Genomic DNA, 119,817 nt, shown 5'->3' with positions numbered 1-119,817 from the left:
ACAAAAAAAAAAAAAATCTAGCTAGCTGGCTTATCTATGTTAAGATGTAGAAAGTGTAAATGTTTTATTTTTGGGAGTTGATAATTACAGTCTAAATAAAGAACTTGTGAAATCGTGGAAATATTTTGAATTTTCCAGATAATGCGTGCCTCGCGTCGGAGTTTATCGCCGTGACGTAATGAGTCAAGGTAAAACTAAACTGGCTCCTGATTGGCTGAGGTCAACACACCTAAACATACTACACTTCCTGTGAAATACGAACTTCGAGTCAGAGACACTGCAGAAGAACAAGAACGCGCTGAATTGCGAGAATTTTTAAAAAGAAAAAACGACTTATTCGTCAAAAGAAAATTCATAGCCAATCAGTTAGTAACTATTCTGTGAAATATCGACGCGGAGAAAGGAAAAGAACTGCCTTCGTTCCGCCATTTTGTTTAAAAATGGCGGCATCGTCGCTGGAGTGTATCAGGGCGCTCCTTGTTTGTGGTCTCATCTCTTGTGCTTTTCTTGTTTTAACGGCTCCAGGTATGTATATTACTGTTTTATCAAACAAGATTGCCTTTGTTTTCACGTACAATCTGTGAGATGACGATATTTATGAAAGAAATACAATTTTGAGTTAAATAAGCTTACATGTGCATGCATGTAGAAACTAAGTTTACAACTTCACCATAAGTTACCTTAATTAAACGTTCGTCGTTGCAAATAAACAAATTTATATATATGCCCAAACTTATATTTCATCGTTTAACGAGGGAGATCTGTACTGTTTTTATTATTGTGAAGAAAATCATAAGCTTTACATAACGGCTATATAGCATCGATCAATATGAACAAATGAAAATGCCGGTCATTCAGGTCTCTGTTTGAACGATAACATCGATGTTGACAATCATTCCAATCTTGGGTTTGTTCCGCAGGTTCAGGCAAGTGGGAATTTTATCTTGTGATTCATTCTGCCCAGTTGTAAATGTGAATTTTTAAGAAAATCCATTTGTTAGTGGAAATAATAAGCATTTTGTTCATATTTGTGGTCTCGAAATGTAAGAATTTACAAGCTTGCCCACCCTTTTGGCCTTTGGACTAAAAATAATAAGCTTAAAGTATTTCTACTTCCTTTCCGTTCGGATTTTCTTGGAGCAGATAAGAGAGATTTTTATTTCGAGCCACTCCTGTTGTACACATGTCAGAAAACGTAGACACCATGTTGTTTTACACTGTGATTTGACTGAAAGTATTTAAAAATCAACAAGTCTTTTGTTTTGCAAAATTATGCATGCATCCTTGTTGTTCTGGGAAAATTTACTTCAATTGTTAAGTTAATTATAAGATTAACGTGCCCTGCTGTTAATAACAAGAAAGTAGTTAAATCTATTTTGCTAAGAGTCTGAACAGTTGAATAGGGTTACTTCTCTTTCAAAAAAAGCCTGGCATATCCTATTGAAGGTTCGGTAATAGAACCCAATCGAACACCAATCGTTCGATTGGGTTCGGTAATCGAACATAATCAAACTCACAATAAAATTTGGTCAATCGAACAAAATCGAACGTTCGATTACCGAACAGTCGACAATTGTACTCAATCAAACGTTTGATTACCGAACTCCTGTTGGTTTATATTGCGGTCATTTTGTATAGTGCACCGTCCCCCTGATTAGTCCTGTGTGATTTATTTATCAAGAGACAGATTCCGAACAAAATCGAATCGGATTGAGTTCAATTGGTTCGAAAATCGAACTTACAGCAAAATAGATTTTCGATTTTGTTCAATTACCGAACCCAATCAAACGATTGGTGTTCAATTGGGTTTGATTGAATTTTGGTTTGATTTTGTTCAATTGGATACACTGGAAAAAAAGACAACCTGTTTTATGGTTTTACAGTTGCCTGCCAAGTGATTTGGCCTTTGAATGGTAGTGAGGCTGGAGGTGACCTTGCATTGATACAAACCTTTCTGCTTTATTATGTAAATGCAAACTAGTAAGCATCAGAACAACATGATTTACACAACAAAAGCAGTGAGGTCTGTATCAAAACAAGGTCACCTTCAGCCTCACTTCCATTCAAAGGCCAGGTCACTGAGCAGACAACTGTAAAATGGCCTATTATAGTCTGTCATTTTCGCAGTTTTGAGTGGCAGTTTGCGGCTACATTCCTATTTTTTGCCAGTTGTCCGTCAAGAAATTATAGTGGTCTTCGGTCTTTAGGAGAAAACTAAAACTTTTTGTGGTCTTGTAGAACAAAATATGGCAGTTTGCAGGATGTTTGACCTCCTATAATAGGCCCTCTTATTCAAGACAGGTTGCGCTAAAATTTCTCAAAAATAATTTTTCTTGCTCTCTTTTATATTAACGCAGAATAGTTCTGTACCTTACAAAACTTTTATATTGGCAATCCAGGTTGCAATAGAAAAGTATGATGTGGAAAAACTATGTTAAACGTGTACTGTACAATGACCAATTTACTCCATAACGCACGCTTACAGGGAATCATGGTAGTTGTATTTATTGTTTCCAAATCTAGCGCATGTTTTGATGAATACAACTACCATGATTTCCTGCAGGGGTGCGTCATAGAGGGAATCAGGCATTTCTAGTCCAGACCATATTATTTTATTTATGGAGACAGTCCTGCAAATTAACTCTCTCTCTCTCTCACTGTACACTGTAGTTTCCTACTGTTTTTCTACTCACCAAATAAATGTTTGTTGACTGTAGGTGCTGGGGCGCTGAAATTTCTCAATCCACCAGCCATTGTATTGCAGGGCTTCTTGGGCTTAAACATCGATATAAACTGCACAACTGATGATCCAAATGCTACAGTCTCCATCTTGTACACCAAAAATTTCGCAACTTGGACTGAAAGAACTGTTGAACCAAATAAACTAATTTTAAATGGACAAGTTTTCACACTGTTGAACCTAGTTGTCGGTGATGGTGGAAGGTACAACTGCAAAGCAACAGCTGCAGGCCAAATGATTCGCTGGCCAATGTCCTCTGGCTACATGATACTTCAGTCAGGTGAGCTAATTACACAAAATCGGCTGATTTTTGCCTCTCACTGTTCAACTACATGTATCAACAGCAGATAGAAACTGAGAACTATCAAATTATTAATTTTTAGCACAACCAAAAGAGACCAATCTGTTTAACAAAAAAAATCAGGGAAAGTGGATTAGTTTTGGCTTGCGCTTGGTCCGGGGTACAATGTAGTTTATCAAACAGTAGACTACCCTTGCATAGCCAATCAGATTGCCAGTCTGCCTTAATGTAATAGTTGACCAATACAGTGGGTTATGATACCCCTTTAGGACTGTTCACGCGCAGATCGCTCTGGCGCTTTTGATTTAAATACAAACCCCTACAAACCACGCATTTTCTGAAAGCGTAGTAGTTCCAGATTGGGCAATTCCAGAAAATATCCGTACCATACCACGCATTATCCCCCCATGCCCTCGGAATTCCAAAAAAAAAAAAAAATTACTATGAACATGCCCAACTGAATAAAAGGCAGTATTCTACATTGCCAAAATATTTTTTATTAGCAATGTCAAAATAATATTGCTGTTAATTGATGTGATCATGCTGTTGACAAATATAATAAAGATTGACAACTTTTCTGTACATTACAAACAAGATGGCATCCAAGCGAGCTCTTGGCCTCTGCTGCCCGGCCCACTACTCCAGCTGCATGTATCTTGCCTACTAATTTGAAACATTTTGACTTGGCTGTATAAATACATAGATTCGCTATGTATGTATATTATTATCACTATATACCGGTATGTATATTATACATGTACAGTACATGTTTGTGTGCACAATTATTTACATTTTTATCATTTTGCAGTGTGATATGACTTTTGTAGTACTGCTTACAAAATAATGTACATGGTGTGCTGCAATTGCTATTATTTTTATTAGTAAACAATGTGTCGTTACTTTTTTTACTTTATAGGACAGTTGCCAAAGCATTTCCAATTGGTCCCTAACATTGCACTGATTCTGTTGCGAGGAGGAGATGGGCAAATTTTGTGTGAAACTGAAGGTGTTACAGTTAGCAAGCTTCAATGGAAAAAGATAACTGCCTCAGGAGAGGAAAATGTCCCAGACAGCATGGTCACTAATGTTATGGATAAACCCGAAAATTTAGTGAAGGCTATTTTAAAGATTACAAATGCTCAAACGCAAGATGGTGGTGATTACAAATGTGTACTGACGGCTTTTGGCAAGACGGATCATAGGCTAACAAGTATAAGAGTTGATGGTAAGTTTGTGTCAGGTGAATAGACCATTTTACAGTTGCCTGCCAAGTGACCTGGCCTTGGAATGGTAGTGAGGCTGGAGGTGACCTTGTTTTGATACAGACCTCACTGCTTTTGTTGTGTAAATCATGTTGTTCTGATTGCTAACTAGTGTTCATTTACATAATAAAGCAGAGAGGTTTGTATCAATGCAAGGTCACCTCCAGCCTCACAACCATTCAAAGGCTAGGTCGCTTGGCAGCAGGCTTTTAGCCAGGATTTAGAAAGTGGGAACTCGTTCATTTTTTTTGTGGGCCGATGGCCTCTAAGAGGTGATTTCGGCGATTCTGAGCAGCTGTAAACGTCTTTCAATTAAGCTATTAAACCGTTACAAAACTACATGTACATGTATCCTTTCCTCAACTTACCTTGTTTAACATTGAACTATATTTGGAACAGAAACTCCAGTTGTTATGAACAGTGATTGAAATTTGAAGTTGTCAAGCCACGAACTTACACAAAAGAAAGGATATGCACCCACGTGCGTATTTATTTTTAGCACCCGGCAGAGTAGCCTGGGCACGACTTGGGGAGTTAATATTATTCAACAGCGGCTTTGCTTGTGAAATCGCTTCGCTTAACTTTGATTCATGCGAACAAAACAGTAAGGAAACTCGCTAAAAAAAGTGTAAATAGAGAAGAAAAACACGCCAGCAAGACTAAAACGACTCTTGAGAGCAAAAAGGAATGTTTACAAGTTTTTGTTAATTTATACACACTGTTTTGTTACATTAACCACAGAAGTTCGTAAAGTGCCACCCAAAACAGGCTGTCAAAAATCACCTATTTCTGAAAAGTACAGCTCAACGGCTGCCTGGCTAAAAGCCTGCTTGGCAGGCAACTGTAAAATGGACTGTATTGTAGAAGGTCATGGACAGAAAGATCAATTGAAGATGCGGGAGAAAGAACGTCCACTGGACTTTTTGGCTAATTCGAACATTATCGAAACAGCTCCAAATTGCGCATGCAGGTTTGTTTACGTGTGCTTAACACTGCCCTTTGTTTCATTTGGCTGCTCTTTAGCTCGTTTTTGAAAAATCACACATGCAAAAAAGGCATTTTGCAAGCTTACGTTCTCCCAGTCAGCTAGCAGTCTGAGTTTTCCAACGCATCGCATGTACATCTTTTCCTGCAGGGTTTCCCACGGTACCATAAATTAAAGGTGTTGGTGTGAGGCGCTGGGATCAAATCCTCCTCCCTGCCACTAGATGGATTTGTGTTTGGTTGTCCTGAATTTAACTCCTCTACACTTTGTAAATGAGGCGCGGTGGCCTAATGGTTAGCGCGCTCGACTCCGAGTCGAACGGCCCGGGTTCGAGGCCTGGCCCGGGCGCTGCGTTGTGTTCTTGGGCAAGACACTGTACTCTCACAGTGCCTCTCTCCACCCAGGTGTATAAATGGGTACCAGCGAATTTACTGCTGGGGGGTAACCCTGCGATGGACTAGCATCCCATCCAGGGGGGCGTAGCAATACTCCTAGTCGCTTAATGCTACGGAAACCGGGATAAGCTCCGGCTGTATGAGCCTCATGGCTCGGACACAGACTTTACCTTTTTTTTTTTTTTTATCTTACACTTTGTAAATACATATCTATAGCCAGCTAGTCAGCATCCTGCCAGTTGGGTTTTTTACAAGTTGATGTTTGATTTATAATAATATGTTGTTTACCTGGAATCTATTATACCGTGTCCTCAATTAGCACAGTACTTAGTGCTAAATACATTTGACACTTACATAAAAGTGATTTTATTTATTTTAGGTTCAAATGTTTTATGTTTAGTGAGCACTTATTTTAATGTATCGCAACATTCAGTCTGTCATTGTCTGCTTTGTATAAAATTACTTTTTCATAAAGATCTGCAAACTGATTTTTTTTATTTGGTGTCCAAACGCAAAAGCCTTGGAATTTAAGGCAAAGTCTCCAAAAAATCTCTAAAATGTCTTTGCTGTGTAATAAAGCTATATTTGACCGAAATTTTAAGTAGTAGATAAAATATGAGCGGGAGATCTGTATGGGCGTTTACAATGGCGAGCCGATAGGCGAGCCATTGTTAACGCCCATACAGATCTCCCGCTCATAAATTTTATTCTACTTGTGAAATGAAAACAATAAATTGAATGCAAAGTTTTGTTATGCGAATCAGTAGAGATCTGTATCAAAAGTTAATGAATACTAATTAGCTGAGCAGGAGTCTGTATCAAAAGTTAATTCTATTGTTTGATTTGTATTGGGGTTTATAGTGGTGTACATGTGATCTCTATACAGTGCTGGGATTGGTTTGCACCCTCATGAATAGTTAATGAATTTTACAATACATGTATGAGTAGTCTTCTGTCAGCTGATTTTTTTTATCACTGCCGAGATTGTCATGATCACTTGTGCAAAACGTCATTTCAAACATTGACTGATGGGAGTCCTAGACACATTTCTGCAGGTGTTTTGATTTCTGACATTGCGTATCAATACAAACTGTGGTAAACCACAACAAAATAACATGTCAACTGTGTTCCAAATACAAATGACTTTTCTCTGCAAGTTTAAAACTAATTTGATGGTTCATTTATCTCCAAGTTGTACTGTGTGTGTGACAGATGAACATGATATTTTTTTAGTCTATACATGTACATGTATGTAGTTTACTTTAAATTATTGTGCATACATGTACTGTATGTCAAAAATAATGACGTCTTGCCCTGTTTATAGATCCTACAGCACCAAGAATTTCTTCCTTGGATGGACCAAGCACTATTCGAGAAGGGGCACAAACAGTCATCAAGTGTGTAGCACAAGCATCTCCAAAATCCGATGTACACTGGTACAGAAATGACAGGAAGTTAGATGTCACAAACTGTACAGGTCCAGACGACAAAAGCTGCGAAAAGATTATCTATGAGGTTTATGAAGTAAATGTAAGACCAGCATTACATACTACTTTCACTGAACAAGTGCTTAAAATACGCAGTGCAGTGTATCCCAGAGATCAAGGGAAGTTTGAGTGTATAGCAACGAATGGTGTTGTTCCATCTGCTAAGCAGGCTTTTGATCTGAACGTGCAAGGTACAGTACTGCTCAGAAATAAGCGTCAATTGCATATGCACCTTATATGCACATACATGTACAGTGAATGCACACGCATGTACGCATACGCACATATGCACATGTTGGCCATGTTGGCCATGTTGGAGCCCGGGGGGGGGGGGTACTTGGGTAAATTAATTTTTGTTGGGTATGTGCCGCTGGCCTCTCAGAACCCCTTCCCCATTATAGTCTTATTCTATGGCCAATTATAGACCCCATCTTAGTCACTTTTGGGTAAATATAATTTTTACGACCCCAACTTAGTCACTTTCTGGGAGCTGTTTGTCAAATATTGAACAACAGCAATAAATACGGTAACATTTTTTTCGGCGAATATTTCCGTTCATAAATCACAACTTGCCAGATTTTCGTACTCTCAAAATCCCGGAAAAGTGTGACCCCATTCTAGTCACCCTATAAAAAATGCTTGAAATGGCGACCCCATTATAGTCAGTCCAGTCGTGAAAATGCGACCCCATCCAGCGGCACATCCCCATTAGCCCATTTATAGGAAGTGCCCCCCCCGGGTGTTGGAGGAGTGAAACAATAAAAGATATTTGCATAAAAAATGATTTTTTTTTTTTTAAAAAAAGGAAAATCATTTTATTGTTTTACTCCTCCAATATGGCCGCCATGAACACACTCTATATTAATTTTGTCCAATTCACTTGAATCCTTGGCACCAAAATTGGCTTGGAAAGATCTGCAGGATGTTTACATAATCTCTGCATAAGGAAGAGATTTGAGAAACTGGGTTTAAAAAAATGCGTAGAAATTTGAGTGAAAAACTTGTAGGAGAATTAATTTTTGTCTCTACCTCCTTTGGCTCCTTGATGACAAGAATTTCCTGTTTGAATGATGCTTTTTGGGAATTCTTGAACTACAACCAAGCGTATTGGAAGGCCAGCAACTGCAGGAAAAAGATAAGAAAAGAAAAAAAAACAGAAAGTGAAAAAAAAAGCGTAAGTGGTAGGGCACTTTCTGACCCAAAACCATCTCCAAACTACTAGTGGAAAGAAAGGCATGCCTTCATGTTGCAAGTGGTGTTAATGTAGCTCGTGTACTTCAACCGGAAAATGTCAAAATATCCAAAGAATAATTATTATTGATAATGCCTTTATCAAAAATCTCTGGGAGTCAATGGGTTAAGAAGAACTCTTTTAATTAACTCTCAATTTATTGTTTATTTTCTTGTTTCCTGTTATAGCTGCACCAGTACTTAACAAAAGGTCAGATACAGTGTTAGCTATTGACGGCGTGGGAACAGAGGTGTCTTGCTTAGTAGACAAGAGCAACCCCTTGCCAACATTCACCTGGCAATACCAAAATTTGGATTGTCCAGATGCTGATTCCTGTCTGCCAGATGAAAATCAGTGGAAATCTGTTCCTGGAAATCTGATGATCACACCCACAAACACACCAACAAATAAAAGTGTGGTGAAAGTTGAAAAAGACCAGTTAGCGTCTTTCTATCGGTGCAAAGCAGTGAACACTGTAGGAAATGATTCTTTTGATGTCAAACTTGTTCGCCTTGGTAAGAAGTTGTCTACTGTTTTCATTGATAAGAATAGAGTCATGCAGATCACTTAATTTAACAATATAATTATATTATTACAAGACTCTATGCTTCTGAAGGGTTTTCTGTGATCACATATTTGTCACTTTACAATAATGTTGTTATAAGACTTCATGCTTCTGAAGGGTTTTCTGTGACTTCCTATTCACAAGAAGTCAATCGATCTTTGGATTGTGTCAAGAAGAACATGAGTGTTAAAAGAGGCTATGTCACGCAATTTTTGGGCAATTTCAGCACTGACCAACTGGTCATAGAATTAACTCACAGAAATACATGTATCACAATAATGGCTTTCCAAACAATGTGCAACATTGTTTGCAAATTCACTTTGAATAAATTTACAGTTCTGAATTATTTAATAACCTTGCTGAATTAACCTTGCAATTTTTTTTTCTACTGTACCCGCAGTTAATTGTAGTACTAAAATAATTGTATTTAAAAGTTGAGAGTGATGTTGAATAAATAAAATTTAAAATATTTCAATCAACAGCAAAAGCCAAGAAATTGACAGAGTTTGACCCTAACAGTAAAACACAGTTTAATGAAGAGTCTACTTTGCGGCTTGTCTGCTTTGACCGGTGTGGTACATTCTGCCCTGTTGCTCACTTCACAAAAGGTGGCGAAAAACTTTCCCATGAAAATGATGCACGTGTGAATGTCACAGTATCACAGAGTCCAACATCTGCAGAAAACAGGCTTGTGTTAACTATCAAGAACTTGACGCTGAATGATTCAGGAAGCTACAGATGTGTGTCAAGTGCAAACCTGGACAAGTATGATGAAGTCAACGTCACCATTCACAGTAAGTGGTCCCATGTCATGACTGTTGGTATTACACTGTACAAAGTAAGCTTGCATGTGAATTGAACATTAGAGCGGTTTTCACTTGAGTGTCGAAAGTTAATTGCGTTTGCTTTGGTTTTGCATTGCTTCGCTTAGTGATTGGCTTAAAAATCTCGCGCCACTTTCTCAGCCAATCAGAACTAAAACCAAAACCAATTGTGACTCGCTCGCGCATGTTTTCCCGCGCTTCGTGCCGGCTTCATGTATTTGCTTCGACTTTTGATTGGTTCACTGGATTGTCTGTGTCCTTTGTGATTGGCCAGAGTAATTACTTTGGTTTTGGTTTTACGACACTCAATTGAAAACTGCTCTACACGACTGATCAAGTGATAATCTAAGTGCCACTTTGAAATGGGAGAGAACTACATACTGTGAACTGCAGCTTGCAGTTGCAGGACGCATCTTGCATTTAAACCTAGTAAAATTGGCCCAGCTCACCGCGAGTCTCTCGTAGCTCAGTTGGTTAGAGTGCCCAACCTGTATCTGGGAGGCCATGGGTTCGATTCCTGTCAGAGACTCAGATTTGTTTCTTTCTCCCATGCTCCCATAACATTTTACTTTATCGACTCTGCAGTAATAAAGTTTAGTAAGTGATCAAAGAGACTACTGTACTAAGGTCGAGGTCAATGTGATATACCTGTACATCAAAAAGTCATGTAAATGGCTATTCTTTGTTTGAGGAATAAGTCCTTTTCAAGTCTGCATTAACTATTTGAGAAAGTCTTTTTCTTAATATTTCAAACTCGATTTGATTTTTGTTTCTCGAAATTTAAGTCACTCGAATTTCAAGATACAGGAGTTGAGTTTTGAGGATCAAGTCGAGACTGTCAACTTACAATGTACTTTTGAGCAGTACTGTATCCCTCAAGCTACAGAAGAATTGAAGACATGCAGGAGGATTAATGTAATTGTTTACCCAAGCTGTGATTTCTTCGCAGGGCTGGTTGCACCTGAGATCGGTGCTCTACGCAGTAAAACTTTGGTCCAAGGTAGTGACTTGTGGCAGACGCAGTTGTTTTGCAATGTCACTGGAAACCCGAAGCCTAAAATCACTTGGTTCTTCTACAAGGATGGTAAAAGCATTCAAGTGAACAGCAACAGCAATGGCCTTCAGGGCGATGCTGACAACTGCAAGCAACGCACAGATTCTTATTATTATTTGCGGAGTAATGATCCCAGATACTTTGTCATCTGTAACCCTGAGAAAAAGCACACAGGAGAATACCAGTGTCGTGCCAGCAACACAAAGGGAGAGAAGTCCCAGAGTGCATTTATAAATGTGCTGAGTAAGTACATGGCTTTAACAGCACTATTATGACAAGCTGTAATGGTCAAGCATGAAAATAATGGCGACTCCAAAAGTGAACTTCTTTAAAGTAATTGTAATTATTATTGCTTGCTCATGCAATAAAGATTTGACTGTGTTTGGCTTCAATGTAAGAAGACATGATTGGCACTTGCCCATTTTCTTTTAATAATTGTGCGTGGCTGTCTCTTGTTACGTGTGATGTCAAGCAATGTACTCAGGCCACTTAATATTTCCTTATTTCATGTGTGCCTTAAACAGTGAAACCAGTGATAATGGAACCCAGTGATGGCTACATAACACCAGCAATGGAGATAGGTAATTCATTGAACCAGACCTGCAGGGCAGATGGCAACCCGCTTCCTAACATCACTTGGGTGAAAAACAGTACAGGGGAGGTCTTAGGAACAGAGAGCGGCTCACTACAGCTCAGGGTCAAGTCACTTGAAGATGATGACTTTGGAGATTATAAATGTGTTGCTCGTAATCACCTGGGAAGTCATGAAGTTTTTATAAAAGTGCAAAAAGGTTAGTACATTGTTTTGGTGTTTCATGCACACAACCTGTATACATGTAGCTCTAAGTCTGCCATCCAACTATGTCATGGTATTTGAAGTCATTTTCATTCTGATTTCTTTTAAATTTGATATTTGTTTCAGAGATTCGAGGTTACTGAACAGGTTTGCAGGTCAATTTTTTCCAAAATTGAGTTACATGTATTTTGGCGTATGTAAATTATTTAGTCTACATGTAGGCTTTCTTTAGCAGAAAAAAATGCGAAACTCTTTTCACTTCGGAAATAACAAATTTCATTTTATGCGTAACCCATTACATGACAGCCTAAAGGTGTTGTGACTGTCAACACTGCTGAACCTCCTGCGAAATTTAAGCGTGGGAGAGCATTCCTTGCTTGTCCTCTCCTCTGTGTTTATGGCTGTCCTAGTTGTAGTTTGAGATGGAAGAAACAAGAAAAAAAAAAAAAGAAAAAGTTTCAGTGTACTCGTTAACACCAGGTCATATTTTCTTCTTGTTTAGCTGGATCATCTGAAGCTCGAGGGGATGATCCGCCACTAAGTACAGGTGCCTTGGTTGGAATTGCTATTGCTGTGGGTGCCGTGGTGCTTATCGTGCTGGTGATTTGCATTGTTGTCTATCGCCGACAGAAGAAGCAGATTGACGAGTATAAGGAGATTTACTTCCTGAGGACATCAGACTACCAGGTATAGCGTGCAAGGAAATTTTGTATGCATGTCAAGGGCTATCCTGTGAACATGTAAACTACTTGTTTGTTGACTGTTTGTAAAGAGCTAAGGGACTGACCATTATTTTTTTGGAGGGGGGGGGGGGAAAATATTGAAAAAAATTGTTTGCAGGGCCTAAAAAGACAAAATAAATTGTTTGCAAACACGATAATATATATAACAAAAAAAGTTAGAATTTCGAAAAAAAAATGTTTGCAGAGGTGCATAAACTCAAAAAAAAAGTTTGCAGAGGAAAATTTTTCATCCCCCCCCCCCCCCCTCTCCAAGAAAATAATGGTCCGTCTCTACGGGGAATCTAACAGATTAAAATGGAAACTTAAACTTGCCTAAAAAGTGAAAAGGTTCGTTTTGAATAAGGAAGAATATTTTAGTATACAGGAAAACCAAAGGTTAAGTCATACACCCTGTACAGTGGTGAGTGTCCTAGTGCTTCCAAAAAGTTAGCTTCACGGCTCAGGTGTAAAGTGATACAAAGGCCTTGGGTTCAAATCCTGGTGAATTTTCATGGATACTTAAATTCTCAGCCTTTGATTACAAAATCTGCAAACACTACACTACTGCATAAACTCAGCAGTCTACAAAGTTGGTCTTACACATTTAAAGCCCGGTATTTCTATAACACTAAAACAATTTGTTTGTATTCAGATTGACCCCGATCGCAGCCTCCTGGAACAGTGTAATGATCTACCTTACGACCCAGACTGGGAGTTCCCTGAGGAGAGGCTTATCCTGGGGGATATCCTTGGTGCAGGCGCCTTTGGACAGGTTGTTAAGGCAGAGGCTATCGGCATCCTAGCTCTCGATCCACGAGACAAGAGTGCAGAATCCTTCAAGCGGCGCTCAAAGATTCGCAGGTCCTCAAGAGCCAAGGACCTCAAGAAGGAAGAAATAGTTGGAGGATGGAAAAACATCAGGGTCCCTGTAGCAGTGAAAACCTTAAAAGGTGAGTGTGCGGAGCTATCGGTCTTGCTCTAACCGGGTTTGCCACGGTCAGGGAAAAGTCAGGGAAAACAAAAAAAATTACAAAGTCAGGGAAAATCACAATTCTTGTTAAAGTCAGTGAAAAGTCAGGGAATTCAAATGCAATGCATTCAATTCCCGTGAAAAACGTAAAGAGATCGAATATGAAGAGAAGAATATCGATGGTCTGCAGAAGAAGCCGAAGCAAAATTAATGTAAAAGTGGATTTGGCTTATTTGATAATTTGCCCAATAAATGGTCAGTAAATTTTTTTTTAGAGGTCAGTAAAAAGTCAGGGAATTTTTTGGGTTCTAATGAGTAGCAACCTTGTCTATTGTTTCGAGGTTGTTTGTTGACTTGCTCGTTTTTTTACGTCATTCGTGATCCCCCCGTGCGTTGAAAATCGTGGTACAATCATTTTGTATACCAGCGGTAAAAAGTTACGCGACATCACAAAATTCTGCGCTTTTATGTCTACACGACGACGACAAAATTTTGGGATAAAAACATTGCATTTACATTTTTAGTGAAGACAGTTGTTCCCTCTTTACAATCACTGAATCCATGGCGTCGTAGTCGCGGTTGCTGTAGTTTCCCTTTTGCGGGAAAAAGATGGCCTGCTGCATCATCGTCCAAAAATCGCTGACTTGATCGTGAATACCCGATTCCCTCTATAGCCCACGCCTGCAGGGAATCACGGTAGTTGTATTCATCAAACCACGCGCGAGACTCAGCAACGATGCACATTGCCGAGTCTCGCGCGCAGTTTGATGAATACAACTACCGTGATTCCCTGCAGGCGTGCGCTATAGAGGGAATCGGGTATTGATCGCGTCGCAAGTTGTGAGAACATCGCTAGCCGTCCCAGACCTCGGGGAATATCAGATGATATCCCGTGCGCGATAGTCCCCATTTTCAAATGTTGTAGTTTACTTGTTTCAGGCGTTCGCTTAGTTAGTGTGCAGCACGAAAAACGGGATTAGCGCGAAGAACAGCGAAAAAAATGCTCTTCAACTTACCGTTGCCTGGAACAGGCAAGAAAAAGCCTGACAATCAATCAGTCAATTGATCAATCTCTCAGTCAATCAATAAATCAATATTTTACGTTCTTCTGTTGTTTCAGAGGGTGCTACCGAAGCAGAGTACAAGGACTTAGCGTCAGAACTCAAGATTCTCATCCACCTTGGACAGCACAAGAACATTATCAATCTCCTGGGAGCCTGCACTCGAGGCAAGCGTCTTATGATCATCATGGAGTTTGCTCCTCATGGCAGCTTGCTCTCTTTCCTTCGTAACAAGAGGGACATTTATGAACCCGATTGGACCAAGACTAAGAATGACCCAGAGAAAGAGTTTACTTTAGTCGATCTGGTGATGATCGGCTATCAAGTTAGTAGAGGGATGGCGTTCTTGGCATCAAAGAAGGTGAGAATTAAGTTGCAATTCGCCTACAAAGGTCCTCCTTACGTTTGGACGGTATTATTTTTGACATCGCTCTGTTGTTTCCCAAATTTCTCAGCCTGTCAAAGAGCCCACGAACAAAAGAAAATCGTGCATGACATTCTTTGTTTTGCATTCAGCCTTGCAATTAGAAAGTCAAAATTGTGGGACTTAATTAAAACGCTACGGAGGACCATGTTTCACTGTAAGGGTAGCTAGGCACAAAACGCACTAAGAAAGAAAGTATGATTTGACAAATTCTGAAGACGAGGCCAAAAAAATCGATAAGGCTTGAAGATACTTGGCTGTGGACAGTAATTTCTCAGTTTTCAGCTTTTTAAGTTCTGTTCAGTCCGTAGTTTTCTTGCCTACAGTTTACAAGTGAACCCTTTTTGCCCCGCTATATCGATCTCTCTGGGCAATATGGGTTACTTTAATACAGTAAAACGGCAAGGAAAAAAACTGCTTAAAATCTTTCATTATTTTAAATGTCACTGGCTGCGGACTCAATAGTCAGAACCATGCCGTATGACTAGATTTGACCAGTGATGCTGGAAAGGATTTATACAATCATTTCTCCCAACCAGTCTATAAGAAATGGACGGAGACCAGATAGGAGAATTTATATATTGAACTTGTACTGACTTAAACTGCGTATCCTCCTCTGTAGTGTGTTCATCGAGACTTGGCTGCAAGGAACATTTTAGTTGGGGACGATTATGCGATGAAGATAGCTGACTTTGGTCTAGCAAGAGACATTTACAAAGATGATCTTTATGTGAAGAAGACACAAGGCTTGCTTCCTGTAAAATGGATGGCTCCTGAATCACTGTTCGACAGAGTTTACACAGAGAAAACTGACATGTAAGTTGACAACTGAAGTCTTGTAGAAATCAGTAGTGTCTACATCAAACGCAGGGGCGGATCTAGGGGAGGGTGCAAGGGGTGCACGCACCCCTCCCCCCCCCCCCTCAAAAATGGCCTGTGTACTCACTTGTCACATTCGGTTTCTGGGCTTAAAAAACGCTAAATAAAGTAATGGGAATTCAATTGTACTGCAGTTTAACTTGAGTGTCTTAAATAAGTTGAGAGAAAGTGCATTTGTCAAACGAGTGGGGCTGACTTCATGTAAATGAATAACTTTTCAGGTCAGGAATGGTCAGGGAAAATAAAATTCTTCAAGGTCTCGGAAAAGTCAGGGAATTTTATTTAGAGTCAGGGAAATTGACATATTGAAGAAAAGTCAGGGAAAATTGAAATTATATTACAGCTAATGTAATACCATTGAGGAATGGAAGGAATATTCCAGGTCAATGTTATTTTAGCTATGTTTTTCCTTTTGGAAACGGAGGCAGGGGGCTACAACTACATGTATATCCGACATTTTGCATTTTTTTGGGGTCAAGGAAATTTGATTTTTATCAGGAAAAAGTCAGGGAACTTTAAAACTGATGACTTGGTTTTGTTTTCAGATGGTCGTTTGGCATCCTGTTGTGGGAGACCTTTACCCTTGGGGGTACTCCTTACCCTGGCCTCCCCACAGAGCAGCTTCTTGACTACTTAAGTGAAGGCAAGCGGATGGACATCCCGGCCAAGTGCCCATTGGAAGTGTATACTATCATGAGAGACTGCTGGCTTCACGACCCCGACCAGAGACCGCACTTTGTGACCTTGAACGAACATCTGGGGAAGATCTTGGAAAGAAACATGACAAAGGTACGAAATACCTGGCCCTGCAAAGAGCTACCTATATATATCAAAAAAATCACTTCCCAATAAAGGAAATTAACGCGAAAGAGGGCGCAACATTTCAAAATGAAGGAAACTAACGCGACGTAAGAAAAAAAACTTGTTGAGACAACAAGAACACGTTTATTTCAACACTAGGCGTATAATCCGAAACGGAAACAATGTTCGTGGTACTTAACGGTTAAGCGAAGGAATCTGACCGCTTCGTGCGTTCTTCACAGTTTCAGTGATACCAGCAGATTTCTACTCTGAAAAAATAATGCCTTGTCCTAGGAGTCAACTACTTCTGGCATGTATCGAGAAAAATTGGGGCCAAAATAATGGAAATAAAGCTTCAAAGAAATTGACGCTCATGCCGTCTTTGTCTGTCTGTGTTACAGGATAACCCCTACCTTACACTACAGATGGAGGAGGAAGAGGGAGCTGCCAGTGCGGGCTACTATCTGCAGCCGTGCGATTCAGACCTCCGTAACTCCAAGAGGTATGTGCAGTCACCTGTGCATTCTCCGTCAAGCGAGACTCCGTACAAGGATGGTGAAGGCCCCAGGTATGCTTATAAGGGTAGCTCTTAGTGTGCGTTTAAAACCAAAGCAATCACGCTGTACTGTCACAACAAACGTAAACTACTCAGTGTACTTATTAGAACTCGTAGCAGTGCCTTGTAACTAGCTTCAAGCTCGGGAAGTAGTTTAGCATCTGATTGGTTGAGATAATGGCACGAGGTGTATAGTCCAATCAGAGATCAGAGTAAGGCAATACAAGTCGCAGGTGGAGATTACCTTCGACTCTCAGTTAAAACAGTCTGGTGTTCAGTGTTATTCGAAGATAATTGTTGGTCAGTACTAAAAGCATATCTAGATTCTCGTGAAAAATCATACTTTTTAGCAACATCAACTAAATTTTGCCATTGAACTGACGTTTCTTTATTACTATGATAAAAGTTACTCATAACGGAAAAGGAAAGGGCTGTTTTCGATTGGATAACTAGAGTACATTAATTTTGCACATAGGTTTTCCCCGCTTGGTTGAGTGTATGGTGTTTAGTTCGTTCTGTTGTTTACATTTCTTGTGATCGGCAGCATGTAATTGCATTAAAAAAAATTGACATAACGACAGTAGTTACATAAAACCGCAACTTTTCAAGCTTCTTTTTTCAATAGAATTGTAAAAACTTGGAACACTATCTGTGACCTCGCCCCTCACGACAAATTTTCTAGCCTAAGTTTATTCAAATATTTTCTGCGCGCCACTTATTTTACTTTACTGGACACTACCTATGATATTGACATGCCCTGCACTTGGTTACTCTTCCGTAACTGCCCTTGCCACCGCTCTTAATTTTTGTGACTAATATTATCTGCATCTTGTTTTCTAACTATAGCTGTAAGTAATTAATTAGCTTTTATAACTTCAATTTTTAACTGTAAGTAATTAATTAGATTAATTGTATTTTTTTAATTTAAGATTTTTATCACCATTCTTACTAGATTTTAGGGTTGCGCCTCGCGTGGGTATCATTTAAATATTTTCCCGTTCGCGCAATTCCTTTTTGGTCCTTTTCTTATTATTGTAAATTTTGAGACCAAAAAAGTTGATAGACAGACAAGCAAGGAAAGGAAAAGACGCCTTAACTGACGAAGATTGGTTGGTTTCCGCCTTGTGCTTCAGGATCTTCAGTCGTGAATGGTTTTATTAACCCTTCAAATCCCACGATCAGGCGAATTTTCCGTCTCCTTGAATTCTCTTTACGAGGGTCGCGCGATACAGCGATCATGTAAAGACAAAAAGGAAATAAGAGCTCGGAAAAAAGCTTAATTGCTGAGTAAAATACCCCTTGAGTACTTTTTTCAGATTTATTTTTAGTTACCCTCAAGATAATTTTAACGTTTACAGCGCCCGTCTTGATGATTAATTCTTTGTGTACATCTCCCAGGTACGATTCCCCATTGCCAACTCTGCCACCAGGTCAAGACATCATCAGCGACGAGGACATTCAAAACGCACCCCTCCCTCCCATCCCTCCTTCTTATGAGGACGCCATGAGTGACGAAGACGAGGCAGCCAAACCAAGGATTTCTGCAAGCACCAACAGTGCCGCAGGGGAGAGTGGGATTGATGTGGACGGCATGGATGACGGAGGTGATTACATCGACGACGCACGAGTCGATTCCCCGTTCCTTCCCCCTGAAGGGAATAAAATGGTTGCCATAGAGATGGAAGGCCCTGCAAAGGTACCCAAAGCAGAGGTGTTGAACAAGGGAAAAAGGCGAAAGATCGAAACACAGCTTTGAGGTTTTGTTAGCCGCTGAGATTCGACTGGGGAAGCTGCTGAAATGTAACAGCTAAGGTGTTTTGCAGGGAATTGGCAGCACTGCAATTTCCATTCGGTTTGAAAATAAAAAGAAGGCATTCCCCACAATAACGGTATAGCAAATCATCCAAGGTAAAAACGGCACGCTGCTTTTTTTAAACTCTACTTCATAAAACTGTAAAGAACGAATGATGTCACGCAGTGTCGTAAACCAGTAGGCATTTGCGTCACGCAACACAGTACAAATCTCCAAGGTATAAATAGTGCATTATTTTTTTAAACTCTACTTCATTAAATTGTAAAGAAAGAATGATGTCATGCAGTGTCATAACAAGTAGGCATTTGCGTCACGCAACACCTACAGATATCATCCACATGCTGGTTACCATTTATAGGTGTAACGCAATTCTTTGCACCTGTTATGGGCGTGCGTGCAGACGTACACATCTGCGACGGAAAAGGAAGCGATTAGCGCATGTTTTCTTCACTGACGCAGGGACAAAATTTGAGAGGCTCTAGTAATCCTTCAATCCAATCAGGGCCCTCTCAGGGCCACATAAAAACGTCTGCAGACACGCTACAAAGTACATCAACATGTATAATTTTCTCGTATCGTGTGGTCGTACTCTAAGGAACGTACGAGAGGACTGTATATAGTTATTTAACCCAACATCCAACACTTAGGCAGTTTTGATAAAGCTATTTACATTTCAAAATCCTGTAAAAGAAATCTAATAATGTAAAATAAATTTAATTGCGTGCAAGTAAATCTGCATTCAAGTGGAAGGATGTTCTTAAGTTTAGTGTATAAGGGATATAATAATATTATATTTCATTTATACAATGCAGCGCGCAAGCTGATTGGTTACAAGCTATCCGCTACTGTGCGGATAAAGCTTATGTACATTTCAAGCATTTCATATAAACGCAAAAGAGGTTATCAGCTTACTAAATAACTCAGAGTCATGGAACAACACTTGACTAATCTCGGCTCGTTATTTTCAATCTCTCTTTAGGTTCTTTGAGCATGCATAAGGCTGATAAGCTACATGAAATTTGAGCCAAAAGCTATGGAAATAATATGCACTATATTTCCTTAAAAACTTTCTACCTATGCAATAGGCATCCCTTGTTTGAACGATGAACGTAAGTTTATATTAAAATCTGTATCGGTCGCATCGCGAACGCGCAAACTTCATATAGTTAGTATTTTAAAATAATTTAAATGGCATGAGAGGCATATTTTTGTGTTAGTGTTACTCGTTTTTGATCATTATCATTATTGTAATTTAGTTAAACTAAGTTAATAGGGCTATGAATAAAGAATCATTTTACTAACTCGAAATGTTTATTTGCTTGAGCGTGTTTCGGGTCCCGGGTGTTCAAAAGATGGATAACGCTGTCCTTAATCACTATCCGGTGGATAGCGTAATATGTTTTGTCAACACTTATCCACGGGATAGCGATTTATTCAGCGGGTAGCGTTATCCACCCCTGTACAACTGACCTATGGTCATTGTCATTAGTTATTCGTGTAGAGCAGTCCATATTCTAGTCTGTGTTAAAAAAAAATCCAAAAAACACGGGTTTAATCTACGGTTGTTTAGGACGATTCTATCCCTAATTAATTAGGGAGGGCCATATTGTAAACTACTGGGCCACCAGTAAACTATGTCACCCTCGTTAAATAGTGTCTTATTATTATTATTATTATTATTATTATTATTATTATTATTATTATTATTATTATTATTATTATTATTATTATGAAATAGCACATTACCAGTTGTGAAAGGACCAGCAATAAGTACACCGCTAATATCAACTTGCGCTATGTGTTTCGTCCTATCCTGTTCCAGACGCTCGGTTAGGCCCGGTCCAAATGTCGAACTTCACATGAGTCAAACCTTATGCAAATGACCAAAAACAATAGGTTTCATACATTTGCATAAGGTTCGACTCGCGTGAAGTTCGACGTTTGGCCCGGGCCTTAGTTAGAGAGCAGCGCGAAGATGGGCAAGTAGAAAATAAGCAGCAAACCCGTCGCCATTTCTTCCACTCTCCGTCGTTTGCGCTAATCCCGTTTTCGCGCTGCTTCCCCCCACCCGTAAGCCGGACAACCTCGTTCCCAGGGAAAAGCCCTGGGAACGAGGTTGAGGATCAGACGCCTGTAACAGGCCAGTTCCATCCGGGTATTCCAAACTGGAAAATTGCCTTCTTTGGTTTGGAACCTCTGATGAAACACTCCCACTCAGAGAAACTTAAAAAAAACGGTTAAATAAGGTCAAGCAAGAATCAAAGGAAATAAACATTTAATGAAAGACAACTTTGTCTCTATTTACATAATTTTACATCGCCTCTTTAATCGAAATAGGACCAAGACGATCGTATCTCCTAAATATCTAAAATAATAATAATAACAAAACTATTACTCTTACATATACAATCCTCAACAAAAGTATTTCAGAAGGAAAGTAAGTCTGCGTGTCCCACACCTACCAGCCCCCCCCCCCCCCCAACCCCTTTCCCGTCCCGCCCCTTCCCCGCCTCGACCCCACGTCGGCAACACGGTTTGTCCAGGGGCACTGTATTAGTTAAATGTACTATAATTACTGTAATCGGGAATAAGTGTACTGTCTTCCTAACTACTTTTGGTTTGGGTTGCAGTTATTTGATGAGCTATACTACAGGATTTGAGTCCTTCGTAACTGGTCTTTTAACCCGTGGATCGTGTCTAAGCTTGATACAACAGGGTTAATCTGATTCTAGATTTGTTGCTTATATAACTCTTTTATTGTCCATAATTTTATCGTTATCCCAATAATGGCGTCAAGTGTGACAAATGCCGCTCTATTCGTTAGAGTGCGTTGTATACTATGTAAAGCCATACACATCCTGAACGATCATAAAGTTGTTTATTTTAATTTCTTATTATTATTTTTTTAACTTCTATCTTGCCAGTTATCAATATTAGTTTTCAAACTCGTTGATATTTTATCAAATAACAATAGTTTTGAAGTTGGCATGGATAACAGGCCTTTACTTGCATAGATTTCGGCGATTTCCAATCGGTCGTTTTATTTTTACATAGTTTTCTTTTTTCACTATACTCGGTGTCCCATATCGAGCTCAAATAATCTCTCTCACGTTAGATATATTACAAGCTATTTTTTTTTTTTTTATAATTTTACACTGAACTTTCTTTTATCCAGTGGGCCAGGTATTTACGACTACTCGGCGTTAAAAATGCAGGAAGTTTAAAAGGGAAGAGTGCATTATTTTTTGGGGAATGTCCTTTCAATATCCTTAATGTTTTGCTTGGAAAACCCATAGAAGTGCGCACATGGTCTTTTGCCAAGTTTAAGAGCTACCAGAGTTATGGTTTATACCATTAATCAATGATAAGGCTTATAACATGTTACTTTCTAAAAATCAAATACCCTTGTCACGCCACCTAAACGAACTTCAGTGACTTAAAACTATAAGTCAGGAACATCGACAACAGTCTGTCCTTAAGTGTTATGTACATGTAGTATCAATTTAACTAAAGTTTACTCTGTTAAGGCCAGGCCAAACGGAGACGCAAGTAGGCGCAAGTTGAAAACTTGCGTCACCATTTGGCCAGGAATTGCGTGCTCTTGCGTTGACGAGCGATGACTTGCGTTCACTTTGGTCGAGATCAAATTTGCACGCAAGTCAACGCAAGTCTCGCTGTTTAATTCACGTCCTGAATTGCAGTAGCATTTAAATGGCTTATTGACAACTTACGTGAACTTGTGAGTAAGGTTGGAGTCGTTTGGCCACCTAACCCAAGTCTGTACGCAAGTAATCAGTGCTCGAAATTGGCGGTTGTCCGGTCGTCCGAGACGACTAAAAGTGCGTTCGGGCAACCAGTTTTTTAGAAAATTATAGGCCTGGTTGCCCGAGAAAAAACCGCCGGACAACCAGAGAGCTTACACGACCATGAACACGCAACAGAATAAACAAAAGAAGTTATAAATTTAAAACATGAAAATAGCTTTAAATACTTCTCTTCTAATCGATGGAATCAACCACCATAGGCCATTTCCGAGTTACCCTTTGCCTCTGTTTCAAAACGAGTCTACGTGCGAAACCATTCAAATGAAAATGAGTTTGTTTTGTATGAAAATGGACCTGCAGGTGAAACTTATTTTCATATGAATGGTTTCGCACGTAGACTCGTTTTAAAACAGAGGCAAAGGATAACTCGGAAATGGCCTATTCTTAGAAAAAGGAAATCGAAGGTTCTCTAGTTTGTAGAGTTCAATTAGCCAGCAGGATAAGCTTGCCGAGTTGTTTTAATTGAAACATATGTACAGACCTCGTCGAAATATTTTGGTGCACGCGTGTTGAAAGTGTCTAATAATTACGCATGCAGTTTTACATGACTTCAAAATTCACAATATCTTGTCGCTTTTGAATGTATTTCTTGCCTTCATCTTGAATGAAAGTCAATTCTGAACAAAGTTTAATTCAAGCTTCTTTCATATGTCAGTCTTTAGTTCGGAATTTTTGGCTTTTTTAAGCGAACAGATTTGGCATCCACGTGTAATCCGAGACGCATCTTGTCTGAGAATAATTTATATTTCAGTTAGCTGTTTGAGTTTAATGTGTTTTTGCTGGTGTAGGGATTGATAAAATTACTACACCGCTTCTCAAAGCACAAAGGAGTATTTTCATTAACGTTAAAAGTAAGTTTAAGTGTCGTTGTTTTGTTTAGGATGAGCTGTTTTTACACCGCTGTGAATGTAAAATAAATCTTATCGTCTCACAGCCTGAGAACAAAAAATTTTAACCAAAAAACATACAACAATACGGACAACCAAGACCTCAGCAGGGCAACCAAACTCAGTGGTTAGGTTGTCCGGCATTTGCCATAAGGACAACCTGGATTTTTTTCTAATTTCGAGCACTGCGCAAGTACGACTTGCAACTACTTGCGTACCGTTTGGCCGGGGCTTTTAAAAAACCTAACCGCGTTTTATCTTATACAACAGACTCTTTCGATTTAGTTATTTTCTTTCCTTTCCCTGTAAAGTTTGGCGCGAATCTCGAGGGGGTCCCGAAGTGGCCTAAGCTCCGCTACTGCAGGCATCTCGTCAGCAGCCTCATCCAATCCTATTCCACTCTCGTTCCCAGACAAGCTCCCATTGGCTGCTGGCTCCAGCATTCTTTGGCGCTCGTCTGGTTCCAGTTCCTGCTCGGCTTCTGCGTCACGTGGTAATGCAGGGAGGGGACTGTTCGCTATATCCTCACTCGATTGCCTGAAATAAAACGTCGTGTTTTACAATAAAGATTGGATACTGCGTCAGCTATGACTGGCTAAAAACACATTTCATACTACAGTCCTGTTGTTTCACGAGTGTGTTATGTCATTAGGGATAAGGAAGCCAAAGCTATGTATTGTACTGCCTTTAAAAAACTCACTTACAGAAAGAAAGCAATAAATGTTTGTGTTTTAAGCACTGCTCAAACAAGGTGTTTTATTCAGATTCGCTTTTTGTTTTAAACCTGATAAAACGGTACTGATAAAAACACAGGTTACTTGAAAACACACAAAGGACTATTTTAAGATTTTCTGAAATGCCATTGTGCCTTTTCTGTTGCAATACATGGCTTTAAATTTATTGTATTTCATTAACATTTGAATTTGTCGAAGAAAGAAAGATTCTACTTTGTTCTTTAAGGAGCACACACAGTGGACGGTAAGTGGTGGGTATTTTAAACAAGAAGGGACAAGGTTACCCCTGACCACCCCCTCTTTCAGAAACCATCGGAATTGAATTTCAATTTAGCACATGTGCGTTTCCGAAAAACTTCGCAGTTAAATAAACAAGTTTGCAGAGTTTTTTTAAAACAGAAAGTATCGCGTTTAAACTACAGCAACTCTTCTGAAGACGAGGAACTTCGTATCTTGGTAAAGGATGAAGGTAGTTCTAAGACTTTGGTGGTACAACAAAACAATGTCATCTAATCTAGCTGATCATTGTCTTTATTCTCGTTAAGTGTCTGACAATGTGTTTACAAAGCTTGTCAGGAGAAATCAGGTTCTAATAAGTCTTAAAAGCTAACCTGTTTAAACCAGCATAGCCTGAATGTGTCAGTGTGAATCCTGAATCAACTGGGTCCATGTAGTAGTCGTGTCTAGGTCTGGTTGGTCTGTTTTCTTCTGATAAGCTGATGTAAGCTGATGACGTTTGCTGTGGAGAAAAAGAAGACCTCATGTGTATGAGACCGATCATTTTTTTCTTTTTTGTTTTAAGCGTTTTTCGATTGACCCAGGCACAATGAATGTGTTTGCTTGGTGTTTCGTTCACCTGCTCTAACCAATATAACCAATCAGAGCTTTCATCCTGTTTTACTACCAATCAAAGGCAGATACAAAACCAATCGTGACTTGGCTTGCGCTCGTTTTCCCGCACTTTTTGGCGCGGGCTTCATGGTTTTACTTTTAGGCTTGATTGGTTCATTGTGATTGATTGACCAGTTGAGATTTCTTTGAGTTTAGTTACTTTGGGTTTGGTTTTACGAACGTCATTAGAAACCGGCTCTGTGAAAACACTGAAACTGGTCTATTAAAATATCGAATGAATCATTCACAGTAAGTAAAAAGTTGTAAAGGCAGTAAAACACAATAAATACCACAAAACCGTTCAGGGATAAGCCGAAATTGGTCAAAACACAGAATGATAGACTGGAAACAGATTGTAAAAGATGTAAATTGTTTTCAGTTATCACGATTAGGCCCAATTTTTGACTCGAATTTAGTCTAAAGCGTAAAACGTAGACTACGAGCAGTCCCTTTTTTTTCGCAGAGTCCGTCGAGCTTGAAGCGAATTTTTTTTTTTTTTCGAAGAGTCCGTCGAGTTTGAAGCGAAAAAAATTACGCGTCTCTTCAACTGCGCCAGGGAAGCAATGTGTTCTACTTTGCCGTTTGTGGGAACGTTGCGTTGATTAAGAATGACTTCAGCTAGTTTTCTTCCATTTTAATTGCATTTGACGAGTTTGAAATGCCGCCGAAAAGCGAGTATACATTAAGGGTTTTGTAAATGGGCCAAATGTTACCTTAGATGCGTGTAATTCTAGTATCCTCCCAATTCTTTCACTAAGCTGCAAAAACGTCGGTCGTCGCTCCGCGTTCTGTTCCCAGCAGTCCCTCATGATAGTGTACATGTCCAGTGGGCAGTTATGAGGCTGTTCCATACGATGGCCGTCACTTAGGAAGTCCAGCAACTGTTCTGTAGGGATCCCAGGGTACGGCGTGCCGCCAAGTGTGAAGATCTCCCACAAGCAAATACCAAATGACCAACTAAGAGGCAAACACAAAAAGGTCAGATGGACTTTTTGTTGAACTGGGAGTCCTATATTTTTTCAAGTGGACCCTACCAACTTCTAAAGCACGCACTAACAGTGTTACATTTCGCGGTTGTTGAACTAAAAATTGCTATATTAGAGCACTGAAACTGTTAACGATCATCTTTGACTGCGGATGACTCGGATGAAAACGGATTGCAATTTGAAAAAGTTAGGCAAACGTTTTCAAGTTGTTTCCGCGCGTCTTCGAAATATCGATATTTATAGCCGTAACTTTATTTCTATCCGCAAATTTAGGTTATATACTCCTTTAGATGTTCAAAGATAATGTTTATTTAGGGTTAAGTTGCCTTTCACTAAAACGTTCCCGTTTCCTTTGATTTTTGCTAAGAACTTTCAAAATAACGCTCACAATGACGATCAGAAATTAAAAGCGTGAACACTAGAATTATTTGTGCCATGGTATTGCGTCACCGGGGTATAAAACGAAACCAATCAGATGTAAAATGAAGAAAATGCAAATCTGTTTGACCGACCATCTGATTGTTAGCAGCACAATTAACATGTTAAAGTGAAATCAGTTGTGCACGCCTTTCGGATTCCCACAGTAAAACAAATGACATCGCCGTACTTACACATCACTCTTTTCCGTGTACAGTCTGTCGAACAAAGATTCTAGCGCCATCCACTTGACAGGCAGCACACCAGCACTTGTTGCCTTTACGTACATATCGCTTTTGTATACATCTCTAGCGAGACCAAAGTCGGCAACCTTTATGACATAATCCTCTCCGACAAGAACGTTCCTGGTTGCCAGGTCTCTGTGGATACACTGTTCACAGAGACACAAAGAAAACACAGAGAGATCAATACGTAATTTAACGTCCCCATTTAATAGAGAAAAGCATCCCCGAATTTCCCTTGTTTTTACCAACTGACAAATGGGTAACCTGATTCTAAAACGTTCCGAAATATCTTAACCTCATATGAGAATCAGGCTGAATAGTGGAAAGGAGCACCGGCCCAGTGATTTAATATAGCGCGTTGGATTTTGGATTGAATGATCCGAGTTCGAAGTCTCTGTGTTGTATTATTGGTGCCCTTCTTTACTCTATCAAAGTTGGAGGCGCGGTGGCCTAATAGTTAGTACGCTGGACTCCGGATCGAGCGGTCCGGGTTCGAGCCCTGTCCGGGGCACTGCGTTGTGTTCTTGGGCAAGACACTTTACTCTCACAGTACCTCTCTCCACCCAGGTGTATGAATGGGTACCGGCAATCGACTAGTATCCCATCCAAAAAGAAATGGAAATACTAAAGGGGCCATTTAATGGAACATACACGACGTAATAGTTGCAAGAAACTGATGTGAACTTTTTTTTTAGCTGAGCTGATGGGAACTTACTTTAACTGGATAATGAACGCTTCCATGTTTCTTTCAATATTTTTCCTTTGCTTAAACCTAAACTGGGGAACGGGGTGTACGTTTATTTTGTGAATTGCTTCCTTTCCAAAACTACATATTGCTACAGGGTAATCGTAATAAATTGCTGAATCATACCTTTCTAGACGCCAAAAACTCCATTCCACGAGAAACTTGATAGGCGAAAACCACCAAATTTGTGATCGTAAGTTCAACCTCGGGGTTGTTCGTCGTTGTGACCCAGGTCGGCTCGTAAATTTCTCGCTTTCCTCGCAAGAACTTTAACAGGTTTCCATAAGGAGCATATTCCATGATAATAAGCAGGCGATCACCTTTTGTACAAGCTCCCAAGAGGTTAACAATGTTCTTGTGCTCTCCAACGTGAATGAGAATCTTCAACTCCGAAGCAAGGTCTTTGAACTCTGTTGCCGTGGCTCCCACTGAAATGTAAAGATCCTAATTTTTTAACTGGATTTTATGTGTTCTGTACAATTCTCGTAAGCGCTCGTAAGGAGAAATTTGGCGTTAATGTTTTTAATCTCTTAATCAAACGTTGGGCATACTTTTAAGTCTATGAATAAAGAGAAGTGAAAATTAACAAATGCAGGGAATTGAATGGTTGAGGCATTCAGAGAACGTTATTGGTGGTATCGGCGCAACCTCGTACCCAGGATCTCTCTCCTCTCTGGGGGGTGGGGTGGGGGGGGGGAGGGGGAGAGAAACCCTGGCAACGACGTTGGCATCGGCGGTATCCTCACATTGCTGGTATACCAGACAAGCCGGGATCTGTTGACTGTTGAAATTATCCAATTGCTGCTGTAAAAAGCGAACTTTTGCATTGTATTTTCAGTTGATTTGGTTGTTAAAGTGCACAAGTAAAGAAGCGACCGTGGCCAAGTGGTGAGGGCGCTGGACTTAAATCCTGGGTTTCAAATCATACGTACGTAAATGAGAAAATGGGGAACAGAACCAGAAATTGATACTAGAGAGGAGTACAATCATACTATACGTGTAGATTAGATATATTCGTACAACCCTCCTGCCTTCCCGGTACACCGCCAATAAAAATTGGAGGGATGGGGGGGGGGGAGGGGAGGGGTAATATAAGACTTAAGCTACCTTTGAGTGTCTTTACAGCTACAGTGGTCTTGACATAAGGTACTCCTTTAGAATCCTGGTACATTTTGCTGCTACTGGATCGACGAAGCCTTTTGGAGCGTCGCCGAGCATTCTCGGCGCTTTTGTCACGAGGATTGAAGTCCGATATTCCTATGGCCTCCGCTTTGATGACCTGTCCGAACGCCCCTGATCCCAGCACTTCCCCAAGAACGAGCCTTTCCTCTGGAAACTCCCAGACTGGGTCGTACGCTAGATTATCGCACTGCTCATGGAGTGTGCGATTAAGATCAATCTGAAATAATGAATATATGAAATTCATATATTTGAACTGCAGGATGGAGAAATAGTAAAGAAGATCATCGCAGTTATTAACGCAACTTACGCAGTTGCGAAAAGAGCGCCTGAAAAAAATTAGGCTTGCCGGTCAATCAAAAGATCAATCTATTCTAAACAAGGACAACATGTCTTTGTAAAGTGGTTTTAATTAGTTTTTTTTAATTAGTCTAGTTTTGAGTTTGCCTTTTCTGGTCAGAACTTCATGCAAAATATCTTTAATCAATTAGAATAAATAAGTGTTGCGTTCGGGAACACCCTGAGATTTCATTAGTAGATTAAACCAGAGACTAACTAGTGCCCTCCGCAGACGAACACTATCGCGTCAAGTGAATCAGAACTGAGAAAATTTAGTTGGTGAACTGCAATGACCGATAGAAGGCCTTAGAGCGCGTGACGGCCGTGCGCGGTTTTCCGTGCACTACGGCCGAGAAATGATAACCAAAACCGACAATAAATCAGTTTCAATGTTACTCTATGTTTAATTTCTACCACCTAATTATGCTAAAACAATTAGACTTTTTCGCTGAACTTTGCGCAAGTCTTATTGTTAGATAAAAACACAACGCCAGGCCTGGAAGCGAAAAACAGTTTCGAACCAAACTATAAAAAAATAATAATAAAACAAACAAACAACACAAGAAGACACATTTGGTTTTTTGCAATTCCGTTGAGAATGCAAAATCACATTACCTCATGGTGCCCATCAATGTACGGGAAAAACTGACTGCGGTACTCTTTAATTTGCTGTCGCTGGTGATGAAAGAAAGCGCAACAGACGATCGCCAGAATAACAAAGAGAAACAGGAGGCCTCCGACTACACTCAGAGCAATAATAATCTCTTGTTTTAGTCCTTGTGGAGGTTGCTCAGATGGTGGAGGATCGGCTGACACTGAAAATAAAAGGGAAAAATACTTTTCTTCTTCAGTTTAAAGAATGAGAAATTACACTGTGGACAATTTTGCAAATGGGTTCGTCAACAACCTAAGAAGAAAAACTCGTATTACGTACAAAAGTTCATTTATGGCTGCTCTCACATATATTTAATTAGTTTATAGCCGTTTCGAGAAAAGTTTTCCTACAGATGCGTAGAAGCGTAGGCGACTGTGACGAACGATATTATAGGAATGGCAGTTTACCGATTCACGGTGTTTTACCGCGAACGCATTTTCTTCCGTCCTTCGCCCTAAAAGACCATGAACTTTGATCACATTCTCGTCCCCATAGCCCTTATTGCTTTTCTTAGCCGGCGAAGCCTTGGCACGAGAAATAAAGGGCTCTGTGAGGGACACAGGATTTTTGAATTAATTCGAATTTTTTTGATTGGCTGTTTGAAACAAAGACTTCTTGAACGGCAGTCAAAAACGCAATGACTCTCTCGTGCATTCTTTTAAAACATCATGATTGCACACATGAAGACCGGAAGTCCTAGAATCTAGGACTGGAAATCCTGTGTCCCCAGAGCCCTTCGTTTCTCGTGCCAAGGCCTCGCCGGCTAAGAGAAACGAAAAGGGCTTTGGGGACGAGAACGCTTTAATCAAGCAAACGTGAGCTACAACTACCGGTAATAATCTTACCTAATTTTACGTATGCATATGCCACGTTCTTTGAATTGACTGCCACACAAAAATAGATTCCCAAGTCGTCTTCACTGACAGAATCAATGGATAAGACAGCGCCTTTGCTACTGTGCTCTTTGGGAGTCATTGACTTGTTCCCATTCTCTCTCTTCCATTCCACTGTTGGCACTGGGTTTCCTGTGGCCTGACATGTAATGTTCCACGGCTTTCCCAGCTTTACAGACAGAGTTTGGGATTCCTTGTTCGGGTTAACAATCACAGGATCCTCTGAAAAACAATGAAAGCAAAAATAATTTGCCTTAATTTCTGAGAGGGACATTCCCTTCAAGAGCTTTAAATTTCTGAATTTTAAAAATATTTTCCGTTAAAATTAAGCAGGGATATTGGGGGATCATGGAATTAAATAATCAATTCCACCACTGTGAAGAAACAATGCAGTACACTAAGTTAATCACACTCGTGAATAAAGTCATGAAATATGTATATCCACAACAAATTCTTGACTGACTGACTGACTGACTGACTGACTGACTGACTGACTGACTGACTGACTGACTGACTGACTTCTTGACTGACTGACTGACTGACTGACTGACTGACTTCTTGACTGACTGACTGACTGACTTCTTGACTGACTGACTGACTGACTGACTGACTGACTGACTGACTTCTTGACTGACTTCTTGACTGACTTCTTGACTGACTGACTGACTGACTGACTGACTGACTGACTGACTAACAGTAAATCTTTATTGTGCCTTACACTCCAAAGGGAGGTATTGGTCTAGTTACAATAAAGGTGTTATAGCAACTGACTGACTGACTGACTGACGGATGGACGGGCAGATGGGCAGACCGGACTTACTGACTGACTGACTGACTTTTAAAAAAATTCTTACCCAAAACATCCAGAAAAGCGGTGGCATTAGTTTTTCCTCTTCTGTTCACAGCAATACATGTGTAAAATCCTGTATGAAGACCCCCGGGGGGGGGGGGGGGGGGGGGGGACTCGCATATGAAAGTGACGGGGATGCTCGTCGTCTCGCTTAGGGGTGTAAATTTCGGATTTTTGGTCTCGCTTAGGGTGTTACGGGCAAAACGCCAATATTTTAAGCCAAAATGGTCTCGTTTAGGGTTACACACGAAGAAATATACAAATATAAATTCTATTCTTAGTTTTTTGGTATCTTCAAGAGGTCAAGAAAAGCTTGAGCCACACCCAGAATGGTCTCTTTTAGGGGTTCTTTTTAAAATTTCTGACGAGCATCCCCGTCAGTTTCATATCAGAGTCCCCCGCCTCCCCCCCCCCCCCCGGGATGAAGACCATTCTTAGGCTTACAAATGACCAATCTTCCAACTTCACTTTTAACACGATAGAAACCCTGCACCAGGCTGTCACAGGACACTAACCTATGCAGCTCTCCAATTTCAACTTCAAGAGAATGATTGTCTTTATACCATTGTACAGATGGAACAGGATTAGCTGAAATCTCACAGTGCAAATTTGCAACTGTTTTATGGTAAACAGTCTGGTTGAGAAAGGCGAGTATGCTTGGCGGGAAAACCTCTGAAAAGAGAAAAATAAAAGGGAATAAATCTAGACCATCAAAGAATTAGAAGAAAAAAAACATAATTTTGACCCGGCATTCATTTTACCAAATTGGGTATACTTCTCACATGCCTGTCACATGATCCTGATATTAATCATACTCACATTCAAGTTTTAAATAATGTCCAATCTGACTATCTTTTTGGGAATGAATTACTGAGTTACTGAATTCATTACTTTGTTATTGGAAGGAATGCTTGGCCAGTTTTGACTGTGAAACAAAGGCAATAAGCAACTCAGGGGGTTCTTTATGATGGTCAAGTTTATTCTTTTACCTTTGTAAGCCCTTGGTAGCCAATCAAGGCAGGATTTTGTTTATCTGGGCTGTTTGCAGAGTTAGCAAATAATAAAAAAAACTTACTCTTGACTGTAATATGTTTTGAGTCATTCATTGGTTGGTTAGAAATGCAATCTCGTGCTCTACACGTATAGGTCCAGAATCATTCACTGCAAGTCTTTCCACCACTAAATTTGTCCATGTCCTGTCATTCTCAGCTGCCCATGTTATATTCACTCTTGGGTCAGCAGCAGACGACAACTGTCGACCGTCTTTGTACCAACCAATCATAGTGCCTTTGCACACCGCAACACATCTGACTTTCAAGGTCTGATCTTCATTGTATTCCTCTTGAGAAGTTGTTATTTTTAATCTGTCCATTCCTAAAAGTAATTCAAAAGAAACAAATAATTTTAAATTAGTTTTCAGTAACTACCTTATTGTTACTTATTTTCGCGGGAACTTAATTTCGCGAAAATGGAACAGGCATATTTTGCGGGACTTAAATTTCTTGATTTGGCCAAAAAAATACATTTAAAGAAACTAAATTTTGCGAAAATTGTCAAAATACTGGTCTGCATTAACAAACAGTTTGTCTCAAAATTGGCACAACTGATCATAATTTTCCACAGCAATAGTTTCCAATGACACTGAGCAAAACCATATAATGAGACATAACCGGCTTATAACAGTTTGGTATGTTCCTTTGTAACAAAGTAGAGCTAGTTTGACGACTGTACCAACTTAATTGGTTTTGTTCAACCGAAATATTGGGCCAAAATAAATTTATAACATCAGTCCCTAGCTGTTTGATCAGCCCTGCATTTAAAGTTTGTTAATTATGTAGTAAGTGAGAGGCGCGGTGGCCTAATGGTTAGCGCGCTCGACTCCGAGTCGAACGGCCCGGGTTCGAGGCCTGGCCGGGGCGCTGCGTTGTGTTCTTGGGCAAGACACTTTACTCTCACAGTGCCTCTCTCTACCCAGGTGTATAAATGGGTACCGGCGAATTTACTGCTGGGGGGTAACCCTGCGATGGACTAGCATCCCATCCAGGGGGGAGTAGCAATACTTCTAGTCGCTTAATGCTACGGAAACCGGGATAAGCTCCGGCTGTATGAGCCTCATGGCTCGGACACAGACTTTACCTGACCTTTTAATTATGTAGTAAACTGACGGTAACGTTGATTAATCATAACGAATTATATAGAAGGGTATTAAAGTTCGCGTCGTTATTTTTCGCGAGAACCTTTTTTTCGCGGGTCTTTAATTTCACGGTTTTCTGAAAATCGCGAAAATCGCAAAAATTAAGCCCCGCAAAAATAAGTAACAATAAGGTACATGTTATTTCACATCATTTATAATTATGCATAGTACATGTAGAGCAGTATAATAGTCTAGTAATTAATATTACCATGTTGAACTTGATAACTCCATAAATTATTCAACCTGCATAAATTTACTTAGTAATACCCTGATATTTACCAGGCATGATATTTGATCAAGAGTAACCAGAACATGTAGCCAAATTGTGCTCTTGCATTTTGGGGGCGTGGTGGCATAATGGTTAGTGCACTAGATTTCTGGGTGCAAGCCCTGGCCAAGGCACTGCATTTTCTTGAGCATTCTCAATGACTCCTAGTGCCCCTCTTCACTACCATACCCAGGTGTATTAATGGGTACAGGCAAATTGTAATGCAGGTGGGGGGGAGGGGAACCTTGCAATGGACTAGCATCCCATCCATGGGGGAGCAGAATATTCCTAGTTGCTTTGTGCCACTGAAACTGGGATAAGCACTGGCCTAATAGGCCACTAGGCTCATGTAGAGACTTACATGTAACCTATTTGGCCTTGGAGTTGCAACTGTTGGAGCAGGAGCAGGAGCAGGAGCAGGGGCAGTTTCTTCATTCAGCCTCACTCCTACATCCCTAGAACAGTTTTTCCCTATTTCACTAAACCTTTCCTGAGTGTGAATTCAAGATGGCAGTCTCTTTCAGGAACAAAATGTACTTGCTCGCTAAAATATGCTTGCATCGAACAGGCTAGCCCTGCCCAAGATCACAGCACAGTGATCCTGAACCGAGATTTTTCAATTCTTTTCCTAATGCACACACCTATTAGGGTGCCACACCTCCATCGACATTAAAACTAAACAGCGACAACAGGCTTACACATAATTTACCACTTGCAAAGAAACTCATGGCAGAATTAACACTAGACCCTCTCGCGTTCCTTGCTAAACATCTGAAAAATGCTGATGGTGCATCTTTTGGCATGGTAAGAGTGCTCTTGGCAGTGGCCACATCAACACCAGGGGAGATTACAAAGTTTGCACTCTTTGTAATGTCGCGCCATCTGTTGTCGTCTGGCTTACATTCTGGGTTGATATTTAAACACAGGCCTGTCTGATGTTGCCACGTAATTTTTGGTAATGGGTTGGTCTCACTCACTTGGCAATATATTTGGTTTGTTATCCAAAAAGATTTTGTCTTGTCAAATTTAGGCAAAGCTGTTTGAAAATAGAAAGTCAATAACACTGAATAATTACAATGTACTTGTACATAAATTTGCATTGGAAGGTGAATTAAATATCACTTACAGTGTACAATGAGCAAGCTGGCATCCATATAATTATTATAAAATAAAATATCAATTATTATACTGTACAGTGACAAAATGTTATAGTGAATAGATATATGAAAGACATGCATATGTGAACTGCAGATTAATGATCCTCAAAGTGTGTAAGCAATTTAAGCAATTGCATTTTTTTGGCCTAAAAAATCAAGGCTTATAACAACAGGATTTGAGCCCATGACCTTCACAATACCGGTGCACTGCTCTACCAACTGAGCTATGTCAAGCCTTGATGTGTTGGGGGCAGGGCCATTGGAGGTTCTAATGTCCCGCATGTGGTGTAGATGACATAGTGAATATATGAAAGACATATATAATTTATGTGAACTATAGCTTACTGATGAAAGAAAAAAAACAGGTTAAAAAATGCAATTGCCCAAACTTCAAATTGGAGGATATTGCTTTTGCCAGACAGACTGTCCTCAAAATTTGGTCAACTGTTCATTTTTCGGACAACCTTTCAGCCTCTGGCATTATCCTCTAATTTTCATCACACATCATATCTCCAACACAAATGACAGTTATTGACGGTACCAGTATACACAATTAATACCATACCCAGTGAAATATGCATAATTTTGTACTTACTGTAAATAGAGACTTCGATGGTCTTTTGGTCTCTACCTTCACTGTTTGTTGCCACGCATGTGTAGTTTCCATTGTCTCTTGGGAACATTGTGCTCACTATAATAAGGCGGCTCTTTGACAAAGCAATATCCTCATTGTTTCCTTCTATAACTTGATAATTTTGTCCAACACAGCTATTACTGGCATTTTTTAAACATGGCGACATCTGTTTGCCATTTTGTAACCATGTAATTTTAGCCACAGGGAAGCCACTGGCCTCACATCTCTCCTTCATCTTATTTGGCTCATTGACAGTAATAGATGGATTTAAAAGTGTGATTGTCGGTGCACTGAGACCTATAGAGGGAAAAGGGAACCAAATTAACTGTTAAAATGGTTTAAGCCAAACATGCAGAGGGAGAACAAATTACATTTTACTATATCTAATCTACCATTATATTACACACGCTTTCAGTGCCAGTTACGTGTATAGCTATCTTTCTACATCCATCTTTCAACATCGTTTTTCAACATCATCTTTCGACATCATCTTTCCTTCTGCTGTTTGAAAGAGCCAATCAAAACCAATGCCTACCGGTGTAGGTTTCATGCAAATGAGCCCACATGTTCAGAAGGTCATGCTAGTGGGCTGTGATTGGCGAGTGTGTAAGCCCCTAGCTTGATAGAGTTCTGGGGCTGCCCAGAGGCATGTAACTGGCCAGGCCTTAAGATTAAAACTTTGCCTAAATTACACTTAGCCACATCTGACCAGCTAGTATTAATAAAGCTCACCACTCATGACTACCAAACGTGGATGATAACTGGATACATGTGTTTCCCCTGTAAGACATCTGACATTTGCATGAAGTGCCACCTAGTGGTGTGGTTTTTGCGTTTTTAATCATCAACACTGAAGAACTGTCAGTCTCTCTATATGTTTGGTCGACAGGAATTTCCACATAAGTGTCCCCCTCTTCCTTGAACCACTTGAACGACAGGTACTTTGCAAAACTATGCTTAATGTCAACTACACAAGTGAAATTGATACTTGTCCCAGCCACCACGACTTTCTTTTTAGGAGTCACTTCTGGACAGCACGGTATTACCTCTAAAGACAAAAGCAGAGATGATAATGTTCATTATGAAATAACAGAGAGATGCAGAATAAAATTGTCAAACCCATTTTCCTCAGATACTGTAAGGATCATTTTTGTCAATTGAAATCAATTTTTATATTAAGTTAGCCTGTTCCAGGCGTTCGGTTAGTTGGGAAGCGCGAAAAACGGCGAGCGAAAAAAATAAGGGGAGGGGGGCGGGGAGGAGGGCGAGCGAGAGAACGCCTGTGAGCATTCATAACAAAAGGTCTTTCCGCCCACTTCTAGACCTCCGACAGGGCCCGAGTAACATGAGCGCAGACATTGAAGCTTGTGGTTTTCAGTTGTCAGTTTCAATCAGATTTCTGACAGATTTCCCGGTAAATATTATTTCTCAAGTTCTTCCACGTTGGGAAATGCATTTTATCGTCTGCGTTTAAATGTCTGCACTCGGAGTCTTCTGTAAGCGAATTCGCCGAATTGTCAGTCCGCCCTTCAACGTGTTGCAGGTTTTGTCAAAAAATGTTAAGTGCCAGGGGAACAAGGTACCGAGAGTTTCTTTATTTAATTCGGTTTCAAGCAAAGATTTAGTTGGGTTTTCTGGAGCCGAGAGTCTGGTGTTGGCCGACCTCGCAAGTTCTTTTGGACATGAACTGAATCCCAACCCACGTTTTCCTGAAATTTGCTGTTTAACCTGCGCAAGAACACTTGCAAGAACTCATGCCAGCGTTCAAAAATTATTCTCGGGGATTGTCGAAAGAGAAACGTCTTAAAAGCGGCAAGTGAATGCAAGATCGCCGACGCGCGGGAGAAACTCCCTCCGCGAAGCGTTCACACACTTCAGAAAATGAATCTACAAGTACCATCAACCACACAAAGTAGATCGCGGCGCTGCTTGGCTCTGGGTGAAAGCTATTTTGGACCAGATTGATTCAGCAATGAATATTGAGGTGGAACAAACTGTTATCAAGATGAGTTTTACCGCTACTGTTTACAAATATTTTCGAGGCCGTTTGAATTTGCCCGGAATTTTCTCGTTGCTGTTTTACGTTTTTCAGTTTCTGAATGTTTTAGCTTATGTTGTTTTGATTGTCTGCTGGCTGAAGCCTGTTTGAATTCCTGGCTGAGAGTTTCGAGGAATAAATAGCAATTTGTCAATAATACAAGCATTTACAAATTTATCTTTTTGACGGACCGCATTCGACTTCACTTGTAACGTGTCGTTTTAATATTTATTTTAAAACTAGAAAGTGCTTTATGGCATGTATATTTATTTTAGCGAAGCTTAGGTTATTGTATTTACTGAAAAGCAATTATCGTTGAAACTGTGTCATTTTGATTTACCGTCGACATAACACGCGGAAACAGTTGAAATATCAGACTCTTTCCAAAACCGGTTGGAAGTATACCGAAAAACTACTCCTTCATAGACCAAATTAAACAGTCTTCCTGTTCTTTGCGAAGACTTTCAACCAGAAAATCCTTCAGTGCGTTGTTTACTGCTGAGTTGAACTCTGCGTGACCGTCACTTGCCGCAGCCATATCTCATTTCACTTCAAGATGAAGGACGCTTGATTGTTGACAAAAGGTGTCAAAATTGACCAATCAGAGGGTATACCAGAATCTGGTATACCGGAACTAGCTTTTGTTAAAAATGCTCACAGGCGTTCTCTCGCCCCCCTCGCCTTAGTCCCCTCCCCATTTTTTCGCTGGCCGCTCCTCGCGCCGCTTCCCAACTAACCGAACGCCTGGAACAGGCTAATATTAAGTCTCTGATTTAACCATTCCCTGCACTAGGCCTTGAGACTATATAACAGACCATAGCCTAGCCAAAGACTACAAAAATTTAGGTTTTGGCTACCAGGTTAGGCATTCCTACGTACTTTGGCTAGTGAAAAACTCAAAAAAGTCAACAGTTCTTGATAGAAGTCATTATATCTGACTAGCGAAAAAAAAATGGCTAGTAAAATCTGACATGTCACTATTCAATAAACCAGTGATCTAAATATAGTTAGTCTCGAGCCCTGCATTCTACATGTAAAAGGAGAAGCCACGAGCCAGGCGGCCCACACTGCCGGAGCTTATCCCGGTTTCCATAGCATTAAGCGGCTAGGAATATTTCTACTCCCCCCTGAATGGGATGCTAGTCCATTGCAGGGTTCCCCCCAGCATTATGTCGCCGGTACCCATTTATACACCTGGGTGGAGAGAGGCACTATGAGAGTAGTGTCTTGCCCAAGAACACAACACAAGTGACCCCGGCCGGGGCTCGAGCCCGGACCGCTCGATCCATAGTCCGGCGCTCTAACCATTAGGCCACCGCGCCTCCCGCATTCTACATGTAATTACCCATTATTGTGAATTTGGATGTGGAAAAATATCATAATCAAAATAATTCCAAAGAAGTGCTCTGGGTCAAACTTACCATAAAAAATTTCAGGTATTAGAACAGCAGACCGTTGTATAACAGTGCCCAAACTATTCCTCGCCTTACAAAATTAATGTACATTCCACGGTCAGTCAGCTAGATACCGTGAATGGTAAAGACTTGCTTGTCAAGCGTAACTCTGCCCCCAACAGGTATTTGTTGATTGTTTATGTTATGAAACAAAGTTGTAATGGCATTTGGATCTGTTGTGCGACAGCTGATAGAGTATGTTGGTGGTTCCATTGATCTCTATGATTTTATTCTCAACCTTTAATGAATTCTGAATGAAGGAAAAGCCTGGTGAAAGGAAAAAATTAATACCTTATTAGAATACATGAAATTTTCGCGATATGTTAATTTCGCGTTTTTGCAATTATTTTGCATTTTGAATCACTCTAGCTAGTTTCGCGTTTTTAAGTAAGACACAATTTTACATTTCCTTGGCAATATTATTTAACATGCCTTTTAATTAAATAAAACGACTTCATCAAAGGAGCAACAACATAAAAATTAACAGTGTGTAGTGAAAAATTCATAAAATAAGGTAATTAAAATTACATAGAATATCATAGCTTAAAATAATTTAATTTTATTACTTTATATTATAAGCGCCGAGTCAAGTTTTCGGTCGAATTTGTGTTTTTTTATTATGTCATGATGATTCTGATAAGGATGGACTAGCCTGTGTAGTTTTTGAGCGCACGTTTGGGAAATGCCAAAGGCGCAAACGGCCACGCTAGGGGGAAAAGTGAGGTGCCTCCACAGAAACCCACCAAAATGGGTTTGCTGCCACAATTTTAATTAATTAAAACTATGCCACAGCACTTAATCAACTTCAAAGTTCTGTCAAAATAAATTAGTGCAGGTACAAAATCTGAAACTGTTTATTCTCGCCTGCAGCAAGAAATCAACAATATTATTTCCCGGCCGCAATGCGATTGATCAAGAAATGTCTTTGGGACCAGCAAAAACTTTGGCAGAAAACGTAATGAAAAGAGTTACAAAACCATCTCGACTTTTGGGGAAAAATTATGATAATGTATGGTTGGTGTGGCAAGAAAGCTGGATTTGCATTAGCCATTTTATTTCAATTTGTTAGGTCACCGAAAGAATTTAAGCGAATGCATATTAAACAGCTGTCAGCAAATATGAAAGCTGTCTCAAGTTTACCAGCCCTAACAAGCTGGAGTTTTTTTTTACCGAATCTTGGCAAAAGAAATTTCAGTTTAATGTTCTGTTTACAGTGCTGTGGTGACAGGATCCTGAGCCTGCAAACACAAATGCCATTCCTCCACCTTCAACATGATCGCCCTTGTTACAACTTCCCACAAGCTCTACAGACCTGCGCGTCTGCATGTTTACAATGACTAGCTGACAGTTAGAATTTCTACAACACCCAAATTTTGGATGACAGACATATTTCTTTTGCAGAAGCACCTGATAAATCCCTCAGGGCGTCCACAGCCAATCAAAATTTACAGGTTAATCCCTCATGGCCATTCCAGCAAATGCATTTTCAATTGGTGGGTTTCCAGGCAGGCTCCTTCTTATTTTTCCCGCACATGGCTGTCTCCCTCGGCTTTCGCCTTGTCCAAATATGCACAAATATACATGCAAAACTACATAAACAGGTACGTGCTATCCAGGCTAAGGATGGGCTTGATTCCAAATAAAATTTGTTAATGAACGTGCTGCTACATCCCAGGATACCTAAACTTCAAGCCAGGATCTGAGCCAGGATTCAAGCCAGGATCCAAGCCAGGCTTGAATCCTAGCTTGGATCCTGGCACGAATCCTGGCTCAATCCTGGCTTTATTATTATTTTATCTCCCTGCATCCTTCTGCTAAGCTAGCTAAGTCCATGCCACAGCTTGCAACTTCATGGACCACCCTCTCATTCTGCTCAGTGAATCTATTCTAACTTGGGAGAATTTGTACGACAGTCATAGTGTGACTTATGTAGCATCAGGGAGGTCTTCACCTAGTACACGTTCAGATCATGTAACTACTCTGACAACAAAACAAAACTCGTGGCTTTAAAATTTTGTCATAGTGAAAGCTATACCGGTAATCTACAAAACGGTGTCTGGGAATATTTATGATGTTTGTTTCAAACTCTTAATTGCAAAGCGTACCAACAAACTGACTACACACTATCTAAACACTATACATTGCATTTACATGTAGCTTTCATTTAAGATTGTTGTTGAGCGTTGTAACTGATCAGTGATGTTCAATGTGGTTTCAAGGACCTGACAAATTGTGGAATGAATGCGTTTAGGGTTACACAACGCCACACGACCGATATTGACACGGAAGAGTAAAATATTAAATGATAAGATCATTATCGATCCACCCGCGACTACAGAAAATCATTGAAACAGATTAAACAATAATCTGACTGACCTGTACATAGACACGACCAGTTCAAGAAGAAAACAAACTGACAAATTAGGAAGAAGCTTGAAATCCTACAAGTTGCTGTCAACGCCATTCAGGCACAAAAGAAGTCAGCTTTTGAGTGTATTCGGTAAGATTAGCCGCAGCGCGCGTCTTGCACTTTCAGTACGTGACCAAAATCCAAACATGCAGTCTTCGGCGTGCCATCTGGTTGGAATCGAGGCGTGTTTCATTGTCAAAGAAATTCTTACAGATCTGAGAAAACTAAAACCAGTTTTCGGCTACCCAATACAATTCATGATCGAAATATTCGACGAATATTTCGTCTTCATCGATTTCGATTTTTTCTCGATATTTTTCATCCCGGCCTGTCCAATCGATGAAAATCGATCATCGGAAACCAATCGATATAATCAATATATTCGATAAAAGTCGATAGTCCTCTTAATTGTATCGATTTTTATCGATTTAATCGATTATTATCGGTTACAATAAATAAATGAACCGTTTATCAATTCTTACAACATTTGTAAGGCGATACATTACGCATCCTTTCACTAAGTTAGTCAAATCGAAGTTCTGCGCCGTCAAACAAAGCACGAAATGAACGTACTAATAATAGAAGCTATTGTGCGGGCTACCACGAGTGCCCATTCTGATGAAATCTAAATCGCCGTTTTATGATTAAACAAACGTCCAAGAGTGTTGTAATTTTGATAAAGTTCCCGGTAGAGTTGGATACCAGTGAAAGCTCCTGCGAACCTGTGATAGTTAAGCCCAGAGTGAAGTCGGAAATGGCTGGGCCTCTTCTTAATTGAGTTTAATAGGACAATGTGCGAGCCAGCGAGCCATGCGAGCCAGAAAAATCCCAATAAAAGGCTAACCGCAAGCTACCTAAACTAACTGTAGGCTAACCAGAGTACTATTTAGGCTAACCGAAGTGCTATTTAGGCTAACCAATGTGCTATTTAGGCTAACCTGAATGGCTCGCATGGCTCGCATGACTCGCGAGCCATGCGAGCCAGAAATCCCTAATCCCAATAAAAGGCTAACCGCAAGCTACCTAAGCTAACTGTTGGCTAACCAGAGTGCTATTTAGGCTAACCGAAGTGCTATTTAGGCTAACCAATGTGCTATTTAGGCTAACCGAAGTGCTATTTAGGCTAACCGAAATGGCTCGCATGGCTCGCTGGCTCGCACATTGGCAACACCCTTCTTAATTGAAGAAGTCGGTAATTTCAGAAAACGTTGTTTAACGAATCCGTGTCTGTTCACATCAGAGATTATGGAGGGCTATTTAGAGGGTATTGTCCACAAATCACGGGTTTCAACTGACTAAACATTTCGAAGAGAGTTTTGAACACACTTTCAATCAAGTGTTTCGTAATTTTTACACATTTAGAGGAAAAGCAGCAATTGCACAACAGATCACTTTTTGTGAAGAGGAAAAAATACAATAGGTTAGACTCAATTGCCAATGCCTAGTGCAAACGTATCTGAAATCATTATTAAGTACTATTAAACGATTGCAACTGACAATCGATATAATCGATAAAAATCGATGAAAATCGATGACAGTTGATGAAAATCGATACTCACAACTCTTTGGTTCATCGATTTTCATCGATTTCCGATATCAATCGATTAATTGCTATCGATTATTATCGATTACCGAATTTCATCGATTGGGCACGCCGGGCTCAATGAAATCCACATTTGCGTCCATTTGAAGCTGTGTGCATACATATACACGTGAGACAAAGATGGCGTCGAAAACCGTGATAAGGCCTTTTAGGATAGAAGAAAGCAGCTGCTTAACGAACGTGATATACATACAATACACGCGACGACTTGACTAAAAATGTCAAAACCTGGCATCAGTATTGGAGTTCCATTGCGAAACTTGTGTCTCAGTGTCTGTTTACGAAGAGCACGAAGCAAATGCTTGACTGTTATGTTTTCTGAATTTTTCTGACTTAAAACTTTTTCAAAAAATGTTTTGCTGTTTGTTCCAAGCCGGTTAAAATCATGGAAAAAATTATGCACATCCCTCACTCATTAACTTATCTAAATATTCAGTAATTAAATACATGCGTAGATAAACGTAACAGGCTCTTGGTAAAGCAGCTGGTAACAGAACAGAAATTAGCTTATTCCACAGTTCTAGAACATTTTATACATGGTTTTGATGGTTCGTCCACGAAAGGAGTTGTTGTACTTGGTCAAAAGTACAAGATGAGTGCATGTTCTTATCTGCCGATACGATTCGTCACTGTCTTGGCGTGTGCTGTTATCCTTCCATCGGCTCCATACGAAGGTAAGCAGGCAAACGCTAGACTTCCCATTCCCATTTGTTATCGCGTTTAGTTTACGTACAACCACTAACTAAAAACGATAATCAACATACTCAACGCAGTCAAAATATGGTTGTTATTCACTCTTAAACCTGCTAAAAGTCGTTTGCTTCTCGTTTCTGGTGCGCTCGCTGACTCGCACTTCGCGCTCGCTTTCGCGCTTCACGCTCTGTGTGCTCGACTTGTTGGCAAGTCTAAATTGTGTAGTGCTAGTGAATAATTTTTGGGGAGTACTACCGTTGATCTTCTCAATGAATTTCCTTTCTAAAATTTCGCGCTGCTCCCCAAATAACCGAACGCCTGGAATAGACTACTGGTCGGCACTCTTGCAATTTTAGGCGTATCATAGAGAATTCAACAAAAGATTCAAAATGGCGTTTTTCGTTTCCAAATCTGTTTTAGTTCCGTAGATATTTAAGCTTAAACAAAATTCGTAAAATATGCAAATTAGGGGGACTGATGACGTCATCTACTCAACCAATTTTTTTTTGGTCAATTTGCTGCAGAGACCAGTGAAACTTGGCAGACTAATAGATCTGCAGGTGACACACTTATAGTTACAATAAAATTATGTTACCCTGGCAACTCACTCTTTTCCAGTCCCCATCAATCTGTTTTTAATATTTTAGAAATTTTCAGTTTGGAAAAAAATGAAACCCGGCCAAGACGTCTACCTAAACCATTTATATGCTTGCCAGAACATGCATATCAAGTAGGCTTTTATAGATTGTGCTAGCATAATTTTTAGCATAATTTGAGCAAACTGGCATAATTTTTCCCAATTAGCACTGCTAGCATAATTCGCATATTTTGATAATTATCGGATCATTTTTCATCCTATAATTTGATCATTTTTGATTTCAAGTCCTAAGCACACGTTATTCGATATTTAATGTTTTAGTACAATTAGTAGCATTTGCAGTTCACTGATCCCGGGGACTGGGGACTGGGGCCTGGAGTGCACCGGAACCGGAGGTCACATTGTAAACCATGTCAGCCCCAGTACCTCTCATTAGGCAAGGCTACAAAATGGCGTCGGCCATGCCAGTCTTGCCAGATCCGAACGAAAACTTGTAACGTTCTCAGTCTTTTGCAGTCAAGAAAGTATTGCTTGTTCAACCTTCGTCGGCTGCCGCAGAAAGAGTTTTTAGCCTGCTTTCGGCGTCTTTCCATGAGCAGCAAGACAATGCACTAGCAAGTGTAATGCTGCAATATAACAATCGCAGACAAGCTACATGAGCGTATAGACTAGTACTAGTGTGCATGTAAACCTGAACCACATGTTTATTTGAATTTCATTGTGGTATTCGTTGCGTTTCTTTCTTGTAGACCAACGGCTTCTAAAAAAAATATATTTTTTGGACTTTTTTGCAATTTTTTCAAAGAGCATAATTTAAAAAAAGTGGCATAATTTGGAAAAACGAGCATAATTTTAGCATAATTTGGCCAGAAAAAGAGCAGTGCTACCAGCATAATATGCTACTTTTACTAGCACAATCTAGAAATGCCTAATATCAAGGCATCATTGGCAAATATCAAAATGGACTGCGAAAATTGGCCAGGAATAACTTTAGCATCAGGGGTCTGGAACTCAGTATGTTGCCATAGTGACCAAATTGTTAAATTCATATTGTGGAACACAACTAGCAGAGTGTTACTATAAAGAAGCAAACATTTCCGATACAAATTAGTTGAAATAATTATCTCTATCTTCATATTTGATCAAAATTTGGTTGAGTCCATGACGTCATCGCATTTCAAATTTGCATATATTAAAACTTGAATATCTCTGGAACCGGGGGGGGGAAGGTGACTCTATTGTTTCCAGTTGTTTATTCGTGACCGACTCATCACTGCCAGTATGACGTCACATGGCAACGCGCGAGCGATTCCCTCGGTTTGGCCAGATGAGCGGGATTAAATCGCGAGTACGCCACAACAGAGGTCCAGAAAAGCTTATCATTAGTGCTTATATCGCTATTGTTCGCTAATTCTTTCCCAGTAGTTAGGTTTGATGCCTTAACTTTCTGTTTGTATGATCTGTTTCTGTTTTGTATCGCCCGTTTTCCTGTAATTTGGTTATTATTTTTAACTCTTGAACGGGACAATAGGCGGGACCGCCATTTTGCTTTCGGGCCAAGTGAAGTCCATCAAAAACATCCACCTTTTCACCCAAACATTTTTCTCAAATCCGCTTCATAATAGGAGGTTTTACTCCTTGAATATTAACGATTAATCTCCGGGTCCTTCCGTGTCGCTTGAGTTAGCCAAACTTCATGTCTTTCCGTCCGAGTGCAAAGGTATAATTTTTATCCAGAACATGTCAACAACGCCGATCGCTGCTTCGCGATCTCATGTAGAATTCTTTTTCCATATATTTTTATTCGCATTCATTGGCTTATTATAATGTTTTACTGTTGGCATCTGTGCAGTTCTGTTGTATTTTGGGGCTTTCCTTGCCGTGACGACTCTTAAATTTCATTAATTGCATACCTCCTGAAAAAAATAAATAAATAAAAAGAAAAGCTTACAACACGGGGTATTTCGAGTCGGGCACCTATCCAAGAGTTAACCCCGCCCGGCAAGCCTTAACTTTGGCCAGCTTGAATTGAGCAAGCGCTCTCATTGTGGTTTGAACGAGGAAAAACGTGTTGTGCGAAATAGACATGAGTTCAAATTCGTTGCCGCAAGACAAGTAGTAAAAATTACCGATTAATAAAGACTTGAGTAAAGTTATTGTGTGTTGTTTTTCTATAATACCCAATGAAAGCGCAGGCTCCATCCGACCTGGCTGAAGTTAAATCCTGTCGGGCGAGGTTAATACATGGATGGGTGACCAACTGGAATTACCGTGTAGCGCCTTTTTCCTCTTGATTGCTCCGATTTTCACCTTTAAGAGGAAAGACATGAAGATCCACGAATGCTGAAAGTCTGATACTGCACGTACATCAAGAACCGTACATCCTGTGCCAAACCTCCTATTCTCTTACAATAAAAATTAAATTCGCTGTGCAAGGACCCTCGAAAGCTCGACCTGTTTACAGATTTCATCGATCATTCTACACTTTGCGAAGGTGTTTCTGTTGATTTAAAAAAATGAATATAACGTCTTATCTACCAAAAAATAGCAGAAGAGAGACGGTTGCATTCGCTAACATCTCTGCATTATTGACTTGAGTAAATGAAGGAAGGCAACGGAGTAAAATGCCACATTCTTGACTCGTTTCTCGATTGACGCTTGCCCGCCATCTTTAATATCACTCATGCGAAGCGTGACGTCATACTGGCAGTGATGATTGAACCAACATTTTCCTTAGAGACACCTTTCCCCCCCCCCCCCCTGCTCTGGAATGAAAAGAGATATTTGAAAACAGTAAATAGCATTTGTTTTCGCATACAGAGTACTTATTAATGTTTTTAAACGGCGTAGATAAGAAAGACGCGATTTTCACCATTGTAGCACTTTAATCACAACAGCTCTGACAGCTTATCATTTAGAAAACGTTTGTACTGTTAATCGAGGTTGCTCTAGAAAGGGCCCCTCTAGAAATATATTGTAAGGCAAAACTTTGTTGTTAAGTGTGCAATTCACAGTTATTTATTTTCCTTGGATGAAGTCATCCCTGGGCAGTTACTTTGTGTAACCGACACAAATGACGTAACAAACAAACAAACAATACTGACCAAAATACGATGCCTCACAAAACAATGGTTTAACAATGTGTCTTCTTTCATGTTCAGTACCTGAAGTATGTCCCCATTCCTGTGAATTAACTCTCTCATTAATTACATTGTAGTTTCTTACTTGTTTCTACTCATCAATGTTTGTTTACTGCAGGTGCCGGGGCGCTGAAATTTCTCATTGATCCACCACCCGATATCTTGTATGGCTTCCTGGGCATGAATACGGATATAAACTGCTCAACTGATAATCCGAATGCTATAGTCTTCCTCTTGCACGCCAAAAATTTCGTAACTTGGACTGAAAGAACTGTTGAACCAAATAAACTAATTTTAAATGGACAAGTTTTCACCCTGCTGAACCTAGGTGTTAATGATGGTGGAAGGTATAACTGCAAGGCAACAGCTGGAGGCCAAACTATTCGCTGGCCACAGTCCAAAGGCTATATGTTGTTTCAGTCAGGTGAGCTAAATTAACAATAAATTACACAAAATCGGCTGATTTTTGCCTCTCAATGGTCAACTATCACCAGCGGATAGAAACTGAGAGCAAACTATCTAATTATTAATTTTTAGCACAACCAAAATAAGAGACCAATCTGTTTAACAAAAAAAATCTGGGAAAGCGGATTGGTTTAGGTTTGGCAATTTTTTCTTGCACTTGGTCTGGGTACAATGTAGTTTATCAAACATTAGACTACCCTTGCGTAGCCAATCAGATTGCAAGTCTGCCTAATAGTCGGCCAATACAATGGGTTATGATAAAGACAACTACACTTGTAATATAGAATTTAACCATAAAAATGTACTTATAATAATAACAATTCAAATTAAAAAAAAATACTGTTAGATCATGTTTCTCCAGCAAGTGCCCGTACTGGACCCCTTCCCTCTAAAGGGTTTTTCGGTTTAACACACCCTGGGCACCCCCCTTCTCCCCAGTCTCACCCCACTCCACTTAATATTACAGTTTTGCTTCAAATGTTCCTTTAATTGTGTTGGCCTTTTAAGGTATCAGCCACCCTTTAGGACCGTTCGCACGCGGATCGCTCTAGCGCTTTTGATTTTAATACAAACCCCTACAAACCACACATTTTCTGAAAGCGTAATAGTTCATGAAAACTTAAAACAAACGCAAAATTGAGACGTTTTTGCAAAAGTACATGTCTGTGTAAATGAAGCTCCAGGCCCGCCAAAAATAAGCGTACGAAAACGATTAACATCACGTTTGTCTCTTAACACCTTTCTCCAAAAAAGGGCAGATAAAGTTTTCTCCAAAAAATGGGCAGATAAAGTTAGGGGAGACGAATCATCAGCACTTCCTGTGGAAAAATGTAAATTATTCGAAAATGAAATCAAAGTGCCCGTTGGGCTGTCTCGTGTTTCAGATCAGTAAAGTAGCAACCGTTGCTAACAATCATATAAGCTCAGAAAAACCATCTCCGGATTCTACAATATTAAATCTCAAATTTCATTCTCAAGCATTTGCAACAGCCTGTGCTATACAAGCATCGCACCATGTGCCCTTTCTACACATTCTACTCAAATAGTCAAACCAAGACTGCCCTTCCAAAAACTCAACAAAATCTTCGCAATGATTTCTAATGTATTCAACAACTGCAAAACGCACTATCTAAAACGCACTATGATTTGCTACTTTCATACTTAATTACTTACTTCCCTATTCGCCATCGGCGCTCAGGGCAGCAAATGACTTGCTACCGAGTCAAATATCTGATGACTAACCCTTCGAAAAACGAAAACAGTCTCCATTTCCACCACAATCATAGACTGCAGCTAGTCGTATCTTTTGCGAACGCATGTAACGCACTCGGTCTTTGTATAACAGGCCCGTAGGGAGGGGGGTGCGATGGGTGCGTTCGCAACCCCCCCCCCCTCCACGAGCCTTGGAAGTCCGCTCATTGTGAAAAATATATATATATATTAAAATAAATAAATAAATAAATAAATAAATAAATAAATAAAGGGAAATGGTATTTCTGTACTTCGACTATTTACATTCAATATGGTCCTTTGGGTTGAAGATCCACCATTTGAAGATTCGTGTGGTATATTTTAGACCAAATTGTGTGATTATAGGTTAAATTCAACGATACATTCTACCTAATGTCCTTCATAGTCGAACCATTCGAAGTGCCATTCGAAGTGCCATTCCCAGGCGCTACCAAAAGAGAGGAGACTGGGTACTTGTTGGGCTCGGAAACACCCAAGGACAGTACTAAAAGATCAACAAACCGACTCTGGCTGATTTATGTAATAACCATTTTGACACTAAAATGAAGAGACCTATCTTTTTCCTGTTTTCCTTCTATGTGCTGCTGACATTTTTAGCTAAATAAATTGTAAACTACGTTTTTGAGGTTCTGTTTCGAAAAATGTGATTTGAATTTTAAAATGTACTAGAATTATTGTCGTCGTTTTCTTCACTTTTACCTGCCTTTTCTCCTAACAAACTGTCTTCAAAACGCACGAAATGCCTATTTTTTCAAAATTTCCTGGGAGAGGATACCCCCAGACCCCTCCCCCCTACATTAACGCGCCTGCGGCGCTTAAGATTTCGTGCCACAGTCGCTCATACGCACCCCCCATGAAAAATCCTGGTTACGGGCCTCTATAATTCCTCGCGAAGCGAGGCCGAAGGCCGAGCGTAGCGGGGTGTATAATTTTGTCCCTCAAAGGGCTCAGGCGGGATGAAATCTCGTGTGGAGTTTACGGTCATATATATATATTTGTGAGCTTGGTGTCTGGCGGAAATGACGTCACACGGCCGCGCGCTGGTGGCCTAATGGTGTGAGGCATCGAACTTGAAATCAGATCTTCGGGACTGAGGGCGGGGGTTCGAATCCGGCTAGGGTTTTTTTTATTATTATTATTATTTTTTTTTGTGGGTTCGAATCCTGAGCCTTTCATTTTTATCGTTTTTCTTTTCGGATTAAAATAACACTGATTTCCACATAATACTCCCTCAACGCCTATTCAGGCTATAAACTGCTGGTGTTGAAAACTGTTCATTGTTGTATGAAAATTTGCCATTTCGTTCTGAACCCATTGTCTGTTTAGTTCCAGTTGCTGTTGCTTTAATTGTTGTTGTTGTCTACGCGTGGTACTATTTTCTCGAGTAGACTGTATAAATCGAATATTTCTCTCCTCTTCCGATTCTAATTGTAAGCGCGCTGCATCACTTTCCCTTCTTAATTGTAATCTATCCTGTAGCTGTTCAGTTGATTCTACTAAAAGTCTGTCTGTATAATTTTGTCGCAGTAATTGTAATCTCTGTATTCTTGTGTCTTCAGCTTCCATTTGTATTCTATCCGCGGCATTTTGCCGAAGTCTCTGTAATCGTGCAGCTCGTTGTTGTTCAGTTTCTGTTTGTATTCTGTCCGCGGTATTTTGTCGAAGTCTCTGTAATCGTGCATTTCGTTGTTGTTCAGTTTCTGTTTGTATTCTGTCTGCTGTATTTTGTCGAAGTCTCTGTAATCGTGCAGTTCGTTGTTGTTCAGTTTCGCTTTACTGAAAAAAAAAGAAGGCAGTATTGCCGAAACGTCGGTAAAATCGTACCGAAACTTTTAGCGTCAATAACACTTAAAATTATGGTATTTCATGTTGTTCAGTTTCTGTTTGTATTCTGTCTGCTGTATTTTGTCCGTTACTAGGCAACAATGGCCGAGAGCTTCGCGAGGCCCTGCGAGTCACGTATTACTAGTATCTTAGTACGACAGCGAGAGGTCTGGCGCCAATGTAAAACTGTGAGTGGGACTGGGGAGAGACTCTAAAAGTTTTTTCTCGCCTCGCAGGCTCACAACGTTCGGCGCATTGCGCCTTTCAACGACTTAAGAGAACAAACGACTGTTTTGCAGTCTACCACAATCACAAGGAACAAGACCAACTGCACGTAATCTATTTCTAAGTTGTGAAAACGAAGTACAATCATAACATTCCCTGTTATTCACCGTCATGTTTTCACCGAAATTAACAGTAGGCCATAGGACCAGGAATCTTTTCAATACACCACACATAAATAACACTTTATAAAATACAGAAAATTTTTTATCATAACTAAATTTCCAAAACCTATATGCATTATTCCAGAATGAAGAAAATATAAAACTTCTATATTTTCCCCCTTCCCATCTCCCACCGCTCGCGCTTCGCGCTCGCTCAAAATCCCTGCCTCTCTCCAAAACTCTCCGGCCAAAATCCGCGCGGCCTTGGAAAAGCCTGTGAAGGAGGCAGACGCATTCTGATTGGGTTAGAATGGGTCATCTTTCATCAGCCCCTTGAAATTGTCTGGATGGGGGAAGGGGTATGGGACGGAGATAATGTAATCTCTGGTTTTTCTTTCTACGTCATCTGCCACTTGACATTAATTGCTCAGATAAGGCAGGAATGATGGCGAAGAGGGATTTTAACTACATACGTAATACGCATTTTGCATGGGTCTAACTCGATAATGAATCCTCACTTAGACAACAAAACAAAATAGAACCGGACAATAAGAAATGACTAGTACAAGATATAAACGAAAGAGACAAGTTATATTTTACGAGTTTTTAGTATTAGAAAGAAAACAGACATTTGCTTAGATGATATCGCGAACAGGAATTTTGTTTACCTTAGCGTAATACGCACTTTTTCATTTTGTATGAACCATTTAACTCAACAAGAAATCCTCTCTTAGACCACAGAGCAAAATAGAACCAGACAATTAGAAAGGGCTTGAACAAGATATAAGTTAAAGAGACAAGTTATATTTTATGCGGTTTAGTGTAAGAAAGGAAACAGACATCAAAGCGGTGTAAATAGGCAAGCAGCCTTTGACCTTACTGGCGGCAAAGTATCGTATTCGTATATCGGTTGTCACGCAAAAAAGGAAATAACGCTACTAGGCACGTCTATAAAGCCACAGGGCTTCTTGTTTGTGTCTTTCTTACTGCGACGAGTTGACCTTTAGCATGTGTCTTAGTGAATGTGGGAATTTTGAACTGTTTTTCAAAATGGTTTAGTGTAATACTCGAATTGAACACACGCAAGGAAATAAAATGTCCAAGGGATCTACAAGTTGTTTTTTAACTAGTTTAATCAGCGCAAATTTCAACTTGCACCAGCAAGTAAAGGCACACATCTGGTTCGACTATTACGGTCTATTACATCTTTGAAATCCGAATCTAATCAAAGATTGAAACGACAAAAAAAAGTTTTTTTTTTCTGACATATTGTCGACATACCTACAGTTCTGTATGATTCTGTAAGGAGCAATCCTGTTTAAGAACACCACATCAATATTTCTGTTTGCGTGATAACTTCACTTAATATTCTCCTTTTGACACATTATTTGACATATCTGAAAACTGCTCTGACGTCAACAACCCTCGACCCTAACACGCGCCAAAATGGTTTTCTTGTAACGCAAACAGAAATTTGAAAACAGCTTTATCTTCTAATTCATACTTTAACAATACCCACCGCAAATATAATATCAAAACACAAACCTACCGTAAAGATAAATTCATTTTCCATGTAAAAAAACTACCTATTTAAGCAACATATGTGAGATAAAATCTCCTTATCAGATTTGGCGGTGTTACTTAAGATAGTACTTCATGTAATATATTACATTATACACATACCTTATAATGCAAACATTTACACTATATGTCTCACACGTGTAAATAAGCACTTTTAAAACTCGACAAGAGAAAACGCGCAATACGAAGAACAGCATCCCGATGCATCTTATCAGCAAAATGTATCTATGTAAATATGGCTATTTCTTACCTTGTTTCCTTGCTACTTTATCACTTCGTTACCTTACGAGAGGTCTTACACAAAGCACTATACTGAGCTACCAAGTCCACTCGGATAATCTCGTGTTACGTCACGGTCACGTCGTTCACGACGTGACCGTGACGTAACACGAGACAAAAAGAAAACAAAAATCACAGACACGGTTTTGGAGAAAAACTATCTGGCAATGAGCTGGCCAAATTTCAGCCAAATTGGTTCAGGGGCTGCCGACTTGGAGTTAAAAACGTCAATTCAACTTGTCGAAATTTTCTTTCCTAGAAAAAAAGCAAAATATATTTTTTGCGGCGTCTTACTCATAGTGGGATTATAACGCCTGGAATGGATCGAACGGCAAAATTGACGCTTCCCAGAAAGGGATCATCTTTCTCTAACAATAGATGCTCGACAGGTTACATTCAGCAGGCGAAACATTTACGCAGAACATGGCCGATCAGATACGTTTATCTTCTGACCGGACCCAAAGCAAGGTTTATAGAAAATTCAAACTTCACGCTCCACGTACGGAGTCGCATTTAAGGGCCTGATTACATGAGCCGGGCTGGCCCGGTTAGCCGGGCTAGCTCGGTTTGCCGAGATGACTTTCAGCTCGGTATTACATGAGCCCGGTTAGCCGGGCTGGCCCGGTTTGCCGAGATGACTTTCAGCCCGGTTTTAGCATGAATGATCAGAGCACGAATGATCTTGATCACCTTGTTCCGGCAATTTGGTGGTTAATTTTTTGCACTTATGCAGCTGGATGGGTTACGTTACCTCTACATCCTATTTAGAAGGAGTAGCATTGATTTTTTCGTCGGATATTGTGCTCGGAAGAGAAATTTAATGCTGGCCCGCTTAGCCGGTATGGCCCGGTGAACGCGATTACATGGAAAATTTTCAGCCCGGCTAGCCGAGATCCCGGCATCGCGATACCGGGATCTCGGCTAACCAGGCTGGCCCGGTTGTCATGTAATCGCGAAGTTGATTTTTGTTGCGTTTGACAGACGTGCCGAGATCTCGGCAAACCGAGCCAGCCCGGCTAACCGGGCCAGCCCGGCTCATGTAATCAGGCCCTTAGTTATATAATTTTCTTGACATGCTTTGAAATTGGTTGTGTGCCGATTCATCGAAAGCGGAACAAAAGCCGGTAGCAAACGGCGATTGCAGCTGCAAGTGAAGGCGAAGCCTAGAAATATCGGTCGGTCAACACAAAAGAAAATAGGCTGGCCGAAATGAGACTAGCTGTTCTAGCTGGGTAAGATTCAAGTTGATTTTAGCCTTACATATTTTCAGATTAAAAATATCGTCGATTGTAAACCCTAAATGCTTCACAACGCAGACAGTGTCCGCCGTCACTGAATTTTTTCAATATTTATGTGCGCACTTGTTTCCATTGAACAGTAGCACATCTTCTGTTCAGTTTGACCACTCTCTAGACCTTCAACTGGTTCTTCAACATGAATTTCCGATCAGCTTTCCCTTGTTGGTGCGGAAAACGACTCCCCGCATTCGGCGATTTGCTTGATCGCTTGTTACTGTCGAGCCTCAGCGAGACAGCACACTATTCTTTTCTGTAGGGCGAAAAATCCAAAATTTTCTCGGATGTAAGACTCGAAGCCTGCGCAGTAGAGTACTAGTAATACGTGACTCGCAGGGCCTCGCGAAGCTCTCGGCCATTGTTGCCTAGTAACGGACAAAATACAGCAGACAGAATACAAACAGAAACTGAACAACATGAAATACCATAATTTTAAGTGTTATTGACGCTAAAAGTTTCGGTACGATTTTACCGACGTTTCGGCAATACTGCCTTCTTTTTTTTTCAGTAAAGCGAAACTGAACAACAACGAACTGCACGATTACAGAGACTTCGACAAAATACAGCAGACAGAATACAAACAGAAACTGAACAACAACGAACTGCACGATTACAGAGACTTCGACAAAATACAGCAGACAGAATACAAACAGAAACTGAACAACAACGAAATGCACGATTACAGAGACTTCGACAAAATACCGCGGACAGAATACAAACAGAAACTGAACAACAACGAGCTGCACGATTACAGAGACTTCGGCAAAATGCCGCGGATAGAATACAAATGGAAGCTGAAGACACAAGAATACAGAGATTACAATTACTGCGACAAAATTATACAGACAGACTTTTAGTAGAATCAACTGAACAGCTACAGGATAGATTACAATTAAGAAGGGAAAGTGATGCAGCGCGCTTACAATTAGAATCGGAAGAGGAGAGAAATATTCGATTTATACAGTCTACTCGAGAAAATAGTACCACGCGTAGACAACAACAACAATTAAAGCAACAGCAACTGGAACTAAACAGACAATGGGTTCAGAACGAAATGGCAAATTTTCATACAACAATGAACAGTTTTCAACACCAGCAGTTTATAGCCTGAATAGGCGTTGAGGGAGTATTATGTGGAAATCAGTGTTATTTTAATCCGAAAAGAAAAACGATAAAAATGAAAGGCTCAGGATTCGAACCCACAAAAAAAAATAATAATAATAATAAAAAAAACCCTAGCCGGATTCGAACCCCCGCCCTCAGTCCCGAAGATCTGATTTCAAGTTCGATGCCTCACACCATTAGGCCACCAGCGCGCGGCCGTGTGACGTCATTTCCGCCAGACACCAAGCTCACAAATATATATATATGACCGTAAACTCCACACGAGATTTCATCCCGCCTGAGCCCTTTGAGGGACAAAATTATACACCCCGCTACGCTCGGCCTTCGGCCTCGCTTCGCGAGGAATTATCCGGGACAGTTGAAACGACAATCACGCGCACATCACATGGCTGTCAACTTCGAGACGGATTTTTTTCTTTCTCTTGTTTAGAAACGTCCGACATTCACAAAAAATAATTCTCCGCTTAGGTGTTTGTAACAGCAAAAACCTTCGTAGTCAATGAAACAATTCACGATTTAGACTAAATCGATGCGAAAGTGTTTGTTTGATCTCGTGAATAAACACGCGCCGACAAGAGTGATTTTATCTTTCTAAGCGTCGCGACAAGAATTAAATCTCCGCTTCTACAAGGTTTACGAAACTGTTTCTAACAGTAAAAAAAAAACTCTGTACTCAAAGAAAAATAATGTGATTTAGCTAGAAACGATGCACCGAGTATGCTTGCGACATTTTTGCGAGCGAATTTTCTTGTTTCATCATTGAATATAAACACGCGCCGACAACTGCGGATTTTATCTTCGATGTTTGAGAAGCGTCGCGACAAGAACTAAATGTCCGCTTCTACGAGGGTTTCGAAGGTGTTAACAATAGTGAAAATCTCCCCAGTCAAAGAAACAAATACCGTATTTTCTCGATTAAACGCCGGACCCCGATTAAACGCCGGCTTCAAATAAACGCCGGGTCTCTGAGGCCAAGTTTTAAATAAACGCCCCCGGCGTTTATTCGGGGTCCCGGCGTTTAATCGAGGTCCCGGCGTTTATTTGAGTCGATCCAATAAGTGAAGATATTCACTAGAAAAGCACTGATATGACGCGTACTATATGGTATACGGCTTTTGTTATTTTAATAAATGTTTAACGAATAAGTCTGGCGTAACATTAACTGCGGTTTATGACGTACAACAACACAAAATTGAAAATATAGTAATGTTAGTCAATGTTCCGGCATGCTCTTTTTGTTTTTTACGCACTCTCTTTCTTTTGTTGTAGTGCTCGCTGTCGCTAAAATCGCGAGGATCCCTCCAGCGTTTGTTTATCAGTTGTTTTAGCCTTGTCAAAAATTGTGTTATCTGGGTGGAAATCGCGCATTGAACAGTAATAGGGACTTCAAGGCCGCCTTACAATATACACGGGCCGTATGTAATGCCGTATGTATGAGAAAAACGGACATAATTTGAGGTCGGGTCCAAGGGATACAACGTCCCGCCACGACAAACTGTTCATGGGTCTCGAAGAATGTGAAATAATAAATCAACTTAAAAATGATTGAAAATTTTACTTCATAAATAAACGCCGGACCCCGATTAAACGCCGGCTTCAAATAAACGCCGGGTCTCTGAGGCCAAGTTTTAAATAAACGCCCCCGGCGTTTATTTGAGAAAATACGGTACGCCGAGTATTCTTGAGCGAAAGATAATCACGCGAGCGAAAGTGATTGTCTGTTGATAATTAACACACTCCGAAAAACGTGATTTCATATTTCGTTGTATCGAAAGCGTCACGACAAAAATTATATCTCTGCGTCCACGATGCAAAAAGTTAATTTAAGTGGCGGAAGACTCTTTTCAACCACTTTCCCCACCCAGCAAACAACAAAGCCTTTTCAGCAATTTCCCAGTGTGGGTCAAACAACTCCGTTAGCCTTACGATTGGGCCATTTTTCAATAACACCACTTGCTTGCTGTATTAATTATTACAAAACATCAGCTAGGGCCTACTTTGGACACCCCTACCCTCCAAAGTTCAAAAACTATCCAGACCTGTTGACTGTTCAATTCAGTTAACCCTGTTTCATTCACCTTCGACAGCACTCACTTTCTTAATGAAATTCCTAGTTAGAACTCTTTTTCTTGCAAATTTCTTGCTTGAACAATGGAGCTGGTATTTCGTGACGCGTTGACAGGACATCTCAACGGGCAATTAACATAATTAACCTTGCAAAAACTTTATCGCACAATAACTTCGCGCAGAAAAAATATTTTTTCTTAAACTTTTTTGTAAAAGAACGCCTTTGAAGAGCTTTATCTGAACATCACAAAATCTCAAATTTAGAAAAATTTAACTTTTTAACGGTGGCTGATACCTTAAGACCCCCTTTTCCCCAGGACTTCCAGTTGATGACCCTTAGTGTGACCTTTGTGGTTTAGATATTTTCTGGAACCACATATTCCACAAGCACTGTTTGGATGTGATAACAGTTATTATAAACACGCTTGCCAAAAATCAGTCACACAATAAATTCATTTTAAAACAACAATTTCATTGATCTTGCTTTGCTTTTATCACGAGAAGTGTACATGTAAGCCATACAGTAACATCATGAGCTATAGGATAAGTGGAGTTTTTCCAAGTTAAAAGCTAATATCTTACCACTAAAATCTTTTCTTTACTACTCTGTTTACTTCTTTCGTTGTTCGATCACAATACATGGGTAACCAGGCTTTTATTCAACCGAGAAGACCTGGATGCTTAACTAATTTGCATTTGGAGTGCCCCTGGCCACTCCCCGAAAAAAAGCACCATTTCATGCCTTTGGGGGTAGGTATTCCTACATGTGGACCACTAAGCTAATTTGCATTTGGGACTATGTGTATAATACCATGGGTAGGAAGATAATCCCTTCTTTCGTGTGAAGCTCGTAAGATCCAAAGGTGGCTATTTTCCTTATAAGGAATGTAAAGGTTGCCCACCTGGGGGTTATACAAAGGAAACCATTCATTCACACAGGGAGTGGGATGAGGTGAACATGGGTTTACCCGAAGTCGTTGGAGTCTTGCTTAATTAAATGGTTGAATTTTGCGACTATGAATTGGAGTTAAGAATTATTAACATCACCTTTGAAGTAAATTGAAATAATACGGGCTCGCCCGCTCTTTTGGTAGAGTGCCGGACTACCGTGCAGGAGGTCTCGGGTTCGACTCCCAGACCGAACCAACACTCAGGGTCTTAAAGTAACTGAGGAGAACGTGCTGCCTTTGCAATAATTTATGACATCTGCTAATGTTTAGATGTTCTAGTCTTCTCGGATAAGGACGATAAACCGTAGGTCCCGTGTCCTGTATCTTCAGTGTTGTATGGTCAACAGGGGACGTTAAAGAACCCACACACTTATCGCAAAGAGTAGGGCACAGAGTTCCCGGTGTCGTGGTCTGGCCTTGTTTCCCGGGTTGGTGCTTCACATAGGGTTAACCTCATTGCGCCTTTCCCCCTTGGACAGAATTGTCCAAGAAAATTACTATGAACATGCCCAACTGAATAAAAGGCATTATTCTACATTGCCAAAATATTTTTTATTAGCAACAAAATAATAATTATTGCTGTCGAAGGATGTGATCATGCTGTTGAGAAATATAATAAAGATTGACAACTTTTCTGTACATTACAAACAAGATGGCGTCCAAAAGAGCTTTTGGCCTCTGCTGCCCAGCCCATTACTCCAGCTACATGTATCTTGCCTACTACTAATTTGAAACATTTTGACTTGGCTATATGAATACATAGATTCACTATATATGTATATTATTATCACTATATATGTATATTATACATGTACAGTACATGTTTGTGTGCACAATTATTTACATTTTTATTATTTTGCAGTGTGATGTGACTTTTGCAGTACTGCTTACAAATGTACATGGTGTGCTGCAATTGCTATAATTTTTATTATTAAACAATGTGTTGTTACTTTTTTTACTTTATAGGAGCATTGCCAAAGCATTTCCAATTGGTCCCTAACATTGCACTGATTCTGTTGCGAGGAGGAGATGGACAAATTTTGTGTGAAACTGAAGGTGTTACAGTTAGCAAGCTTCAATGGAAAAAGATAACTGCCTCAGGAGAGGAAAATGTCCCAGACAGCAAGGTCACTAATGTTGTTGATACGACCAAAAATTTAGTGAAGGCTATTTTAAAGATTACAAATGCTCAAATGCAAGATGGTGGTGATTACAGATGTGTGCTGACGGCTTATAGCAAGACGGATCATAGGCTAACAAGTATAAGAGTTGATGGTAAGTTTGTGTTATGTGAATAGACCATTTTACAGTTGCCTGCCAAGTGACCTGGCCTTGGAATGGTAGTGAGGCTGGAGGTGACCTGTCACTGCTTTGGTTGTGTAAATCATGTTGTTCTGATGCTAACTAGTGTTCACTTACATAATAAAGCAGAGAGGTTTGTATCAATGCAAGGTCACGTACACCCTCACTACCATTCAAAGGCTAGGTCGCTTGGCAGGCAACTGTAAAATGGACAATTGTAAAAGGTCATAGACAGAAAGATCAATAATTATTGTTCAACTTAGCATGCATGCAAACGGGTACCATGGATGTTGAATCAGGGATGGTGCTAAGGGCCAGCTGCTAGTTAAATTCACCGGCTAAGGGACAACTTCAATCTGGCTGAAAATTCACACAAAAATAAAGACCTGGGTAAACTTTTAGAGTTGTCAGCCAGAGAAACCAGCTGGACTTGATAATGAGCCAGCTTAGTGTTTTTTTTATCTACATGTGTTTGTACATGTACAACCCTGGTGAATGTGACAAAATAGCCGGCTTTGTTTAAGCCTGCTGTTATACAAAATGTTGTGTTTTAATTTTTTCTTTGTTTTAAAATTTTTTAAACCAGTTTGTTTTTTATTTTCGTTTGTTTCAGATCATGATGATCATAAGGAGGCAATGAAAAATGAAAATCAAACCAGTCTGAAAAATTTTAAACCAAAGATAAATTTACCACCATTTGCATTGATACAGGATGTCAAAAAACAAAACAACTGTACAGAGATGTTTTAAAAAATAATATCCATCAATCAAAGTTTGAAGGGGTTTTCTGTGTCGTGTGAGCTATCACGAAAGTGAATTAGTGATAAATAAATTTTATTCTGTGGCCAAAATCCTTAACTTTTTTAAATTGACAGGTGCAGATTAAACCCTTTTGTAGCTAAGTTGTCATAAAGGGCTTTCTCTAAACCATTGGAATACACACCATAAAAGGCGTCGGCTTGAGGCCCTGGGATCAAATCCTCCTCCCTGCCACTAGATGGATTTGTGTTTGGTCGTCCTGAATTTAACTCCTCTACGCTTTGTAAACGGTGTCTGACATTTGCAGAATGCAGACTGCAGAACGCAGAATGCAGAATGCAGACTAAGAGAATATATTGTGTTACCTTTACCATTATTGAAAACTAACCGTAAACAGGCTAACCGGAGTGTATAGTAGGCTAACCGGAGTGCGTAGTAGGCTAACCGGAGTGAACTTTTCACTTGGGTTAGCCTACTACACACTCCGGTTAGCCTACTATTCACTCCGGTTAGCCTAAATAGCACTTCGGTTAGCCTGTTTACGGTTAGCTTTCAATAATGGCAAAGGTAACACAATATATTCTCTTAGTCTGCATTCTGCATTCTGCAAATGTCAGACACCGCTTTGTAAATACATTTAGCCAGCTGGTCAGTATCCTGCCAGTTGGGTTTTTTACAAGTTGCATGATGTTTGATTTGTAATAATTTATTTGTTTTAACCTGGTATCTATTTACCGTGTCCTCAATTAGCACAGCAGTGCTAAATACATTTGACACTTAAATACAAGTGATTTTTTAGTCTATACATGTATGTAGTTAAAATTGTATGTCAAAAGTAATTATGTCTTGCCCTGTTTATAGATCCTAAAGCACCTGAAATTTATATTCCCTTTGATGGACCAAGGACTATTCGAGAAGGGGCACAAAAAGTCATCAAGTGTGTAGCAAGAGCATCTCCAAAATCTGATGTACACTGGTACAGAAATGGCAGGAAGTTAGATGTCACAAACTGTACCGGTCCAGATGACAAAAGCTGCGAAAAGATTATCTATGAGGTTTATGAAGTAAATGCAAAACCAGCATTACATACTACTTTCACTGAACAAGTGCTTAAAATACGCAGTGTAGTGTATCCCAGAGATCACGGGAAGTTTGAGTGTATAGCAACGAATGGTGTTGATCCATCTGCTAAGAAGGCTTTTGATCTGGATGTGGAAGGTATGTAACATGTGTTACAGGTCAAATTAGCTCTATGTCCTTTTTTTTCAACCAAGGTTATTTTTTTAACCTGGGTTTAATTTGTTTTATGTAACTATGTAGTTTTTTATATATATTTATGTTGTGGTTTAATTTTATATTTGGTTTTAAATTTTTCAAACTAATTTGATTTTTATTTTTCCATTGTTTCATATTCGTTATCATAATCTAAAACAAGGGGGAATAAAAATCAAACTGGTTTGAAAAAATTTTAAACCCAGGGCTTCAAATAACAGCTGGTCATCGGACATTGGCCGACCAAAATTTGCTCATGTCCGACTCAATCCCAATTGTGGTCGGACATGATGTCCGGACAATTTTTTGATCGTAAATCATTTTACGGCAGCGATGAAGAAAAATCTGTCCGACCAGAATGTTGTTTTGTCCGACCAAGATGGTGTCTTAGTAGGACATATGTCCTTTCAAGTGAAAAAAATTATTTGCAGCCCTGTAAACCAAAGATAAAAATGAACCACTGACAACAAACAATATACATGTATATCAGTAGATTAACACCTTCCCTCCCTTGCTGTCTCTGAAACCCCCTCAACCATCTTTACTTACCCTCCCCTACTTGAGTAGTATCATCTAATTTGACTAATTTGAGGGTATCCATCTTAGAGGGAGTTGGCTGTACCAAACAGAGACAAACAGTTGATATCATATTGCAGTTCAGTTTATGTGTAATCCATGTGTTATAATGGATATGTCATTGACCTTACGCACTTCAGGTATGAGGGGTTCAAAGTTGGTAGGTATTGCTAGAAAAATACTGGGTCGAGCCACCTTAACTGCAACTAGAAAATGCTTTTTAAATTTCAAAATCTCCAGGAGTCAATGGGTTAAGAAGAACTCTTAATAAGAAGAAAGGAAATATGCAATTCTTATAATGAACATGACTGTTTGTTCTCAAGGAAATTGTTTGAATTAGCTTGACTGCAACAATTTAATTTACTGTTAATTTTCTTGTTTTAACTAATATAGCTGCACCAGTACTTGACAAAAGGTCAGATACAGTGTTAGCTATTGACGGCGTGGGAACAGAGGTGTCTTGCATTGTAGACAAGAGCAACCCTCTGCCAACATTCACATGGCAATACCAAAATTTGGATTGTCCAGATGCTGATTCCTGTCTGCCAGATGAAAATCAGTGGAAATCTGTTCCTGGAAATCTGATGATCACCCCCACGAACACACCAACAAATAAAAGTGTGGTGCAAGTTGAAAAAGACCAGCTAGCTTCTTTCTATCGGTGCATAGCAGTGAACACTGTAGGAAATGATTCTTTTGTCGTCAAACTTGTTCGCCTTGGTAAGAAGTTGTCTACTGTTTTCATTGATGAGAATAGAGTCATACAAATCACTTAATTTAACAATATATGTTATTACAAGACTCTATGCTTCGGCCTGAAGGGTTTTCTGTGATCACATATTTGTTTCTTAACAATAATGTTGTTATAAAACTTCATGCTACTGAAGGGTTTTCTGTGACTTCCTATTCACAAGAAGTCAATCGATCTTTGGATTGTGTCAAGAAGAACATGAGTGTTTAAAGGGGTTATGTCATGCAATTTTAGGAAATTTCGGCACTGATCAACTGGTCATAGAATTAACTGAAATATCACAATAACGGCGTAAAACTGTAGAAGAACTCAAAAGAAACACAGAAAGGCCAAAAAGGGGCATGGATGGGCAAAATGCGCGAAGATTAAAACAAATTGCGTTCACGTAAACTTGAAAAACGTCGGCCTGACGTTTTTCAAGTTTATCTCAATTTGTATGAAAGTGCATCTGCAATGCTCGAAAATCATCCTTGTTTGTTATGTGGCCGTGATTTTGCCAATAAAAGACTTTTGCTCTGCCAATTTGAAGTTTAGAGCTTTTAAATAACGAAAGTCAATAAAATTACCTAAAATACCGTGACATAGCTCCTTTAATAAATTTTACTTTTGAAACAAAATTAAGTTGCATCTGAAAATCTTTTTAGGCCAAAAGTTTGGTGTTAACAAGTTTGTGAGTTCCTTCTCTTCTTGATAATAGCTGGTGTTTGGAATGTGATGAAGTGCTTTCTGTTTTGGTTGATACATGTACTTGTTGTATAATGTTTTTTTTAATTCTTACTTAACAGTACATTTGTTATAAAAAAAATTATAATAATATAGTTACTGTCAAACAATGTGCAACATTGTTTGGAAACTCACTTTGAATAAATTTACAGTTCTGAATTAATAACCTTGCTGAACTAACCTTGCTAATTTTTGTTTCTACTGTACCCACAGTTAATTATAGCATTAAAATAATTGTATTTAAAAATTGAGAGTAATGTTCAATAAATAAAATTTAAAATTTAATCAACAGCAAAAGCGAAGAAATTGACAGAGTTTGACCCCAACAGTAAAACACAGTTTAATGAAGAGTCTACCTTGCGGCTTGTCTGCTTCGACCGGTGTGGTATATTCTGCCCTGTTGCTCACTTCACAAAAGGTGGCGAAAAACTTTCCCACGAAAATGATGCACGTGTGAATGTCACAATATCACAGAGTCCAACATCTGCAGAAAACAGGCTTGTGTTAACTATCAAGAACTTGACGCTGAATGATTCTGGAAACTACAGATGTGTGTCAAGCGCTAAGCCAGACAAGTATGATGATGTCAATGTCACCATCTACAGTAAGTGTTCCAATTTCATGATTGTTGGTATTACATTGTTAATCGTATCTATAACAAAATTCTCCATTTTCATTGGTTCTGCATGAGCCTATTTGTTGTGTAATTGGTGCGCGATCATGTGGGTGTCCAATGCCTATGCCATTCGCGCGTCAATCACACGCATTTATCAATGGGTTTTTTTCTTGCTGTTTTCCTAGTTTTTGAACAAGCAATGGAATTTACCTTCGGCTTTTTCACACAAACAAGGTTCTCAAAGACTTCCTAACCTCGAATTTTGTTATTGATACGATTAATTAGTAGTTGGACCTCGTGTCGTACAATTCAGAGAGTAATCGTGCTTGTAATTTTAAATCGGCCTCGCGCTGCGAGCTTGGCTGATTTTAAAAATACTCGCCTGATTACCCCCTGAATTGTACTCCACCTGGTCCAATTACTATTACAAATTAGCTTGCATGTGAATTAAACATTACACGACTAATCAAGTGATAATCTAAGTGTCACTTTGAAAGTGGAGAGAACTACATACTGTGAGCTGCAGCTTGCAGTTGCAGGACGCATCTTGCATTCGAACCTAGTTAATGGCCAAGCCCACCACGAGTCTCTCATAGCTCAGTTGGTTAGAGCGCCCAACCCATATCTGGGAGGCCATGGGTTCGATTCCCATCAGAGACTCAAATTTTTTTCTTTCTCCCATGCTCACATAACGTTTCACTTTATCAGCTCTGCAGTAGTACCGTGTAGTACTGTAAGTGTTCGAAGAGACTACTGTACTCACATGTACTGCACTGTAGGTACATGTAAAATACCCGTTCATCACATGTAAATGGCTAGGCCTTGTTCGAGGAATTTGATTTAAATCCTTTTCAAGTCTGCATAAATTATTTGAGAAACTCTTTTCTTAATACAGTAAAAACCCGCGTGTAAGAACCTACTTTTTTCAGAGTTTGGCAAAACAGGTTCTTGTATTTTGGGGTACTTATTGACAGTTTAGGCTAAGCAGATTCTTAATTTGGTTCTTAATTTCTACAGAGTAGACCAGAGTAGACATTGTTGTTGATTATCAGAAAATAGTATAAAATCTGGTCTCTTCTTCATTATAAATATTTATTAATGCACCCATGTTGCCAAAAGTCCAACAACATTAATTGATCAATGATACAGTATGGTTTTTGGTAAAAAATTTATAAATTCAAATAGTTAAACCCCACATACAAGAACCTGTTGGAATTTGTTTGGCTAAACAGGTTCTTATATTTTGGGGTATTAAAAAAGCAAATTTCTGCCAGAAGGTTCTTGAATCTATAGGTTCTTACAGGCGGGTTTTTACTGTATGTGAAACTCGATTTGATTTTTATGTCTCGAAATTCGAGTCACTCGAATTTCAAGATACAGGAATTGAGTTTTGAGGATCAAGTCGAGACTCTCAACTTACTTTTGAGCAGTACCGTATCCCTCAAGCTACAGAAAAAATTGAAGACATGCAGGAGGATTAACATATATATCTTATTAACCACGCGCGAGGGCCGTACTGGGCGAATATTGGCCCGAGGTCTTGACAGTACGGATTGAGCGCAGCGAGGTCCATACAAAAAAGACCGAGGGCCAATATTCGCCCAGTACGGTCCCGAGCAAGCTTGGTTAATAAGAGATTTATTACACGGCTGGAAACTTTGTGTAGTGAGAATTGCTACCCGGTAGATGTCGTTGAAAACGATGTGCGGCAAAACTTTTACGTGCGCTAAAGGAGTTATAATTATTTCTGTTTTTAAGGTCATTTCATTTTCAAAGCAATAAAAACTCCGAAAAAATCTGGCAAAAATAATCTTGCAAAAATCTTGCACTAAATCGCGCGGGAATTAGCGCAGGATCATCCGGGACAAAACCTGGTCCGATACTTGGAAAATATCGGCCCTTGCGGGACCGGAAATTAAGTAATCTGATTGGCTGATTTAGTTATTGGCCCTCGGACCGCCTTAGTCGTGTAATAAAATTGTTTACTCAAGCTGTGTTTTCTTCACAGGGCTGGTTGCACCTGAGATCGGTGCTCTACCTAGTAAAACTTTGGTCCAAGGTAGTGACTTGTGGCAGACGCAGTTGTTTTGCAATGTCACTGGAAACCCAGAGCCAAAAATCACTTGGTTCTTCTACAAGGACGGTAAAAGCATTCAAGTGAACAGCAACAGCAATGGCCTTCAGGGCGACGCTGACAACTGCAAGCAACGCACAGATTCTTATTACTATCTGCGAAGCGACGATCCCAGATATTTTGTCATCTGTAACCCTGAGAAAAAGCACACAGGAGAATACCAGTGTCGTGCCAGCAACCCAAAGGGAGAGAAGTTCCAGAGTGCATTTATAAATGTGCTGAGTAAGTACTTGTAGTGTTACATTGTGTTATAGAGCAGCTTTCAATTGAGTGTCGTAAAACCACAACCAAAGTAATCACTCTAGCCAATCACAAAGAACACAGACAATCCAGTAAACCAATCAAAACTAGAAGCAAATACATGTAGCCGACACGAAGTTGCGGTCTGAACTTTTGAATAGGGTTACATCTCTTTCAAAAAAGACAACCTGTCTTATGGCCAGTTATTCTCTGTCATTTTCGCGGTTTAAGCCAGTTTTGAGTGGCAGTTTGTGGCTACATTCCTATTTTTTTGCCAGTTGGCCGTCAAGAAATTATAGTGGTCTCGGTCTTTAGGAGGAAGGAAACGAAAACTTTTTGTGGTCTTGGAAGAACAAAATATGGCAGTTTGTAGGATGTTAAGCCCTCTTATTCAAGACAGGTTGCACTAAAATTTCTCAAAATTTTTCTTGCTCTCTAATTATATGAAAGCAAAATAGTTTTGTCCCTTACAAAACTTTTGTGTTGGCAATCAAGGTTGCACTAGAAAATATGATGTGGAAAAACTATGTTAAGGGTGTACTGTACAATGACCAATTTACTCTATGACGCACGCTTACAGGGAGTCATGGTAGATGTATTCATCTTTGCCAATTCTAGCCTATGTTTTGATGAATACAACTACCACAATTTCCTGCAGGCGCATCTCCTAGAACCGCTAAGAAATCTTGGAAATTCCACAGGTAAAAAAAATAACCGGCACGCATACATGCATGCACAGGCGATGACGCTTTACAATGATCCCAGAAATTGCATTTTTCTTATTCATTTTAATTTTTATTTGCCTTGACTACAAAACGAACCTCCAATACATTACAAACCTACAGTATGATAAGATAAATACATTAAATCATTATGAACTTCGTCATTTAGCAACAGAAAGGCCCAGGATTGATTTCCACACCTAGTCGATACTGAAGATTGTGTGACATTTCCGTATTGAAATGGTCTGAAATATAATGAAGTCAACACCGCTTACTAGAATCACTTACATGCATTTATGCAACTTATCAAACAAAACATTTTAGATCAGCTAAATCAGCAATACGGTAGTTCATTCTGAACTCTGGCTTCTCGTACAAATAGGAATACGGATACCGTCACTGTGTTATTTTTAATGGCTTGAGATAAATACCCGAATAAATATTATCAAAAGCAGTAAAAGGAAGATGGCGAGTCGCGAAGGGAAAAGAAGGAAAATTATCTTAAAGTTAAATATTATCGACAATGCACGTCAAAGCAAACAATGATTTCAGATAGCTCACCTTTGCAATCTAATCAAGATACTGCTGCCATCGGTCTCCCTTTTGGAAAGGTTTCAAAAGTTATGACACTAACCGGCCTTCAAATTCAACATCAGTCAACTTAGTCTACCATCACGTATGCCGACTTCGAATACACGTACAACGGTAAAAAAGTTCTTTAAGCGAGCTCACAATTATCCAGTACATCATTCTCCCCCTGACCCCAAAACTCCGTTTAACTGTACGTTAGAAATCAAACGCGTTTTGCCGATGGATGCTCTTAAAGTTGATTCATACTCATTGACAATCAAAGATGGCGTAACGAAACTGAGTAAACAACAAAGTGCCTAGTTCCCAGTGCTACTCGGCTGGAGTAATCTCTCACACCTCACACGTCCGTCCACCGGGCCATAACATATAGGCGTCACCGCCTAAAAAAGTAACACCACTCGTTTCACCTTGGTAGTCCTGATCGAAAACATAAAATAATAGATTGAGAATAAACAGCGACAAATGCAATATTCATTTACGAATTTGTGCTAGTATTCAATATTCTTTTTTTCCATTCGCTTTCCGAATCTCTAAAGGCTGATACCTATCGAAGAAAGAGCAAGCTTTGCTGGTCTTTCTCACTTCTCGGCAAGTGCACGTCTGTTGTTGCACAGTTTCCACAATAGATGCCACAATGAAGCGGCAGCAATCCTTGCTGTCCTTTCACTTTGTCCATTGAAAATGAAAACAATCACATAGGCAAAGAGGTAAAAAATAATTTCAGAAGTTAGAAATATTACTTACATATAATAGTTCAGTTTTCAAAAACTTGCAAAACGCAGAAAATAGTTGATTGTTTAGTTGACCGTAGCTGATACGTGGTGAAGACAAAGGCAGCTTTCGTTGTCAAATTCTTCTCATAAGTCCGTAAGCATTTTAAACAAAATCCAGAATACAACTTTTCAACAATGCCATCATAAATGCTGAGTATTCGAAGCAAAAAAAAAAGAGCTGAAGCAATTCGTAGCAGAGGCGAAACAGGACCATCGATTTTTTTCAAGTAGTAAGTCATGTAAGGGACAGCAAATGTATCCTCTTAGGCTGCATAGCAGGCAAAAGAGGTCTGCAAGGCCATAATAAAGTTGTCATGAAATAAAATTCGACCAGCATTTGCAGGGCGTCAAATTGCGCCTAATACAGGCGCCAATTAATGCGACTAAATTTTTCACTTTGGCAACCAAATCCTGAAAGTTGGTCGCCAAATTGGCGACTAGAATTCGCACAATCGACCTCAAATTGCTGCATTACTCATAAAAAATCGGACAGGGTGGGCAAAGTACACAATAACTTCTTGCTTCATCTAAAGATCTTACATCTCAGCTACCTGTAAATATATTAGTTTTGAAGGTTATTTACCTTTCCAAAACTGTAAAAAAAGACCTCTGATATGGTTTGCAATCGAGCGTTGTTATTCTGGGCGGGCAACTTTCTTTTTCAGTTTTGACTTATCCACACAAACAGCCACACAGTAAATTTGCTTTCTATCTTTGCTCTTTGTATTGCATTGAAGTTTACAAGGCAATATGGTTCAACTCGAAATATTTAAATCCATAGCAGATGAAGTCAAAAACATCGCCAAATGACTGTCAAGCATCCTACATCGTGTAGTGTTCGATGCACACGTAGCACGTGTGCCTATTTTGATATGGTCAGCGATGTCCTCTGGTACCTCATGTAATGTCACCAAAAGTCTTCCCAGTTCTTGTGCACAAAAAGCCATTCGAGATTGAAATAAATGCAAATGTGATGAAAATAAATTTATTTGAAGGGTCTATCACAGAAGGAGAACTGTTTTATTTCTTTTGTTAAAAAAAATGGCGACCAAATTTTTGGAATTGGTTACTATTTTGGTATATTTAGGAGCCAAGTGGCTACTGAGGGAAAAAGTTAATTTTACGCCCTGATTCGGACAACATTCTGTTCCATGTACCTGTAGGTAAACTAGAAAATGGCTGGGATTTACCAGATTTTTTTTTAACAGTTTGAAAAGTTTTCTTACCTGCTGTGCTGAAAACTAGGGAGAACACTGCATAGAGGGAATCAGGCATTGGCAGTCCAGACCACCTTATTTTGTTTATGGAGTCAGTCCTGCAAATTAACTTTCTCTCTCACTGTACACTGTAGTTTGTAACTGTTTTTCTACTCATCAATATTTGTTGACTGCAGGTGCTGGGGCGCTAAAATTTCTCAATCCACCACCCGCTATCTTGTATGGCTTCCTGGGCTTGAATACGGATATAAACTGCACAACTGATAATCCAAATGCTACAGTCTCCCTCTTGCACACCAAAAATTTCGTAACTTGGACTGAAAGAACTGTCGAGCCAAAGAAACTAATTTTGAATGGACAAGTTTTCACCCTGCTGTACCTAGTTGTTGGTGATGGTGGAAGGTATAACTGCAAAGCAACAGCTGAAGGCCAAACTATTCGCTGGCCAATGTCCTCTGGCTACATGATACTTCAGTCAGGTGAGCTAATTACACAAAATCAGCTGATTTTTGCCTCTCACTGGTCAACTATCAACAGCGGATAGAAACTGAGAGCGAACTATCTAATTATTAATTTTTAACACAACCAAAAGAGACCAATCTGTTTAACAAAAAAAATCAGGGAAAGTGGATTAGTTTTGCCTTGCGCTTGGTCCGGGGTACAATGTAGTTTATCAAACAGTAGACTACCCTTGCGTAGCCAATCAGATTGCCAGTCTGAGCATAATAGTCGGCCAGTACAGTGGGTTATGATAAAGACAACTACCCTTGTAATATAGAATTTAATCATAAAATTGTACTTAATAACAATTCAAATTAAAAAAAATTACTGTTAGATCATGTTTCTCCAGCAAGTGCCCGTACTGGACCCATTCCCTCTGAAGGGTTTTTCGGTTTAACACACCCCACCCCCCTCCTCCTCAGTTTCACCCCACTTCACTTAAAATTACAGTTTAGCTTCAAACGCTTTTTTAAATTGTTTTGGCGTTTTTAGACCCTCCTCCTGCAACGACTTCCAATTGATGACCCTTAGTGTGACCTTTGTGGTTTGGATATTTTCTGGAACCACATATTCCACAAGCACTGTCTGGATGTGATAACAGTTATTATAAACACACTTGCCAAAAAATCAGGACTCACACAATAAATTCATTTTAAAACAACAATTTCATTGATCTTGCTTTACTTTTATCACGAGAAGTGTACATGTAAGCAGTAACATAGCCATATTTGAAAATCGTCTTAAATGTATACATGTAATGCAAATTTGCGAACCATTAAAGGAATGTATGTAATGTATGCTGCTGGATTGTGTCTCTGTTGATGCCCAACTGAATAAAAGGCAGTATTCTATATTGCCAAAATATTTTTTACTAGCAACAAAAGAAGGATGTGATCATGCTGTTGAGAAATATAATAAAGATTGACAACTTTTCTGTACATTACAAACAAGATGGCGTCCAAACGAGCTCTTGGCCTCTGCTGCCCAGCCCACTACTCCAGCTACATGTATCTTGCCTACTACTAATTTGAAACATTTTGACTTGGCTGTATGAATACATAGATTCACTCTATATGTATATTATTATCACTATATATTTATATTATACATGTACAGTACATGTTTGTGTGCACAATTATTTACATTTTTATCATTTTGCAGTGTGATGTGACTTTTGCAGTACTGCTTACAAATGTACATGGTGTGCTGCAATTGCTATAATTTTTATTATTAAACAATGTGTTGTTACTTTTTTTACTTTATAGGAGCATTGCCAAAGCATTTCCAATTGGTCCCTAACATTGCACTGATTCTGTTGCGAGGAGGAGATGGACAAATTTTGTGTGAAGCTGAAGGTACTACAGTTAGCAAGCTTCAATGGAAAAAAGGAGAGGAAAATGTCCCAGACAGCAAGGTCACTAATGCTGTTGACACGACCAAAAATTTAGTGAAGGCTATTCTAAAGATTACAAATGCTCAAACGCAAGATGCTGGTGAATACAAATGTGTGCTGACGGCTTATAGCAAGACGGATCATAGGCTAATAAGTGTACGAGTTGATGGTAAGTTTGTGTCAGGTGAATAGACCATTTTACAGTTGCCTGCCAAGTGACCTGGCCTTGGAATGGTAGTGAGGCTGGAGGTGACCTGTCACTGCTTTTGTTATGTAAATCATGTTGTTCATGCTGCTAACTAGTGTTCATTTACATAATAAAGCAGAGAGGTTTGTATCAATGCAAGGTCACCTCCAGCCTCACTACCATTCAAAAGCTAGGTCGCTTTGCAGGCAACTGTAAAATGGATTATTGTAGAAGGTCATAGTAAGAAAGATCAATTGTTCAACTTTGCATGCATGCACACGGGCACCATGGATGTTGAATTAGGGATGCTGCTAAGGGCCAGCTGCTAGTTAAATTCACCGGCTAAGGGAGAACTTAAATCTGGCTGAAAATTCAGACAAAAATAAAGACCTGGGTAAACTTTTAGAGCTGTAAGCCAGAGAAGCCAGCTGGACTTGATAATGAGCCAGCTTAGTGTTTTTTTATCTACGTGTTTGTACAACCCTGGTGAATGTGACAAAATAGCCGGCTTTGTTTAAGCCTGCTGTTGTAAATACAAAATGTTGTGGTTTAATTTTTTCTTTGTTATAAAAATTTTCAAACCAGTTTGTTCATAAGGAGACAATGAAAAATGAAAATCAAACCAGTCTGAAAAGTTTTAAACCAAAGATAAATTTACCACCATTTGCATTGATACAGGATGTCAAAAAACAAAACAACTGTACGTAGATGTTTTAAAAAATAATATCCATCAATCAAAGTTTGAAGGGGTTTTCTGTGTCGTGTGAGCTATCACGAAAGTGAATTGGTGATATAAAAATTTTATTTTGTGGCCAAAATCCTTAACTTTTTTAAATTGACAGGTGCAGATTAAACCCTTTTTTAGCTAAGTTGTCATAAAGGGCTTTTTCTAAACCATCGGAATACACACCATAAAGGGCGTCGGCGTGAGGTGCCTGGATCAAATCCTCCTCCCTGCCACTAGATGGATTTGTGTTTGGTCGTCCTGAATTTAACTCCTCTACGCTTTGTAAATAGCCAACTGGTCAGCGTCCTGCCAGTTGGGGTTTTTACAAGTTGATGTTTGATTTATAATATCTGTTTACCTGGTATCTATTTACCGCGTCCTCAATTAGCACAGCAGTGCTAAATACATTTGACACTTAAATAAAAGTGATGTTATTTATTTTTATTTATTTTAGGTTCAAATGTTTTATGTTTAGTGAGCACTTATTTAAATGTATCGCAACATTCAGTCTGTCATTGTCTGCTTTGTATAAAATTATTTTTTCATAAAGATCTGCAAACTGATTTGTTTCATTTGGTGTCCAAACGCAAAAGCCTTGAAATTTAAGGCAAAGTCTCCAAAAATCTTTAAAATGTCTTTGCTGTGTAATAAAGTTATATTTGACCATATACATGAGTAGTCTTCTGTCAGCTGATTAATTTTTTTTATCACTGGTCAAACTGTCATGATCACTTGACTGTGCAAAACGTCATTTCAAACATTGACTGATGGGAATCCTTTCCGCGGGTGTTTTGATTTCTGACGTTGCGTATCAATGCAAACTGTGGTAAACCACAACATAATAACATGTCAACTGTGTTCCAAATACAAATGACTTTACTCTGAGTTTAAAACTCATTTGATGGTTCATTTATCTACAAGTTGTACTGTGTGTGTGACAGATGAACATGATCTTTTTTTAGTCTATACATGTATGTAGTTTACTTTAAGTTATTGTATGTCAAAAATAATGATGTCTTGCCCTGTTTATAGCTCCTACAGCACCTAAAATTAATGCCTTTGATGGACCAAGGACTATTCGAGAAGGGGCACAAAAAGTCATCACGTGTGTAGCAAGAGCATCTCCAAAATCCGATGTACACTGGTACAGAAATGGCAGGAAGTTAGATGTCACAAACTGTACAGGTCCAGATGACAAAAGCTGCGAAAAGATTATCTATGAGGTTTATGAAGTAAATGTAAAACCAGCATTACATACTACTTTCACTGAACAAGTGCTTAAAATACGCAATGCAGTGTATCCCAGAGATCACGGGAAGTTTGAGTGTATAGCAACGAATGGCGTTGAACCATCTGCTAAGTTGGCTTTTGATCTGGATGTGCAAGGTACAGTACCGCTCAGAAATAAGCGTCCATCGCATACGCACCTTATACGCACATACGCATACACACATATGCACATACGTATACGCACATACGCACGTACACATAGTGCACATACGCACGTACCCATACGCAGTTCTTTGTTATTCATTGCTCTTGGTTTTCATTGTGTTGTATTGTTGGAGAAATCAAATGAAATATCTTTGCCAGAAAATAATAAAACAGCGCTGTTCGATTAGTGTTCGAGTAGTGCAAAATTTACATATATAAACAAGATATAAAATTGTATTTTAAATCTAACTCTCATTAGCGATTTCTATATTTTGACAAGACTTGTCTGCTAATGGATTGTCTAAGACAAGTATCGAAAAAATCATATCTTGGGTTCTATTTGGCATGAATCGCCAATTTAAACAGTCAAATGATTTCATGCAATAATATTGAAGGTTATATGATGCGCCGTGAACATTTATCATGTTTATTAACTTTTTTTGTAACATATGTTACAGGTCAAAATATGCTCTATGTCCTTTTTTTGACCAAGGTTTTTTTTACCCAGATTTAATTTGTTTGTTTTATCAGACCCCCTCCCTTGATGTCTCTGTAACCCCCCTTCACTATCTGTACTTACCCTCCACTACTTGAGTTGTCTCATCTAATTGGACTCTGAAAGGCAGACACCTCTCTTAGACAGACAGTTTGGGCTGGTCCCTATGGTGTCCGTCTTAGAGAGAATTGACTGTACCTTGTATTGCACTGCACATCCTTACAGTGTACCAATAATAGAGTGTGTTCGTGGAGGAGTGAAACAATAAGATATTTGCATAAAAATGATTTTTTTTTACAAAAAAAAAAGGAAAATCATTTTATTGTTTCACTCCTCCAATATGGCCGCCATAAACACACTCTATATTAATTTTGTCCAATTCACTTGAATTCTTGGCACCAAAATTGGCTTGGAAAGATCTGCAGGACTTTTACATAATCTCTGCATAAGGAAAAGATTTGAGAAACTGGGTTTAAAATACCCACAAAAATGCGTAGAAATTTGAGTGAAAAACTTGTAGGAGAATTTTGTCTCTACCTCCTTTGGCTCCTTGATGACAAGAATTTCCTGTTTGAATGATGCTTTTTGGGAATTCTTGAACTACAACCAAGCGCATTGGAAGGCCATCAACTGCAGGAAAAAGATAAGAAAAGAAAAAAAAAGAAAGTGAAAAAAAAAAGCGTAAGTGGTAGGGCACTTTCTGACCCAAAACCATCTCCAAACTACTAGTGGAAAGAAAGGCATGCCTTCATGTTGCAAGTGGCGTTAATGTAGCTCCTGTACTTCAACCGGAAAATGTCAAAATATTCAAAGAATAATTATTATAATGCCTTTATCAAAAATCTCTGGGAGTCAATGGGTAAAGAAGAACTCTTTTAATTAACTCTCAATTTATTGTTTATTTTCTTGTTTCCTGTTATAGCTGCACCAGTACTTAACAAAAGGTCAGATACAGTGTTAGCTATTGATGGCGTGGGAACAGAGGTGTCTTGCTTAGTAGACAAGAGCAACCCCTTGCCAACATTCACCTGGCAATACCAAAATTTGGATTGTCCAGATGCTGATTCCTGTCAGCCAGATGAAAATCAGTGGAAATCTGTTCCTGGAAATCTGATAATCACCCCCACAAACACACCAACAAATAAAAGTGTGGTGCAAGTTGAAAAAGACCAGCTAGCATCTTTCTATCGGTGCAAAGCAGTGAACACTGTAGGAAATGATGCTTTTGTCATCAAACTTGTTCGCCTTGGTAAGAAGTTGTCTTACTACTGTTTTCATTGATGAGAATAAAGTCATACATATCACTTAATTTAACAATTGATATATGTTATTACAAGACTCCATGCTTCTGAAGGGTTTTCTGTGATCACTTATTTGTCACTTAACAATAATGTTGTTATAAGACTTCATGCTTCTGAAGGGTTTTCTGTGACTTCCTATTCACAAGAAATCAATTGATCGTTAGATTGTGTCAAGAAGAACATGAGGGGTTAAAGGGGCTATGTCACGCAATTTTAGGCAATTTCGGCACTGACCAACTGGTCGTAGAATTAACTGAAATATCACAATAACGGCTTAAAACTGTAGAAGAACCCAAAAGAAACACAGAAAGACCAAAGAGGGGCATGGATAGGCAAAATTCGCGAAGATTAAAATGGATTGTGTTGGGGTAAACTTGAAAAAAGTCGGCCCGACTTTTTTCAAGTTTATCTCAATTTGTATGAAAGTGCATTTGCAATGCTCGAAAATTATCCTTGTTTGTTATGTGGCCGTGATTTTGCCAATTAAAGACTTTTGCTCTGCCAATTTGAAGTTTAGAGCTCTTAAATAACGAAAATAAATAAAATTACCTAAAATACCATGATATAGCCCCTTTAATATATTTTACTTTTGAAACAAAATTAAGATGCATGTAAAAATCTTTTTACTGAGGCTAAAAGTTTGGTGTTAACAAGTTTGTGAATTCCTTCTCTTCTTGATAATAGCTGGTGTTTGGAATGTGATGAAGCGCTTTCTGTTTTGGTTGATACGTGTACATGTTGTATAGTGTTCTTTTTTTAAATTATTACTTAACAGTACATTTGTTATAAAAAAAGTAATTCAATTATTGTCAAACAAATGTTTGGAAATTCACTTTGAAAATAAAATTTAAAATTCAATCAACAGCAAAAGCCAAGAAATTGACAGAGTTTGACCCCAACAGTAAAACACAGTTTAATGAAGAGTCTACTTTGCGGCTTGTCTGCTTTGACCGGTGTGGTACATTCTGCCCTGTTGCTCACTTCACAAAAGGTGGCGAAAAACTTTCCCATGAAAATGATGCACGTGTGAATGTCACGATATCACAGAGTCCAACATCTGCAGAAAACAGGCTTGTGTTAACTATCAAGAACTTGACACTGAATGATTCTGGAAGCTACAGATGTGTATCAAGTGCGAAGCCAGACGAGTATGATGAAGTCAATGTCACCATTCACAGTAAGTGGTCCCATGTCATGACTGTTGGTATTACATTGTACAAAGTAAGCTTGCATGTGAATTGAACATTACACGACTGATCAAGTGATAATCTAAGTGTCACTTTGAAATGGGAGAGAACTACATACTGTGAGCTGCAGCTTGCAGCTGCAGGACGCATCTTGCATTTAAACCTAGTAAAATTGGCCCAGCTCACCGCGAGTCTCTCGTAGCTCAGTTGGTTTGAGCGCCCAACCGGTATCTGGGAGGCCATGGGTTCGATTCCTATCAAAGACTCAGATTTTTTTCTTTCTCCCATGCTCCCATAACATTTTACTTCATCGACTCTGCAGTAATAAAGTTTAGTAAGTGATCAAAGAGACTACTGTACTAAGGTCGAGGTCAATATGTTATACCTGTACTTCAAAAAGTCATGTAAATGGCTATTCTTTGTTTGAGGAATAAATCCTTTTCAAGTCTGCATTAATAATTATTATTTGAGAAAGTCTTTTTTCTTAATAATTTATTTCAAACTCGATTTGATTTTTGTGTCTCGAAATTTAAGTCACTCGAATTTCAAGATACAGGAGTTGAGTTTTTAGGATCAAGTCGAGACTGTCAACTTACAATGTACTTTTGAGCAGTACTGTATCCCTCAAGCTACAGAAGAATTGAAGACATGCATGCAGGAGGATTAATATAATTGTTTACTCAAGCTGTGATTTCTTCGCAGGGCTGGTTGCACCTGAGATCGGTGTTCTACGCAGTAAAACTTTGGTCCAAGGTAGTGACTTGTGGCAGACGCAGTTGTTTTGCAATGTCACTGGAAACCCAGAACCAAAAATCACCTGGTTCTTCTACAAGGATGGTAATAGCAATCAAGTGAACAAGGGCAGCAGGGGCCTCCAAGGTGACGCTGACAACTGCAAGCAACGCACAGATTCTTATTACTATCTGCGAAGCGACGATCCCAGATACTTTGTCATCTGTAACCCTGAGAAAAAGCATTCGGGCGAATACCAGTGTCGTGCCAGCAACCCAAAAGGAGAGAAGTCCCAGAGTGCATTTATAAATGTGCTGAGTAAGTACATGGCTTTAACAGCACTATTATGACAAGCTGTAATGGTCAAGCATGAAAATAATGGCGACTCCAAAAGTGAACTTCTTTAAAATAATTGTAATTGTTATTGCTTGCTCATGCAATAAAGACTTGACTGTGTTTGGCTTTAACATAAGCAGACATGATTGGCACTTGTCCATTTCTTTTAATAATTGTGCGTGGCTGTCTCTTGTTACGTGTGATTCTTATAATTATTGTTACCGGTAATTAATTTTATTTGGGATGTCAAGCAATGTACTCAGGCCACTTAATATTTCCTTATTTCATGTGTGCCTTAAACAGTGAAACCAGTGATAATGGAACCCAATGATGGCTACACAACACCAGCCAAGAAGATAGGTGATCCACTGAACCAGACCTGCAGGGCAGATGGCAACCCGCTCCCTAATGTCACATGGGTGAAAAACAACACAGGGGAGGTCTTAGGAACAGAGAGCGGCTCACTACAGCTCAGGGTCAAGTCACTGGATGATGATGACTTTGGAGATTATAAATGTGTTGCTCGTAATCACCTGGGAAGTCATGAAGTTTTTATAAAAGTGCAAAAAGGTTAGTACATTGTTTTGGCGTTTTATTGTGTAACTGGCCCACACAACCTGTAGGTTTAAATGTGGGCCCCTGGAGATTTTGCAATAATAACTTTTTAGTCAATCCCTACTGAACTTCGAGACTGGACATACAGTACATGTACATGCCAGGAAAGAAATGATGATATGTGATGCCAGTTAGTCAGTCCAACAAAAATTTACTTATGTCTTCATCTTGATGTACTAGGTGAATTTTGTGTACAAGCAAAATTAGAGTACTTTGCCAATTTTAGTACTTTTTACCAAAACGCAGAAAACCCCCCGTGACAGTGTCCCTTTAAATGAGCTATGTCATAGTATTTAAAGTCACTTTTCTGATTTCTTTCAAATTTAATAATAGTTTTCTTACAAAGAAAAATACCAACTGGTTGATAAAAAAAAAAAAAAAACGAAAATAAGCAAGTATGTTTACCTTTTACACAGATTACCAGAAAGAAGGATTACAAAGGACAAATTTGAACATATTTGCCATTATTTCAAGATGTGTTGTCTGTGCCATGGTTCCTTTAAGGAGTTACAACCCATCATGCATTTATCAGCCTAACAGGAAACAAACTTTTTATTTATTTGGCAAAATAAATAAATTATTGTGTCATACAGTGTAGGCAAATATAGGTCATAGGTTAAAAAAAAAATTTGGTAAAAAAGAATTAAAAAGTTGACACTTGCAAAAAATATGGTTTGGACGTTTCTTACATGTATACCTAATCGTACCTTTTTGGTACGCTTCGGCGGCATATCAGGCGAGTTTGGTCGAGCCATGGTTCGTATTTTGGCGAGACGCAATACCCATGGCGAGACCAAACGAGCCTGATATGCAGCCGAAGCGTACCAAAAAGGGTACGATTAGGTATTTACCGTACCCAAATTCAGCCAAAAATTCGGTTATATTTAACGCTCTGTTGAAGCCATGCTTGCCAGGTACGTAGTGCAAATTGTGTTGACCTGCTTGTGTTGATACCTTTTTGTTCTTCAACACTTTTATCAAGTTCCTCTTCTGCCTTTTGTTCCACTCGTTTGTTTGGAGTTTCATTCTCTAAATTTTCAAAATCAAAATTTAGCGAAAAATGTGGAAATTCCAACTCCATTGTTTCAGTCTGAATGTTTCAGTACTCGTCGGCAAACATCGCGCAATTAGCGAGCGCGCTCAAGTTTAGTTTTGGCGGGAAAGTTTTTCTCCTTTTACTATCGCTTAACACCAGCTAAGTTTAAATTACGAGGTTCTGTTTTATTGGTAAAACCTCTTTTCAATTCATCGCTCGGTAACACTACTTTACTTCAAAGTGACCGTGATATGGTGGCATATCAGGTCAGTGACTTGATATCGTAGGATATCAGGACAGTAGATCGCGCTTCTGATTGGCTACTTGCGAATTTGGGTACGGTAATGTCACTAACAGTTGCCTTCTTCAGCAAAATGCAATTGTTTAACAGCATCCTGCTAGAATATGTATTTTCTATTGGTCTTCACGTCATGTGCTACAGCCAAACGTGGGGAATTTTGTTACATATTCAAGCAGGATGCCATTAAACATTTGCATTTTGCTGAAAAAGGCCACAGTTAGTGGCCGAAACGTCCAAACCATATTTTTTAGCCAGTGTCAACTTTTTAATTCTTTTTACCAAATAGGTCATAGGTCATAGAAATGAAAAGATATATAACTTTATTGTTAGTACGTTCACTTTCTAACAATTTATCTATTTTTTTTTTCTTTTTTAGAAGGAGCAACTGCAGTTCAAAAGGATGATTCCCCGCTAAGTACAGGTGCCTTGGTTGGAATTGCTATTGCTGTGGGTGCCGTGGTGCTTATCGTGCTGGTGATTTGCATTGTTGTCTATCGCCGACAAAAGAAGCAGATCGACGAGTATAAGGAGATTTACTTCCTGAGGCAATCAGACTACCAGGTATAGTGTGCAAGGAAATTCTGTATGCATGTCAAGAACTATCCTGTGAAGATGTAAAACTAGTTGTTTGTTGACTGTATGTAAAGACCTAAGGGAAATCTTGCAGAGTAAAATGGAAACTTAAACCTGCCTACAAGGTGAAAAGGTTCGTTTTGGAATTAGGAAGAATCTTTCAGTATACAGGAAAACCAAAGGTTAAGCCATGCACTCCTGCACAGTGGCGTGTGTCCTATTAAAATGCTTCCAAAAGGTTGGCTTCACGGCTCAGGTGGAAAGTGATAAAAAGGCCTTGGGTATAAATCCAGTCGATTTTTCATGAATACTTGAATTCTCAGCCTTTGATTCCAAAATCTACAACAATACACTACTGTATAAACTCGGCAGTCTACATAGTTGGTCTTAAACACTTAAAGCACTCTTTCTACAGCTACTGGTACTTCTATAACAGTAAAACAATTTGTTTGTATTCAGATTGACCCTGATCGCAGCCTCCTGGAACAGTGTAATGATCTACCTTACGACCCAGACTGGGAGTTCCCTGAGGAGAGGCTTATCCTAGGGGATGTCCTTGGTGCAGGAGCCTTTGGACAGGTTGTTAAGGCAGAGGCTATTGGCATCCTAGCTCTCGATCCACGAGACAAGAGTGCAGAATCTTTCAAGCGGCGCTCAAAGATTCGCAGGTCTTCAAGAGCCAAGGACCTCAAGAAGGAAGAAATAGTTGGAGGATGGAAAAACATCAGGCTCCCTGTAGCAGTGAAAACCTTAAAAGGTGTGTGTGTGGCGCTATTGTTTTTTATGTTTGTTTCGAGGTTGATAGATAGAGGTTGAAGATAATTGTGACCCCTGCAGAATCACTTGCAAATTGTGAGCACTATTCAGTCCCAGACTGAGTTCCCCCCCCCCCCTCCCCTCCCCCGTGAGCCAAACCCTGGGAATATGAGATGATATCCGCCACGGAATATTACCCAGTTGGTTTATGTTTGCCTGTTTCAGATCTCACTTAGTTGAGGTGCAGCCAGATAACTGTGAACAGCGAAACAAAATGCTCCCCAACTAACCTAATGCCTAGAACAGCCGAGGCTAGATAAATGCATGTCAATCAATCAATATTTGGCATTTTCCTGTTGTTTCAGAGGGTGCTACTGAAGCAGAGTACAAGGACTTAGCGTCAGAACTCAAGATTCTCATCCACCTTGGACAGCACAAGAACATTATCAATCTCCTGGGAGCCTGCACACGAGGCAAGCGTCTAATGGTCATCATGGAGTTTGCCCCTCATGGCAGCTTGCTTTCGTTTCTTCGTAACAAGAGGGACATTTATGAACCCGATTGGACCAAGACTAAGAATGATCCAGAGAAAGAGTTTACTTTAGTCGATCTGGTGATGATCGGCTATCAAGTTAGTAGAGGAATGGCGTTCTTGGCGTCAAAGAAGGTGAGAATTAAGTTGCAATTCGCCTACAATCGCTCTGTTATATACATTTCGCCGATAAAAGGTTAAAAATAAAACTTAAGGTAAAAGCTGTTAAAATTGATGCTAAACGTTTTCGATCTGTTCGATCATCATCAGAGTGAAAAAATCTGCATACGCTCATCGTTCTTATAGTTCAGATAACACTAGTTATGTAATACCTGTTCCCATTGGGAACAAGGTGAGGTCCAGTGATTGCACTTGTTTGTTTAGTTCAGGGTGGTAGCGTGCAATGTAGAATGCTTCTTTTATTCTTCTTTTTAACCATGAGTGGGCAGTGGTTAAAACATTCCACGTGAACTTGTGATTAGGGTGTTTTCTGATGTGCTTGGCTGGCTCTGACTGCTTATTGACATCTGAATGTTCATTAACACGAACCTCGAGGTTGCGTGCTGTTTCGCCAATGTATGTTACTCCACAATTACACTTGCCTTTGTAGATGACGTGTGACGGGTGTGTGATTTTGTCTTTTAACTTGTTTCCCAAATTTCTCAGTCAATCAAAGGGCCTACGAACAGACGAGAATCGTGTATGACATTCTTGCTTTTGCGTTTAGCCTTGCAAAAAAAAAATCAAAACTGAGTGTGTGTTCTACCTAAAACGCTACGGAGGACCATGTTTCACTGTAAGGGTAGCTGGGCACAAAACCACTAGGGAAAAAAATATGATTGACAAATTTCGAAGATCAGACTAGAAAATTGGGTAATTGAAATTTGAGGGTCGAAAGTAATTTTCTACGCTTAGTGATTGGTTTAAAACTCTTGCGCCATTTTCTCAACCAATCAGAATTAAAACTAAAACAAATCGTGACTCGCTCCTGAACGCTTTGTGCCGACTACATGTATTTGCTTCGAGTTTTGATTGGTTTACTGGATTGTCTGTGTTCTTTGTGGTTGGCTGGAGTGATTACTTTGGTTTTTGGTTTTACGACACTCAATTGAAAACTGCTCTAAGACTTGAAGACACTTGGCTATGGACAGCGATTCCTTTTCAGCTTGTCTTGAGTTCAGTCTGTAGTACTCTTTCTCAACTTGCCTACAGTTTACCAGTGACCCCATTTTACCCCACTATATCAATTTCTCTGGGCGATCTGGGTTACTCACAGTAAAACAGCAAGGAAAAAACTGCTTCAAAGCTTTTATTTAGAAGTCACTGGCTGCGGACTAAATAGTCAGAACCATGCCGTATGACTAGTTTTAACTCTACTGAGGCTGGAAAGGATTTATACAATCATTTCTCCCAACCAGACAATAAAAAATAGACAGAGACCAGATAGGAGAATTTGTGTGTTGAACTTGTGTTGACGTTAACTGTGCATCTTCCTCTGTAGTGTGTTCATCGAGACTTGGCTGCAAGAAACATTTTAGTTGGTGAAGATTATGTTATGAAGATAGCTGACTTTGGTCTAGCAAGAGACATTTACAAAGATGATCTTTATGTTAAGAAGACACAAGGCTTGCTTCCTGTAAAATGGATGGCTCCCGAATCACTGTTCGACAGAGTTTACACAGAGAAAACTGACATGTAAGTTGACAACTGAAGTCTTGTAGAAATCAGAAGTCTTCGACAACAAACGCAGAGGCGGATCTAGGGGGAAGGTGCCGGGGGTGCGTACCCCCTCCCCCTCAACCGAGATGACCTGCAGCTTTCTTATACAATTGGCATTCTTCCAAAAAACAAGTTAGTTGCGCCATGCCATTCCTAAGTGGTACATTCCCTCCTAAGAAAAATCCTGGATCCGTCCCTGAAACGAATGTAGTTCCAGAGATATTTTGGTCTGTTTTAGTGGATATTTTCTTTTCCCCCAAAAAAGGCCTGTGTACTCACTTGTCACATTCAGTTTATGGGCTGATAAAACGCTTAATAAAGTAATGGGAATTCAATAGACCATTTGCATTATGACGTAAAAGCGCAAAGACTTCTGGTAGTTGTAGTTAAGTTCGCGGGAAATTTTGAATTGTCATCAAGCCTGCTTGCCTAAGAAAATCGTGATGGAGGTAAAGAAATTTACTCTCGCCGAAAAAGGCGTCTCTGTGGCTTCATTTAAAAGGCAAAAAGCAAGTTCTCAGTATAAAACCAAGTCTGAAAAAAGGTATGAAAGAAATTGTATATTTGCTGGGTTGCGTTTTGTGGTGAAGTTTCAACGAGTGTTTCCTCCAGTCGCAAGGTATTTTCAAATAGTATACGAAGACGCAATATTTTACCCTTTCTAAACATTGGGGAGTACAGAACATGATGTCTGCACTCGTAAAAATCTTTGAGGCTCACCTTTCAAGTCTCACAAGTAATCGCTCATCAACAAAATTAATGTAAATAAAATTATATTTGCTCACACGGCCATCGCTCGTATTGAAACCACAACTCCAAATCGACGAGTTAACATTTTCAGTACAAAAAACAAGAAAGCTTCTTTGTTAAAGAAAATTCCAATTACAGTTCTAATTTGACGAAAAAAGAAATACAATTTTAAGATAAACAAACAAATAACCTGTATTCACCTGCACAGGGAAGTTTTGATTGATCAGCTTGGAAATCCTCTATCACTGACCCTTCATGATTCATCGATGAAGCTCGACTGAACGAAGAAAATTATTTTATTATATAAACATCAGTGAAATACCAGGAAATCTTTCGCACGAAAAAATCATATCTTCACACGTGAAAATAACATGTTATTTTCACATGTGAAGATATCGATTTCGGAACATTTTCTGGCAAGTGTGCCCTGTTTCAATGCTTAATGAGCCAAAGAAAATCGATATTAAGTCGAAACATCCTCGGATCTTCCTCGGCAATCTTCGGCAATCTTCGGATATCTTCGGAAATTTTCGGAAAAGTTCGGAAAATGTTCGGAAACATTCGTACGACCTTCGGACAACATTTTGAAAATCTTCGGAAATCCTCGGAAAACGGTCGGAAATCTTCGGAAAATCGTCAAAAACATGGTAATTAGTAGGTTTATATAATAAACAGAATATTACATGGTTGCTTGGAGATATGAAGTTTATCTTCTCGTGTTCAAATCAATATCCCACTCGTTCGCTGCGCTCACTCGTGAGATATCGATTTGAACACTCGAAGATAAATTTCATATCTCCGCGCAACCATGTAATATCCTCTATTTATTTCATAGGTACTGAGATTTACTCATGAAAATCGTAGGGAGTAAAAATCGTACTGATTCAGAGATTAGCCAATCAGGAGCACGAACGACAAAATTTCACTGTGAAAAAATATCGTTCGTCCAATTAGCAACGCGAACGACGAATTTTCACAGGTGATGAATGAACGTATTGAAGGAAACGTCATCCCACAGCCGTTGCCGACAAGAAAACCCGCGCTTTGAAAAATGGCCGAGGGAAGGTTTGCTTCTGTTTCCTCAGTTGAATAATTCATTTTAGAACAGGAAAACAAAAACACCGCTCAAAAAACTGAACGAGATGTAAAATTGCTTGAAAGATTTTTGATAACGAAGAACGAAGACAGAAAAATAGAAGATATTCCGGCTGTTGAGCTGAATGAATACATCAGCCAATTCATCATTGCCGTCCGCACCAAAGATGGAAATGAATACGAACCGACTTCTCTTCGAAGTTTAGTGGCTAGCTTCGAAAGACACCTGAAGAAAAAGAGCTATTCTGTAAGCATAATCAACGACTTGGTGTTTGAGAAAACCAGGAAAGTTCTACAGTCTAAACAAAAGCAGCTAAAAAAGCAAGGAAAAGGAAATAAACCGAAAGCGTCGGTAGCTTTGACAAGCGAAGAGTTGAAAATATTGTACGAGAAGGGTTTGCTCGGTATGTGTAGTCCCGAGGCACTTCTGAACACGCTCTGGCTAAACAACACTCTTCACTTCGGACTCCGTGGGTGCCAAGAACATCGTGATATGTGCTGGGGAGATATAAAGCTACTGAAAACGGCAAGCGGAGTCGAGTACTTGGAGTTCAATGAAAGACAAACAAAAACTAGAACGGGATCAGACTGCAGCGATGTCAGAACCGTACCGCCGAAAATGTTTGCGACCGACGGAACTGAAAGAGATCCTGTCGCAGTCTACAAATGTTTTGCCAGGAAGAGACCTGAGGAAATGAATCAAGATGATGCTCCCTTTTATTTGGCTGTAAACAACGGTTTGAAGACGGACTCGCTCACAACAAAAGGCTGGTTCAAGTCCGGTCCTGTCGGCAAAAACAAACTCAATGGTTTAATGAAGACCATGGTTCAGAAAGCAGGAATTGAAAACGACAGGCTTCGAAATCATAGCGGCCGAAAGACAATGATCCAGACGCTAAGTGAACACGACATTCTACCTACGCAAATCGCACAACTATCTGGCCATAAGAATTTGAAGAGCATAGAAAATTACAGCACTGTTTCAACGAAGCAACAGATGCACATGTCAAAAGTGCTAAGCAGTGTGATGGCTGGTACCTCAGCTTCGTCCTCTTCTGAGACAGCTTGTTCGCAGTCCTCCGACTCTCAGAATGGTGGAAAGCAGCAGTCCATGGCACTATTCAGTGGCGCAGTTTTTCAAGGTGGCAATTTCTCCATCAACATTAACACTTTAAATCAGTCTCCGACGCTTTCTACAAACCCGTCAAGCTCCGAAGCGATGCGATGGAAACGTCTAAGGCCTTTGGAACTGGATAGTGACTCTGATGATGAATAAATTGTGACTTATCTTCTTGACTTAACTTTTTTATTGGCATGGCTTCCTTTATTAACAGAAATTTGACTTAACTTAAAAATTTTGAATGCTGCAGATCTTTGATTTACTCAGTTGTTGAGCACTTGAATGGTTTTACAGTGTCATTTATTTGTGCAAATAAATTTGTCTACTCAGTAGCACGGAAAAGAAAATCTCAGTACCTATGAAATAAACATATTACAGCATGGAAAATGCTTTGTACGATTTTTATTCACTCGTTGATACGTATCAGAAAACTCACTCGTTCGCTACGCTCACTCGTTCGTTTTCTGACACTACTCAACTCGTGAATAAAAATCGTACGCGCGCATTTTCCATGAAGTAATCTCTATTGACTCGTCTCTCTGTCCGTCTGACCGTCTGACCGTCCCGCCGAGTAATCATGATATATGGTAAATTTTCTAAGCTTTTCAGTCAAGAATTAATTCACCTGCGATCGATGGAAGCGATCGTTTGTTGAACGTCTGAAAATAGATGATGAACAAAGTCAATGGCTTGCCTTGCTTTCACTTTTTTGATTCTACACAAATTTAATCATATCCTAGACTCGTCCTTTCAAGCAATCTGTTTCCATTGCGCGATTTTTTGAAGCTGTGATTTTAGGATAAAATTATTTACGAAGAGAAGTTGTCGGCCGCGATGAATGAAGTTCTACCAAGTCGAGTCAACTCCGCACACAACGTACATATTAAACTTACTTGAACACGAACAACATTTGTCAGCAAAGTTTCATTCCAAAGCTATCATCCTGTTTTCTATATTTTTGACAGGTAACTGACATAAATGAATTTGCTTATAAATGAATAAGCAAATTTTGAAGCGACAAGAGCGTAAACTTTAGCAGCTCAGCTTCAAATAAATGTCATAGATGTCCACCTTCCCGCTTGGCTGCCCTTAGCCAATCACAAGCCAGAAATGGTGTTTTCCCGTGAAACTAACTACAACTACCAGAATTCTTTGCGCTTTTACGTCATAATGCAAATGGTCTATTACACTGCAGTTATTGCAGTTGCGATTTTTTTTATTAATTTTCGAAAGTTGCGTTGCCTGTGCAAGCGAAATTCTGTGCTGTAGCAGCTTGTTTTGGTCGTGAAGACCCTTCTCCTTATAATATACAAGTCTGCATGTAATAGCATGAACATAAAAATCGATTTCGGACAATCCTTGCGGGCACGGGAATCAACTACGATGCTCTTTTACACAAGAACAAAATACTACCATTTTCGAGCGACCGTGAACGGCTAACTTTTTTCTGCGTTTTCTCATGTGTAAAACATTCAAGTTTGTATAGACAAACTGTCGCGTTTTACAAGTAAACCATTTAAGGTAGTTTAACGGAAAAAATCACTCCAAAATATAAAAAATAAATAAACAATCGAAGATTGCTGTCGCAGCAATTGCCAGAAATGTAAAAAAAGCCCTTTGCTGTCGACATTCATTGAAGAAATATAAAAAGTCGACGCAAAAGTTTTCAAAACCATTGTTTCATGTGCAGAAACACACAGGCGGAGCTGTCAAACTTGACATGTTGACGCTCCAAACGTTAATTGGTTCAGTTGAAAAACGCGACGGTTTGTCTAGACAAAGTTGAATGTTTTACCCGTGAAAAAACGCGGAAAAAAGTTGGCCGTTCACGGTCGCTCGAAAATGGTAGTAAGCATGATGATTTCAGTCAATTTACCTTTGATTTTGAAAAGCTTCACTTTCAAATTGAGTGCACCCTTCGTCCCCCACACTTCATGCCAAAAGAAACTCGCATAGCGAATGATCTCCAGGTAGAAAAGCACTGTAGGTAGCTTATTGAGGCCACCATTCAGGAGCTATTGGCTTCTGGGAGCTTCCAATCCTTCTACTGGCTCAGGGTTGCCACAGGTCAGGAATGGTCAGGGAAAATAAAACTCTTCAAGGTCATGGAAAAGTCAGGGAATTTTATTTAGAGTCAGGGAAATTGACATATTGAAGAAAAGTCAGGGAAAATTGAAATTATTTGAAGGATGGGAGAAATATTTCAGATCAATGTAATCCCAGCAATGTTTTTTCTTTTTGAAACGGAGACTGGAGGCTGCAACTATATTTGACATTTTGCATTTTTTGGTCATCAGGAAAAAGTCAGGGAATTTTGAAAACTGATGACTTGGTTTTGTTTTCAGATGGTCGTTTGGCATCCTGTTGTGGGAGACATTTACCCTTGGGGGTACCCCTTACCCTGGCCTCCCCACAGAGCAGCTTCTTGACTACTTGAGTGAAGGCAAGCGAATGGACATCCCGGCCAAGTGTCCATTGGAGGTGTATACTATCATGAGGGACTGCTGGCTTCACGACCCCGACCAGAGACCGCACTTTGTGACCTTGAACGAACATCTGGGAAAGATCTTGGAAAGAAACATGACAAAGGTACAGAATACATGGCCCTGCAAAGAGCTACCTATATATATCAAGATTCTTTTACTTTATAATAGGAAGTTAACGCTTGTGTTAATTAACGCGAATTGAAGGAAAAATCATTTCCCAATAAAGGAAATTAACGCGAAAGAGGGCGCAACATTTCAAAATGAAGGAAACTAACGCGACGTAAGAAAAAAAACTTGTTGAGACAACAAGAACAAGTTTATTTCAACACTAGGCGTATAATCCGAAACGGAAACAATGTTCGTGGTACTTAACGGTTAAGTGAAGGAATCTGACCGCTTCGAGCGTTCTTCGGAGTTTCAGTGATACCAGCAGATTTCTACTCTGAAAAAATAATGCCTTGTCCTAGGAGTCAACAACTTCTGGACTGTATCGAGAAAATTGGGGCCAAAATAATGGAAATAAAGTTCAAAGAAATTGACACTCATGCCGTCTTTGTCTGTCTGTGTTACAGGATAACCCCTACCTTACACTACAGATGGAGGAGGAAGAGGGAGCTGCCAGTGCGGGCTACTATCTGCAGCCGTGTGATTCAGACATCCGAAACTCCAATAGGTATGTGCAGTCACCTGTGCATTCTCCGTCAAGCGAGACTCCGTACAAGGATGGTGAAGGCCCCAGGTATGCTTCTTAGGGTAGTTCTTAGTGTGCGTTTAAAACCAAATCAATCACCCTGTACTGTCACAACATACGTAAACAACTCAGTGTACTTATTAGAACTTGTAGCAAGTACCACGTGACCAGCTTCAAGCGCAGGAAGTTGTTGATTCGGATTGGTTCAGATTTTGCTTCTTTGGTTGGTTCTGATTGGTTCAGATTTTGGCGCGGTTTACGGTCCAATGAGTGATCAGAGTAAAGCAATACAGGTTGCAGATGGAGATTACCTTCAACTTCTCTGTTAAAACAGTCTGATGTAAAGTGTTATTCCAAGATAACTGTTCGACTGTTCTAAGAGCATCGATTCTCGTGCGAAATCATACTTTTTTGCATCAACAAGTTATTTGCCAGTGAACTAACATTTCTTCGTTACTCTGAGGAAAAATAAATAAGTTACTCAGCAGTTTTCGATTGAAAAACTAAAGTATTAGTGCTCGTGTGTACGCGTGTGTTGCAATTCTAAATTGGTGACGGGACGCCATATTCTATAAACACGACAAAAAAGTAAATAAGAGCTAAAATAAGTAGCGTGATTGCCTTTTACATCAGGAGCGAGATTCTTATTAATTCCTCAAGAGGATTTTAACGTTTACAGCGCCCGTCTTGATGATTAATTCTTTGTGCTCGTCTCCTAGCTACGACTCCCCATTGCCAACTCTGCCACCAGGTCAGGACATCATCAGTGACGAGGACATTCAAAATGCACCCCTCCCTCCCATCCCTCCTTCTTACGAGGACGCCATGAGTGACGAAGACGAGGCAGCCAAACCAAGGACTTCTGCAAGGACCAACAGTGCCGCAGGGGAGAGTGGGATTGACGTGGACGGGATGGATGACGGAGGTGATTACATCGACGACGCACGCGTTGATTCCCCGTTCCTTCCCCCTGAGGGGAATAAAATGGTTGCCATAGAGATGGAAGGCCCAGCGAAAGTACCCAAAGCGGAGGTGTTGAACAAGGGAAAGAGGCGAAAGATCGAAACACAACTTTGAGGTTTTGTTAGCCGCTGAGATTCGACTGGGGAAGCTGCTGAAATGTAGTAGCTTAAACTGAGGTGTTTTGCAGAAAGTTGGAAGCACTGCAATTTCCAAGCGGCTAGGGAATAAAACAAGGCATTGCCCGTGATAACGGTGTAGGAAATTCTCTAAGGTAAACTTTACTTGATTGCATTTTAAAGAAAAAATGATGTCACGCAGTGTCGTGACAAGTACAAGTCGGCACCGGCGTCGCGCAACACCTGCGGACATTACCATCATGCTTGTTAAGAAAGATGTCACGCATTGTCGTAACAAGTACAAGGACGCATTGGCGTCACGCAACACCTGCGGACATTACCATTTGGTATGATGCTTGTATAAAACATATTACGTAATTCTTTGCACCTGTTATCAGTGTGCGTGCAGACGTACACATCTGCGACGGGGAAGGAAGCGATTAGCGCATGTTTCCTTCACCGATGCACAAACGAAATTTGGGAGGCTCTAGTAATCCTTTTCTATGAATTTTTATATTTTTTTCTTTAAAAACCCTTCACAGGGCCACATTGAAACGTCTGCAGACACGCTACAAAGCACATCAACATGTATAATTTTCTCGTATCACGCAATACCTAACCCACATGCTAGTTAACATTTACAGGTGTAACGCAATTCTTTGCACCTGTTGTCAGCGTGCGTGCAGACGTACACATCTGTGACGGAAAGGGAAGCGATTAACGCATGTTTTCTTCACCGATACAGGAATGAAATCTGAGAAGCTCTTGTAATCCATCGACCTATTTAGTCTTTTTTTACCTTTGAAACCCTTCACGGCGCCACATTGAAACGTCTGCAGACACGCTACAAAGTACATCAACATGTATTATTTTCTCGTATCGTGTGGTCGTACTCTTAGAAACGTACGAGAGGAATGTATATAGTTATTTAAACCAACATCCAACACTTAAACAGTTTTGCTAATGCTATTTACATTTCAAAATCCTGTGAATGAATTTTGAATTTTTTGTAAAGAAATCTAATAATGTAAAATAAATTCATTAATTGTGCGCAAGTAAATCTGCATTCAAGTGGAAGGATGTTCTTAAGTTTCGTGTATAAGGGATATAATAATATTATATTTCATTATACAATGCAGCCCGCAAGCTGATTGGTTACAAGCTATCTGCTACTGTGCGGATAAAGCTAATGTACATTTCAAGCATTTCATAGACACAAAAGAGGTTTATCCGCTAAAACTGAATAACTCAGGGTCTCGACTAGTTCCGGCTCGTTATTTTCAATCTCTCTTTGTCTTCTTTGGGCATGCATAAGGCTGATAAGCTACACGAGTTTTGAGCTAAAACCTATGGAAATAATATGCGCAATATTTCTTTAAAAACTTTCTACCTATGCAATAGGCATCCCTTGTTTGAACGATGAACATAAGTTTATATTAAAATCTGTATCGGTCGCATCGCGAACGCGCAAACTTCATATAGTTAGTATTTTAAAATAATTTAAATGGCTTAAGAGGCATATTTCTGTGTTAGTGTTACTCGTTTTTGATCATTATCATTATTATAATTTAGTTAAACTAAGTTAATAGGGCTATAAATAAAGAATCATTTTACTAACTCGAAATGTTTCTTGCTTGAGCGTGTTACGGGCTCCGGGTGTTCAAAAGTTGGAAAACGCTGTCCTTTATCACTATCCGATCCACGGGATAGCGATTAATTAAGCAAATAGCGTTATCCACCCTTGAACAACTGGTCTCTGGTCATTGTCATTAGTTATTCACGTAGAGCAGTCCATATTTTGGTATGTGTTAAAAATTTCCAAGGAACACGAGTTTAATACACGGTTGTTTAGGAAGATTCTATCCCTATTATTTGTTAAAAAAAAAAGAAAATCATACCCGGTCTTAATTATCATATATTTTTACGATTTTATTTCTCCGTTTATTACGCAGTTTTTGTTCCTATTGAGAAGATACATCATCGAACACTCGAGACGGTGTTTCATCAACTTTTCAAAAACCTCTAATTTCGTCAAAAATACTCTGCTGTGCGTCGTATTTTTGACTCTCTTCTCTGTGTTTGGATACCCCGATAAAACACCGTCTGGTGTTGGATATATTTACATAAGATACCACATTACCAGTTGTGAAAGGACCAGTTGTGAAAGTCCACCGTTAAAATCAATTGGAAACGTGGTACACAATTCATGCTGGAGTTTTCTTGCGCGAACTCGCACTATGTTTCCGGTTAATTAGGAACTGCGCGAAGAACGGCAAGTAAAAATAAAGGGGCGAACCCGTGGCCATTTTTTTTTTTTTTCATTCGCCTTCGGGCTAATTCCATTTTCGCTCTGCTCTCCAACCGTGAACAGGACGCCTGTAACAGGCTAGTTCCAACCAGGTATTCCAAACTGGTAAGTCGTTTTCTTTGGTTTGGAACCTCTTATAAAACACTCTCACTCAAAGAATTAACCAAAAGAAAAAACGAAAACGGTTAAATAAGGTCAAACAAGAATAAAAGGAATTAACATTTAATGAAAGACAACTTTGTCCCTATTTACATATAATTTTACATCGCCTCATCAATCGAAATAGGACCTAGACGATGGTATCTCCTAAATAAATGCAATTGAAAAATAAAACTATTACTCTAGCATGTACAATCCTCAACAAAAGTATTTGGGAAGAAAAGGTAGTCTGCTAGTGTCCCACACCTACCCCCCCCCCCCCCCCACCCCCTTTCCCCCTCCGCATCTCGCTTCCATGTCTGTCAAACGGTTTGTCCAGGGACACAAAATGAGTTACTGTAATCCGGCATAAAGTGTACAGTCTTCCCAACTACTTTTGGTTTGGGTTGCACTTATTTCATGAGCTATGCTGCAGAAATTGAGTCCTCTTCGTAACAGATGTTAATCTAAACTTGATACAACGGGGAAAATCTGATAAATCTACATAATAATTATGTTGCTTATATAACTCTTTAATTGTCCATAATTATATCTTAATCTCAATAATGGCGTCAAGTGTGACAAACGTCGCTCGATGGGCTAGAGTCCATTGCATACTACTAGGTATATCCATTCACATCCTGAACGATCATCAAGTTGTTTACTTTACTTTTTAATTTTTTAACTTCTTGCCAGTTATTAAATATTAGTTTTCAAACTCGTTGATATTTTATCAAATAACAATAGTCTTTTAAAAGTTGGCATGGATAACAGGCCTTTACTTGCATAGATTTCGGTGATTTCCAATCCGTCGTCTTCTATTTACATAGTGTACTTTTTTCACTATACTTGGTGTTCGATATCGAGATCAACTTATCCCTCTCACGTTAGATATATTACAAGAATATTTTTATTTATAATTTTACAATAAAATCTCTTTTATCCAGTGGGCCAGGCTTTTACGATTATTCTGCGAAAAAAAATGCAGGAAGTTCAAAAGGGAAGAGTGTATTATTTTCTACCAGAGTTATGGTACCTTTGTCACACCACCTAAACGAACTCCAGTGACTTAAACCTATCAGTCAGGAACATCGACAACAGACCGACAGCAGTCTGTCCTTAAGTGTTATGTACATGAAGTATCAATTTAACTAAAGTTTACTCTGTTAAGGCCAGACCAAACGGAGACGCAAGTAGGCGCAAGTTCAAAACTTGCGTCAACATTTGGCCAGGACTTGCGTGCTTTTGCGTTGACGAGCGATGACTTACGTTCACCTTGGTCGAGATCAAATTTGCACGCAAGTCAACGAAAATTTGTTCACCATTCGGCCACCCAACGCAAGTCTTGCTGATTAATTCACGTCCTGAATTGCAGCGGTCGCAGTAGCATTTAAATGGCTTTTTGACAACATTCGCGCACTTGTGAATAAGCTTGGAGTCGATTGGCCAGCCAACCCAGTCTGTACGCAAAGTACAACATGCAACTACTTGCGTCCACTTGCGTACCGTTTGGCCAGGGCTTAAACCTAGCCGCGTTTTATATTATACAACAGACTCTTTTGATTTAGTTTTTTTCTTTCCTTTCCCAGTAAAGTTTGGCGCGAATCTCGAGGCGTCCTGTAGTGGCCTAAGCTCCGCTGCAAGCATCTCATCAGCAGCGTCATCCAATCCTATTCCACTCTCGTTCCCAGACAAGCTCCCATTGGCTGCTGGCTCCAGCATTCTTTGCCGCTCGTCTGGTTCCAGTTCCTGCTCGGCTTCTACGTCACGTGGTAATGCAGGGAGGGGACTGTTCGCTATATCCTCACTCGATTGCCTGAAATTAAACGTCGTGTTTTAAAATAAAGATTGGATACTGCGCGAGCTATGACTGGCTAAAACACATTTTGTGCGAGTTGTTGTTTCACGAGTGTGTAATGTCATATGGGATAAGGAAGCCAAAGCTATATCTTGTACTGCCTTAGAAAAATTCACTTATAATGAAGAATTAAAAGAAAGCAATGCATTTTTGTGTTTTTAACCACTACTCAAACAACGTGTTTTATTCAGATTCGCTTTTTGTTTTAAACCTGATAAAACGGTACTGCTAGAAACTCGGGTTACTTAAAAACACCCGAAGGACTATTTTAAGATTTTCTGAAATGCCATTGTGCCTTCCTCTTCTGTTTTAGCAAACTGTTTAGTGCAATACATGGTTTTAAAACAATTGTATTTTACTTACGTTATTTTTATTAATCGAAGAAAGAAAGCTTGTGCTTTGTTCTTTAAGGAGCACACACAATGGACGGTAAGTGGTGGGTATTTTAAGAAGGGACAAGGCTACCCCTAACCACCCCCTCTTTTAGACACCATCGGAATTGCATTTCAATTTAGCACATGTGCGTTTCCGCAAAACTTCGCAGTTAAACAAACAAGTCTGCAGAGCTTTTTTAAAACAGAAAGTATCGCGTTTAAACTACAGCATCTCTTCTGAAGACGAGGAACTTCGCATACTGGTAAAGGATAAATGTAGGTCTAAGAATTTGGTGTTACAACAAAACAATATCATCTACTTTAGCTGATCATTGTCTTTATCCTTGTCAAGTGCCTGACAATGTGTTTACAAAGCTTGTCAGGAGAAATCAGGTTCTAATAAGTCTTAAAAGCTAACCTGTTTAAACCAGCATAGCCTGTATGTGTCAGTGTGGATCCCGAATCAACTGGGTCCATGTAGTAGTCGTGTCTAGGTCTGGTTGGTCTGTTTTCTTCTGATAAGCTGATGTAAGCTGATGACGTTTGCTGTGGAGAAAATCGAAGACCTCATGTGTATGAGACAGATCTTTTTTTTTTCTTTTTTGTTTTAAGCGTTTTTCGATTGACCCAGGCAAAATGATTGCTTTACTTATCGGTTAAATAATATCTAGGACCACCTGCTCTAACCAATATAACCAATCAGAGCTTTCATCCTGATTTACTAACCAATCAAGAGCGAATACAAAACCAATCGTGACTTGGCTTGTGCTCGTTTTCCCGCGGTTTTTGGCGCGGGATTCATGTTTTTTTTTAAGCTGTGATTGGTTTGTCAACTTGATTGACAGGCCTGATGAGATTACTATAGGGTTTGGTTTTATGACAGTCATAGAAACCCGCTCTGTGAAAGAAAACTGGTCTTTTAAAATATCCAATGAATCATCTTTAGTGAGTAATTAAAACGGAAAATAAATACCACAGACCCGTTCAGAAATAAGAATACGTCAAAACATAGAATGACTGAAAGCGTATGATTCACACCACCCTCAATCAGTAAAACGCGGTATTGTTAAGTGTCTTTACGATCGTGCTAAACGCCTCGTAACTAAACCATCTGTTATATCCAAGGAGAAAAAACATCTGTCATCTGTTCTTGTTTCTAATGGTTATCCTTGTTCTTTCTTGCAGAAGATCACCAAGAACAGAAAGCCGAGCACCAGTGCTGAGCCTACGACCGAGTTTAAATCTACTGCGGTTCTACCCTATGTCAAAGGTCTTTCCGAACAACTTAGACGCTGCCTACAACAACAAGGCGTACGCGCTGTTTTCAAGTCGGAAACTACATTAAGATCACACCTAGTACGGCCGAAAGACGCCGTTGATCCGACTAAGCAAGATGGCGTTGTTTACAGAATTCCCCGTGAGTGCGGCAAAGTTTACATCGGTGAGACTGGAAGACCTATGCAAGACAGGATCAAAGAACACGACCGGGACATCCGACTCGCCCGTTTCCAGACCTCCGCCGTTTCAGAGCACATCCACAACACCGGACACTACCCGCTTTGGAACGAGGTAAAGTTTATTGATCGTGAACCACACTGGTACACACGCAGGGTCAAAGAGGCAATTCAGATAAGACTTCACCCTAACAATATCAACAGGGATAGTGGAATTGAAATCCCCGAAGCATGGATGCCCACGATTAAAAAACACAACACCAGAACTGAACGACAGCGGACCCCTGAGGGAACAACAGCACACCAGAACAGCGAGAATCGAAATGCACCAATCACAGCTGTTGAAAACCAACCAATCACAGCGCAGCAGCGTGCTTTATAAGGTTACACCTAACCAGTCGACCTTATCGCCTGATGAAGACTAGCAGTGTGCAGTCGAAACGTCGCGACACTACGTCGTGAGACAAACGGAAAATACTTTATTATTATGATTTCAGGGAGTTTTCTTTCACTTGAATTGCATTTGACGAGTCTGAAATGCGAGTATACATTAAGGCTTGTGTAATTGGGCCAAATGTTACCTTAGATGTGTGTAATTCCAGAATCCTGCCAATTCTTTCACTAAGCAGCGCAAATGTCGGTCGTCGGTCCGCATCCTTCTCCCAGCAGTCCCTCATGATAGTGTACATGTCCAGTGGGCAGTTATGTGGCTGTTCCATACGATGGCCGTCACTTAGAAAGTCCAACAACTGCTCTGTAGGGATCCCAGGGTACGGCGTGCCGCCAAGTGTGAAGATCTCCCACAAGCAAATACCAAACGACCAACTATGAGACAAACAAGAAACGGTTAGGTTTAGGTTAGGTTTGGCAAAAAAAGGGCCGTACTTGACTTCCTGTTGAACTGGGAGTCCATTCATTTTTGGAATGGTCCCCGCCACCAACTTCTAACAGAACTCGAAAGCACACATCAGCACTACTGTCCCAATTGAGGACACTGTAAATAAATTAACAAACAAACATTGTAAATCGAACAGAAACTCGTTATAATCCCAACTGGCAGAAGGCTAACTAGTTGGCTATTAACAAAACGTATAGAGGAGTTGAATTTGGAACCACCGATCACAGATCCGTCTAGTGACGGAAGAGGATTTGAAACCGGGACCTTCGCATTTAAGTCCAGCAATATAACTTGATAATCATGACATGGAGTCTTCGAAACGTCGTTCGGCTTCAATATCGCCGATTTTCATTCTTTAATGTCTTACAAAACCTTATACTATTAGATTTCAAAAGTGCTTTAGAAAATATAGACATAAAACTATAGATTGGGACAGAATGTTGATTTACGAATAACGGCGCGCTCGAACAAACAACATTCTTTATAAATTCTCGTTCTTAAACACAACCAGAACATTCCTGTTTTCCCTTGGTCTTTGCTAAGAATTTCAAAATCACGCTCTCGATGACAATCAGAAATGCGTGATCACTAGAACTATAATGTGTCACCAGGGTATAAAAGCAATCAGATGTGGAATGAAGAAACCACAAATTGGTAACAGTAAATTCCTCTTTCATTTGATAAACCATCTGATTTTGCAGCAAAAGTAACATGTCAAAGTGACATCAAGTGTTCTCACGTTTGAATTCTTACAGTAAAACAAATGACATCGCCGTACTTACACATCACTCTTTTCCGTGTACAGTCTGTCGAACAAAGATTCTAGCGCCATCCACTTGACAGGCAGCACACCAGCACTTGTTGCCTTCACGTACATATCGCTCTTGTACACATCTCTAGCGAGACCAAAGTCGGCGACCTTAATGACATAGTCCTCTCCGACAAGAACGTTTCTGGTTGCCAGGTCTCTGTGGATACACTGTTTACATAGACACAAAGAAAACAGAGAGATCAATACGTAATTTAACGTTGCCACTTAATAGAGGGAAACATTCCCCGAATTGCCCTTGTTTTTACCAACTGACAAATGGGTAACCTGATTCTCAAACGGTTCGAAATAGCTTAACCTCATGTGAGAAACAGGCTGAATAGTAGAAAGGAGCACCGGCCCAATGATTTAATATAGCGCGTTGGATTTTGGATTGAATGATCCGAGTTCGAAGTCTCTGTGTTGTATTATTGGTGCCCTTCTTTACTCTATCCGCCAAATTGGAGGCGCGGTGTCCTAATAGTTAGTACGCTGGACGTCGGATCAAGCGGTCTGGGTTCGAACCCTGTCCGGGGCATCCTCGGAGACCCAGGGGCAGTTAGTGGGGGCGAGGGAAAGTCTATACGGGCGAAACAAAAAATCGGCGAAGAAAAGTCAAGAACGAAAAAAATAGCCCCCTGGGGACAAACTCTTACCGGACCAGTTCCAAAAGGACGCCGTCGTCCTGGCTTCTGATTGGTGTCACAAAACTTTTGTTTTTTTTTGTGCCCAATCAGAGAGCAGCAAAACCAGGAGTCGTTTCGTGTGTTCTTACACGGACAGATACACGAAGCCCAGTTGGTCGCCATGTTTTCTGTTCGTTGAAGCTACAGTTGGAGGAGAAAAGTTGCAGTCACAGATGTAGGGGAAATCGTTCGGCATATCTGCAAGAAACTTACGCGACATACGCAGGATCTTCGTAGGTATCGTACACACACCGATTAACTGATGTCGATATAACTTGCACGTGTTTCGAAATTCGCTTTCTTTGGCTGGACGAACAATTTGAATTTCTTTCTCCTGCTTTCTTGCAATACTTGCTGTGACTGAAACTGTGCCAATGCTGAGTAATTTTCTTTATCGCACGGGCCAGGCAGGTATGTCGAGCAACGGACAGCTTCGTGTACAAGTGCAGCAATGCTATCGAGCGCCATGTGAAAATTGCCATGACGGTCGAGTCTATTCTTTTGTTTTGGTTAATAAAGAGAGAAAAAGAAACCTTGTGGTTGAGTTTCTGAAATTATTTAAATTTGCCCAAATCTTATTTCACCCCTTCAGGTTCCTCAGTATGTATATAGAGGTACATACATGTACTATCTTAGAGCGTATGGTGCATATTTTATAGTAAAGTTTTGCCTGTAAGAACCTAGAAGATTAACAACCCACAGCCTGAAATTTACCATTTAGACACCCATTTTTATAAGAACCAATTCCATCTAAAATTTGGAAAATATTCTTATTTGATAGGCAAGTAATATTTTCATTATTCCCCAGTGTGAAATACTACCTCTTTGTGGTTCACTGCACCAAAGTGGCTCATTAAATATCTACCACTAGTCACCTAAACTTTGGGAATAACTCCTATTACTTATATTTGGCTATTAACCTGTGTTCTCATGTAGAAAAAGTGAAATTGTACAAATAACTACTTTACTTCCTTACCTCAAATGCTGCATTCAAAGTGTAAATATGGTAACCCTGTTTATACTTTACAAAAATGCTTTGTTGCATGCCCCTGTAACTTGTATACCTTATCTTTCAAATATGAATATGGTCAAATACCCCAGTAAAAGCATCATGCATGATGAATGAATTACCAGTAAATTTGTATGGCCTGATAGACAACAAGGAGTTGAATCCAAAGGACTGTGTCAAGCACAGATCAGTCACTCATACTTGGAATTGGACAAGGAATGTAGGAAAATTGTAAGGAAAAAGTCTTTATTAAAATGCATTTCCCTGGAAGATCTCAAAAAAATTAAATCGTCTAAGCTGATGAAAGAATGGGAATGCAATGCCATCACATTGCATTCTAAGAGGTAAATGTAGACTCTAGTACTGTTACTTGTTCCACCTAGTACTATGTCCATCTGTTTGGCTTTGAGGTTGTGTGTTATTGTTTTGAAGTGACAATACTGTTTCAAAACAAAAAATGGCTGCAAAGCCAAATGGGTGGCCTTTAAAGACAAGAAATTACACAAACATCTGCTGTTCTACACCTTGTTGGTCTTTCTCCTTTTCTTGTTTGAACACAAAAAAGGTTTTGTTTTAAGATCTTTATGTTTTTAGTTTACATGTTTCATGGAGTTATTAAAAACATCACATCAATCCTGGCAGTAAACAGGATATTTGTCATAGGGAACTACAGTGTAGGGTTAACTTCCACAAGCCTTGTAGGTCAAAAGCAGAGCATCTGGAATTTACTTACTGGGATGTCATATGTTCATTGCATATTGGGAGATTTGAAATTATAAGTTTGCCTGTGTCACTGACTGAAAAATCATCATGATCACTGATTGCCAGGCATGTTGCTATCACTGTAAAGCTTGAGTTAAAAATACAACAGTGGCACCTGATCCTGGTATGAACAACATATGTAAACACATCAGTGATCATTTTTAGTAACACCTGAACTCTGAAGTTCAAAACCCAAAGATTGCTTTTTTGCTGCCGTCAATCATAATAATGGCAATAACCCACAAACCTTAAAAAACAAAACAAGCCAACAGATTTGACCTGGTTTAAATGTCTCCCGTGAGGTCCACTTATGATTGACAGTAGCAAAAACTGTAAACTGGTTTAGCGGTTGATTGGGCTGAGTTCATATTACTGAAAAGCACAATAGATATACAGTATCTCAATCTGTATTATCAAAATGAAGACATCATTGTTTTTCAAAGGCATTTTTAAAAACCACTTGTCAATCAATCAATTTACTTCATCCCATTTATCATCACACATGCACTGTAGACTGAGCTAGACTAGGCAGAGGCACACAGGCTATATAAAACTGTTTTTAGTTATACAGTTAAAAAAACTACATCTCAAAAAACAGTCAGGTCCATTGATGAGGAGTCAATTAAAATGGCAGACATTGGTATATACAGTGGTTTGGAAGAATTCTGTGACTCAATATTATTAATTATACCGGTAATAATATTATTGATTTTTATTGTGCAATTTTCATAAATGATAATCATTTGCACTTTACAAAATTAAAATGACATTTCACAAATAAAAAGTGGTGAAAACATCAGATTAGAATTAAAAATTAACATTTAATGAAAAAAAAGTTAAGCTAACAAATAAATTAAGTGCATTTACATTTGCACGTTTATGTCAGGGAAAAAACTAATGCACCTATCAATGTAAATCCCGCGGGGGGGGAGTGCGGGCAAAGGCACGGGATTTGACAACAAGAACGATCCCCTCTGTCGGGCATTTGACTGCGAGTCGCGTCCCGGGGGTTGGGACATTTGACTTTGACTGGGAAGCGCCTGGATCCAATCTTCAGACGCGATTACCAAGTTCTTCCTTCTCGTGGCTTTGGAAATCATATGCTTCATTGCAAGGTACGATTCTGAGTTTTTCATCGGCATTTATCTGCCACTTTTAACGCCATTTAGTCATAAAATAGCGATTTTAAGAATATTTTACTTTCAAGTACATTTGGAGTAGGAATCCTGAGGGAAATCTAAGACGTCCGTGACCTTTTATTGTTTTCAATATGAATACCGAAACGGTTGAATTGACAGAAAATAAAGGTATGTAGAAAGTACTTGTTAGTTTGTTTTAGAATTCTGTCCCTGGGTGGGTCTTCTTAGGTACATTTGAACAAAAATATTTTTCCCACCCTCGGGAACTTGACTGCAATTTTTACTTTTCTGTCAAATCCCCACCCCTGGCCCGCACTCCCCCCCCCCCCCCTGCGGGATTTACATTGATAGGTGCATAATTACATCATGAAATTCACTGTTCTCAAAGAAAGCTGAAGAAAATTGTGCTCCTCTCGTACACGAAGCTGTCCGTTGCTCGACATACCTGCCTGGCCCGTGCGATAAAGAAAATTACTCAGCATTGGCACAGTTTCAGTCACAGCAAGTATTGCAAGAAAGCAGGAGAAAGAAATTCAAATTGTTCGTCCAGCCAAAGAAAGCGAATTTCGAAACACGTGCAAGTTATATCGACATCAGTTAATCGGTGTGTGTGTACGATACCTACGAAGATCTTGCGTATGTCGCGTAAGTTACTTGCAGATATGCCGAACGATTTCCCCTACATCTGTGACTGCAACTTTTCTCCTCCAACTGTAGCTTCAACGAACAGAAAACATGGCGACCAACTGGGCTTCGTGTATCTGTCCATGTAAGAACACACGAAACGACTCCTGGTTTTGCTGCTCTCTGATTGGGCACAAAAAAACAAAAGTTTTGTGGCACCAATCAGAAGCCAGAACGACGGCGTCCTTTTGGAACTGGTCCGGTAAGAGTTTGTCCCCAGGGGCTATTTTTTTCGTTCTTGACTTTTCTTCGCCGATTTTTTTTTTTTCGCCCGTATAGACTTTCCCTCGCCCCCACTAACTGCCCCTGGGTCTCCGAGGATGTGTCCGGGGTCATTGTGTTGTGTTCTTGGGCAAGACACTTTACTCTCACAGTACCTCTCGCCACCCAGGTATATGAATGGAAGGAATGGAAATACTAAAGGGCCATTTAATGGGACATACACGACGTAATAGTTGCAAGAAAATGATAGGACCTTTTTTTTTAGCTGAGCTGATGGGAGCTTACTTTAACTAGGATAATGAACGCTCCCATGTTTCTGTCAATATTTTTCCTTTGCTTAAACCTAAACTCGGAAACGGGGGTGTGCGTTTATTTTGTGAATTGCTTGCTTTCCAAAACTACATATTGCTTCAGCATAATCGTAATAAATTGCTGAATCATACCTTTCTAGACATACCTTTCTAGACGCCAAAAACTCCATTCCACGAGAAACTTGATAGGCGAAAACCACCAAATTTGTGATCGTAAGTTCAACCTCGGGGTTGTTCGTCGTTGTTACCCAGGTCGGCTCGTAAATTTCTCGCTTCCCTCGCAAGAACTTCAACAGGTTTCCATAAGGAGCATATTCCATGATAATAAGCAGGCGATCACCCTTTGTGCAAGCTCCCAAGAGGTTAACGATATTCTTGTGCTCTCCAACGTGAATAAGAATCTTCAACTCCGAAGCAAGGTCTTTGAACTCTGTTGCCGTGGCTCCCACTAAAATGTAAAGATCCTAATTTTTTAACTGGATTTTATGTGTTCTGTACAATTTTCGTAAGGAGAAATTTGGCGTTAATAATGTTTTTAATCTCTTAATCAAACGTTGGTCATACTTTTAAGTTTATGAACGAAATAGGAGGCAGGAACTAATAGACTAAGATTTTATCCAAATAAAGCGAAGTGATAATTAACAATGCAGAATGTTATTGCTGGTATGGGCGCAACCTCGTTCCCAGGGTCTCTCTCCTCTCTGGGGGGCGGGGAGAGAGAGAGCCTGGGAACGAGGTTGGCATCGGCGGTTTCCTCACATTGCTGATATACCAGACAAGCCGGGAGCTGTTGACTGATGAAATTATCCTATTGCTGCTGTAAAAAGTGCACTTTTGCATTGTATTTTCAGTTGATTTGGTGGTTAAAGTGCACAAGTAAAGAAGCGACCGTGGCCTAGTGGTGAGGGCGCTGGACTTAAATCCTGGGGAACAGAACCAGAAATTGATACTAGGAAGGGCACAATCGTACTATACGTGTAGATTAGATATATTCGTACAACCCGCCTGCCTTCCTGGCACTCCGGTAATAAAAATTGGAGGGGGGGGGGGGTAATATAAGACTTTAGCTACCTTTGAGTGTCTTAACAGCTACAGTGGTCTTGACATAAGGTACTCCTTTAGAATCCTGGTACATTCTGCTGCTACTGGATCGACGAAGCCTTTTGGAGCGTCGCCGGGCATTCTCGGCGCTTTTGTCACGAGGATTGAAGTCCGATATTCCTATGGCCTCCGCTTTGATGACCTGTCCGAACGCCCCTGATCCCAGCACTTCCCCAAGAACGAGCCTTTCCTCTGGAAACTCCCAGACTGGGTCGTAAGCTAGATTATCGCACTGCTCGTGGAGTGTGCGATTGAGATCGATCTAAACAGGACAGCATGTCTTTAGTAAACATGGATTTGAATTTTTTTACAGTGGTTTTTGATAAACTTGCTCTAGTTTGGCGTTTGTGTTTACTGGTCTGTCACAACTTCATGCAAAATCTCTCTACTCAATCAGAATAAACAAGTTTTGCGTCAGGGAAGACCCTGAGATTACATTAAGGAAGACCCAAGAGATCACTTCCGCGAGCATTAAAGAGGCACAAAAAAACTTCTATAAAGATGCCTCTAAACCTACCGCTAAACATTTTGAAAGCAAGGTTGTTTGTGGCCTTTCTCTTCAGCCGATAGTTCCTCGACAGAAACATTCTATTGTTTAAAAAGAAGGCATTAGAGCGCGCGCGTGGTTTTTCATGCAGTAAGGCCGAGAAATGATAACAAAACCGACAATAAATCAGTTTCAATATTATTGTTTGTTTAATATCTGCCAGCTATATATATATATGCTAGTTATGCTAAAACAATTAGAATTTTCGCTGAACTTTGCGCAGTCTTATTGTTAGTTAGAAAACCGGCCTACAAGCGAAAAACAGTTTTTAACCAAACTATAATAGACAAACAAACAAACACAAGAAGACGCATTTGGATTTTTGCAATTTCTTTGAAAAAAAAAAATCACATTACCTCATGGTGCCCATCAAAGTACGGGAAAAACTGACTGCGATACTCTTTAATTTGCTGTCGCTGGTGATGAAAGAAAGCGCAACAGACGATCGCCATAATAACAAAGAGAAACAGGAGGCCGCCGACTACACTCAGAGCAATAATGATTTCTTGTTTTAGTCCTTGTGGAGGTTGCTCAGATGGTGGAGGATCGGCTGACACTGAAAATAAAGGGAAAAATACTTTTCTTCTTCAGTTTAAAGAATGAGAAATTACACTGTGGACAATTTTACAAATGGGTTCGTCAACAACCTAAGAAGAAAAACTCGTACTACGTACAAAAGTTCACTTATGGCTGCTCTCCATTGCACACACATATATAGCCGTTTTGGGAAAGGTTTCCCTACAGAAGCGTAAAAGCGTAAGCGACTGTGACGAACGATATTATAGGAATGGTAGTTTACCGGTTCACGGTGTTTTACCGCGAACGCATTTTCTTCCGTCCTTCGCCCTAAAAGACCATGAACTTTGATCACATTCTCATCCCCATAGCCCTTATCGCTTTTCTTAGCCGACGAAGCCTTGGCACGAGAAACAAAGGGCTCTGTGGACATAGGATTTTTGAATTAATTCGAATTTTTTTTGATTGGCTGTTTGAAACAAAGAATTTTTAAACGGCAGTTAAAAACGCAATGACTCTCTCTCGTGCATTCTTTTGAAACGTCATGACTGCACACATGAAGACCCAAAGTCCCAGAATCTAGGACTGGAAATCCTGTGTCCCCAGAGCCCTTCGTTTCTCGTGCCAAGGCCTCGTCAGCTAAGAGAAACGAAAAGGGCTTTGGGGATGAGAACGCTTTAATCAAGCAAAGGTGAGCTACAACCTCTCATCTTACCTAATTTTACGTATGCATATGCTACGTTCTTTGAGTTGACTGCCACACAAAAATAGACTCCAAAGTCGTCTTCACTGACAGAATCAATGGATAAGACAGCACCCTTGCTACTGTGCTCTTTGGGAGACATTGACTTGTTTCCATTCTCTCTCTTCCATTCCACTGTTGGCACTGGGTTTCCTGTGGCCTGACATGTTATGTTCCACGGCTTTCCCAGCTTTACAGACAGAGTTTGGGATTCCTTGTTCGGGTTAACAATCACAGGATCCTCTAAAAACGATAAAAGAAAAATTAGTTTGCCTTTGTTTCTAAAAGGGACATTTTCTTCAAGAGCTTTAAATTTCTAAATTTAAAAAAAATAATATAGTTTCCGTTAAAATCAAGCGGGGATATTGGGGGATTATGAAATTAAATAATCAACTCCACTACTGTGAATAAACAATGCAGTACATTAAGTTAACCACACTCGTGAATAAAGTCATGAAATTCTACATCCACAACAAATTCTTGGATTGACTGACTGACGGACGGACTGACTGATGGACGGACGGACGGACGGAGGGACGGACTGACTGACTGACCGATAGATATGCATACGTGGACGGAAGGATGAAAGGACTTACTGACTGACTGATGGACGGGCAGACAGACAGACAGACAGACAGACAGACAGACAGACAGACAGACAGGCTGACTGACTGACTGACTGCTTAAAAAAACTCTTACCCAAAACATCCAGAAAAGCGGTGGCATTTGTTTCCCCTCTCCTGTTGGCAGCAATACATGTGTAAAATCCTGTATGGAGAGCATTCTCAGGCTTACAAATGACCAATCTTCCAACTTCACTTTTAACACGATAGAAACCCTGCACCAGGCTGTCACAGGACACTAACCTATGCAGCTCTCCAATTTCACCTTCAAGAGAATGATTGTCTTTATACCATTGCACAGATGGAACAGGATTAGCTGAAATCTCACAGTGCAAATTTGCAACTGTTTTACGGTAAACAGTCTGGTTGTGAAAGGCGAGTATGCTTGGCGGAAAAACCTCTGAAAAGAGAAAAATAAAAGAGAATAAATCTAGACCATCAAAGAATTAGAAAAAAAAAACCATAATTTGGACCCAGCATTCATTTTATGCAAATTATGCATACTTTTAAAATGCCTGTCACATGATCCTGACATTAATTATACTCACATTCAAGTTTTAAATGATGTCCAATTTGACTTTTCTTTTTGGGAATGAATTACTGAGTTACTGAATTCATTACTTTGTTATTTGTAGGAATGCTTGGCCAGTTTTGACTGTGAAACAAAGGCAATAAGCAACTCAGGGGGTTCTTTATGATGGTCAAGTTTATTCTTTTACCTTTGTAAGTCGCTACAACAGACAACTTCTTACGTGGTCATTCTGGACAATGCCCAACCAAAAAATAACATGAAAGATATTGGACTGGCAATGTAGTTTTCTTATTGATTGATTATGATTATTGACCCCCTGACTACCTTAGTCATGTAATTTTTTGTCATCATCATCATCATCATCATCATCATTATTTTTTTTTTTAAGACAACACCATCTTGCCTACTTGGTAGCCAATCAAGGCAGGATTTTGTTTATCTGGTCTGTTTGCAGAGTTAGCAAATAATAAAAAAACTTACTCTTGACTGTAATACGTTTTGAGTCATTCATTGGTTGGTTAGAAATGCAATCTCGTGCTCTACATGTATAGGTCCCAGAATCATTCACTGCAAGTCTTTCCACCACTAAATTTGTCCATGTCCTGTCATTCTCTGCTGCCCATGTTATATTCACTCTTGGGTCAGCAGCAGACAACTGTTGACCGTCTTTGTACCAACCAATCATAGTGCCTTTGCACACCGCAACACATCTGACTTTCAAGGTCTGATCTTCATCATATTCCACTTGAGAAGTTGTTATTTTTATTCTGTCCATTCCTAAAAGTAATTCAAAAGAAAAACAAATACTTTAAATTTGTTTTCAGTAACTAATTTCACATCATGTATAATTATGCACAGTACACGTAGAGCAGTATAATAGTCTAGTAATTAATATTACCATGTTGAACTTGATAACTCCACTAATTATTCAACCTGGCATAAATTTCCTTAGCAATACCCTGATATTAACCAGGCATGATACCTGATCAAGAGTAACCAGAACATGTAGCCAAATTTTGCTCTTGCAGTTTGGGGGCGTGGTGGCATAATGGTTAGTGAATTGCACTTCTGGGTTCAAGCCCTACAGGCCCTGTATTGTGTTCTTGGGCATTCTCATAGTGCCTCTCAACAGCCAGGTGTATAAATGGGTACAGGCAAATGTAATGCAGAAAGGGGAGGGGGGGGGGGGTAACCCTGCAATGGACTAGCATCCCATCCATGGGGGAGCCAAATACTCCTTAAGTTGCTTTATGCCACTGAAACTGGGATAAGCATCACCGACCTACATTGTAATAGGCCACTAGGCTCATATACAGACTTGACCTATTTCGCCTTGGAGTTGCAAATGTTGAGCCCAGAGAAGCAGTCTCTTCATTCAGCATCACTCCTACTCCTCTAGGATGGTTTTTCCCTATTTCACTAAGCCTTTCTTGAGTTTGAATTCAAGATGGCAGCCCGGGGGGGGGGGGGGTACTCCTTGGAATTTTTGGTGGGGGTGTGCCGCCCGCATCTCCAAATCCAGACCCAATTTCAGACCAAAAAATGTCATTTTCCACACCCGTTTTCAGACCTGGCCTCAAAAAGCCATACCCGTTTTCAGACATGACCTTGAAATGAACGCTGAAATGATATATTTTATCTATTTCTCTTTGTCTCTCACCAGTTACTCGCTCTGGTTGCTGGGAAGAAAAATAAGTTTATGAGCTTTCGTGAATGTTCCCCAGATAACAATACCCAATTTCAGACCAAAATTTTCAAAATCTATACCCGTTTTCAGACCAAAACGGCTCAAAAACCATACCCTTTGGGGCGGCACATACCTATATACCTTATATAGGGGAGTACCCACCCCCCCCCCCCCGGGGATGGCAGTCACTTTCAAGAACAAAATGTACTTGCTCGCTAACATATGCTTGCATCGAACAAGCTAGCCCAGGGATGTCACTAAGGGCCAGCTGCTGGCTTATTTAACTGGCTGAAATAGAACACAAATCCAGCTGAAATTTCAAAGACTTGGGTAAACTTTAGGAGGCCAGAAAAACCAGCTGGGTTTGTTTATGAGCCGACTTGGATGTTTTCTTAGCTACATCCCTGCTAGCCCCGCTTACGATCACAGAACAGTGATCCTGATGAGGGCTTGAAACCAGATTTTTCAATTCTGTTTCCAATTCACACCCCCATAAGGGTGTCACACCTCTAACACCATTAAAACTAAACAGCAACAACTGGCCTACACATAACTTACCACTTGCAAAGAAACTCATTGCGGAATTAACACTAGACCCTCTCGCGTTCCTTGCCAAACATCTGAAAAATGCTGATGGTGCATCTTTAGGCATGGTAAGAGTGCTCTTGGCAGTGGCCACATCAACACCAGGGGAGATTACAAAGTTTGCACTACTTGTGATATCTCGCCATCTGTTGTCATCTGGCTTACATTCTGGGTTTATATTTAAACACAGTCCAGTCTGATGTTGCCATGTGATTTTTGGTAATGGGTTGGTTTCACTCACTTGGCAATATATTTGGTTTGTTATCCAAAAAGATTTTGTCTTGTCAAATTTAGGCAAACCTGTTAGACAATAGAAAGTCAATAACACTGAATTAGTACAATGTATTATTACATAAATTTCAATTGGAAGGTGAATTAAATATCACTTGCAATGAACAAGCTGGCATCCATATAATTATTACCGTAAAGATCCATGTATAAGCCGCACCTTTTTCCTCTATTATTCAAGTCGAAAATCGGGGGTGCGGCTTATCTACGGAAACATCTCCAGTTGGAGATCTCAAAGGCCTAATTAATATTCATAAAAAAACTTCTCAAGACATCACTGAATAAACATATAACAACCTGAAAACTTTGTTGTTGTTCACTGCCTTTTAGTTCCTCTGCAAAGCTGTTTTCAGTGAAGCCTGCCGGTCACTTCGAAGCATGTCTTTCCGCCGCGTGCGAGAAAGCACCAAGATAAACGCAAGTACTCACAAGGCAAATGGCCGACCACTTCGCTTTTTTATTGACCTTCACAGCAAATGAATCTGCTGGATTATCAAACTCTTATTCTGCATGAAGTTTTTATCCTGTTGCGGGTAGCAGTTTCCAAGAATCTTGAAAACGTGGTTTCTTTCGAAGAAAGTGCCGCCATGTTTGTTTTTAATGCCCAGACTCCTCTCTACATTTCAAAGCTTGGCTACTAAGCATTCATCATTCGCGTACGATTCGTACGAATTACAAGTGTTTCAGGAGTGTTTGGAAGTGATAATCCCGAAAAAATGATATCAAGAGAGCATCCAAGTTTAAGATATTGTGAACTCAAACTAAAAAGGAGGTATAACAAGTGAAATTTTGCTTTCATAAGACTTAGTTTATATCAAACATTGCAACAACCGCCGTGTCAGTGTTTTGAAACCGTGCTTGTTTGCCCTTGTTTGTTTACCAATAGAACTTCACTTGAACTTCAAACTTTATTGTCTGTATGTTTTTTCCCCCAAAATTTTGAGCTTCCAAATCGGGGGTGCGGCTTATCTACGGGTGCAGCTTATACATGGAACTTTACGGTATACTGTACAGTGACATATAGTAATATGTGAAAGTCTGTGGATTATTGATGACATGAATGAAGTGCTCCTAACAGTGTGTAAGCAATTTATAAGCAATTGCATTTTTTTAACCTAAAAAAAATCAAGGCTACAACAGGATTTGAGCCCATGACCTTCACAATACTGGTGCACTGCTCTACCAACTGAGCTATGAAGCCTCGATGTGGGGGGTGCGGGGGCATTGGAGGTTCTAATGACCCGTATGTGGTGTAGATGACATAGTGAATATATGAAAGACATATATAATTTATGTGAACTATAGCTTACTGATGAAAGAAAAACAACAGCTTAAAAAATGCAATTGCCCAAACTTCATATTGGAGGATATTGCCTTTGCCAGACAGACTGTCCTCAAAATTTCACAGTTGCCCTCAAAGCTTCACTTTTTGGTCAACTATTCATTTTTCGGACAACCTTTCAGCCTCTGGCATTATCCTCTAATTTTCATCACACACTGATCATATCTTCAACACAAAATAATGGCAGTTATTGACTGTACCAGTATACACAATACCATACCCAGTGAATTATGCATAATTTTGTACTTACTGTAAATAGAGACTTCCATGGTCTTTTGGCCTCTACCTTCACTGTTTGTTGCCACGCATGTGTAGTTTCCATGGTCTCTTGGGAACTTTGTGCTCACTATAATAAGGCGGCTCTTTGACGAAGCAATATCCTCATTGTTTTCTTCTATAACTTGATAGTTTTGTCCAGCACAGCTATTACTGACAGTTTTCAAACATGTCGACATCTGTTTTCCATTTTGTAACCATGTAATTTTAGCCACAGGGAAGCCACTGGCCTTACATGTCTCCTTCACCTTATTTGGCTCCTCAACAATAATAGATGGATTTAAAAGTGTGATTGTCGGTGCACTGAGACCTATAGAGGGAAAAGGAACCAAATTAACTGTTATTTAAAATGGTTTATCCAAACATGCAAAGAGAGAACAAATTACATTTAACTGTATCTAATCTACCATTATATTACACCCGCTTTAAGTGTTACGTGCATAGCTATCTTTCAACATCCATCTTTCGATATGATCTTTCCATCTTCTGTTTGAAATGATATACCTGCCAACTCCCAGTGGGTGCCTTTGGCATAAGTCTTATGCCTGCAAGTTAAAAACTTCGATCTCACACCAACCCACGCTTACGAACCAATTTCTCACGCCTAGTCAAAAAATGTGAGTTATTATAACCATAACCAGCACACTTTCCAAAAATATGTGAATTTTTAATAGCCAATGTGAGAAACGAAAACTCCATGTCAAATGAGTAAACTACGATGCTTTCCCCGAAATCTCAGAGTTTTGACAAGAAAAGCATTGGGAACGAGGTCCTGTTTAGGAAAACATGTCAATGCACTAGGATCGGGGTACATGTATGTTCGGTATGTACATCTTCAAAATACTTGAACAGACGTCTTTGGAAAACTTCAGACGTCAGACCTGTCGTATCACCATTATCCTGAGGCACTCTCAGGATAAAAATCTCACACCTTTGACCCAGAAAAAGTTGGCAGGTATAAAATAAGCCAATCAAAACTGATGCATGGCAGTGTAGGTGTCATGCAAATAAGCCCACAAGTTCAGAAGGTCATGTTAGTGGGCTGTCATTGGCGAGAAGCCCCTAGCCTGATAGAGGTCTGGGGCTGCCCAGAGGCATGTGAGTGGCAAGGCCTTTGACAAGCAATGCCTTGAGATTTAAACTTTGCCTAAATTACACTTAGCCACATTTAACCAGCTAATATTAATGGCACTCACCACTCATTACTACCAAACGTGGTTGATAAATGGATGTTTTTCCCCTGTAAGACATCTGACACTTGTATAAAGTGCCACCTAGTGGTGTTGTTTTTGCATTTTTAATCATCAACACTGAAGAACTGTCATTCTCTCTATGTGTTTGGTCGACAGGAATTTCCACATAAGTGTCCCCCTCTTCCTTGAACCACTTGAACGACAGGTACTTTGCAAAACTATACTTAATGTCAACTACACAAGTGAAATTGATACTTGTCCCAGCCACCACGACTTTCTTTTCAGGAGTCACTTTTGGACAGCACGGTATTACCTCTAAAGACAAAAGCAGAGATGATATTGCTTCATTATGAAATAACAGAGAGATGCAGAATAAAATTGTCAAACCCATTTTCCTCAGATACTGTAAGGATCATTTTTATCATTTGAAATTAATTTTATAATAAGTCTCTGATTTAACCATTACAGGCCTCAAGACTAATGGTAGCCAACTAGCCAAAGACTACAAAAATTTAGGTTTTGGCTACCAGGTTAGGCATTCCTACATGTACTTTAACAAATGAAAAACTCAAAAAAGTCAACAGTTCTTGATAGAAGTCATTACATCTGACAAGCGGGGGAAAAAAACTGTATTAAAATCTGACATGTCACTAGTCAATAAACCAGTGATCACTTTTTTAATCTAGTAAATAATTTATAAGTACCTGTTTTTAGTTACAGTAGATGATCTAAAGAATTCATGGTTGCAATTTGCGCATACCGTATGTTACAGAGCAAAGTACCGTATATAGCACTCAGCTGGCACATATTCATGTCGACTATGGATAAGCCCGATCAATCAGCACCATGGGGCTTTGCCCTCCAAATGTTTTTGTGAAAATTTTGAATTTTATGCCACGTGGCATGCATGTGCGTTTTCTCGCCATTCAGTTAGGCGATCACAAAATCGACGATTGTTTCGAACAGAGCTTGATGATGAACCCAGAGCAACAATTCGCCCGCCGAATGCTTGTTTGGAACACCGTTATTTGCCAGTTGAAACTTTATCATAAAATAAAAGCGGTAGTCATTCGCGTTCAATTATTAGACAGTGTTTTCGCAAAAACTCTTCGTGAGGTCAAAGGCTTCTTGGTTTTTTCTAAAGCAAGGAAAAAGTCTGCCGTAAATAGCAATGCGAGAAAAAAAAATGATGGGAAAAATTATCATTTATTTAGTTCTAACCATGCGACCAGTTCATTTTGAGTATCGTTGGATTAGAAGTCTGATGCATTACCGACTGCGTTACATGAACACGCTCGATACGCATGGTGAAATTTTATTATCAAATACACAAGCGGTAGTCATTCGGGTTTGCATTCGCGTTTGACAGCGTTTCTGGATAAACTCTTGGTGATATCAACGGCTTCTTGGTTTTGTCTGCAATCTAGCCGTAGCTTATGGTTGGTAAACGATATTTTACGTCGGGTAAGTGCTATTTTAAACTAAAAAAAAGCAAGCATGCTTTTGTCTAAACTAGCTTTGAATATGCCAGTTCTCGCGGGTTATTGTTCGCCGAAACAAAAGAGAAACAAAAGACTTCTTTTGTTTCGGCTTTAGAAAAGAAAGCCGCTACGAAATTCAAGGTTTTTTTAATACGTTAATTCTCGAAAACGACGCGCAAACCAGCAAAAAAAATTCCAGAACATTGTTTATCTAGAAAACTAAGTCCACATGCCAAAATTCAGCTACTTCTGAACACTTTCAAAAATGGCCAAAAAGTCCAGGGGACATTCTTGTCGGGAGCCTTTCAGTTCTCAAGCACTGCATTCTTCATGTATAGGTACCCTTATTGTGAACTTGGATGTGGAAAAATAATCATAATCAAAATAATTCCAAAGAAGTGTTCTGGGTCAAACTTACCGTTAACAATTTCAGCTATGAGAACAGCAGTCCGTTCTATATGTTCAGTGCCCAAACTATTCCTGGCCTTACACTTGTACCATCCACCGTCGGTCAGCAAGAGACCGTGAATTGTAAAGACTTGCTTGTCAAGCGTAACTCTGCCCACAGCATGTATTTCTTGAGTGTTATGAATCAAAGTTGTAATGGCATTTGGATCTGTTGTGCGACAGCTGATAGAGTAGTTGGTGGTTCCATTTATTTCTATTATTCTTTTCTCAACCTTTAATGAAGTCTCAATGAAGGAAAAGCCTGGTGAAAAGAAAAAATTAATAATTAAAATTATATATTAGTAAGAATACAATTTGTATCACAGCTTAAAATAATACTATTATTATAAGACCCGAGCCAATTTTTTGGTTGAATTTGTGTTTTTTTATTGTGTCATGATGATCCTGATAAGGATGGACTAGTCTGTGTACGTGTAGTTTTTGAGCACATGTTTGGGAAATGCCAAAGGCGTGAGATGGCCACGTGAGGGGAAAAGTGAGAAGGTGCCTGCCCAGGAAACCCACCAAAATGGGTATGCTGCCACAATTTAAATTAATTAAAACTATGCCACAGCACTTAATCAACTTCAACTGTCAAAATAAATGAGTGAGAACAGTCATTATTCTTGGAGGTACGAAATCTGAAACTGTTTATTCTTGCAGCAAGAAATCAACAATATTATAATTTCCCCGCAACGATGCGATTGATCGAGAAATGTCTTTGGGACCAGCAAACACTTTGGCAGAAAACGTAATGAAAAAAGTTACAAAACCATGTGAACGTTTAGGGCAAAATTACGATAACGTATGGTTGGTGTGGCAATAAAGCTGGAATTGCATTTTATTTCAATTTGTTCAGGTCACTGAAGGAATTTAAGCAAATGCATATTAAACAGCTGTCAGCAAAAATGAAAGCTGTCTCAAGTTTACCAGCCCAAACAAGCTGTCCAGAGTTTTTTTTTTTACCGAATCTTGGCAAAAGAAATTTCAGTTTTTTTTTTTTTGTTTACAGTGCCGTGGTGACAGGATCCTGAGCCTGCAAACACAAATGCCATTCCTCCACCTTCAACGAGATTACCCTTGTTACAACTTCCTACAAGCTCTACAGACCAGTGCGCGTCTGTTTACAATGACTAGCTGACAGTTAGAATTTCTACAACACCCAAATTTTGGATGACAGACATATTTCTTTTGCAAAGAACCTGATAAATCCCTCAGGGCGTTCACAGCCAATCAAAATTTACAGGTTAATCCTTCATGGCCATCGCCTTCTTATTATTCCCTCACATGGCTGTCTCCCTCAGCTTTCGCCTTTTCCAAATATGCACAAATACACATGCAAAACTAAACAGGCGCCTGCTATCCAGGCTAAGGATGGGCTGGATTCCAAATAAAATTTGTTAATGAACGTGCTGCTACATGCCAGGATACCTAAACTTCGAGCCAGGATCTAGCCAGTAGCCAGGATCTGAGCCAGGATTCAAGCCAGGATCCAAGCCAGGCTTGAATCCTGGCTTGAATCCTGGCTTGCATCCTGGCACGAATCCTGGCTTTATTATTATTTTATCTCCCTGCATCCTTCTGCTAAGCTAGCTAAGTCCATGCCGCAGCTAGCAACTTCATGGACCACCCTCTCATTCTGCTTCAGTTTATCTATTCTAACTTGGGAGAATTTGTACTACAATCATAGTGTGACTATGTAGCATCAGAGAGGGCTTCACCTAGTACATGTTCAGATCATGTAAGCTTAACTACTCCAACAACAAAACAAAGCTCGTGGCCTTAAAATTTTGTCATAGTGAAAGCTACACAGGTAATCTACAAAACGGTGTCTGGGAATTTTTATGATGTTTGTTTCAAAGTTTTTATTGCAAAGCGAACCAATAAACTGACTGCACACTATTTGACACTTTACATTCACATGAAGCTATCATTTGAAGATAATGTTGTTGAGCTGAAAAAAAATGTAACTGTTCAAATGTGGTTTCAAGGACCTGACAAATTGGGGAATGAATGCGTTTAAGGTTACACAGCGCCACACGACCGATATTTACATGGAGGAGTAGAGTAATAAAATGATAAGATTGTTATCGGTCCACCCGACTACAGAAAATCATTGAAACAAATAGACAGTAATCTGACTGACCTGTACATAGACACGACCAGTTCAAGAAGAAAACAAACTGACAAATTAGATGGAAGCTTGAAATCCTACAAGTTGCTGTCATCGCCATTCTTGTAAGGCATAAAAGGAGTCGGCTCTAGAGTGTATTCGGTAAGATTAGCCGCACCGCGCGTCTTGCACTTTCAGTACGTGACCAAAATCCAAACATGCAGTCTTCGGCGTGCCATCTGGTTAGCCAAATTCTGAATCGAGGCGTGTTGCATTGTCAAAGAAATTCTAACAGAACTGAGAAAACTTAAACCTGTTTTCGGCTACCCGACACAATTCATGGTTGAAATACCCAACGAATATCCGTCTGTCTTTCGTCTTCATCGATTTCGATTTTTTCTCTCGATATTTTTCTTGTGCGTGATTGGCGCCCGCTATACATGCCACTGGCCGCTCAAAAAGTCCAGAAAAGGGATTGGACCCAAGTATATTTCGACCGTTACGCTCGATGAAATCAACATTTGCATCCATTTGGAGTTGATTTTACACACGTGAATCAAAGAATAATAATGGGGGTAATTGTGAAAACACTCCCCTATGTTTATCCTGACCTGACTTTAATATTTACTATTGATATTTTTAATAATTACTTATTTACTTTTTAATATATACTTATTTATTTTCACATTTATAATTTCTTTTTTTGAGTGTGTGTCCCCATTTAGCAGCAATGCTAAATACCTCAGACACGTTTTTAAAATAAAGGTTTTTGTTGTTGTTGTTGTCTATCAAAGTAAACTACAAAGCATTTCGGAATGGTATCACGTTTTTATTCAGTTTGCGTGAGAGTACAGTCCCGGAGTACAGTCAACTCTCTCTAAGACGGACACTGTCGGGACCGGCCCCAACTGTCCGTCTTAGAGAGGTGTCCGCCTTAAGGTGGATTTCCACTGTCGCGCAAATATTTACGTACGTAAAACGTGCAATAAAAAACGTACGTTGACAAATTTCCACTGTCGCATAAAAGGTAATAAAAAGCGTTTCATTTTCACGTGCGTTGAACGCGCGTAAATTCCCGCCATCCTGAATTTTGGCGCTAAAAGGCAGGGAGATCACGGGTAAATTAATTTGCCTGCCGCAAAAGTAACGGCACCCACTGGAGAAAAGAGTTTACTTTTCCTTTTTTACATACGGCAAAGACTTCAGAGAAGAATAAAAAGCAAGAGATACTAGGTATTAAAGAGAGCTGTTTCAATACCGTTATCAAGTTGGTGAATAGAGTGTGTTCTTGGCGGCCATATTGGAGGAGTGATACAATAAATTGATTTTTCTTAGGGAAAACATCATGAACATTGTTCTGCAAATATCTTTTATTGTTTGACTGTTCCAACATGGCTGCCTTGAAAACACTTTATACCACACGCTAGTAAAAGAAATGCGTGAATATGACCACGAGTCATTTTATAAATCAGATTTCCGAAAGACACAATGCAAGTAAAGAAAGATTTGAGGCGACCTTCCCGGATTCCCGGTTCAAAGCCTACGTGACCTGACGCCAGGCGTTTTCTTTCACTACTGCGTTCGTGTAATTTGGGTCTGTAGTCGATTCTATAGATTATTGCTGGAATTGTCGAAATTCCTCGATGAGAAGTGATTCTACATCTGAATGTTTGCGCACTTAAATCGACGGCGATTTAAAACAAAATGGCGTTCCACATGGTAAGCGGTGTCATGTGGCAAAATCCAAAAGTATGATTGGTCAAATCGCTGCGTAACCGCAGACAGCCGCGATAAAAGTTGAACTGGCTCAGTTCCACTTTTTTTAAAACATTCGCGATCGCTGCATGCGTATAAGTGCATGTAACGTACGTAAATACATAGAAAAACGTGGCATTGGAAAATGGACAACGTAAAGTCGACGCACGTAATCGCACGTGTAAAATTTCATTTTTACGTACGTTAATAATTTTGACTTACGTTGACGCCGGTGGATAAAAACGCGACAGTAGAAATCCACCTTTATAGAGAGTCGAGGTAACGTGACACC

General features: G+C 39.7%; 4 protein-coding genes and 2 pseudogenes across 10 annotated transcripts; 3 read left to right on the top strand and 3 right to left on the bottom strand.

The window, feature by feature from the left end:
• The first annotated feature begins 229 nt into the window (after positions 1 to 229).
• LOC144655370 (fibroblast growth factor receptor 4-like) lies at positions 230 to 92,767 on the top strand. 3 transcript variants are annotated; one of them, XM_078515614.1, is made up of 17 exons: positions 230 to 525; positions 2,718 to 3,020; positions 3,958 to 4,266; positions 7,008 to 7,361; positions 8,590 to 8,916; positions 9,449 to 9,760; positions 10,740 to 11,087; positions 11,369 to 11,635; positions 12,143 to 12,327; positions 13,015 to 13,312; positions 14,453 to 14,754; positions 15,440 to 15,633; positions 16,242 to 16,485; positions 16,899 to 17,065; positions 18,452 to 19,047; positions 19,168 to 19,485; positions 92,602 to 92,767. In XM_078515614.1, exons 1-15 carry the CDS (start codon positions 441 to 443, stop codon positions 18,807 to 18,809), a joined length of 4,053 nt encoding a protein of 1,350 aa, XP_078371740.1. In that variant the 5' UTR covers positions 230 to 440; the 3' UTR covers positions 18,810 to 19,047; positions 19,168 to 19,485; positions 92,602 to 92,767. The 3 variants fall into 3 exon arrangements, with proteins under 3 accessions (XP_078371740.1, XP_078371739.1, XP_078371738.1); XM_078515613.1 differs by lacking the exons at positions 19,168 to 19,485; positions 92,602 to 92,767 and adding an exon at positions 91,861 to 91,915 and having other exon boundaries at positions 18,452 to 19,043; XM_078515612.1 differs by lacking the exon at positions 92,602 to 92,767 and having other exon boundaries at positions 19,168 to 20,174.
• Positions 21,732 to 113,987, bottom strand: LOC144655377 (fibroblast growth factor receptor 4-like). 2 transcript variants are annotated; one of them, XR_013571080.1, is made up of 14 exons: positions 113,733 to 113,987; positions 112,511 to 112,846; positions 110,604 to 110,930; positions 108,839 to 109,135; positions 107,903 to 108,226; positions 107,177 to 107,446; positions 106,302 to 106,501; positions 105,369 to 105,660; positions 104,444 to 104,745; positions 99,459 to 99,655; positions 98,360 to 98,603; positions 96,743 to 96,870; positions 95,168 to 95,908; positions 21,732 to 22,308 (listed from the first exon to the last, which is right to left on the bottom strand). XR_013571080.1 is itself a non-coding variant. In XM_078515623.1 (13 exons), exons 1-13 carry the CDS (start codon positions 113,839 to 113,841, stop codon positions 95,635 to 95,637), a joined length of 3,300 nt encoding a protein of 1,099 aa, XP_078371749.1. In that variant the 5' UTR covers positions 113,842 to 113,961; the 3' UTR covers positions 95,553 to 95,634. The 2 variants fall into 2 exon arrangements, 1 of the variants encoding a protein (XP_078371749.1); XM_078515623.1 differs by lacking the exon at positions 21,732 to 22,308 and having other exon boundaries at positions 95,553 to 95,908; positions 113,733 to 113,961.
• On the bottom strand, positions 23,822 to 39,303 carry LOC144655378 (fibroblast growth factor receptor 4-like; annotated as a pseudogene). The gene is made up of 15 exons (XR_013571081.1): positions 39,224 to 39,303; positions 36,497 to 36,812; positions 35,726 to 36,061; positions 34,683 to 35,009; positions 32,587 to 32,885; positions 31,942 to 32,183; positions 31,516 to 31,597; positions 30,614 to 30,883; positions 29,729 to 29,928; positions 28,703 to 28,994; positions 27,722 to 28,023; positions 26,800 to 26,996; positions 25,916 to 26,159; positions 24,923 to 25,050; positions 23,822 to 24,114 (listed from the first exon to the last, which is right to left on the bottom strand). The product of XR_013571081.1 is annotated as a fibroblast growth factor receptor 4-like (transcript).
• On the top strand, positions 43,474 to 91,861 carry LOC144655367 (fibroblast growth factor receptor 4-like). 3 transcript variants are annotated; one of them, XM_078515606.1, is made up of 18 exons: positions 61,874 to 62,202; positions 63,226 to 63,552; positions 64,599 to 64,910; positions 66,931 to 67,278; positions 70,776 to 71,078; positions 72,366 to 72,662; positions 74,440 to 74,793; positions 76,260 to 76,586; positions 77,504 to 77,815; positions 78,528 to 78,875; positions 79,197 to 79,463; positions 81,222 to 81,406; positions 81,878 to 82,175; positions 82,540 to 82,841; positions 84,208 to 84,401; positions 89,736 to 89,979; positions 90,449 to 90,615; positions 91,287 to 91,861. In XM_078515606.1, exons 2-18 carry the CDS (start codon positions 63,417 to 63,419, stop codon positions 91,642 to 91,644), a joined length of 4,752 nt encoding a protein of 1,583 aa, XP_078371732.1. In that variant the 5' UTR covers positions 61,874 to 62,202; positions 63,226 to 63,416; the 3' UTR covers positions 91,645 to 91,861. The 3 variants fall into 3 exon arrangements, with proteins under 3 accessions (XP_078371733.1, XP_078371734.1, XP_078371732.1); XM_078515607.1 differs by lacking the exons at positions 61,874 to 62,202; positions 63,226 to 63,552; positions 64,599 to 64,910; positions 66,931 to 67,278 and adding an exon at positions 43,474 to 43,943; XM_078515608.1 differs by lacking the exons at positions 61,874 to 62,202; positions 63,226 to 63,552; positions 64,599 to 64,910; ... (1 more) ...; positions 70,776 to 71,078; positions 72,366 to 72,662 and adding exons at positions 47,852 to 48,124; positions 59,890 to 60,198.
• LOC144654038 (uncharacterized protein KIAA1958-like) lies at positions 86,227 to 87,546 on the top strand (annotated as a pseudogene).
• A 1,567-nt stretch (positions 113,988 to 115,554) lies between the features above and the next one.
• LOC144654037 (uncharacterized) lies at positions 115,555 to 118,176 on the bottom strand. The gene is made up of 2 exons (XM_078514154.1): positions 117,804 to 118,176; positions 115,555 to 115,919 (listed from the first exon to the last, which is right to left on the bottom strand). The coding sequence occupies exons 1-2, from the start codon at positions 117,889 to 117,891 to the stop codon at positions 115,555 to 115,557; spliced, it is 453 nt and encodes a 150-aa protein (XP_078370280.1). The 5' UTR covers positions 117,892 to 118,176.
• Positions 118,177 to 119,817: the final 1,641 nt, after the last annotated feature.

This window comes from Oculina patagonica, chromosome 5, assembly GCF_052425735.1.
Source record: "Oculina patagonica isolate OP01 chromosome 5, crgOcupat, whole genome shotgun sequence".
Lineage (NCBI taxonomy): Eukaryota > Metazoa > Cnidaria > Anthozoa > Scleractinia > Oculinidae > Oculina > Oculina patagonica.
The sequence above is the reverse complement of the archived record's forward strand: the minus strand, read 5'-3'. Positions and strand labels throughout refer to the sequence as shown.

Bases quoted from the DNA above. Each gene is read 5' to 3' on its own strand.
- LOC144655370 (XM_078515614.1), top strand. From the start codon at position 441: ATGGCGGCATCGTCGCTGGAGTGTATCAGGGCGCTCCTTGTTTGTGGT. The intron at 9,761-10,739 runs GTAAGTGGTCCC...ATTTCTTCGCAG, and splicing joins AGTCAACGTCACCATTCACA to GGCTGGTTGCACCTGAGATC. The intron at 11,636-12,142 runs GTTAGTACATTG...CTTCTTGTTTAG, and splicing joins TTTTATAAAAGTGCAAAAAG to CTGGATCATCTGAAGCTCGA.
- LOC144655377 (XM_078515623.1), bottom strand. From the start codon at position 113,841: ATGATTAAAAATGCAAAAACAACACCACTAGGTGGCACTTTATACAAG. The intron at 107,447-107,902 runs GTAAGAGTTTTT...TATCGTTTTTAG, and splicing joins CGCTTTTCTGGATGTTTTGG to AGGATCCTGTGATTGTTAAC. The intron at 99,656-104,443 runs GTATGTCTAGAA...CTATGTAAACAG, and splicing joins AGTTTTTGGCGTCTAGAAAG to TGTATCCACAGAGACCTGGC.
- LOC144654037 (XM_078514154.1), bottom strand. From the start codon at position 117,891: ATGGCGATGACAGCAACTTGTAGGATTTCAAGCTTCCATCTAATTTGT. The intron at 115,920-117,803 runs GTCAGTCAGATT...TCTTTTCACCAG, and splicing joins CTGGTCGTGTCTATGTACAG to GCTTTTCCTTCATTGAGACT.
- LOC144655367 (XM_078515606.1), top strand. From the start codon at position 63,417: ATGATCACCCCCACGAACACACCAACAAATAAAAGTGTGGTGCAAGTT. The intron at 72,663-74,439 runs GTAAGTTTGTGT...CCCTGTTTATAG, and splicing joins AATAAGTGTACGAGTTGATG to CTCCTACAGCACCTAAAATT. The intron at 82,176-82,539 runs GTGTGTGTGTGG...CTGTTGTTTCAG, and splicing joins AGCAGTGAAAACCTTAAAAG to AGGGTGCTACTGAAGCAGAG.